Raw genomic sequence first — 144,179 nt, 5'->3', positions numbered from 1 at the left:
AACTTTAAATGGCAGATTTCTGGGGATCCGCAAGTCATAGGCATGTTTCTTGGGCTACAACAGGGCTTCACCAAACTGTATTACTTCCTGCGTGTCTGGGATGCCGTGCCAAATCACTTCATTACAAAAAGACAGTTTGGCCTAGGTGTTAATCACTCGAGCCTGGATCTAGTTGTCGAATCGAAGATCATAATTCTCCCTGCTTCTCATATAAAACGGAGTCTAGTAAATTCTTTCAGGCCGTGGATAAATGTGGGGAAGTGTTCCTCTATTTGCGCGAGAAATCTTCACCTCTTAATGAGGCGTAAACAAAGAGGGGATTTTCGTGGGGCCCCAGATATGCAGACTGTACGAAGATGATCGTCCTGACAGATGATGAAACGTTGGATTGGGATGCCTTTGCTCAAGTGTCAACGAACTTTCCAGGAAACAAGAAGGCAGAAAACTATAAAGGTCTTGGGGCAAATCTTCTGCATTGCTACAGTAGACTAGGGTGCAATGTGTCCTTAAAGCTACATCTCCTAAAGTCCCACTTGGACTTCTCTCCTGACAACTGTGCCGCTGTAACCAACACGGAGAACGGTTCCACCAGCAAATTTACAACGTGGAAATGAGAAACCAGGGAATGTGGAGTGCATTGCTGGACAATAATCAGGGAAGCACCAGCAGAAAACTACAACCGTCGGCAAAGAGACTGCCCTGTCGCTGTCCTTCCTCTGAGGGATAACACCGGGCTAAATACGTGCATAAGCTCATATAGTGCAATTCGCCTACTCCGTTGTGTTTTAACTTTATGGTTATTTCTCCGGCCGGTGCAGTAATTTGGAAAATAGGTTTAATTACAAAGTCGCGTAACAGTTCTCGCCGTGAAGCAGCGTTGCGACCGTAGCAATATACAAAAGTGGGAACTATGCCACAGAATATTAATAAAGTATAAGTAATATTTAACACCAGACTGGCTGCAACAATGAGAAAAGGCGCGTCCATTCGCGAGTGAGTGGGCTGTCAAATAACTGCTACATCTGGGGATGATGGTCAGAAAATGTAATTGTTGTAAAAGTCTAGCAACTTCTAAGCAAAGAAGGGAAAGCATAAAGGTGGAAGGAGTATATAGAGGGTCTATACAAGGGGGATGTACTTAAGGACAATATTATGGAAATGGAAGAGGATGTAGATGAAGATGAAATGGGAGATACGGTACAGCGTGAAGAGTTTGACCGAGCACTGGAAGACTTGAGTCGAAACAAGGCCCCGGGAGTAGACAACATTCCATTAGAACTACTGACGGCCTTGGGAGAGCCAGTCCTGACAAAAATCTACCATCTGGCGAGCAAGATGTACGAGACGGGCGAAATACCCTCAGACTTCAAGAAGAATATAATAATTCCAATCCCAAAGAAAGCAGGTGTTGACAGATGTGAAAATTACCGAACTATCAGTTTAATAAGTCACAGCTGCAAAATACTAACGCGTATTCTTTACAGACGAATGGAAAAACTGGTAGAAACTGACCTCGAGGAGGATCAGTTTGGATTCCGTAGAAATGTTGGAACACGTGAGGTAATACTGACCTTACGACTTATCTTAGAAGAAAGATTAAGGAAAGGCAAACCTACGTTTCAAGCATTTGTGGACAGAGTAAGCTTTTGAGAATGTTGACTGGAATACTCTCTTTCAAATTCTATAGGTGGCAGGGGTAAAATACAGGGAGCGAAAGACTATTTACAATTTGTACAGAAAGCAGATGGCAGTTATAAGATTGGAGGGGCATGAAAGGGAAGCAGTGGTTGGGAAGGGAGTGAGACAGGGTTGTAGCCTCTCCCCGATGTTATTCAATCGGTATATTGAGCAAGCAGTAAAGGAAAAAGAAGAAAAATTCGGAGTAGGTATTAAAATCCATGGAGAAGAAATAAAAACTTTGAGGTTCACCGATGACATTGTAATTCTGTCATAGACAGCAAAGGGCTTGGAAGAGCAGTTGAACGGAATGGACAGTGTCTTGAAAGGAGGATATAAGATGAACATCAACAAAAGCAAATCGAGGATAGTGGAATGTAATCGAATTAAGTCGTGTGGTACTGAGGGAATTAGATTAGAGATGCTTAAAGTAGTAAATGAGTTTTGCTATTTGGGAAGCAGAATAACTAATGATGGTCGAAGTAGGGAGGATATAAAATGTAGACTGGCAATGGCAAGGAAAGCGTTTCTGAAAAAGAGAAATTTGTTAACATCGAGTATAGATTTAAGTGTCAGGAAGTCGTTTCTGAAAGTATTTCTATAGAGTGTAGCCATGTATGGAAGAGAAACATGGACGATAAATAGTTCGGACAGAAAGAGAATAGAAGCTTTCGAAATGTGGTGCTCCAGACGAATGCTGAAGATTGGATGGGTAGATCACATAACTAATTGAGGAGGTATTGAATAGGATTGAGGAGAAGAGGAGTTTGTGGGACAACTTGACTAGAAGAAGGGTCCGGTTGGTAGGACATGTTCTGAGGCATCAAGGGATCACAAATTTAGCATTGGAAGGCAGCGTGGAAGGTAAAAATTGTAGAGGGAGACCAAGAGATGAATACACTAAGCAGATTCAGAAGGATGTAGGTTGCAGTAGGTACTGGGAGATGAAGAAGCTTGCACAGGATAGAGTAGCATCAAACCAGTCTCAGGACTGAAGACCACAACAACAACAACATAGATATATTAAAGAGATAACTTGGAATTTCCAGACCAAACAAGGAAAGTCCTTGAAAAATTTTGTGTTATCATTCCTTGTTTTGGTCTGGGAATTCCAAGTTATCTCTTTAATCTAGAAAGGCACCTGGTTTGGCAGTAGTACATCCTCCATCATAGTAGCTGTCTTTTCGACGTATTCCTCTTTACTGATTGGGTCTGTTCACATACAACCCAGTACGTTACCCTTGAATGGGTTTTTAGGCGACTCATCAAGAACAAATGCTAAGTATGCGACAAAACAAAATTCACAAGGATTAATACATTGTCTAATTTAATTCTGCTACATAAAATAAACATAGCTGCTATTCAGTTTTTTGTTAAGGGGACGTAAGTGTAGATTTTTATTTGTTAATGGGTGTACGTTTTTACTTGTTCATGGTGCATGGATCGTGAGCAGAGGTGGAAGTCCTATTACTGAACGGGTCATTGTCTCTCTATATCCTGTCGCTGTGGTGAGTGTCCATAAGAAGTTATGTTTTGCTGGCGAGTCAAATCGTCCGCTAGTAGCACTCGGTGCTCCAGTAATGCGTTGGTTGTAGGTAAGCACATGCAACAATAAGTATGTGAGCACGGTACGCGCCGTTGCTGCGTGCACGTCCAGTAGCCGCGCCGCAGTCAGACGGGTTGTGCGTGCAAAGCGCGCATGTGAGTTAAGTGCTCTGTGCAGAGTCCGCAGCTCTTACAGATTAACTACACTGACTGGCTCTTCGCCTTTTACCTCGGCTGTCGAGGGGGACCACAGTGCACCACCTACGTTCCCTGTGCCAAAGGTAAGTACATTACATTGAAAATTTAGCACGTCTACGGCGCACTGCCCTGGTGCCGAAACACCAGTGCCGTAGCAAGCTTCCTCAATCCATCAACTTTCACTGATTCGTAAGAATAAATTCAGGGTAGAAGACTGTTCTCACTTGCACATATCCATAAGCTCACACGTAGATAAAACAAATCACTGTCACTACAAGAATCACAGTCACTGGTAACTATATTTCGTCATTCCTTAGCTCATGATACCACTGGTCATGTAATAGTACTTAACGGTCAAATAAATTAATTACTCCATCGATCTCCTGTTACAAATCGAACTGGAAACATGTTACTTTAGTTAAATCGTGACACAGTTTTATATGAGTATATGCCATTCGAAAATACGTGTCCCTCTTATAGAAATCCGCAGTCGCGATTTGATTCTACCCCTAACAGTGCACAAGAGAACATGTTTCCAAGAGCGGCAGTTCAGAAATGTGTCACAAATGCATTTCCACTTCGAATAGTAACAAAAAGTAAATGACAGCACTAATCAGTGCGTAGAGAAATTGCCTCAAAAACAGCAAAAATCTGTCTTTTAACTACACGCGAGTAATTGTGGGGTGGTCTAACCTCTACATCACCCGCGCTTACGTTAACACGCACGGAACAAGCACCAAAATTGGTAAATAAAATGACTAAAACATAAAACCAAATCCTATACCGAAAATTCATACACACAACGAAAAGAAACACAGCTAAAACGCTCATACATGGTACGAAATACTATCGTAATAATGAAACTTGGTCGGTGAGTTCTCTACTACTACTCAGTGTATGTGTTTGTCATGTGTTTATTATTTGGAGTATGTCTTGTTGCTGTTATAATAACTATATATTTCTTCGTGATCACTGAGGTCTCTGTCACCTCTCAGCTTTCAACAAAATATTTTCAATCCACTACAAGTGGTACATAATAAAGGTTAGACAAAAGATCAATATATTCGTCTGTCTGATATCATGTCAATGCAGTTTGCTTTTAGAGCATAAAACCCTCATATCCGTATTCATAACTGAATGGTATGCCGTGTATTGTCAGAGCTCGTGCTGAATTTTTTAACTTTGCATTAAATAATAGTGGCGCAAAAGTAGCTTCGTTGGTTTTCGACGTTAGGTGAAGTCTCGAGAATGTCTATATCGTGGAGCTGCCCCTGTGAATATTTGTTTTTCCATCGATGCTGGCTATTGTTTTATTCAGGACATGCGTTTGTAACTTACTATTTATATGTATATATCACCGTGGGTGTCGTGTTTAAATAAACCTCTGTTTTCTTGCTTGTCATCTTTGTATGCGTGTAAAACTATCTGTATCGCTATCAAAAAACATGATTACTTTAAGAACATAAGTGTAGTTTGATTCACATTACTAAAGCTAGGTCGTTGGATAAATGTTATTTGAAGCTTCTTTATTTTTCAGTAACAGGATATTTACTAGTTATGTGTAGTGGAAACGCCGATGAAACCTTCCTTAAAGCTACAGTATGTATTCGTGTCCGTCATATAATATCTTACCTTAGGGAGTCTGACTTCGCGTAACTTACCCTCACTCACATACTTGATAGTGGCTTCGATACTATGTCTGTGCTCTTTGTTTTGCTCCAACACGTACGTGAAAACTTAAGATTAAAGAAATACAACTGTGATTAAAATGTCTTTCCAGCAAATATAGCTCATAGACACTGTGCTCAAATATTAGTCACCAATTCTTTATACTGCGTCCTAGATAAATAATGTATGCCATTCACAAACACTTCCTATGTAAACAAGATTGGCTTTACATAAACAATTCATGTTGCTGTATAATATTTACATCATTACTTTAGCCACAAAATATCTCTTTCATAATCGTAGCTTATAAATAATGTTGATGTGCATAAACTTAGATGTAAAAGGTTCTTAAACATATTGAAATATCTTCATACCTCGGTGTGCATACAATCATTTGATTTTTTCATTGAATGGGTACGCAGTCAGGCAGCAACTGACATCGGGAATATGTACTGTGGTGTACGGTCAGACTGTATTTTTACTTTGCCATTTCGTATTCCTTTTAGCCAACAAAGACGATTTAATGTGTGACTTAAGCAAAATCTTCTTTCCTATTCTGAATTGTGAAATCATATGTAATATGCTGTCAAACTGCTTCTGTCTGCGTCTGGCGTTGTCGTTGATCGAAATCAGCATTTGTCTTACCTTGTCGTCCATGCTTAATTGTTCCTTACCGATAAGGGATGGGATTAACCCAATGTTTTTCCTCCTGCTTGTTACGGATTAAATCGTACGGTGTAGCAGTAGTGTCATAAATAGGCATGTTGGTTAGTACCTGTTCGAGAACTTTTGGTATTGGGTCCACGTTGTTTGCTTACTTGCTACATAGGTTTTCATGGATCTGTTAAGTTCTCTAAATACTCCTTCAATGGGATTAGATTGCGGGCTACACTTTGAAATTAAAATTTGTCAGATCTATTGTTCCCTTAAAAATTATGTCCAGGCGGAGCAAGTAAAACTGGTTGCACTGTCGCATAATATGGCTTGTGGTTTTCCAACAGACGTAAAGTAATCATTCAACTTGCGGTTAATTTTACGCTTGTCTGCGGTAGATTTGGTTGCATATTGTTTCACGTACTTGGAGAAAACATCGTGTACACCAATTCAGTGTCCTGTTCATCCAATTTTTCAAAATCGAGTAAACCTTGGTTCAGTCGTAATAAAGCATAGGCAATTATGTTATCCTTTCCGTTGATATGTATAATTTAGAAATCGTATGACTGCAAAAACAGTGTCCATCGCGCTAGGGGATTATGTAGCAATTTACAAGTGAGCAGAAAACTCAAACCCTAATAATCACTGTACAGTCTTACGTGTTTGCCGTACAGATAGTACAGAATATTTTTAAATGCCCACACGAGTGAGAGAGCCTCCATTCCGAAAGTATGCTGCTAGTAAAACTGATTTCACGAGGTCATTTGTGCCCCCATCTTCGTTCAACTGAAAGAGGCAGGCATCTAAACCTGAAAATAATGCGTCGGTGGCGATGCGAAAGTCACGGCTCGTATCATGGTAGCCTAGGACGTTTGAATTTATCAGAGTTGTTTTATTTCATTGAAATGATTTTGGCACTGTGGTGTCCAAATCAACTTTATGTCCTTTCTCAACAATCCTAGCAACGCTGTACTATTAAGCAGTTGGTTAGGGACAAAACGTTGAAAGAAAGAACACAAAGCCATAAATGTTTTAAGCTGCCGTTTCGAACATGGAACAGGAAAATTCTTTATTGCCATCAACTTTTCAGGATGTGGTTTTATCCCCAGATATGAGATTATATGGCCCTAAAAATTTAATGTTTTTTCACACAAACTTAAACTTCTTGAGGTTGATCGTTACTCCAACTGTCGAAATTCTTCCTTGCGTTCTTTCATGTAGGTGTGAATGTTCGTATGACGTAGCGATGGCTATTAAAATATCGTCTGTGTAGACGGTGAGCTTGTCTAACAGATTGGAACCTAGAACTGTGTCTAGCCCAGTTATGAAAACACCAGCACTGACGTTTAACCCGAAAGGCAAGATGGGGTACTGATAAGATCAAACGGCGAAAATAAAAGCTGTGTACATTCTACTGCCAGGAGACAATGCTATTTGCCAACAGCAGCTCTGGAGATCAACGATAGACAAATACTGTACCTATTGAACCATTGGATTTATTCTTCCACATTTTCTGGCCGAGATACTAACAGGAACAATAGTCTTATTAATCTCCAAGGTGTCGAAAACAAGTCTCACACTGTTGTCAGCATTCTTCAGCGCGAGTAGCGGGCTGCAGTAAGGTGAGAGCGAGGTTTCTATGATGTTCCAGGGTAATATTCGTTTTATTTCTTGGGCTACTGCTTCACGTTGCGACCATGGTATAGAATACGTATTATATGCGCAAACAAAGTTGGCATTCGACGCGAAGGCTGATGGGCGCGACTGTAAACGCATTTCCCACTTACAGTCGCTCCCATCACCCAGCGCGTCGAGTGTCAACTTCGTTCACGCGTGCAATACTTTTGCAGAAAGCGTCGTGGGGTCGGACATCCATGTGGTACTGATAGGTCTTCATAACACCAGGTCTTTTGTCGAATACACGTGCGTGATTAAGCAAAACAGAACTGGGCTCTTCTTTTTGCTAAGAAGATGCCTCCGTACATTCCTCAATTTTGTCCTCAATTTCTTCAGGTTCGACACACTGGCACCGTATTAGTGTCGTGACAAATGTCCAAATTTAAAAAATATGCAAACGGTGGTCACAAAGGAAGAAAAGGGCGAACCAAATGCTGCGTTTTATTGGCAGAACACTTAAAAGATGCAAGAGACGTACTACAGAGACTGTCTACACTACGCTTGTACGTCCTCTTTTGGAGAACTGCTGCGCGGTGTTTGAACATTACCAGATGAGATTAACGGAGTACGTCGGTAAAGTACAGCGAAGAGCGGCGTGTTTTGTACTATCCAGAACGAGTGGACAGAGTGTCACGGACCTGTTAGAGGATTTGGGATGGACATCATTAAAACAAAGACATTCCACTTTGCATCGGGTTCTTCTCAAGAAAGTTCAATCAGAAACTTTCTCCTCCAAATGCGAAAATAGTTTGTTGTCGCCGACCTACATAGGGAGAAACCACCATAATAAAATAAGCGAAATCACAGCTCGCACAGAAAGATACTGGTGTTCGTCTTTACCGCGAGATGTTCGAGAGTGAAACAGCAGAGAGATATTGTAAAGGTTTTTCGGTGAACTGCCTGCCAGGCACTTTAGTGTGATTTGCAGGTCAGCCACGTAGATATTAGATGTAGCCCGTCTCTGAGGCAAAGGTTCTGGTGCGAGTAGTGTTTCAGCGAAAGGGCGCGACGAGAGCGGCAAAGACGATTTCGACTATGGGGCGAGGGAGTGTCTCCCACCAGTAAAACGTCCGCTGTGCTGATGTTTCGCGCCGGAAATCGACATCGCATGACCGTAGCCATTTGGCTGCGCGTGTTACGCCGTGCTGAAAGTAGCTGCATCGCTTGTCTACTTCCATATCGCTTGCTTATTCTCATTTCGCTAGCTTTCTTTGTTATTTTTTGTTTTTGTTTCAGTTGTCTTCCATTTGCTGCCGGAAGTTATTTTTTATATACAGGATGGGACAAATAAAAGTGTCCCTGACGACTGCATGCGATTGGACGTGAATGTATGCATATAACCACACCCCGTGACGCACATACGCATGTACGCACACCACTTTATCCACACCGGTTCAGAGTGTAGGGCGGGCTGTGTCAGTGTGAGTGGAGCATTGCGAAGGGGACGATGGTCCTCACTGTGGAGCAATGGATGTTGGTTGTCGAAAGTTATCTGACAACAAACCGTAGAAACCGTATGGTCGGTTGTTTGCTGAGAAGTTTAATAGCGTCAAAGTGCCAACAGAAAGTGACATGCAACGCTTAGTGCGAAAATGGCGTTAAGAAGGGTCAGTTTTGAACAAGTCAAAAACAGAAAATGTGGCTGCAGTTCACCAGAAAATGCTCGAGAGTCCAACAAAATCGACCCGATGCCTGTCGCAAGAGACCGGCATGTCACATCGATCGTGCCGACCAGTTCTCCACCTGGACTTGTACATGCATCCCTACCGAGTGTCCCTTGTTGCTGCATTAAAACCTGCAGATTCTCCTCAGTACCTCCAGTTTTGTGAATGGCTCCTCGCTGAGATAACAACGAATGGTTTGAACAAAGGTCTGTTCTTTATGTCTGATGAAGCATGGTTTCACAGGCGTGGTTATGTCAACTGACAGAATCGCAGGTTTCGGGCAGTGGAGAATCCACATCACTTCCACGAAACACCATAGCAAGATCATAAGGTTGGTGATTGGTGTATAGTGTCTGCACGCTGCATGGTTGGTCCCACGTTCTTTCATCAGTCGCTGACTTCGCTGCGTTGCTTTGCCAAAATTCGGTAACCTTTTGTGGCAGCATTAATTGAAGAAGAAAAGACCTGCAGTTATTTTCAGCAGGGTGGAGAACCTGTCCATACAGCTGGCCGAACACACAATCTTCACCCCTGACACAGTTGTCAGCAGAGGTCAGTCTGGCCAGAGCCCTAGCTGTCCACCCAGGTCAGCTGATCTGTCAGTGTATGATTACTTTGTCTGGGGGGGGGGGCACAAGTCTAAGATGTATCGCAACAACCTTCATAGTCTTCAAGAACTCTGGCAGAACATTTCGGATGAGATAGAGCAGCAGTTCAGCTTAGATTTGCCTTCAGTAACTTGCAGCCAAGGCCTAAAAATGCCAAGAGGTGAATGGTGGTCGCATTCAACATCTGCCATAGTCAGGTTATTACCGTGTTACCTTTCCTCTGCAGTGTTTTTTGCACCCTGGAAGTCTGTTCTCTGGGCCTACTTTTATTTGCCCCACCCCGTAGTGTATGCTACCGAAGAGCTGACTACAGTAAGCAGGTTCGAAATGATGTATGTGGCAGTAGTTACACAGAGATGAAGAGGCGTGCACTGCGTGGAATAGTATGCAGTGCAGTATCAAACCAGTCTTGAGACAACAAAACCAACAGCAACATTATTAGAGTGATGATCTTCTTCTTCCTTTGCTTGTGTTTTTTTTCCCACACTTTTCGCAGGGTCGGTTATGGTTACAATCGGATTTGGCATGGTTAATTTGAAGGGGTGGCCAAATATCCTTCTTGCTGCCAACCCGTAACCCCCCCCCCCCCCCCTGTGACGGATTCAGTGTACCCCAGTTGTCTGCGTCCAGTGTAAAGCATGAAATAATATGAACGTGTTTCAAATGTCTGCGAGTAGTGTAACTGAGGCGAGACGTGTGGACCAGCCCAGTATTCACCTAGTGGGATGTGGAAAACCGCCTAAAAACCACATCCAGGTTGGATGGCACACTGGCCCACGCCGTTAATCCGCTGGGCAGATTCGATGTGGGGCTGGCGCGCCTACCCGAGACCAGGAAGCAGCCCATTAGTGCTCTTCGTTAACCTGGCGGGTCAGAGTGATGAGTGTCACAGGCTGCTATTCCTTAACCATTACGTTAGTTAAAAAAAAACGGAGTCTCCATAATGTAAATACATGTTAAAATTGAAAACCTAAACTCTTCAGCAGGAGTTTAAAGGAATTTCTAGGTTTATATTCGTTATTACTCTAATGGCCTTTTTTTATTCTGAAAACTCGCTTAGCTGCAACCAAATTACTCCATAATATGACTCCATAATTAGGGTTGGAAAGACAGTAGGCGCAATAGGTACTCTTAATTCTTTTTCACATGTCTTCCGTATTTTAAATAACTTTGAATGAGTTGCTATTTACATTTTCCATCACAATCTCATTGACAGAGTAAATAAGTATACTCAGTCAGATTGCTAAAAGTACACTTAAATTTCAAACAGACATGGTAGGCACACACTCAGCAGGTACAGAGCAAGCTGTTAAGAGCGATTTTTAACCTTCAGAAACTTGGAACCATTATTAAGGGAAAAACACATCCTCACTGTATTTTGACTTCAATAAAAATACGTACAATGTGGTTTCATTGATTGTCATCATCAGTAGCAGCAGCAGTGTTACTTAAAGACCATTTCATGACATCGCCATAGAGTTCTATACATTCAGGCAGAATATAATCAAGTTAAGAGTGCCAGGCGCACTTTACATCATTCGGTGTTTACTGGCACCAAAAAAGTCATAGGACCACGTCACGCAATATGTATCAGTGAAAGTAATAATTTGTTCTGATACCGCTATGAAAGCATTGTGCTGACCGTCATTGTCCACCGATTATTCTTAAAGCAACATTTTTTTTCCTTTATGGGTGGTATATTCAAGACCTATCACACTTGCTGTTTTTACAACATTCTGTTTGTAAGATCCAACATAACGTTTTCCATTATTCTTTTCTTCGTACTTTCATTATGTTCCAACTCAGTACTTGGCGTCAATTTACATCTCACAATACATGTTCATAAATAACAGCATTTGAAGTACAGAAATCGAGACATAACAGATTGTGCGTTTGTAATCGATAGATGGCATACGAAGATAATCACAACTGGAAGGCCGTTATTCTAAGAGTAAAGCCCTTTCAAAAATAAGGAACTCACTAAAACACATGTGCAGTGTACAGAATAAAGCCTTTTACATGCAGGCAGAAAGATGTATACACGAGTACAATTCTTAATTCAGTCTCTCAAAATTTGGAGAAAGGTCCTTTAAAATGACTGTATCGAATGTTGACTACTTCTACAATGGGGTCACACCCCGTGTGTCACAAAAGTAGCTTTCACACAGTTTCTTTCTGTTAGTCGAAAGTTCTTAAGCACACCTGACATGTAATTCACACCATATTTTTTCTTTTATAGCAGTCAGTTATTTTAGGTTACTAGCTAAGTGGTTTAGTGCAAGTAGATAACCGAGGGATCAAAGTGAGGGAAAGTACAGCAATCTTACAGCTGCAAATGTACAGTCGTATTCCCCTCGAGCTTAGAGATCCGCGTTAGCTGTTCATCCGTCGTTGCAGCCAGGCGTGTACTGCAGCTGGTCACGTAGAGCTGGCTTCCGGTCCGAAACATCAATGGAGCCAGCGTTTTACAGGCGCGAGACACTCCTGTACAGGGCAAAGAGAGGAGGACGAAGAGCAGTGGCGGCGGCGGCGCCAGCCCGCATGGCGCTGGATGAAACGCCTGGCTGGAATGGAGCAGAGCAGTCCTAAGGCGCTGGTCTGTCTGCAGCAGGCTCTTCTGTTTCAGGTGTCACCTATAGCAATTACGTCCGCCATCCAGATCAGCTACCTACAACGACGACTAAGAGTCTGGTGAAGAGACACTTCGTGAGGAATTATTCGAAATACAGTTCCGTTTCTGTGCTGCAAGTAGGTAATGGCGGATGAAGGTGGCTCCGTGCTAGCAGTCGCCAGTATCATAACTGCCGCGAGGTGTACTGACGGTGGTCGATATTTGACCAAGTTCTATCAGGTGGTTTTGCTCAGCTTCCCTGTATTGTAAATGTTCCCAGATTAGCACCACTTCTGTCCATTCTTGGGTCTTCTCTGTATGACAGCTTTTGATGAGGGTGCCTGCCTGATCGTTAACCTGTTGTGTTAGCACTGTTGATTATTTTCTGTTTAAGACGTCAGAGCTGTGAATATTGATTAACCTGTTCGAATTGTGTACCTTAGACTGTGAAAGCAAGTGGATCTACTTGCTATGTGCCGCTCTGCTATGCGATTTACTTCCTTTTCGGCCAAAGATTAAAGTGCAAATTAACCTGTAGAATAATAACGTATTTATCCTGGGTTGCGCTTGTTCAGTTTTAAAAGCAGTATGACCGAGCCTACTTAAAGTTACGGTCACTTCGTGCTACGTCCTGTGCGGTGTCTTCTACCATGTTAAATTCAGTCAGTGGTCTAACCTAAACTCTTTCTGGGGCTTCCAGCGAGTGGTTTACTATTCCACGAGAAGGAGAGGCAAGATGACGTCTTAACACAAAATATTCATCACGTTCTTAGCTCGCCCAGTTGAAGATTTTCTTTCGTCGACCTGTCCTAAGCTGAATCCACATCCGACTTTGCGGTTAGTTGCTTATAGAGGCATTTAATTATTATATGTATTTGTAAGAGGATATTTTGTGTGCTACAGACACTTTCGCCTACCGTACTTAACCTAAAGGTGAGTGCAGCAGGTCGGCTGGCTAGTCTGTACGGGATGTGACGCTGTACCCCCTCCTTGGCGGCCCAGGCGATTTGTGCTACACCTCTTGTTTTGCTGTGTTTGTGATATCGCTGTCATTCTGTAGCTGTTCTTATTTGCAAAATTTTATTTTAGCTTTGGCATATCTCTTGGAGCATTGTAAATATGACAGTTAACAGAATGCACTAGTATATCACGTGCAACTTATTCTCACAGGAGATGATCAATATGCCCTCTGCAGGCATTCATACATGCATCAACACACTGTCATAGTGAATATTGGTTGCGCCGCTGTATCCTTCGAGTATTGCGTCTGGTTTTTCAACCTTCCATGATATGGGCACAGAGACTGTGAACATCTTGCACTGGACACCAGGTGATTGGTCCATCTCTGATAAAAGAAGCAGAAGCAGAAGCAGATGTTAAAAGCAGATTTTAGTAGAAGCCGAAATGGAAGCTGACATGGAAGTGAAAGTGTATGTATTAAGAAAAAAGTAACAGTTCCTTATCAAACACTATTTCTTTTTATAATAATATTCAAAATTTATCAATCCTGCAACCTATTTCGATGTTCTTTCTATGTGAGGCCAGCTCCACTGAATAATTGTTCACAGACAACACTACTGGGAGAAGCTGACAAATGCTCACGAGATAGTTGCAGTAGATAATGATATTCATGTCAGTTGGATTTCCACCACTTTCATTAGTGGATCATCTTTCAGTGGAAGTTTATTTTTGTTTTTGTACTTCGGTAGGTTTGAATCTAGCATCAGAAACCATTTCTTGTTTACGTTAGTCGTAGTTTGGTCTCACTGATCTTCGTTCATGTCTATCATGAATTCTACCATTTGTAACAATGTTTCTAATTGAAACTCTGTGATTAAATCACAACTTGTTGGAGGCCGATTTTCAATATCAAATTGGAACCTTTTAGAGCTAGTCAGTATAGTCATATTAAGATTCTAAACTTAATAAGCAATTAATTGATCTTATTGGAAACAATACTGATAGTGTTAATAACAATGATAACAGATTAGTGAATAAATCTTTAAAAGATCTTTGATACATTTGTAAACAAAAAGGATAAAAAAGGCATTCTAATCTTTACAAACAACAATTTGATGATATTATATAAAAATAATAATAACGAAACGACTGATAATGATTGCATGGGATAAATATTAAGAACTTATACAAAAACACCATGAGAAAATTATTTCAAGTCATAACTTTCTAGATAATAAAGTTTTTTGAAAACAACTAAATGAATTAATAGAAAAGACAAAGGTTTGCAATTTAGAATAATAACTGATGAAGTTAATAAAACTGATAATACTATAGAATCACAAAAGTTTTTTAATCAAATTAGATGCATTATCACCTAATTTAAGAATATTTTGATACCAAGCAGATCTATTAAATTTAATATGAAGATTCGTTGTAGTTTTAAGAGACAAGATGAAGTAAGTAATGAAGTTTTACTAAGAACAACAGATTTACAAGGCTGTTGGCAAAGATCAACAAATAAACTATTGGTAGGAATGGAAAAACGGAAAGAACAAATGTCATTAGGCTTTATATTCTATAAATAATTCAGAATTGTGTCTGATCTATGGAGAGAGATGAAAAATAAAATGCCACAATAAATGTTAAAAATGATGATGAAACATATTTTCTATATGCAATAAAATCAGCTTTATATCCCAAAAAATATCATGTGGAAAGGGTTAATAATTATAAAAATATTGAGCTGAATATAGACAAAATTTTTGAAAGTGATGAAATTAAATTTCCCATGCAATTAACAGATATTCCTAAATTTTAAAAACCAAATTTTTTGGTAAATGTTTGTTTATGATGAAACATTTATTGCATATCCTCTGTACCACACAAAAAATAAACAAATTGCTAGATGAAAATAATTCTCATTATTGTTGGACAAAAGATCTATGTAGATTAATTTTTTATCAACCAATAAGTGAAATAAAAAAAAGTATCCTTAGGAGAGATGCCTAAGAGTTTCTTCTTCACAAGTCAAATTAGACAATCACGAAAATGGTTGTAAAGAACATCGAAACGTAAAAATCAATATACCTAAAAAAGAAAAAATTAAATTTAAATATTATAATAATCGATTATGTGTTCCTTTTCCAATTTATGTCGATATCGAATGTTAGCACCAAATACTGAAGAAGCTCATAAGCTCATATTAATAAACATAAAAAACATCTGATATATTCTATTATTTATTACATACAATATTCTATTGCACAATTTAAACCACCTGTAATGTATGTCAGTAACGATTCAGTGGAAAATTGTAGAAGTATAAAACAAGAATCTAGAGTAATTAAAACATTATATGAATGATACATTCCAACAATGATGACTAAAGAAGATAAAATAATTTTTAAAAATTCAGCAATTTTTTCTGTTTGAAAGGGAAAATTTACTGTTTGTGAAAAAAAGTAACAGATCATTTTTAATTAACAAAGAAATATCGAGGACTCATTCTTGAAAATTGGAATCTTAATTATCCAAATCCTTCATTTATTCTAGTTTATATTCATAATTTATCAAATTATGATGTTCATTGTTTATTTAAGCTCTAGCAGTAGATAATAAAGATATTGATGCTGTTTCAAATGACAAACAAGATTATTTCTTTTAGTGAAGTAGTTGAACACGCATTAACTTTAAGGTTTTTGGGATACTTTTAAATTTTAGGCATTAAGTATTGACAAAAAATGGTTCAAATGGCTCTGAGCACTATGGGACTTAACATCTGAGGTCATCAGTCCCCAGAACTTAGAACTACTTAAACCTATCCAACCTAAGGACATCACACACATTGATGCCTGAGGCAGGATTCGAACCTGCGACCGTAGCAGTCTCACGGTTCCGGACTGAAGCGCCTAGAACTGCACGGCCACTGCAGCTGGCTAAGTATTGACAAATTCCTTCTAATCTTAAAAAAAACATTTAGAGAAACAGCAAAGTGTTTCAAATGTTTGATGATTAAAAAAAGTGTTTATTCATATGAGTACATGGATTCTGGAGATAAATTTTAAAAAAATTACCTAAAAAGGATTATTTTTATTCAAGACTTTCAAACTTCAATATTTCTGACGAAAACTATAACTAGGCAAAATTAGTTTTGAAAAAATTTGATATTAGAAAACGAGAAGAATATATAAGATTTTAGTATTCATTGGTATTATTGAAAGTTTTAGAGATACTTACATTGGACCTCTAACACTGGATCCAGTTTGGTATTTTACTGCTCTAGGTTTATCTTGGAAGCAATGTGAAAAATGACTAAAACTTAACTAGAAGTATTAAACGATTATGATATGTTTTTATTTATTGAAAAAGGAATTTGAGGAGAAATTTCTCAAAGTCTTAAAAGATAATATTCTAAAGCTAATAATAAATATAAGGCAATGGCTTTGCCACAGTTGACACGCCAGTTCCCATCGGATCACCCAAATTAAGCACTGTCAGTTGTGGCTGGGACTTGGATGGGTGACTGTTCAGGCCATCATGTGCTGTTGCCATTTTTTGGGGTGCACTCAGCCTCGTAATTCCAGTTCAGGAGCTACCCGACTGTATAGTAGTGGGTCCAGTCAACGAAAACATCCATAACGACCGGGAGTGGTGTGTTGTCCATGTGCCCCTCCTATCTGCATCCTCATCTGAGGATAACACGGCAATCGGATGGTCCCAATGGGCCATTTTTGGCCTGAAGATGCAGTCGAATCATAAATATATCAAATATTTTGATCCAGAAAATCTAAGTTATTTAGGATATACAAAAGCGAGTAATTTATATGGTTTTGCAATGTCTGATTATTTACCATTTAAAAATTTCGAATGGTTGGACCTGGAATCTTATTGAAATACCCTGCTAAACCTGCAGGGCAGGACAGGTAGTTTAAATTGTGGAAAGAGGCCAAAATAAGCGGCTGTCAGCTTCACTCAAACATACAACTTTATTTATTTATCTGACAAAAATTACAAGAGCCAAGAAAATATATTTAAAAAAACACAGCATTAATTTTTAGAACCGGCTGAATATGCCATAAATCTCATGTCTTAAGGGCAAGACCACTTTAATTTAAAATCGGCTGAAAGCCAATAACTTAAAACCAAAACCAAAATCAGAAATTTAAAAGGCAGAAGGCCATATCTTGAATCAGTTCTTTTAATTAGTCTGAAGGCCCAAACAATCTCACACCTTGAGAACAACTTTAATTTAAAACTCGGCTGAAGGCTTATCACTTAAGGCTCAACAACATTAAATTACGAGTATTAAAAAGGCCATAGGCCTTACCTAAACAGCTCTTTCAATTAGGCTGCAGGCCCAAACAGTTTTACACTTTAAGGGCAAACAACCTTAATTTAAAAAACGGGTAGAAGCCATACAAATACAAACAACAACATAAAATCAGAAAAGGCAGTACACCCAATGGCACTCAGAAGTTTCTGAGGGTCGGCCTGGAATTCCAACACTAATGCTCGCTTAGGTAAGACAGGCGGTCAACGGATCCATCGACAAGATAACTTCCGCTCCACCTGACCAGCACACAACAGGGAGTTCAATGGAGAAACATAGAATGTATTGGTGCACAAAACCAATTATACATTGAGCTGTCAAACTACACACTATGCTTGACAGTGACAACGTGATGAGGAAAATACACTGCCTGAATTTACGTGAATGGCCAGTGCTGGAAACTGGAACATAATGACACGAGGCAGAAGATTCTGTTGGTGCACTTCAATTCTAAATAACCAAGCACAGTTAAACTCCACTGAAGGATGGCTAAAATCTGCCAATTTGAAAACACACATTGTTGCTCATGGGAATGCCCCAACAGCCGACAAGGAATCCAAACGACACAATGTAAACGGTCGTAACTTGCTGGTAGATTAAGTAAAAACTCAACTTTCGTGTCCAGGATAGGTAAGCCATGGATCTCGTAGCAATGGGAACAGCACCACACACTCTGACCGCTCACAGACATCGCCAGTGGCCCCATCCCAACCACGCGCTGCGGAGATTTCCTCGCTGCTCCATACCAACCGACCAACTGCCCAGGCCTGGAAGAGGTGAAGGGACCAAATACACGTTGGCTGATGAGATGAACAACCAATGGTCGTTCTGCTCCAATCTGCCGCCACTGGACAGTTCATATGTGTCACCAGTAGTCGGCGAAAACTGGCTGTCGGCACCTCACCCGCACTCCACCCCGACTTCACTGCTTCTGCGTCCCGACTGCACTGCTCACCCATCTCCAACTGATTACCAGACACCTGACGACCTGGAAATACTATTGGTCGCTCCAGAGATGGTATCTCAGTGCACTTATCGACACGCACTGCCGCTGCCGCTCATGAGCAAGTGACGCAGGAAGTTAGTGACACCAGTAAATGGAACAAGAAAGCGAAGTGGCAGTACCATAGTAGAAGATGACAAACAATAAATGGGAGAAACGCGAACTGTGCACAGCTCACTTTTAATACTGAAAAAATATTAAAAAAACTGGACGATTATAAATATAGATTTACTTTACAAATCGATCTAGAATATCCAAAAGAATTACAAGATTTGGTGCCAGTAGCAAAAAATAAATCATTAACAACATTAAATAATAAAAAATAATATCAAAATCTTGGAATAAAATTAATGAAACTCTATAGATTTTTAGCATTTAACTAATCTGACTGAGTACGATAAAATAATATTTACGGATTAACACAAGTAAACAAAAAATTTTAGGAAAAATGAAAGACGAAAATTGTGGGAACATTATTTTAGAATATTCTAGTTTAAGGTCGAAAATATATGCTTATTGAGTGGAAGATGAAGAATATAAAAAAATGTAAGGGAGTTAAAAAATATGTAGTACAAAGTGAAATTACTTTTAACGATTAAGAAAAATTTTTAAATGGTAAAATAAAGCAATATAGAAAACGAATTTAATCAGATCTTTTAAATATGAATTATATACCACTAAATGTAATAAAATTGTTTTAAGTGCTGATGATCATAAAACGTTTATACACCAAAATTATTGTTTACCCTAGGTAACTTAGAGTGTCGCAAAAAATAAGAAAGTATCAACAGCTTGTTCAAGTATGTAATGTTTATTGGTAACACAAAATCAATATTTCATGGGCCGATCTTTTGCTCTTAGTACAGCAGAAATTCTTTTTGGTAAAGAGTACAGTAGCGTTTTACAATATTCGTTTCTTATGGCATTCCACTCAAGTCGCAGGAGGTGTTTTGATTCATCTGTTGACTTAACTGTGTGCTATCTGATTTTTCACTTCAGTAAAGCCCATAAATGCTCTATGGGTTTCACATCTGGTGATTGGGCTGCCCAGTCCAGAAGCTCAATTGTGTTTTCCCAAACCGAAGTCATTGTGCTGACAGATCTATGGTAGGTTGCGTTATCATTCTGGAAATAAACGCCATCCACCTTTGTTGCTAGAAAGGGCTGTGAAAGACGGCAGTAAAGCAGATTTTAGGATGGCTACATATTTTGTGGAATCCATGCAGCCTTCAAATATTCTTGTGCCAGGTCCTGGGCCTATTAACATGCGATCCGGTCATGACAAATCAGTCAATAGCATATTGCACAGATAGGTGTGAACAATTCACTGTTTCGAAATCACCACCTGCGATTTTCCTTGCAAATGCAAAGGCGTTATCTGCACTCGGTTTTCTAAACTAAGTTCGATTGCTTTAGGCATACTGCAGCAGTATCACCGATGTTACAGATCCGAACATGTAAAGAGCACTAGATTAGTGATATGTTTCCAAGAGCGAATGAAGCAAACCAGATTTTTATTGGTGGCTCTGAGGTCAGGTGGCTTGCAGAGTATGGATGTAGATGTAGATGTAGATTGTTATTTTTGGCCTTTCTCGATGGGAGCAGACTACTTTTAAAAGCAAAGGACTTCTTTATTGTTATGTATATAGCACATGTGTGAAATTTCTATGCTGCTCAATACTGTTGGCCATGGGTGTATTAGAAGGTGGAATAAATACTTTATCACATGGAAATTATAAAATAAAGTATTAGCAGTCAAACAATAAAAATAAAATAAAACTTAATTCATGTTTAGGTCTACAGGACTTTTATATTTCTTAAGATTTTTGATGTGTTTTCCAATATATTCTGGAAACCAATTTTCCAAATAAACATTCGATTTTTACATAATATTTATCTTTTTATTCTTCTTGACAAGTGTTGGTGCACATGTAAAAAGGTTTATTGTCAGAATTTTATAATTTTCTTCCTTTTTTTGTGGACTATGATCATATTTTGAAACATATTTAGAAACATTTCTAACCACTGTTTTACAAATTTCATAAGTAAATCTTTTTTTATTCCTGTTGTTACCAACTCATTTATATGTTTTTTATAATTAATTTGTTTCTTTCTTATACAATCAACATAACACATTTTTGAGAGTAAATTACTTTTCATAATTTTTATCTCACTATTAATTTCTTTTTCCTGTTTCCACAATGGACATATTTTATTTCAACCTTCCAGCTTTATATAAAAATTTATATTAAAGATTTCTCTTATAAATGGAATCATCTTTTCATCTTGAAAACAACAATGTTAAATATAATAGTAGACACATTTTATTAATTATTGATGAAAAGAATAGTCCTTGGTTTTATGCAAATCAAGTTACTGATATTTTAGAACATGAGTGTTCTTGTAAAGCAAATAATTGTCTTCTTACCAAATATTGTAAAAGATATGACAACTTCAATAACACCAAAAAAGTGGTGTCTCAAAATATTAATCCACATACAAAATTTATCAATGAACCTGGAATGTATTCCTCAGGAGATTCGTAACACCATTTTCTGAAAATGTCAAAGGTTGGGTTTATGAAGGAGTTTTACCTTCAATTTGCAGTTGTGGTGAATATAAGATTAGAGAACAAATATAGATTCCTACAGAAAGCAAAAGTTATTTTACAGAATAACTTCCAAAAATAATTAAAAGTGATGGTGAAATCATCAAACTGGAGGAGAAAACAAAATGGAAGGGAACAATTAACATCTCTTCAGAGTTAATAAACGAAAGAAATGGGGAACTAAATAGTTTATTACTTCATTTTTTCCCTGAAACATTTAAAGAAAATTTAAAGCTAATGTCTGTTCTTTTCAAACTGTATGATGATAAATGTGAATATACTTATTATGTCATTAGAACACAAAGAATAAGTTTGCAAAAACAATTAAACATTGTTGTAGATATCCTTATTGTGGAGAAATGATAAGAGTTAACTATTATCTAAACTCGTTAAATTTATACCAAGGAATAGCTGTGGCTAAGCCTTGTCTCTGCAATATCCTTTCTTTCAGAACTGCTAGTTCTGCTAGGTTCGCAGGAGAGCTTCTGTAAATTTTGGAAAGTAGGAGGCGAGGTACCGGCGGAAGTAAAGCTGTGAAGACAGGGTGTTAGTTGTGCTTGGGTAGCTCAGATGTTAGAGCACTTGCCCACGAAAGGTGAAGGTCCCGAGTTCGAGTCTCGGTCCGGCACACAGTTTTAATCTGCCAAGAAGTTTCATATCAGCATACACTCCACTTCAGAGTGAAAATCTCATTGTGGGAATATCCCCCAGGCTGTGGCTAAGCCATGTCTCTTCAATATCCTTTCCTTCAGGAGTACTGGTTCTGCTAGGTTTTCAGGAGAGCTTCTGTAAAGTTTGGAAAGTGGAGACAAGGTGCTGGCGGAAGTAAAGCCGTGAGGATGGGGCGTGAGTCATGCTTGGGTAGCTCAGATGGTAGAGCACTTGCCCGTGAAAGGCAAAGGTCTCAAGTTTGAGTCTTGGTCTGGCACACAGTTTTAATCTGCCAGGAAGTTCTAATCTGCCAGGAAGCTATAATCTGCCCAGAAGTTTTATATCTTTTTTGTTCTTCTACTTCCTTATCAACTTTTTGCTATTGTGAACAGATGCAATAGAAAATACACCACTAGCGAATGAATCAGTTGCTGCCAATGTCGCTAGTAAAACAGGTAAAAATCATCCTTGTTTTTTTGTATAGTGAGAACCTTCTTTCTTTTTCATTGAACATTCGACAGTTTTTTGGACAACAGGAATACCTAACATCATAAGTAAATTTCCACCAGGTTTTTCGTCTCTCTTTCTTTTTGAATACCAGTTAAGAATTATCAGTACTATTTAATTGTTCATTACTTTAATTTTAATTGCTTCTTCTTTAGTTTTGGTACTAAGTAGCAAATTATAATTAATTCTAAATTATTCATATATATAGATTAAAAATTAATAAAAAAATTTATAAATCCGTATTCATTGGTTTCAATACCCATTCCCAATTTAGTTTCCCATACATTATTCCTCTAACTGCTGTTGATGCTAATTTTTCACCAAATGAAGAACTGGTATTCATTCGTTCTTTAGCTGTTAACTGAGGCTGTTTTTCAACTTGGTATCTTTTTTCCAAGTTTTTATTACCTCTGTGGCAGTATCATGTTTTTTATAAGCTTGATCCAACAAATTAATTCCTTGATCACCTCTGGATAACCTTACTTCTAATTTTGTGCCAGGACCACAATAATTATAATGTGGAATATGTATTCCAAAATGTATTAATTAATTAAGACATTAACTAATCCTTTTTCATATTTTTCTGATTCCTAAATTGTGTGAGGATATTGAAAAATCTAATCAAATATGTAATTTATTTTGGATTATTAATAATAAAGTCGTAAAATCTTTTTCTTAACATTTCTATTATTTGAACATTTTCGTTATGATGGTTTTTATTACCTGTAACTCTTTGCCACATATTACTACTAATCTATCAATTAATTGACGAACACCATTCATCCAGATACATCCAATTGGTTTTTCTGATCAGTTTTTTACTCTCCTTCACCAATTTTTTCAGGCATATTATCTAATGAATTATCAAGACTTATTTCTGAAAAATTACGAAAAGGTTCTTTGACTGTAACTTTTATCAAATTAATATATTGAGTCCTTTAACTTACTTTAGTTTCTTTTCTTTCATTGTATCCTGTTTTGGGTTCAAATAAAATTCTGGCTTAATTTTAAATCACCAGAATAAAATATATCGCATAAATCCTCTGCAGTAACCTGTTTTTTTAGTTAGAAGATTCATTAATCCATCTGCACCTTCATATTATCTTCCACCAATTTTTAATTCCTCTCCACTGAATTCTACTGGATACCTATCTTTGTATTTAACTGTACTGCCAGGTCTTAATCCAAAAACTGTATCTTCACTATGGTTGATATATTCTAGCATTCTTTCACTTATATTTATTTATATTGTCTTCATCTTTTAACTCTTTTCCATTTCTTATATTTTCTTAACTCTCTAAGAAATTACTTTATTCTGATTCACTTAATATATAATTGATACCAGATTCGGGAATATCTTTCCCTTCTTCTGAATAACTTAATGTGTCAGTCCCTTGTTCAACTTCCTCTACTCTATCAATAATGGGTTGTACTACATTTTTATATTTTTCATATTCCATTCTTGATTATTTTTTCCATTTCCGGATTCTACTTTTAATAGTTCTTTTACTCTTCCATTTCATTTAGCGTCTTTAAAACCTCAGGGTCATATTTTGCAAACATTTATTTGGATATAGAAACAAAAAATATTTACATACATATTTTGAAAACTTGTTCAATGTTCATCATTTGTGTTCAACATTCTTTTTCATTGTTTGTGTTCAATGTTCTTGTTCAACATTCACAATTTCAACAAATTCTTTATCTTTTTTCTGTACTTACCATAAGTATTTTGCTCATTATGTCTATCGTAATGAAATCGAGTTGATGGATATTCTGACATTTGTTACACATTTATTTGAAATCATCGAATTTTAAATAGGGTACAACGAATTCATGATAAATATGATCTAAATGTGTGTATTTGTGTCTAAAAATATTTAAAAATTTGATTTATCTTAGAAGTATTATATATTCCTTAACAATAAAATATTCTGTAACCACATCATAATTTTCAAGAAGGAAATCAACAAATAAACTACATAAATTCAACACATGGAATAATGTCATCGCTATTTTCAATAAAAATAGCAATCTTCTCAAAAAAGCTTATCTTAAATTTTTTCAAACCTTTTCATAAATTGTTGATATTTAGGCTGTTCCAAACTTCGGAATAAACATACAACTGATGAAGTTTATTCCAATTCAACGAGCCAGGAGCTTAAATATAACTATCAATCATCAATGTCAGGTTTTCCAGAACCACTTGGACCAACTGTTGAACATTGAATAGAATTTGGCAAAAGCTTACTGTGTTTCTATTACGATTTCTTCTCAGGAATTCTTTTTTTGTGTTCCGATCTGTCATTTATTTATGTAATTTTTATTAATAGTAAATGAATAGACTATTTCAATGAAGTGATAATACTCTGTCCTCAAAACAAGATTAACAGCTCCTATAAGAGATACTTATAAAAATGTGGCAGTTGTTGCCTTTAGTGCAATTTTCTTTTACTTCAAATATAGCTTCCAAAAATAATAAAATACATATCAATGATGAAATGATAGAAATTCCGATCGATCAACATAGCTTGAAGAACTAGGAAGAATTTATTAATTCAGAGAAACCTAATATACAAATTAAAGAAAATAAAACTTGTACACAGTTATTATTGAGAATAATGTTAAGTTATGTATAGATAAAGATGGTAGTGTTGGGCAAATTTTTAACTTTACCAATTAAAATATTCCAGCTAAAGGAAAAACTGTTACTAATGATATTCTTGAAATGATTCTGTTCGATTTAATCAACATAAATTTTAATTTGGCCAGTGGAATGTTTGTTAAACTTATTGATCATTTTCACTGAGGAACAAATACTGTTCATTCATTTCAGCAAAATAGAGTATTTTGAGGACTGATAATTTTTGAACCACATTAACCTATAAATGTTCCGATTTTTGATACTATACAGGATTTAAAATTTACTATAACTGATGAAAATAATAATTTCGTTGACTTTAATGGAGCTACTGTAACAGTTAGTGTAAAATGTCTCAATAAATTTTATCCTTTGTAAATGAATAAAATTGAAAGCCACCACTTTACTCACTTTCTATTAATGAGAATGCTAAAAGTAATTTAAATCTCACTAACAAAGAAATGGTGATTTACATAAACATTGGTGACAAGTCGACTGATACTAATTATGCATAACTTAATATGAATTTCAGTAATATGGATACTGATGATACAGATTATCCAATACATAACAGAAAATTCAGTAAAAATATTAATCGTTAACTATGTAGCAGAACAGTTTGAAGTTACCATAATTAAAAAAGGAAACAATATTTTGTCGGGAACAGAACATCCATTTATTTCCTCATCGACTTTTGTTCAGTTAATTTCTTCTCCACCCAATGAGATGTACAGTAATTCTTTCTAGGAGTTCAGGTTCTGGAAATTCTCTTCTTAAGTGGATCACTAAAACTGATGTTGGAGTTGAAATTAAATATACATTTCCAAAAGAAGGACAATTGTCATAGAACTGATGGAGATTCGTGTTCCTTCATTTAAATATGAACCTGAACATTCGATTGAACTAGAAGAAAAAAGGCTAAAATCTTCGAAAATTCCTATAACAAATTTTGAAGCACAAACCATAGAGATTGCAGGATTAAGTGGAAAGACAATATTTGAACGAGATATCAATAATTATTAGAATTTTGCAGAATTTGATATGCCTTACTTAATTTTTGTTGTTTTCCAAGTGAACGGAAAAAAGAATCAGTTAAATGATTCTTTTTTATTCGATCATGGTAAAATACAAAATATCTATATTAAGAATCATAGAGATGAAATTTTTCCTTAAGAATTATGGATTGCTGTTCCATCAAAGGAGTTTTTAAAAGCTTGCAATGCTCTCCGAGATTATTAAAAGAGTAACACAATTAAATTACGGTGTTAACTTAAATACATTCAGTTTTATAGAAAATCGTCCGATCTATGTTATAAATACGATTCAAACAATGAATGTTTTAAGTACAAAATGAATAACTATGAAATTATGTGGTACTGTTAAGGATAAAATTCCAAATGACACACTTCCTTGTGTAATTATGTATGGTGAAAACAATTTAACTTACAAATCACAACACAAAATGTTGATTGAAGTTTTTAAAAAATTATGTTCTAATTTTTTCGTTACCCAGTGAGAAACTTCTTTTTTAAAAATAGAATAAATATAATCTTTTTTAAAAAATATTTATTAGATTCACAGATCAAACTTTAAAAAAATTTTCTTGACCTATAGCCATGCAGAAAATGATAAATTTAAGATTATGAGTTTTTTAGAAGAAATTTACAGAAGTGTTCCTTGGTCCAGAACTCAAAGGTTGTAACTACTCGCGAATGACAGATAAAGCAGGTTGATTAAGGTATTGCCTTTGAATTTTTGCCAGTTCAGTTTGTGCAACCCAGGAATGATTGTAATAAGCTGCAATTTTTTTCAGTTTGGCAGTAAGTTGTTGAGGCCACAGAACATAGAATATAAAGTTGTATCTGACATATTGCACAGTTCTCATCATCAAAGCCAGACAACTTCAATGCTTTAACCAAGTAAGATCGACGATCACGAAGAATACAATCCACAGCTTGATAATCTATGCCCCATTTATGCCCCATTCCTCAAGTACTGTTTCAAATTTTGTCATATTACATCATGTCTATGACACTCATTCATGACTTCACATTTCAGAGTTATAGACATCTTGTGAAAATCGTTGAATTACCATGAGAAGACAAACTAAGTAATGATGTTCCAGAATGCAGTTTGGACAATGTCAGTTGTGAAAGATATTTTTTCAAACCCTTCAAATAAGTTTTTGATTTTTCTTGCCAACTTATTTTTCAAGTTATTGGCCAACTATGAGGTACAGACATCATGACCTTTCGTCTTATACCTTCAAAGAGCAGCACTCATTACCCCCAAGCCAGAATCCCATCAAAATTAAGTGATAAATTCTGGGGACAATCATTTCAGTAAACACACATTCTATTTTTTGAGACCTTAGGTATGAGGAATCCTAATAAGTATTTGCTTGCAGACCTTACTGTGATGTAAGTTGTTGTTTAGCGTCTTTGACCAGAGATAAAGAGACCTATAAAGGCGACACAATAAAAATAGTAAAAAAACCTCAAGAAATTAAATAAGTAAAACGTAATACAAATATAAAATGCCAAGTCCTTCAGGGTGTACACGTCTCTGGACAACCAGGAAATCCAGTAAAAAACTGGGAATTTTTTCATCTGGGAGAAAACCGGGAAAAGCACGGGAATTTTTCAGAATACCAGGAAATTTTTAGCGTTTTAATTTTAAGTTAAATTTTTGGAATTTTGACTGATAAAAATTGATAGTCAAACAAAGAATATTACTGTATCCCACTACTGCAGAACTACACTGCAGCAGTAAAGCATATAAGAGAAAAAAACTAAACTAAATCTTCAAAGCTGCGAAGGAAATGATAATATAACACACTGCATACGCCATCGTCTGCAGAGAGGAAAGTATGTTAAATACATTAAGACGAAAGACTATGCAATACTTCATAACAACAAACGTCTTCAGATGCATGTGATGTCACAACTGTCTCATTAGCTCCGTTAGGGCAGTTGCCAGTGGACTCATGCGCCTGTGCAGTTGAGTTGTATATGAACAGTACACTTCTGGCTACTTGAAGTGTGACTGTTCGCTGTATCGATTGTACGAGGGCAGTTCAATAAGTAATGCAACACATTTTTTTTCTGAAACAGGGGTTGTTTTATTCAGCATTGAAATACACGAGATTATTCCCCAATATTTTAGCTACACAACACTATTTTTCAACGTAATCTCCATTCAATGCTACGGCCTTACGCCACCTTGAAATGAAGGCCTGTATGCCTGCACGGTACCATTCCACTGGTCGATGTCGGAGCCAAAGTCGTACTGCATCAATAACTTCTTCATCATTCACGTAGTGCCTCCCACGGATTGCGTCCTTCATTGGGCCAGACATATGGAAATCCGACGGTGCGAGATCGGGGCTGTAGGGTGCATGAGGAAGAACAGTCCACTGAAGTTTTGTGAGCTCCTCTCGGGTGCGAAGACTTGTGTGAGGTCTTGCGTTGTCATCAAGAAGGAGAAGTTCGTTCAGATTATTGTGCCTACGAACACGCTGAAGTCGTTTCTTCAATTTCTGAAGAGTAGCACAATACACATCAGGGTTCATCGTTTGACCATGGGGAAGGACATCGAACAGAATAACCCCTCCAGCGTCCCAGAAGACTGTAACCATGACTTTACCGGCTGAGGGTATGGCTTTAAACTTTTTCTTGGTAGGGGAGTGGGTGTGGCGCCACTCCATTGCTTGCCGTTTTGTTTCAAGTTCGAAGTGATGAACCCATGTTTCATCGCCTGTAACAATCTTTGACAAGAAATTGTCACCCTCAGCCACATGACGAGCAAGCAATTCCGCACAGATGGTTCTCCTTTGCTCTTTATGGTGTTCGGTTAGACAACGAGGGACCCAGCGGGAACAAACCTTTAAATATCCCAACTGGTGTACAATTGTGACAGCACTACCAACAGAGATGTCAAGTTGAGCATTGAGTTGTTTGATGGTGATCCGTCGATCATCTCGAACTAGTGTGTTCGCACGCTCCGCCATTGCAGGAGTCACAGCTGTGCATGGCCGGTCCGCACGCGGGAGATCAGACAGTCTTGCTTGACCTTGCAGCGATGATGACACACGCTTTGCCCAACGACTCACCATGCTTTTGTCCACTGCCAGATCACCGTAGACATTCTGCAAGCGCCTATGAATATCTGAGATGCCCTGGTTTTCCGTCAAAAGAAACTCGATCACTGCCCGTTGTTTGCAATGCACATCCGTTACAGACGCCATTTTAACAGCTCTGTACAGCGCTGCCACCTGTCGGAAGCCAATGAAACTATACGAGACGAAGAGGGAATGTTTGAAAATATTCCACAAGAAATTTTCGGTTTTTTCAACCAAAATTGGCCGAGAAAAAAAATGTGTTGCATTACTTATTGAACTGCCCTCGTAGCAAGCAGTCAGAAGCTATCCAGAAAAATATTTCTGGCATGCAGTGTTTACAATTAGTGATGTTGCTGTTTCCACTTCGTTTACAGCTCTCATGTCAAATTAAAACAAAATAGGTTTCTGTGGCCATCAATTGAATTAAAAGTTATGGGAGGCTAAAATACACTATTAGTTTCAGTTATTTGATTTTATTCCCAGGTTTTTGACGGTCAAGTATTAATCGCCTTGCAGAACGATGAAGTTATTTTCGTCGGTTTGCTAAAGAAATTTGGCTGAGCCACTCAATTTATTTGAAACGAAGTGTTTCATTCTACTCTATTGGTTAGTTTCAACTGTTTGCTGGATTTCAAGTTCATGTTTTCATCTTCTGGCACATGTGGCATTACGCCACAATAAAGAACCAATCATGAGATAATGCAGTATTTTTACACCCCAAAAGCGCACGGAAATGCTTAATATCAGGATAGGGGCTATTTCATTGTGAATCTGGACATACAAATGTGCAATTTAAGCGGAATTATATATTTTAGTATGGTTTACGAAATTCCGATGCTCTGGGGGTATCATCTGATCTCCTATTTCTTTTATGACATAATGTAAGATCTCTTAATGGTTTAAATGTACGAATAAACAGGATTCCTAGGTCACTGTAGCTGCGCACGCGCATTGACGACTATTTCCTGGCGGTCAATGGCAACTGCTGAAACGAATCTGTTTCTTATAGCTCGGAGGAAAATATTGCGAATGGTGGTTTGAAAAGCGCCACTTTCAATGTAAATTTCCTTTCGCGCAAGATGAATTATGTTGCTTATGAGAATGTTCTATGAATTTCTTAAATCATAGGATTTTTGAATCTCATTTGAAACTTAAGACTTTGAGGACCAGCCACTTAGAAGAATTTCGAGTCCAGGAGACCAGACATTTATGTCATTATTTAAAATTTTACAGGCGCATTAGTCTGATGTATCATGAAGTGTAACACACGTAAAAAAAAAACAGTTTACACCTGAAAGCTTAGCGTTTCTGGTGGCTTATTGAGCTTCAAGACCACTATTATATGTGAAAGCATAATTTTTATTGTGGCCACACTTGTATATTAATTTAAACCATTAAATTTTCCCTCTTGTGTGTTCGCACCACTTAACAGTGATGTTGCTGTTGAGTGACTACATCACTTGGTCTATGCTCTGAAGATCTGCTTCCATTGACTGGTGAGGACTGACTACAACACGTGTTCTATGCTCTGAATATGTGCTTTCATGTGCTGGCGAGATCACGTGGTATGAGCTACATACAAAAGCACATCGCTATTTTTATTTCAACGCTTCGGAAACTAACGTGCTGTGTTTGGTGGAATTCGAATTTATGCTTCTGTAATATGAAAAATCTGAGAATTTTTTATCCTTGCCCATGTACACACTCTGTTGTTATGTAGAGAACGACAATAATTCGCAGTTTGTCCAGCTAAACCTACAATTGTAAAAGAAAGTTTCTGAACCAGTTTATAATCATGCTGCAGTTTCTCAGTAGGATGTTAATTTACAAATATAGGATTTCATTCTTCGTATTGCATACTAGGTTTCTGTAATTTGCTTACCATCATTATTGTTTATTTTAGTTGCTGATTCCTGATATGCAACATGCAGAAGAATATGGAGTAAATAAATTATCATTCCAATGAGTAACTGTAACATGATTGGTATTGGTTCAAATAATAAAGAGTGACACAAGTACCATCACTCTTATAAACATAAATGTGAGATAAATTCTTAGAAACATTTTATACCGAGTTCGATAACTTTTTAAAGAGCTGATCACAGATTAGATGAGGGGCTGGGACGTAAAACCAGTTTAAATTTTGCGTAGTGCTGCCAACGTACAGTCGTGTATGACCTCATGTACTACAGTGGTGTATTTATTCTGTGCCACAGACTGTTATATACTTAAACCGTTAAGTGGAGGCAGCAACGAGGAAACACACATTATCTATCAACATGTACCAATGTGAACCGACCAGAACTAACGGTGGCATGAGCTCTTTAAAATTTTATCTTATTATGAGTCATTCGGATAAAACAGCTTTGCACCAGCAGTGGACTGAGCTCGCCCTATAATAATCGAACCATATTTTTAGTACCGACTACACTGTTATTCAGGGTGAGTCAATAACTATTGCCACCTAGAATAACTCCGAAAGTATGATAGTAGCTGAAAAGTTTGTGGGAAAAATTGCTTTGGACAATGGAGGCCATAATATGATGTTGGTTTTTTATTACTAGGTGGGGTCGTGTTAGAGACATGAAGGCCAACTTTGTTTTTTCAAATGGGATGCTACAGTTTGGTACTTATTGTCTGACAGCTGCTATCGAGACGATTCTAATGATGTGTAACAGTAAGGTCTTTTAAGGTCAACGACGGTGAAAAATGTGGCATGAACGTCCATTAACGGTGTTCGAAGTGATGAACTTTGGTATCAGTGCAATGCTGCAGTCTTCTTATCATGGATTGAGTGGTATTCCTTATCACTTCGGCACTTAACGAAGCACATGATGTGACAATTCTCTCTCGTATACTGCACAAATATTAAATATTCGCCGAATACGGCGTATCCATCTAACGTGCCATTGATGCTAACAACATTCGATCGTTTCGCAGTACAACGCTAATAGTAACGGTAAGACTAGTATCGTCGAATCAAGCGAATTTGAATGATGCATTCCTTCAAAGAACGATATGCTTCTCGTTTACGGAGAATGCTAGCGAAATTCAGTGAGAGCTAGAGACTTATACGCTGTAAGATATCCTCAACGTACTCACCCTACAAGTCGTTCATTTAAATATGTGTATGATAAACGGAGAACAGCTGGAAAACTAATGGATGTGAAACATATCCACCAAAGGTTGGTTACTACCGAGGAAACGGAATTGGTACTCTTGCCATTGTGATTCGAGATCCTTGTGTTAGTTCACATCAGATCACAAGGGAATGTGTTCTGCATCACCATAAATATCACCATTACCATATCAGTCTCCACTAAGAATTAACTGACGGGTTGTATGCATGACATTGAATTCTGCCGATGCGCTCAACTTCAGATTCTGAGGGATGACGCGTATATTAATTTGAGTTCATTTATTGACGAAGCTACATCAATGAAGCATGGAAATGTTAATTTGCATACCACGCATTACTGGGCAACTGAAAATCCGTGTTGGCTGTGGCAAGTTGCACACCAAAGCTGTGGTCGGTGAATGTATGGTGTGAAATTCTGGAGGAACGAATCATGGGCCCCTATTTCATCGAAGGAAATCTTAATGGTAGGAAGTACACCACATTCCTCCAAGAAACATTACGTCTGTTATTGGAAGAAATATCTTTAGGAACAAGGAACAGAATGTGGAATCAAAATGAGTGTGCAGCACATTTTTCGCTGATGGCTAGAAATGAGTTACAGAGACAATTGCCAAATAATTGGGTCGGACACAGAGGAGATGTGTCGTGGCCGGTTCATTCGTCAGACTTGACGCCTATGGATTTTTTCTTGTGGAGATTCGTGAAAGACAGTCTTTATAAAGATGTTCCAACTATACCTAAAGATATACCGCATTTAATAAAAACACAGTTGACCTTCATATCTCTGAAGCGACCCCCCTTAGCAACAAAAAACCAATATCATATTTTGGGCCCCGTTGTCCCATGCATCATTTGTCCCACAAACTTTTCAACTCCTATCACACTTTCACAGGTACTCTTGGTGCCAATAGTTAGTGACTCACCCTGTATAAATACTAACTAACATTTTGTTTTTTCGCCTCCACTGAAAGTTTAATAGTTTCTCTAACTTCTTGAACTCTGCGACATGTAATGATTTAAGACGTCTCTTCGATGCAATGTTTGTGAACATACCTTGTCACAGATTTTTCATTTGGCACACAAATCATCAAGCTCAAATAGTTCCAAAAAAGACTTGCTTTTGGTTTCATTATTGCAATCTTTACTAACGTTACACCACTAAACTGTTGACTAAGAAACGCATGACAATATAGTGATATTATGCAGCAACACAAAGTAGATTGATGAGCGAGAAAGCGCTATACTTTCGCGTCGATGGGCAAAGATCACTGAGTAATAGTCCAATAAACGCCCCACCCAACGAACTCCCGACCCCAAGAACCGCGCTCATCGACAATCTCGCCATTGTTGAAAGTTCCTATACAAAAATGTGGGAGCGGATGTGGAAAAATGTGCGGAACTTCCGCAGTTGTGTAAATGGATGCATAGGTCGGTCGCATCACTAATCTCTACCTACCCATCTATCACCAAATCTGTTATTTAGAGACCAACCAACATAGAAACTAAAATGAGGAGATACTCCCTCTTGTATGAAGTACATGTTTTCTCACACAGCTAAAGGCACACCTTCTAACAGATCATGTAGAACATTCTCTACGAAATTATAACTTCGTGCATTAAGCCTGGGTGGAAGAAAGTGAGGCCCTATCAAACGGTCACCAACAATAAGGGCCCAAGCATTGACAGAAAATCTTTGTTGATGACTTGCTTCGGCAGTTTTATGAGAAGTGATTTCCGTCCATACATGCCGATTGTGAAAATTTACAATCTGATCCCGTTGAAACTCGTTGGAGGAAATGAGTTGTAACATGGAAACAAAGCGTTTCCATATTCATATAACATAATTTCTTCATCTACATGTGAGGAATGTTTCTGGCATTTGGTGCTGTATATTTTTGTTACAGCCTGCACGTTTGTGAAGATTGTTGCCCTTCATTTTCTAATGTTTGTAATCATTTCTATCTGCCTGTAAAGTCCTTTTGTCGATCTCTTTATACGAATCCCTTCTTTCTCAACCGACCAATAGATCTTTTTTAGTATTTTCCTTTCTTGTGTTTCAACCTCCTACATTTTCGTTCTTCCTTTGGCCTATAAATCCACTGGTAAGGCGTTTTATGCTTTAGTGTCTTAATTTGACTTCGATGGAAATACTTATTTGTTGTAATGTTAGCACATGTCTGTATGCGTGTAGTAGTTTTTTGATCGATTTTCATTGGATGTCGAGTTCAGTCCAGTTTTTTGTATAATCTCTACACGCGTGCACATAATTACATTGGCTGACCGCGGCCAAGGTCGTTCTGCTGTGCAGGATTAAGACGCAAGCGACTGGTTTTTCCACTTGCGTGCAAGGCCGTTGTTGCCACGCGTTCTTGATAAGGCAGCACGTGGCTGAAAAGTTTGGTGTGAGTTCTCTCTTCACAGCTGACGACAGTAGCGTCGGGTCGAAGCACTAATGGTGCAGAACATTCATCTTCAATGTTGATTGGTGTAGAGAAATTTACCAAAGATACGGTATGTGCACGCATATATATAGATTGCTTCATATATATATAGATATATAGATATAGATATATATAGATATCATATGTATATAGATATCTTCATTTAGGAAGACAGGCAAATTTTCACCCATTCTGCCTATCCCCCTTCCATTGTCTGCAAGCAGCCAGTAAGATCCATTCTCTCTCCGAATTGCTAGCCGCCGTTTACAAGTAGACCGCGAAAATCTGTCTCTTGCATGCTGCACAGTTGTCATACAACAGACAGTGCAGTTTCACTCACAGAGCGACTGAATTATTCATTCAGTTGTTGATGTCACTTTCTTGAACCAGTATGACTGTGAATGTGACCCTGCAAACGTCTTAGTCTGACTGTCAAATAAATATGTCAAATGACGGCAATAAACATGAAGTGCTTCACAAACGGGCGAGTAGGTTTATTTACTACATTTACAATTTTTTTAAACGTGGATCTGAAAAACGTGGATCTGAAAACTTGTCTCCTATTTTTGACATTCCGAGGACGTAAGAGCGAATCACACAGGCACGTGTCGTCAAGAGAACTGTACAGAGAATAGTAAACGAAAGTGTCAGAGCTGTAGAAACGTCAGGAAAATTTGGTATCGAGTCGTCTGCAAAGCGTCGAAACCTGTAACCTGGTTTTGACAATGATATTTGAAAGAGCTCCGTGTTTGAAATGTATATAAGTAGTAAACAGCCGACATCACGACAGTCTGTTACAATTATGCAAGACAAAATTGGTTTCAGCGGTAACACTTTATCAATACGGATAATTTTAAAAGACAATTTCATGTGTCTAATTTTGAATGTACAGTAGCCTAGTTCTTTCTGCGGCTACTAGATGGCGCTCGTAGCAACACCATGTTTACTTGCCCACACTTTCTAAAGTGGGCATCTCAGTCTTGTTGCAATCCTTGTTCACAGTACGAGCAGCCCTTAGCGGCTCGCCATCTCACAGGTGTTCATGACGTCGCCTTTCGGGCTTAGATCTTTTTTACTATGTGACTTGTAAGTACTGCATCTTTTCGAGTCAGTACAAACTTTAATTTTATTGATGTACTATATACCTAATGTTTTAGTACAGTTAGTCTAATTCTGAAGACGACACTCATAGTAGCGTCAAAACCAGATCAATTTTGACTTAATATTTGTGACCAAGGGCTTATTTGTCACAATAAAATTTTAAAAGACATTTATTTCAGATATGTTAAGAAGAGAGTTTCTGTTTGAAAGAGATGACATAGGTGCAGAACGAATCACATCCCTTATGAAGATGCACGAAATAAGCGAAGGAGGTAGTTCAAAATGTATTACTCGATCAAGTGTGGGTGGTCGGAATCATTTCATGAATACCTGCTGGAAAATAAGTGGTTGTACTGGCAGTTTTAAAGATCCCATAGGAATAAGTTCTTGGATGATAAATCTGCATGCCGTCTCTTCTTCTGGTTTTATTCCAGACAGAAAACTAGTATGTAGGTGTAAAAACAACAGCAACATTCGGAAATGAACATTGTCAATTTCAAGATGTGGTTCACTGAACAATTCTTGTCATACCTTGCTTCGAAGTCGGTCATTGTAATTACAGAGATAATTACCATTCACCTGTTACAGAGAAAAAACGAAGTACAGACACCAGGAAAGCGGATCTAGTGCTCTGTCTTAAAGAAAAATATTCCGCACGCTATAAGCCAGACTCATTCCGAATTTCGCAGCTTGTTGATTTATGCGTATCAGAACGCACAAATTTGACTTCCATGCCCGTGAATGTAACCAAAAAGTCTTACGTTTCCCCGCGTCTCACTGTCAGTATAATCCGATAGAATTAATCTGGCCACAGCTTAAAACATACGTGGGAGGCGGGGGAAACAAGATATTCAACATAACAGACACATAATCGGTTGTGCATGAGGCAGTAGACAACATCCCCCTTGAGCTTGGGCAAACTGTGTGCGCCAAGTTGAAAAGCCGTAGAAGACTTTGATAGGGAGGTGAAGATGGATATAAGCCTTGAAGATATCATCCTAAATCCAGGTGGTTCAGGCACGCTCAGATAGCATTGACGATTATATTAAGATGTAGACTTTGGAACAAAGTAAAGAATAATATTTCTTGGTTTTAAAGACTCATGGTTAAAGAAGTCTGTCAACATATCAGTTGCATATATGGTATTTGAGAACTTCCTAGCCTTCATTGATTAGGACTTTGTACGTCATGAAGAATTTAGACATAATGTTCCGTATTTTGCCCAAGGAGAAATTCAGCTTTGCCCAGCGTGTCGTATGCTATAACCAATCGCGAGAATGCGGCTGGATAAATTTCTCGAAAACTCCGAGACTGAGACGAATAAACGCCTATGATTTTCAGGGCGTGAATTGGGGAATGCCTTAAAATGGCAGTAAAAGCTACCTGTCGAGATATTTGTGGTTTTCTACGTTAGCGGTCAGCATTCCCTAGAGTTATTCATAGAAGATGGTTAATTGTTTGTCTGTTCAAAGGCTCATAAATGCAGTCTCGAGTTAGTTTACCCTCATAACGACTGCTGACAGCGGAAAATATTGTAACATACAGGTAATTTTCATGAAAGTCTTTTGGACTACTCTTTGCTACCAATAATCTTTTTTTTTTGTTTTTTACAAACAGTAATTTACAGTTAACTAGTCGGACATTCACACACAAATTTTTACTTATAATAAGTAATAAATGACTATTGTCGCAACCAGTTTCGGCTATCTTGGCGTTAGACAATCGTCATTTTGAGAAAAAGTGTACTTGACGTCTTCACAAAGCCGCGTCAGCTGCTCTTGCTTTCCGACATCAAGCGGAATAACGCAGTGGAGCAGCGGACGCAGCATCAAGGTCTGAAGTAGGTTTCCTCTCGTGCAGACGACTGATCGAAATCGGTTTTAAAATGTATTATTCCCATCACTGATGTGAACATCTAGTACGACGTACCATAGGGAAAAGAACCTGACTGTTGACCGCAGCAACGTAGGTCGTAACGCGGACTTTGTTTGCCCTCTTTCTGCCGCCACGCATGCGCATATTTCATCCCCGCCACTCTTCCCTATCGCTCCGCTGCTATGTTATAATTCTAAAGGTGGAAGGGGTATAATACAGGGAGCGAAAGGCTATTTGCAATTTGTACAGAAACCAGATGGCAGTTATAAGAGTCGAGGGGCATGACAGGGAAGCAGTGGTTGGGAAGGAAGTGAAACAGGGTTGTAGCCTCTCCCCTACGTTATTCAATCTGTATATTGAGCACGTAGTAAAGTAAACAAAAGAAAAATCCGGAGTAGGTATTAAAATCCATGGAGAAGAAATAAAAACCTTGAGGTTCGCCGATGACATTGTAATTCTGCCAGAGACAGCAAATGACCTGAAAGAGCAGTTGAACGGAATGGACAGTGTCTTGAAAGGAGGATATAAGATGAACATCAACAAAAGCAAAACGAGGATAATGGAATGTAGTCAAATTAAATCGGGTGATGCTGAGGGAATTAGATTAGGAAAAGAGACACTTAAAGTAGTAAAGGAGTTTTGCTATTTGGGGAGCAAAATAACTGATGATGGTCGAAGTAGAGAGGATATAAAATGTAGACTGGCAATGGCAAGGAGAGTGTTTCTGAAGAATAGAAATTTGTTAAGATCGAGTATAGATTGAACTGTTAGGAAGTCGTTTCTAAAAGTATTTGTATGGAGAGTAGCCATTTAGGGAAGTGAAACATGGGCGATAAATAGTTTGGACAAGAAGAGAACAGAAGCTTCCGAAATGTGGTGCTACAGAAGAATACTGAAGAGTAGATGGGTAGATCACATAATTAATGAGGAGGTATTGAACAGAATTGGGGAGAAGAGGAGTTCATAGCACAACCTGACAAGAAGAAGGAACCCGTTGGTAGTACATGTTCTGAGGCATCAATGGATCACAAATTTAGCATTGGAGGGCAGCGTGGAGGGTAAAAATCGTAGAGGGAGATCAAGAGATGAATACACTAAGCGGTTTGAGAAGGATGTAGTTTGCAGTAAGTACTGGGAGATGAAGAAGCTTGCACAGGATAGGGTAGCATGGAGAGCTGCATCAAACCAGTCTCAGGACTGAAGACCACAACAACAACAACAACAACTACAAGCGGAAGCGCCGTTCTTCGTGGCACGGGCTGTAACAAGTCGGTAGATAATCTTCGACGGAGATTTATTTGGTTATTTGTTTCTGCAGCATGTGTATTCGACATTCACTTGATTGCCACATATGAACGCTCTGCTGTACCATCACTAAGAACTAGCAGTTGATAACTATATTAAGTCCGCAGCTCGTGGTCGTGCGGTAGCGTTCTCGCTTCCCGCGCCCGGGTTCCCGGGTTCGATTCCCGGTGGGGTCAGGGATTTTCTCTGCCTCATGATGACTGGGTGTTGTGTGCTGTCCTTAGGTTAGTTATGTTTAAGTAGTTCTAAGTTCTAGGGGACTGATGACCATAGATGTTAAGTCCCATAGTGCTCAGAGCCATTTGAACCAATAACTACATTAAACGCTCATTCCCGTTTATTGTTCGTTTCTATAGTTCGGAAAAGCTTACTACTGTGCAGTAACATATTTGGAAGGTTCTACCTTTCTGTGGGGCTAAGGAACCTGGGAACTCGTGCCACGAGACCTTTCAGTCGACTCAGTAAAGGAAACTGTAGTTCTGTTTGTTGAGAGACACGAATATAGGCAAGTCCTCACTTACTGACAATGTTATTTCCCACAAACAGCGTGGAAACATGTCCCACTATAGTGAAGTTGGTTTCGGTGGTTACAACGACTGAATACGTAAAATCATTTTATTTAAAGATTTTCATCGGTTGCAACAAAAGCAGTGTGCTTATACAGGGTGATTCCGTGATGATGTTACAGACTTTCAGGGATGGTAGAGAAAGGTAAGTATATTAATTTACGATATGGGAGCCTGGTCCAAAAGAGACTAAAACGAAAGTTAGCAGCGAAAAACATTCTGATGCCTCTTACAGTGGATCTCCTCTACTGCAAGTGCGTTGCTTTCCATATTTTGAGAGGTATTAGACGAAATTGGCTACGGAAAAGGACTCTGTTTACAACAACATGGACTGTGCAGAGTTTGGGTACAAAGAAAAGAGAAGTATTGCAGGAACTAGGAGGTTGAAGGTAGATGCCTGCGCCGCCAGTGAAACAAAGATTAAGAGGAATCGGAATTAAAATATAGCAAACTGCAATTATTTTTACAATGGTGTTAAAAAGGAGCAAGAGAGAGATTTCTGCAGCTGTCTATATGAAGCACAGAAGAGATATCAAATGGTGAGAGGAAACTGATAAAAGAATAATCACCGAACAAATCTTAAAATATTGCCACAAAATGATAAATGTCAGGGCTTATGCACCTAGAATAATAGCAACGTTAAAGGTGAGTTTTATGAGACATTAACAAGCGTGCTAGAGAGCACAAGTGCCCACCAACAAAAAATTTTATTGGGAGATTTTAATAGAAAAGTAGAGGCCTCTGATAGTGGAGTAGTGGGAAGTATCGAGATGATACAACAAATGACAATGGAGAAAGGTTCGTGGATACGTGTGAGACATTATCCTTGAAGATTTAAATGATTTCTTTCCTCACAAGCAGATCCACACGTGTATATGGTAGAGTCCTCCTAGAAATATCTGGTCAGTAATAGACGATATTATTCAAGCACTCAAGCACTGGCGAGCAGATTGATGCCGTATTCCTGGACTTCAGGAAGGCATTTGATACGGTTCCGCACTTACGTTTAGTGAAAAAAATACGAGCTTACGGAATATCGGACCAGGTTTGTGATTGGATTCAGGATTTCCTAGAAGAAAGAACACAACATGTCATTCTTAACGGTTCAAAATCTGCAGATGTAGAGGTAATTTCGGGAGTACCGCAGGGAAGCGTGATAGGACCTTTATTGTTTACAATATACATAAATGACTTAGTTGACAACATCGGTAGCTCCGTGAGGCTATTTGCAGATGACACGGTTGTCTACAAGAAAGTAGCAACATCAGAAGACTCGTACGTACTCCAGGAGGACCTGCAGAGGATTAATGCATGGTGCGACAGCTGGCAGCTTTCCCTAAACGTAGATAAATGTAACATAATGCGCATACATAGGGGCAGAAATCCATTCCAGTACGATTATGCCATAGGTGGTAAATCATTGGAAGCGGTAACGACCGTAAAATACTTAGGAGTTACTATCCGGAGCGATCTGAAGTGGAATGATCACATAAAACAAATAGTGGGAAAAGCAGGCGCCAGGTTGAGATTCATAGGAAGAATTCTAAGAAAATGTGACTCATCGACGAAAGAAGTAGCTTACAAAACGCTTGTTCGTCCGATTCTTGAGTATTGCTCATCAGTATGGGACCCTTACCAGGTTGGATTAATAGAAGAGATAGACATGATCCAGCGAAAAGCAGCGCGATTCGTCATGGGGACATTTAGTCAGCGCGAGAGCGTTACGGAGATGCTGAACAAGCTCCAGTGGCGGACACTTCAAGAAAGGCGTTACGCAATACGGAGAGGTTTATTATCGAAATTACGAGAGAGCACATTCCGGGAAGAGATGGGCAACATATTACTACCGCCCACATATATCTCGCGTAATGATCACAACGAAAAGATCCGAGAAATTAGAGCAAATACGGAGACTTACAAGCAGTCGTTCTTTCCACGCACAATTCGTGAATGGAACAGGGAAGGGGGGATCAGATAGTGGTACAATAAGTACCCTCCGCCACACACCGTAAGGTGGCTCGCGGAGTATAGATGTAGATATAGATGTATGATAAGAACAAATGAAGTTACAATCTGCAGGGGTACAGAATGTGGCTAACACCAATTGGTGTTAGTTGTACAGTGTTGTAAAGATGGCACTAACATCAAAGGACCAAAGAGAAACTAATAAGGAAAATACCCCCACAAAGACAGTTGATGCTATGAAATACAACTCAGATAGGTTGAAACAAGAGTATGTACACTGATCGACCATAATATTAAGACCTCCTATCTAATAACCAGTATGTCTACCTTAGGCAAGGATAACAGTGGCGACACTTCGTGGCAAGAAAGCAATGAGGTTTTGATAGGTCGCTGGAGGAAGTTGGTACCACATCTGCACACACAAGTCACCTAATTCCAGTAAATTCAGAGGAGGGGAGCTATGAGCTCTAACGCCAAATTCAATTACATCCCAGATGTGTTTAATCGAATTGAGATCTGGTGAGCTGGGGTGTCAGCACATAAGTTTTAACTCGCCACTGTGTTTCTACAATCACTCCACCACACTCCTGGCTTTGTGACAAGGCCCATTATCTCGTTGAAAAATACCACTGCCGTCAGGATACATGATCGTCATGGAAGGGTGTACGTGATCTGCAAACAGTGAACGATACTCCTTGGCCGTCATGGTGCCTTGCACGAGCTCCACTGGAACCACGGATGCCCACGTGAATGTTCCCCAGAACATAATGGAGCCGCGACCAGCTTGTCTTCGTCCCACAGTTCAGGTGTCAAGGAACTGCTCCCATGAAAGACGACGCATTCGCGACCTCTCATCGGCATGATGAAGAAAGTTTCGGAATTCATCACACAGTGCAATGCTCTAACACTGCGTCAACGTCCAGTGCCGAGGGTCACGTGTAACACCCCATCCGTCACTTATCTGGTTTTAGTGTGTGTTCACCCCAGGTAATTGACTAACAGATCAACAGAGAGTGCAAAACTGCCGCAATGTCGGATAATGCAAAGAAAGTAATAAGGCCCTCTGCCTCCTGATTGAACTACAGTGGGAGTGTTGAAATTAATTGATTCAGAATTGATCCCTTTTAATTAAAAAGGGGGGCACATTGATGTTATATTCAGCTATTGAACACCAGATGCAAATGTTGAACATAAAATTAATTAAGAAAGTGTCTTGGGATTTCTACTACTTGATTGAAAACAGATGCAGTCGATTAGCACAGATTTATTTTAACTCACGACCTTCAATCGTCACATTAAATGACTCTCCTAACAGGAAGTGGTAATAAATTGCGTTTTCGTGGAGTAAAGCACGATAAATCAAAAGTAATTCCTATCGACTGACCCAGGCGTAATGCAAAGTGCGAAAAGAATTCTACAATACACGGCCCATCAAACCCTTGTGGAAACTTTGCCGATGTGATCCCACAAATTTATCAGTGCCCGGAGCTGGCGCAATATCACCGATTTCAGCGTGGCGGGGCGACGTCGTTATGCGGACATCGGCTGACCTCGTGGTGCTGCAAGGCTGCGCTCGTCTATTCACTTCTCGCTATCTTGCTCAGTCCATAGCTGAACGAAAACTTTCTATCTCCAAGCTCAATCGTTCCGTTTGCTAAGTCCTAAACTGCAAAGATGTTCACTCTCTCTCAGGCAAGCTGAGTAAAGAACGCCACGTCCGCGCTCTAGGCAAGCTGGGAATGGAAGACCTCTATGGGGACTTCTCCCAGTCTGATCTTCACCTCGGTTTCCCCTCCAGTAAAATCACTTACTCCAATTGCACCGCAAGTCGTGTTAATTATGTGCCGCTTCCCAGCGCTGACAAATGCCTGCTCTGGGAAGTGAACAAATTCCCACAGAATTTCCCTTCCTCTCAACTTCTGCTATTTAGCTCCTTCCAGGCCACCCATCAGGGTTAGCGTCAGCACAAAACACCAATTTTTCCGGAATTCTGACTCCCAGGAGAGTACTTCAAATTCCTTGGTTCTATGTTCCCATCGGAGGCTGGCATAATTCATTCTGTCACTCTTCACCTGATTAACTTCAGACTCTGTGGACCGTGAATCCAGCATGAAGTTTCTATAGTCACGAACACGCATATTTTGGCCTCTGTTGACCGCTCCACTGTAGCTTTGCATGGCTTACTCGCATGTTTCACTGAAAACAGGACGACGGACATTTATCAACAGGCATACAAGTTCTCCATCTGCTTCCTGGTACACCAGCATGGGGTCAACCACCCACTCACTGTCACTCATCTTAAGGCAGCTGGAGGCCATGCCCCGTTACCGCTTTCTCAGAGCTTGAGCCACCCTATGCTGTCTATTGTCACTTCCCATCAGCACTCCCCAGCCGGCCATGGTCAACTCGAATACTTCCCTGGGATAAACTAACCTCCAGTAAATCGACGTGTTTCCACAAAGTTTTCATGTCTTGTGAATTACTCTAAAACCATCACCCGACATTAATTATTCAATATGTCCATACTATACCATCTACAAGATGCATTGTGCCTTGTCAGTCATTTTTGTTCAGCCCTACTTTTCGCTCAACGTGAGTTAGGTGATCTTTCATGACTTCATGTAAGGGGCATAGTTCTTGCCATCTTACACATGTCCCCATTATAGTCGAAGTTGCCGATGTTGTGGTGTCGACATTTGACACATGCATGGCTTGTCGGTTTTAGAGGTCCATCGTTAGGAGTGTTCGGTGTACTGTGTGTTCAGACAAACTTGTACTCTTCCCAGCATTAAAATTAGATATTAGTTCCGCCACAATTCGTCGCTTGTCCTGCTTTACGAGTCTGACCAGCCCACGACATCCGACATCTGTAATGAGTGGTGGCCGCCTTACCCGACTGCACCTGGGTGCAGTTTCACCTTGGTTTCGCCACGTACTGTTGCCTCACGGACACTACTTGCACCATGCATTTGTCTGACTGGCAGGCATTCCTCCCCAGGGGACGCTGCTATCGCCTGCACGGATTTATGTCGGTAGTAGGTCAGTAGTCGAGAGTTCTGGCTTATCAGTGTACAATTTGTTAATAAATTACTGTTGTCAAATAAACTGAGGCTCTTAGAAGAAGAAACGGCGTAGCGTATGTACCAAGAAATTAAAGAAGACATACATGAAGCAGCATTGGAAGCATTGGGGCAGCAAGAGGAAAAACCAAAGCGCCCCCCCCCCCACCCCACTATGATTGACTCCAAGCATTAAAGAAAAATTTCTTGAGAACACGGCACAAATATGATAGAGCTTTGGTTAGACTGAATAGAGAAGTAAGAAAGGACATCTGCAAAAAGATAGCTGAAACGTGTGAGGATAAATGCGAAGAAGACGATCGATGTATGGGGAGCACAGAAGTGGCGGTAGCATGGAAAATGATTGCATGGCTAAGGAAATAAGTAAAATAACTAGCAAACCTGCCGATTGTCAGTGTGGCAGTGTTGAAAATCATTTTAAAGGCCTGATAACAGAAGAATGGGCAGATTATGAGGAATAAGAGAGCCAGAAGGGTGAACAGGTGGAGAAAACTGCGAATGGGGTACAGAAACTTGCTACACAAATGGAAACTGGGAAATCACGAGGGCCTGGAAATGTAACAGTAGGATTAGTCAGCTATTAAATAAATGGATGTGGGATGGGGAGGAAATTCCACCAGTGTGGAACTTAGCGCACCTAAACTCCATACATAGAATAGGAAGCAAGGAAGTGTGTAGCAATTATTATGGCAGAAGTGACACAAGCACAATTAGCACGATTTTAAAACCAAGACTGGTGAGGTTTCTAAATGTAGAGGAAGAAAAAAGTGGCTTTAGAAGAGGCATGGCATGTGTAGATAACATCTTTAAGACATATCATGGAGAAGTGATTGGAAAGTAGTCTAAGCAGTTTTCATAGATCTTCAGAAAACATATGACTCAGTGATACTAAAGCTAATCTTCTAGATGCTATGGTCAGGGGAACTGCCAACATTTTATGTAAGAAGCATCAAATATCTCTACAAGTCAGCCGAATGTGTCTTTAAAGTAGGGAAAGAATTTTCTAGAGCGGCTTCAGAATAGCTTTAGGACTGAAACAAGCATGCTGCCTGTCTCCCACACTCTTTAAGATGTATGTGGAAAAGGCGTTGGACCTGTTGTGTAAAAAGTGTATCGTCGTGGGGTCTAAACTAGGGAACCAGCGCATGTACATACTTTGCTATTCTGATTATCAGGTCAGTGCAGCGAATTAGATATCTTACATGCCAAAGAAGTTGTTGGAATTTGAAAATGATTTCTGAGAAGATGGAATATGTGTGTAGATGAGCGAAGCAACCTGGACATTGGTGGACGTCTTATTAGAGTGGGTAAAGAGTTTAGGTACCTGGGTAGTATCCTACAACATGATGGAAGATGTGACAAAGACATCCAACTACAGATGATGCAGGAAAGGGCTGCTATTCCAAAATTAAACCCTGTACTCTGGTCATCAAAAATTAGTTTAAAGGTTAAAATTCATTTATACAAATCTATCGTGGAACCAATAACAACCTATGTGAGTGAGTACTGGTAACTCTCAGAATGAGATAAAATGAGACCTAGAGCCTTAGAAATGCACCACCTGAGAAGAGCCTGCAGAATTTCTTGACTTGACCACGTAAGAAATGAGGAAATAAGGGAAAGAACACCGATTCAATACGGATAAAATAGAAGAAAGACGGCTAGGATGGTTAGGGCATATCAAAAGAACGGATGAAGACAGATGACTCAATAAAGTTATTTCGTGGCAACTTCCTGGAAGAAGAAGAAGAAGATGAAGAAGAAGAAGAAGAAGGGGAAGACCATGGTATGTGTAGCGAAGTGGTATCCAAGAAGCGATGGAGACAAGAGGAATGGAAGGGTGTGAGGAAGAATGGCGAGATAAAAGAATTTGGCGACAGGGATGCGGCGATGACCTTAGGACCTTCGCATTGTTAGGAGTGTTTGGCGCACTGCGTGTTCAGGCATACTTGTACTGTTCCCAGCATTAAAGTTTGTTGTTAGTTCCACCACAGTTCGTCGCCTGTCCTGTTTTACCTGTCTTCCAAGCCTACGACGTCTGACATCTGTTACGAGGGGTGGACACCTAACCCCGCGACCTCTGGACATAGTTTCACCTTGGTTTCGCCACGTGTTGGAGGCACTCACTACAACATTCCTTAAGCATCCAACAAGTCGTGCAGTTCCCGAAATGCTCGCGCTGAGCGTCTGGGCCATCACAGTCTGCCATCGGTCAAACCCAGATAGATCTCGCGCGTTCCCCATTCTACACACGGACAGCACGCTCACTGATACTACATGCACCGTGAGTGTGTCTGACTGACAGTCATTCATCGATTCATCGCCAGGTGACGCTGCTATTGTCTGGATGGATTTATATTGCTAGTAGGTCGGCACTCATAATGTTCTGGCTGATCAGTGTATGTAAGTGACGAAGCGTTATTAAGCCAGTTGAATGTCATTCACGCTAATTGTCAAATCAGTCATTTTTCTTATTTCTAGCTCAATTGGGCTGTTCGTGGGAGATCTTATTGCATATACAGAATCCAGCAAGTTCGAGGTGCTTTATTCCACTGAGAATGAAACTAAGCCACCTGTTGGAAAACATGCTGAAGCCTGTGCCGATGGGGCTATCAATCAGCGGCAATTCATATGTAAGACGAATAATTCTGCCCTTTTACAGAAATAACAGCAAGGACGTAATGCAATGGGCACTCAGTACGTATGTCTGGGGGCCTCATCCAACATGCTGAACAGGCTATTTCGGAGGGAACAGGGTGCAGCCAGTTTCAGACTGTGCCTCACTTTGGGACAATCGATGCACGTCTTCTGGGCTCCGAGGTCACATGTGGATCAATGGATCAATCCAGTGACTGGCAGAGAAGGTTGAGAATACCAGCCATTCTCATGGAGTGTCAAACTGCAGCATTGTCCCAAGGAAAGATCGTGGCCCCGGTTCAGCGTCAAGTGGAAAACTTGAGCCACAGATTTCGAGGGTTTTGTGAAAAGCTAGGCGCTGACTTCCTAGATGTGCGCTGTAAGACTGAGAACTGTGGGGTCACTCTAAATGGGTCAGGTGTGTTCTACACATCAAGGCTTCTCCCAGTAGCTGACTGTATGTGGGGAGCGCACAAGAGTTTTTCAGATTAGTGACTCGCCACCCCATCTAGATAAGGACAGGTACAGAAAACCCAGAAGAATCGGTGTAAGATCGGAAGAAATGACACCATATATTCGCAAAAGTCAAGTGTCAGTGTTTGAAAGACACCTAGAAAGAAATGAGCCTCACACAATAGTAGGAGCAGAAAGTTCGGTAAAACCCAAAGTTTACGGTAGTGAGTTACTGGGTAACATTCAAGCATATATTGAAAGGATAGGCTAATGGGAAATGGCGGTGGTGTATTTGCCACAGTAGACAAGAAACTCAAATCCAAGGGGGTACAAATCGAGGCTGCTAGCAAGATCATCTGGTCAGCACTGAGTATCAGGAGTGGGCATAAAATGTTTGGGTCCTTCTCTCGACTACCAGACTGATGTCCTGATATAACCTGAAATTTCAGAGAAAACCTCATTTCACTAATATGCAAGTTCATCATTTATACTGTAACCATCGGAGGAGACTTGAACCACGCAAAAATCAAATGGGATAATTACTGTTAATGCCTTCTCAAAAACTACCTACAACCGATGTTTTGGGAACCCACTCATGATGGAAATACATTAGATCAAATGGCAACAAACAGACGTGACATCTTTAATGATGTCCTCATCGAATGTGGTCTCACTGACCATTGGATAGGCGTAACAACAAAGGACAGATGAAACAAGTGGAAGATTTTGCGTGCTTAGCAAAGTGAAGTAGGAGTTTCATATTTCAATGGGGAACTTAAAATTTTCAACCCAGGACGTGAGTGTGCAGAGGAACTATTTGACAAAATAGTTGATCATCCATTGGATAGGTACACAGGTGGAGAAATGCTCGGAAGAACCAGAAAACACATGTCCAGGAAACTCTGTGGCATTTAAAACAGCTTCCAGTCGTCCAAGAATGGATAAATACAGGTCCCGTACAGTTTTCAGGAAAAATCTTACATATTCTTTCTGTGCGATAGTGGCAAGTTCAGGTACGATGACGCAGGTGGATAGGACCACGCACTCTTGTCTCCAAATAAGACCACACAGACTGATAATATTAAGCTCTGTTGATTGTGGCCAGGGGAGATGCGAAAATCATCCTCGCGCTCAGAAAACCACCTCTGGACGATGCGAGCTACGTGAGGAGAGGTCCCGTCGTCTCGGAGCGTTCTTTTCGGCTCGGTTGCATTTATATTGAAGCATCAATTTCTCGCGGTGGTTCCACATTTCTGTCCATCCCCTGCACGTACCTAGTGGAAAACTTAGTGATGGGAGGGACACTGCACGGTGTAAAGTCATTGTAGGGAAATTCATGAAGAAATAGAGACAACTACACAACAAGCGTAAAACAAAGAATAGGAATCAGACAAAGACGTGTTGAATGAAACATGTTACTGTCATGAGAAGAGCGCATGAAGCTTAAAACGACTGGTGCAGCAGCATGTTGCTGAAAAACCTTTCACAAAAGCCAAGGAAATTTCGGTCATATACAAACTCTGTTATTGGATCGAAGTGAGTGTCCAGTCACTCACGGACGAGATAGAACCTCAAATTGAAGGTATCATTCTACCGTGATCAATGCGAGAGAGAAAGCCCTAATAATGACGAAACGACATGTACTGTGAGGCATGCAGTTCACAGTTGTTTGTAGAGATAAGATGTGGCTGTACAGAATTGTAGTGACATTACAATCATCACTGAAGTATTGTTTTATTTCCTTTTCACTTACAGAGTTATTTTTGTTTCATTATCTATGTGAATAAAGAGGTGAATTTTAGTTCGTTGAATATCGTGTACCTCTGAATGTTCTTGACACGTTGGTATATATATAATGGGTGATCAAAAAGTCAGTATAAATTTGAAAACTGAATAAATCACGGAATAATGTAGATAGAGAGTTACAAATTGAGACACATGCTTGGAATGACATGGGGTTTTATTAGAACCAAAAAGATACAAAAGTTCAAAAAATGTTCGACAGATGGCGCTTCATCTGATCAGAACAGCTATAATTACCATAACAAAGTAATACAAAGCACAGATTATGTTCTTTACAGGAAATGATCAATATGTCCACCATCATTCCTCAACAATAGGAATAATGTTGTGAACAGCACTGTAAAGCATGTCCGGAGTTATGGTGAGGCATTGGCGTCGGATGTTGTCTTTCAGCATCCCTAGAGATGTCGGTCGATCACGATACATTTGCGACTTCAGGTAACCCCAAAGCCAATAATCGCACTGACTGAGGTCTGGGAACCTGGGAGGCCACGCATGACGAAAGCGGCGCCCGAGCACACGATCATCACCAAACGACGCGCGCAAGAGATCTTTCACGCGTCTAGCAATATGGTGTGGAGCGCCATCCTGCATAAACATCGTACGTTCCAGCAGGTGTTTATCAGCCAGGCTGGGGATGATGCGATTCTGTAACATATCGGCGTACCTCTCACCCGTCACGGTAGCAGTTACAAAACTAGAATCACGCATTTCCTCGAAGAAAAAAGGCCCAATATTGGTAGATGTGGCAAATCCAACCCATACCGTGACTTTATCGTCATGCAATGGAGTTTCCACGCAGTTCTAGGATTTTCGGTAGCCCAAATTCTGCAGTTGTGGGCGTTGACTGACCCTCGGAGCGTGAAATGAGCTCCGTCGGTCCACAACAGGTTACTCAACTAATCGTTACCTTCCGCCATCTTCTGAAACGTCCTCACCGCAAATGCCCTCCGCTTCACTAAATCGCCAGGTAACAGTTCGTGATGCCGATGGATTTTGTACGGATAGCATCGGAGGGTACGCCTCGGTACCAACCAAACAGTAGTGTGTGGAATGCCGGTGCGACGTGCGACTGCACGAGCGCTGACTTCCCCGTGCATAGACGAACCCGCTACAGTCTCCCTCAACTGTCTCAGCAGCATTACGCCTTGTGCTCGGTCGGCCACTACGGGATCTATCGTCTAAACAATCCGTGGCTTCGAACTTCGAAATCATTCTCGCCACAGCTTCATTTGTCAACGGACCTTTACCCGTTCGAATCCCCTTCCTATGGCGATAGAACCGTAAGGCTGAACTAGCACATTCCCAATTCTGATAATACAGCTTCACTAAAAGCGCCTTTTCAGGTAACGTCAAAATGCTACGACTGCTGGCGCATCTGATTCTGTCTCTCATTACAGCTCCTTTTATACACGATTTTCATGCGCAGTCACTGGCGTTTTGCTGTCCAGCGCCATCTGTCGGACATTTTGTGAACTTTTTTTTGTTGTTGTTCTAATAAAACCCCATGTCATTCCATGCATGGGCGTCAATTTTTGCCTCTCTTTCTACATTATTCCGTGCTTTATTAAGTTTTCAAATGTATACTGACTTTTTGATGACCACTTATGCATAGCAACAGGCAAACGTTGTTATGAAAAACTTATATATATTGAGATTTTTTTTGTAACAACATTATCATGTTATTAAATTTATAAACAAAACTATTTGGGGTAGTTGGCTTTGCTCATGGAGTTGATATGACATTGTATGGTAGTTAGAATAAAAGGATAAACTTTAAAGCATAAGAGGTAAAAAATATTCTATTTACAACACTTGCTCATAAGCAAAATTTTTCATTTTGTTATCTGAGGTATATATGCACAAATTTTTCGAATTTCCCACTAGACAGCAAGCTAGGTATCGCTGACCATGAGAGAAACAGGAGTCTTTGAGGTTGACGCTGCAATATTTTGTTGTCTTGGCACTTTGTTAATTGTGAAACTGTAGGCTAATATGATTGAAAATTGCGGTCTTTTAAATGGGAATGGCAGTTCAGTAGAGATCAGTGCTACTCTGGGGGTACATAGAGTGTGTCTACTTTACTTTCCAGTTAATCAATAGCTGTTTGACGATAGCCCTTGTTCCATTACGTAGTTTTGGTGACATTTCCGTGTAGTATGATGCGAGATCCAATATCATGTAGAAGGCAGTATAATGATGTTCCTGGTACTTGCAAAAAGTTTAGAAATTCTATAGGGAAGTTCCCACTTTCTTTAAGGTTTACCACCATGTCGATCCATTTTAATATTGAAGTTGATGTCGTCGAAATATTAATTCTAGTCGCCAAAACTGTTCTTACAAATTGCCAGTCCGGATTGATATAGTTGTGAACAAAGTTTGGATTAATTTGGTCGATGAGTTCGTTTTCATCAGTGGCTGTGCTGGAGAAATCATTGTTGAGTTTAATGACGCTGGTCATTTGGTCAGTAGGATATGTGCGATCGCCTATTTGTAAAAGTTATTGATCAAAATGTACTGTTGTTTTACCTTTCGATAGTTCAGCTCTCATATCTTTTGTTAGTCGCAGCACTTGTACGTATGGCCAGAGATGTGATTTCCTAAAGCATGCTTTGATTGCGTCTGCTGGTGTTGATTTGGAGATAACTGGGTATGTTTGTCGAAAATCTCCTGAGATTATAAGTAGAGCTCCTATCACTTCAAAGTTTCCTCGCAATTCTTGCAAAGTTATGTCCATGGCTTCGAGTGGTTTTTTTTATATGCTGTTGTGCATTCGTCCAAGGAGATAGTTGGAGTTTGCTTTAGAATTTCATTCCTCCATATGCTCTTGAGATTTTACATACGGGGAATTGTTCTTCGGCTGAACGGTAGTTGTAGGGCGGGATGGGCAATTCGTCCTCCTTCCATAAGTGTGGCTGCAATACCGGCTAATGACAGTGCAAATGCGATTTTTTTTAGCACGTATTTCCACCAGAGAAACGTTTTATTACAAAAATTTTTCCATTGCCGTGTGGTGGTTCAAGTAAATAATTCCTCCAGTGTTGTTGTCGATCTCGCCCATGATAACGATGGAAATTTTCTTTTGATTTTCGTTGAGGAGTGGTTTGTTGTGAGCAATGTATTGAAGTATTTCGTTGATGCTGTAGCTTTTTTCATTCTTAACTTCGACGTTTAGGGCACTGACAGCATCTTCTCTGGGTGCTTGCAGCTCAAGCTGTCCTAAGGTCTGGTTGTTTACGGCTAAACATTTATCTTCTAGCAAAATGAGTGTTTCATTGAAGATGGCGTCGTTGAAGTCGATGGCCAGTTCGGAGTGAACTTGTCGGATATGCTACAGTACGTCATCACTCATATTCTCTTTGAAAGAATCCTATTACTTTTTTCGATTCGGTGGGTTATATATTCTTAGAATTATGGTGAATAAGTCTCTCTTTTGTACAGCTGAGACTGTGAGTCAGGCTTCTGGTAGAGTTAGTTCCCAGTGGTTGTCGTTTTGCAGTAGTCTTAAGCGTTAGAATGTTTCTCTATACTTCTGGCAAACGTAACCGTCTAACAGTCTTGAGATCTATGAAACTTATTGGCCCCCGTATTTCATGTAGCAACATCCGGAGATAGAAACATTCGGCGTTGTTCGTATGTACGGTGTATACTCAGCCTAGTGCTCCAGTTTCCATGATTTCAGTCCTACTAGAATTCCTTGTTTTCGTCGTTGATAGTTTTTTTTTGTGTTCCACGTAAAATAGGTAGTGACGTTAGCATACAGTAATGTTTTCCGAATGGATCCATTAGTCATGGTTGGTAAAAAGTTGTTAATGCTGTGTTCTGAGGTGGTTCGCTTTCAATTTTTCTGGCGGTGTCTTTTGTGAAGTAAACGTTCTGTCCATGCATCCCAGGAGACTCATCAGCTACAGTTACACCCAGCCGTTAAGGCCTTCATTGTATATACAGGATGATTTAGCTTCCCCAACCTGTGGGTTTTATGCAACCTGCAATACCTTCCACTACCACGTGCTCAATTTTCATATTCTCTCGCTCAATATGCGCAAGCTACTAGTCCTACAGAAAAAGTGAAAAAAACGTTTTTGTATGTAATTTCTTGTACCGCTATACATTTTCGCTAAAGACCGCAGTTTTCAAATTATTGAAGTTAAACGTACAAAATCGTCTTCAAACAAGTTTTGAACAGTGGCCATCGTCGAAAATGTATCCCTAGACAAAATTTAACTACAACAAATTTCTTATATTGCACATATCAAACTAGAGAACGTGAAAATCATGCATGTGGTATTTGAAGGTACTGTGGATTGCGTAAAGCAATATGTAGAGGCAGCTGAAACGGATAATATAGCGAGTGGATTTATAGTGACTATGAAGTGAGTACTTATTTGCAGTTGTTACGCGAGCAACTGAGTAAAAAGATTCGACGGTTGTATCAGTCAGCTGGCTACCACACTGCAGAGCCTGTGCCACGTGCAACAGGATGTCATATGTATTCGTAAATGTCAGTTTCATTCTGTCCACTATCACTGTCGGCAATAATTTTCACATCATGAGGGGTATCACATCAGCTTCAGCTCTCAAAACATCTGAAGTGTAATAGGATGACCGGAGCGGGCGACGTGGTCAGGGTTGTAGAGCATGGTTGGGTAGAAGAAGGTGGCTGTTTTTAGCAATCTTCCTCTTTATTGTTGGTTCTCCCAATACATTTTCCGGTAGCTCATCCCCACCACTAATGTTGTGGTGGAGACGAGCTGATGCACGCAGTGTGGGGAACGTGACGCCAGGATCGGTCAGCGGCTGTGCAGGCGGTAGGAGGTTAGCGGCACGAGGCCCAACCCAGCGCACCTCCTGCAGACGTGGCGGCTCGTGACGACGCCGGGAGCAGCAGCGGGCAGTGCCCCCACCGGCCGGTCCTCGTGGACAGTGACACTGATGACGAAGACGTGACAGCGACCGAATGCCCAATCAGTCGAACTGAATGCCGACGCCCACTTCTGATGCCCTTAAATAGTGCAGGCCCCCTGCTTAATTCGCCGGTTACATGGCGGCGTGTTTATTAGAAGGTTATCGATGAGTTCGCTAACCCAACCGCGCCACACGCGGCCCGCGCCTGCGTAATTCTGCTGCGTTCTGATGGCTGCCGCGCACGTACACATATCGACGCTCGTTGTAAAACTGTGTCACCTGCATAACACAATGGCCAGCCTGCGTTCGCCGTTTGCCCTGAGGCTGGTGCATCGCACACTGGAACACACTAAATCACAATTTCACATCGTATTTCCTAAAAATAACCCCTTATCCTTTACAGAAGAGATCCACTTGCTTAAATTGCATCCCTCTCAACACAAGTAGGTCACCTACATGTTATGGAATTTCAGATATTTGAACTTAAGTCAGCCTATGAATTACAGCAGATTACTGTTCTAAACTTGATCATGATCAGTCCCATTTCGTCACACATATTCACAGACATCTTGAAAGATATACCATGAATGGGTGGTAAGTAGTTCCACTCACCACACCCCACTCTGCAAGTGCAAGGAATTCCAGATAGGAAAAGACTTATGTGGCATACCAGTAACACAATTAATGTTGATAGAAGTGTAGTAACTTCCTGGTCATTCGTTAATTCATCAACAAGAGACTACAACACAGTTACATAGGTCTAAAACATCCCTTAACAATAAAAAACGGCGAGGTGCCACATTCACCAATCTTATCCATTTCCCACCAGCGCTACAAGGTCACTGACAACATAACACTTACAAATCATGCACTTCACAGCCAATGTTTATAGGAACCTACACATATGTAGAGGAAAAACAGAACACCAAGGTTCATCATGTGTCCTTTTGCCACTAGGCACAGGATCCGCCATGGGCCGTGGTAACTTGTCCCATACATGATGTCATCGACGCGTATAAAGCGCGAATAGCATCCTGTGATATAGCCATCCATGCTGCGTTCACCTGGTCCCAAAGTTCATCAGTGTTGGTTGGCTTTTGGTCACAGCGCTGCAACCATCTTTGCAACATGTCACACACATTTTTGACTGGTGACAAGTCTGCTGATCTGGCGGGCATAGCAAAAGGCACGTGGTCGTGCAGCAACATGCGGTCGTGCATTGTTGTGCTGAAAAATGGCGTCTGCGATGTTGTGGGGAAAGGATATGGCTACGGGTTGCAGGATGTCATTCACGTAGGTCACACTGGTCATAGTGCCCTGGTCACCCTCCAACTGTGATTTGTGGTTTTACCCAATAGCACCCCACACCTTGAGGTCTCGAGTTGGCACTGTATCCATTGTGCAAATGCAGCTATTGTCATGTTGCTCCCCTTGTCTGTTGGGATCCAAAATGCAGCCACAATTATCAAACAAACAGAACTTCTGGAAACACTATCTGATGCCATTCCTGTCTCCATCGACGTCGGGATACACCATTTCGGTCTAGCAAGTAGACGGAGTAGTGGACGACGCGCACGTAACCCATGCCGTAATAAACTGTGATGGACTGTCACCCCTGACAGTGTACGATATGTTACATTCTTTCGCTGTTGGGCCAGGGCCAAGGAAGACTCAGATCTGTGCTGCAATGCCATTCCGATGCGGTGCCTATCTTCTCGACGGCTGGCTTGGGTGGTCTGAACTGACCCATCTCGTCGTGTCCTACGGCCTTCCATGAACCATTCTGCACACACCCGTTGTACTGCCGAAACACTTCATCCCACACGAGCAGCAATTTCCCTGGCGGATGCATCACATTCTCTCATGCCAACAATGCACACTGTTTCAAACTCACTGATTTGACGTTACGGTTCGCGCATACGCCTCAGAGGCATCCTGCACTTGTATTCAAGTGAGACTGATCCATTACCTTCGGTTTATAGCGACAACGGGAGCCGCAGGGACATTTTGCGGTAGGGTGTGTTGCACCGTGAGTCCGCGGGCCTACGTGGTTCAAATGCCAATCACTTCTGCAGAACATACTAATGTGCATGTCCTTTGAATGTGAACGTCCCATCTGCAGTCGTTCAAGGTGTTCTGTTTTTCTCTGAACGTGAGTGTATTTTACATAAAGGCTCACATATCTACTTCAGATAAGTACCCATTTCATAAAGTCAAAATTAGTTCACTATGTAAACAGGAGCTCAGTGAAGATATTTTGTCCACTAACATAAGAGAACTGGAAATGAAATGCTGGGGAGAGATAATCTGTCTCTAAACGGAGAAGCGAGCAGCGTTCCTAGTGGGCAAGTTGCCTTTTCCCGAACAACGCTACAGCTGCTGTACTAAATGACTAAGAATCAATTTGCCCTGTGGTCGTGTAGAACAGCGTGCATAATTTATGAATTTTCTATCCACATGCGTTATCTGCGTTATTTTAGGTGAACTATGTAATACCACTGAATAAGCACTAATAAATATACCGAACTGTCTTCTGTTTTGTATATATTTTCCTCAGAGCATAAAATATCATACATCACAAAACAGTATCCCAAAGATTTCAGTCCTTACACGTACATACCACATGGAATGCCTAGTTCATAATCTGAATCAAATCGATTCTGCCAAATTAGTCGCTCCCAGTCCATGTCGCAGTAGCTGTAGCTGGTATAACAATATACATACGAACAGAATGCAAATAACAAGTTTCAAGAAATGTTAGTAAAACTAGGAGCCCCTAGTACTTTGGCTACTGACATACAGTGTTTGTACCTAACCGAGTTTGAATAACATGCGGTAGACTTACTTTTAAAGGAGTTTGAAGTACACTACTGGATAACATAGAGCAGTTCCCAAGTTGCTATTGCAACTTTAAGCGATCAGCTGGGACCGCATCTGGTTTGCCGTTTCTGTGAATCATAAATATCTTGTCGTCACGCTGTGTTGGACCCTGAAAGAGCCAAAAAGTGAGGGATATGGAGAAGTCTGACAGCATCATCACATAACCAAAAATATGGACACGTGTTCAAGTCCATGTGTACGACGAGGCTATGTGTGTTCTTGTTGTACACGAAGTGCCACTGGGCTGTTCTCGTCTGACTTCGGAACGCGCTAGGGGTTATTTGAAATGAGGGATTGGGGATGTGTGTGTGATTTCTGTGTGTAAGTTTGTGCTTGGTGTTTTATGAATGTGTTATAGGTCTCTAAAGAAGCATGTAAGGGTTAATTTTGGACGTTTATGAGAAACTTCTGGTGGTTCGTCTCCTAAATTATGTATAAGAAAGTGGGGTGTGCTGTTCCATAAAATTTTGTAGATTTTTCCTGAATGAGTGTGTATGTGGTGGGTTAGCCTAAAAGGTCTCTAATGTGTGTGTTAGGGACGTATCTGCCAGCGCCAGAGATGACGCGGAAAACGTCGGGAAAGTGCGGTATCCGATGCCATAGACCATACCTCCGAACCATATAGGGTGACCGGAAGTATGAGCTGACGCCAGAGAAGGACTTTGCATTGGATGGTGATACCATCACCTTTCAGAAGCGGGTATAGCTCACAGAAGGCGCAGCCCTTATTTGCAACAGTAGTTAGGTGCCTGTTCCAAGTTAAGTGCCGACCTATTTCGACCCCTGGGTAAATGATTGAGTTTCGCTAGGTTAGCTTTCGGCCGTCAATTGTGTGTTGGCGATGCGGGAGTTTGATCTTAGGGGTGAAATAGATCGCTTGGCACTTAGCAGGATTGATTTTAATCTTCCAGCGGTTGCGCCACTGGGTAATATTGTCAAGATGTTGCTGGAGGTGGCGGTGTGTGAGGAGGAGGCTGCGACTGCTTCTGTATATTGCGGTATCGTCCGCATCCAGAGCAATTTCTCCATCCAACTGCCTAGGGGTGTCATTCGTGTATATGGTGTAGAGGACATGACCCAAAACTGAGCCCTGCGGGACTCCTGCCGTAATCCGTCGTGTCTGGCTGGACTTGTCTCCACTCCTTACAAAGAACTGACGCCCTGTAAGGAAGGAGTCAATGATCCAGGTTATATGAGCTGGGCGCCCTATTTGATCAAGTTTGTAAATTAAGCCATCGTGCCAGACGCTGTCAAATGCTTTCTCTGTGTCTAGGAACACTGCTCCTGTTGCTTCTCCCCTTGCCCTGGCCAGACAAATATGTTCTACCAAGCGAAGGGATTGTTGGATAGAGAAGTCCTCAGCGCGGAAACCAAACTGTTTGGGTATAAGGATGTTGTTTTCAGTCAGGAATTGATGGAGGGGTGAAAGGATTATTATTTCTAGGAATTTACTCAGGCCTGTTAGGAGAGAGATGGGCCTGTAGCTTTTGGGAAGCTGCAGATATTTATTGGGTTTGGGCAGGATGATGAGCTTTGCAGCCTTCCACGCTGAAGTGAAGTATGTGAGTTTCAAGCAGGCATTATAAATGCCAGGAGCCTTGTGGTTGCCCTGCCGCTTGATGAGTGTACATACAGTCGGCACGCTAACGGGCACAAATTCTGTCACTGGCCGCGTATCTCTTATCTGAGTCATTCGTCCAGTAACTATTCTCTCCTGCCTGTTGCTCACTTCATCTTGCATGATGTGAGTCCGGAATTGTGACTCCAGTGATTTTGCCATTATTTCCGCCTTTTCTTGTTCGTCATATGCAAGACCGTCTTCACCGTGGAGTGGCTTGTTTCCTCTGGTGGGATCTTACCGCTGCCGGGTTATTTTCCAGACCTTGCGTCTGGATATGTCTACATCGGCGGTTCCTAGTTTCTCCTCCTAGCAGCGGCTCCTGTGATCTTGTAGTCGTTATCTCACATGGTCCTCTAGACTCCACAGCAGGCGGCGATCGGCTGGGTCGCAGTAGCGTTGCCACAGCCTACGCCTCCTGCGTTTGGCGACTATGAGATCCCAGATGTCAGGGGTCAGGTCCCTGGCTACAGGATCTGGTGGTCATTCTGGCGCTAGTAGCGCGAGCACAGGCGTGGAGAATGCCAGTGAATTTCTCAATGGCTTCGTCCACGTCTTCTTCAGTCTGGAGAAGGGGATTCTCCTCCATGTGCTCTCCCACCACGTAGGTATATCTGTCCCAGTTTGTGATGACTTGTGTATTTTCCATACTCCCGGCATCGTCTTTGACACTGGCAAGATCCAGCATAACAGGAATGTAGTCGGAGTCCAGCTAGTAGTGCACTGTGGCCGCCGCATCGAGATCCAAGTTCTTCGCAACAAAAATGTCTAATATGTCCGAATTTCTGCCCGCGTTGCCAGAAATAAGCGTTGGCTCGACTGGGGTGATGACACTCAGGGTGGCGCGTCCTTCAACGAATCCCCGCAGAGTCCTGCCACTTGCGTTCTCGGCACGACAGCCCCAGGCTCCGTGTTTCGAATTTAGGTCCCGTCCCACCAATACACTATTGCCAACCCTAAGCAGTTCCCGAAGGTCTTGTGCAGTTATACGTGGTGGGATGGTAGGCCGAAATAATTTGCCACAGGTTTTGACCAATTTTGATTTCTCGATAGTACGAGTCTGCGGGAGATCCAATGTTTGGAAGCACCTGCTCTTAACCAATACCGCTGTCCAGCCGCCCGGGCGGTCCACACGGTCGAACCAGTGGATGGCGTAGTTTCTGACAGCGAATCGGTCGTCAGGCTTGAGGTGCGTTTCCGTCAGACACATAATATCGATGGCATGCCGGTCTAAATAGTCTTCTAAAAGGATTTTGCTTGTTTTAACGTTTTGGCGTTCCAGGTTGCGATTTTAATTCTCGTGGATTTAGGGGGATCCATCAAAGTGTGCCATCAGTGCCATTGCTCCTTCAGCGATAATCATGATTTTTGTCAGAGCGTCAGGCGCAGCTCGGAGCTTAGCCAAGACGCCCCTAAATGTATTGAACATGGTCATTATACTGAATCCTGAGAAGAGTTGCCGCAGCTCTCTCAGTTCGTCAAGAAACGACGCCGGTTGAGGGCTGGGTAAAGACTGAAACCACAGTCTAACATAACAGTCGCGACACTCACTGGTGTAAAAGTTGTTACAGTTTGACAGATGGAGCGACAGTAGCGCTCCAAGCGGAGAGTAAGACGCGTTGTAAGCATAATGTTTGTTTTCCAGCCATTTCCTACGTAATTTACGAAATATTTAAGTTATTTTCGTGCCCCCAAGGGTTTTTGTACTATCAGAAGGCATATATGTTTCTAAAAATGATTCTAAAATAAGCGCAAGTGTGGACAAAAATCATAAATCTAGTGGCAAGCTACAACACATTCGTGAAGAAACACTTGTGACGTTGGATAGAATTGCAGCTTCCCTCGTTGATATGAAAAGAATATAAACACACAGATTCACACGTAAGAAGCACATACATGTACCACTACATGCAGAAGTGATCGACAGCTCATTTATCGTTCGGTAGGCCTACTGCGTTTGTCATTGTCGCCTGTTGCCACAAGTACGACCTTCATCTTTTTTATTATTCTAAATGGGACAAGCAACTGCCAAATTGTGGGTGACATATGTTGAAAACAGTAAAATGAGCTGATTACATTCTACGCAAAACCAAATATTTTAATAATTTTCAAACAATCTGTCAGTGAACAATGTGCTCACAAAATAATGCCATTACACGAAAGAAGCAAGGAAAATTAAGTGACTAACAACAGAAGTGAATGAAATATATGCCAAACGTAACGCTTTTGTAAGACGCATATAACTGCACTTAATCTAACCACTTCATCGTCAAAGCAGGTCTGTGCTGACGATTCACACGAATCTGGCACTGATATACGGAGAGCTCAACTGGCTGCTTCCGTGTCATTGGACTGTTTTACAGCTTTAGATGGATTGTCAAATCTTTGTGGCAGCTCTTCATTGTCAGTTGAGGTGGCTTATTGGGGACGTCAAACAGTGTGGGTACTGCATTCCGCAAAAGTTTATTATTGTCTGCGTTCATGAACTGGTTTTGTTGTCATCCGAAGACCAGTATCAGTTGCAAAGCGATTTAGAAAAGATTGCCGTATGGTGTGGCAGGTGGCAGTTGACGCTAAATAACGATAAGTGTGAGGTAATCCACATGAGTTCCAAAAGAAATCCGTTGGAATTCGATTACTCGATAAATAGTACAATTCTCAAGGCTGCCAATTCCACTAAGTACCTGGGTGTAAAAATTACAAACAACTTCAGTTGGAAAAACCACATAGATAATATTGTGAGGAAGGCGAGCCAAAGGTTGCGTTTCATTGGCAGGACACTTAGAAGATGCAACAAGCCCACTAAAGAGACAGCTTACACTACACTCGTTCGTCCTCTGTTAGAATATTGCTGCGCGGTGTGGGATCCTTACCAGGTGAGATTGACGGAGGACATCGAAAGGGTGCAAAAAAGAGCAGCTCGTTTTGTATTATCACGTAATAGGGGAGAGAGTGTGGCAGATATGATATGCTAGTTGGGATGGTAGTCATTAAAGCAAAGACGTTTTTCATCCCGGCGAGATCCATTTACGAAATTTCAGTCACCAACTTTCTCTTCCGAATGCGAAAATATTTTGTTGAGCCCAACCTACACAGGTAGGAATGATCATCAAAATAAAATAAGAGAAATCAGAGCTCGAACAGAAAGGTTTAGGTGTTCGTTTTTCCCTCGCGCTGTTCGGGAGTGGAATGGTAGGGAGATAGTATGATTGTGGTTCGATGAACCCTCTGCCAAGCACTTAAATGTGAATTGCAGAATAATCATGTAGATGTAGAAATGTAGCGAACAAAACCAAATATTATTATACAGGTAAACTGGGTCTTTCTTCATAAGGTCTTCTTGTCTGCTATTAACTAGCCATTTTCTGCTCCTAAAACGAAACATTAATCATTAATACATATGTAGTTTGCAAGTGAATCCTGACGATACAGTTTAGTAACATGATGGTATATGCCTCTCAGGATCCTTAGGAAACCTCAAAAAGACAGCTGTGGTGTCTTCTTCCTGTTGTTGCTGCAATTTATTGTGCTAAAAACGCTCCCGCTTGTAAAAACCATTGTAGAAATCAAAAGAAACAACCACTATTTGCTTTCATGATCGCGCCGAACTCACAGTTTAAGTTACTGGCCGCTTGGCGCGCTGCTGGCTCGATAGGCAACAAAATCGAGGCTAAGTGTCGCGACTGTTATGTTAGATTATACTGAAACTGTATGGTAGTGGCAGGCACCCACAACCGCGCGAGTGGTCAGCTGTGAGGAGCGGACAAATTGAATAGCTGTGCGGCGGCCATTAGAGTGGTAAACTGATGTGCGGTGTTCCAGTGTTTACACATCGCTTTTGGTTATAAAATGTCTTCCCTTGAGTTATGTCACTCCCTCTCCCGGATGATGCCCTCTCTCCCTCCATTTATCCCTCCTATCAACATCCTCTGCCCTTTCCCTGGGCTCCCCCTTCCCCCCTTCTGTCCTGTTCTCTCCCCACTCAACCTTTCCCTACCTCCCTTCTCCCCCCGAGTCCTTTTGTATTCCCCTCCTCTGCCTACCCCACTCCCTGTCGCGTCTGCCCAGCGCCCCCCACCCCTCTTATGGGTCCTCATCCTCCATCAGCTCCTTTACTGGCTCCCCCCCTTCACTTTTACTCTCCTTTCCCCCCTTTTTTATTTTCCCATCATCTGTCCTGTTTCCCCCCACCTGCTCTTGCCTGTGGTATCTAACATTTGCCAACTTGTTAGTGCAGTGTTCCAGTGACCAGTGTTGTTCATCTTTCTCGTGTTGTGAACAGAAACCATGCTATCGCTAGGTGAATTTTATGTCTTTTGCGAACAGAAACCAGACTGTCGCTGTGTTTTTTAATTGTCTGTCTATTGTTTTACCTGTCTGCTTCGTATGTATTTTATTAGCGTCATCATCCCTCTGTTCTTTGTTTTAAGTTCCACGATTTCTTTTCGCCATGTTACTCTTTAAGTCTCCGATTTTATCACCTGTTTTTATTATTTATTCTCTTCATCTTTCTAACAAAGTCTGTAGGCTGAAGAGTGGCATACTAAGTTGCTTCCAGCCCGCCACCTTCAGGGGGAATTGAAATTCAATAAAGGAAAAAAAAGTTAAGACACAAACATAATGCCTCATTTAAATACGTTACTACAATATACTTTTTAATTTATGAACAAACAGCAACTAGTCACTGTTTATGAATTTATCTTACATACTACATGAAATCTGCTGTAGCTAAAAGTTATGTACTGGATCCCTAGCATTTTTCGTAGTTCATTTACGATAGATGTACGCAAAATGCATCAAAATACTCGAAGATTTGCCCACTATATTAATAGATATTTTCTGACTCTACCTTGCTTTAGATTTTATGACGAGAAGTGCGTTATATATGGCATAGTGCTTTGGCAACTCACGACCAAATTATCAAGTTTCCACCTAACCTAGACCATGAAAACACTACCGATCATCCAACTTTCTTCAAAATGATCAGAACATATAAAATGGTATTCTGTCGGTCGGAAATCTTGCCCCCTGACAGCGTGTAACCATTTATGTAACAGCTGTGGTTTTGAGAAAGGAAACCTGCAAATAGATGCACAGACATTATGCTAATACTGTGTTACAAAAACATTTATTAATCAAGTGCACTGACATACAAAACAACTTAAAATATCCACATACCTGTGAAATGTAATATTCGTTCCTTTCTCGAATTTATTTGTACAATTAACTGCTGCACAAGTCTTCACCATTGTACGTATTTTGATTGGAATGTACAGACAGTAGAATTACAAGTAATAAATACTGTATGTACATACCAACAAATATACAACGTTGAATCAGGGTCTTCATAAACAACAATACTACATAACACATGAGACTACAACCACTATAATGGCGTCCAGCTGTAGGTTCAAATTATCCCGCAACAGCAGTGCGTCTAGTTATTTTTTACAAGGTCTTTGGGTAGAGGGCTCCGCGCCCTGGGGTGGGGAGGGCTGAGGTGATGGGGTGCAGCAGCCGACGGGGCGCGTGGTGGGGGAAGCGATGGATATGGGTCTGGCCCTGCCACAGTCAGTCTGTGGCCTTTGACAGCATCAGAGCTCATGCGTGACTGTGGCTGTGGCCGCGGGAGCAGAGCTCGCGGGCGTAGCCGCGGCTGCAGTAGCAGTTCGCAGGGACAACTGTGGGGGACGGCTCGCCATCACCTGTAGCCTTGTGGGGCAGCGGCTGAAGTTTGCAGGGTGGCTGTCACCGCAGAGGACGTATTTTGCTTGCGTATCCCGCTTCTTAGCACAGGTGCTGCTAAGATGGGGGCCAGCTCATTCGACGCACTTTGGTGGATGATTGCAATTTTCGGCGCTGTGAAAGAGCTGCTGGCACTGGTGGCACTGCACAGGACCTTCAGGTTGCCGGTATTTTTCGATTGTGACTTCGCAATGGAGCGTCAAGTCTACTGCGTACAATTCTCTGTTTTTTTTTTTTTTTTTTGGTCACGATGGAGGATGACCTTGAAAGACGCGCGTTTCTTGCGCCCTTCCCCTGGTTTAGCTGGGTCAGAGGCACGCGTTTCCCGCTCGACCTCGATCACTTTGAATTTGCGGAAGATGAGGTCGGCCTTGATTTCCTCTGGGTCGGTGTTGTGGGGGAGACGTTCGATCACCGCCTTCAACGTGTCCCTTTCAGTTATTGGATATGTGTGGTGGTGGATGTGTGGTGGGGGATGCTATGTCTCTGCTATGTCTCTGGAAATAGTCTTTTAGTGCTCTGTAGTCTGGGAGTGTTGATGCTATGTCTCTGGAAATAGTCTTTTAGTGCTCTGTAGTCTGGGAGTGTTGATGCTTGGAATTTCACCAATGAGCCCCTAAATGACGTGTTGACGCCTCCTTTCAACATCGGTGCAATGTCCTTAATAACCTCTATGGTGCCATTTTGTATGGTGGCTGTGATAGGAGGGATATTGTCCTTCTGCTTGGGCAGCGTCCCTGATTTGGACTGTTGGTTTTTCTTCGCCACAATTTCATCCGCTTCTGGGGATGCAATTGGTGCAAAGCTATTGGGATATTGGCGACAACAGTCTCCTCACCCAGCTCCAAGTCATCTCTGGTGGCGTCCGAAGCGAGCCGGCTGCAGGCTGGGCGCTTCGTTGCTGGCATTACGTCCGTTTCATTGTTTTCTTGTTTCCGCTTTGGTAATGTTTGTAGAGGACTGGCTGTGGGAGCCCAGAGACTGGGAGCTTTGGGTTTACCCAATGTGTCAGTAGCGGATCCGGTGGTCAGACCGACACTGCCATGGGGCACTGGATGTTCATTTGTTGGCATCATTAGGTTATCCTGAACAGCGCCAGCCCAGGCATAGACCACATGCGGGTAAGCGGGTAGCGCCACGGGCTCTGGTGTAGGAGTTTCCCTGCTCTTGGAAGAGCATGGGGAATGCCCTGCGGCAGACACTTTGGTGGCAGATTAGGCGGCTTGCAACGAGAACAGCACGACCCCGCGGCCTCCGCGCTGCCAGTAGACCGGTAGCAGCTGCGCCACAAAGGGTCCACACCTAGGTCCTACCACGACAAATTTGCGGCGCAATCGCGAAGCGCGCGCACCCGCACTCAACAATTTTGCCTGCGTTGTGCGAGGACAACGCACACGACAAGTTGTGCTTAGCTACGGCTAGCGCAGCGCTCCCAAGGAATCTTCCAGCAGCGTGCGGCAGAGGGTTCACTTTTTACCGGTCCATCCTCTCGAATGTCCTTGTGTACGAAAACAAGTTTGGTCCTGAATAAGATTTTCACTCTGCAGCGGAGTGTGAGCTTGTATGAAACTTCTTGGCAGATTAAAACTGTGTGCCGGACCGAGACTCGAACTCCGGACCTGCTATGTGGACGGGGTGTGTGTCGTGCTTGGGTAGCTCAGTTGGTAGAGCACTTGCCCGCGAAACGTTTGAATCGGCGTATGCCCCTACTTTAATGCAAGTAAAACAGTAGTTTACATTGGAAATTAGCACTAAAGTAATAGAAAAGTACTTCTAATAACTGTAGTACAGGGAACCACTTTGATCGGGCTTTGCTATTCCAGTACGTTTGCCGTTAAGAGTCCTGAGCACATTAGGAAGGTTAGTGTGGTGATAAATGTCTTCTGTTTTTTTTTTTTTTTTTCAGGTTATCCTTGCTTTCTCTGGCTTATACTTAGTCATAAAACATTCCCATATTGCGTCACGAACGTACTTAGCAAGTAGAAACTGATAATCTAAAAAGGAGAAAACTGTTGCCTGACGCTGTAACAAATGAAATTCAGCTATCAGGTCCAGAAAGCTGTTACATCAGGACAGGGTGCAAAGAAGAGAAAAAATAGAGGTATTCAAATGGCTCTGAGCACTATGGGACTTAACATCTAAGGTCATCAGTCCCCTAGAACTACTTAAACCTAACTAACCTAAGAACAGCACACAACATCCAGTCATCACGAGGCAGAGAAAATCCCTGACCCCGCCGGGAATCGAACCCGGGAACCCGGGTGTGGGAAGCGAGAACGCTACCGCACGACCACGAACTACGGACAATAAAGGCATTACGACGAATTGCTATTTCTTGTTGCACACGTCAAAAAGGCCAAAGCATTTGGAAACTGAAGTGAATCAGCAACATCCTGAAAATTCGACAGCTACACCATGTACTTCCTTTAGTGACGTGCAACGAGCCCCAATTAATAACAAAAGCGAAATGCTTACGTCTTTTGAAGACCAGATTTTAAAAGCTGTAAGAAATGACGCGACATCATGAGATGAAAAGATAACATTTTCTCTCTCCTTCATCAAATCGATGAAAATGATGGATGATGATGCTCAAGTGTCAGCAAAAACTGAAACATTAAACGCAGTTTGAGCACTCAGTGTGGCTGGAGACGTGTGCGCAGGTGCCGACGTGGTCAGCGAGGGTGCAGGCCTTTATTCCTGTCCTGGCCGGCGAGGGTGACCTCCCCAGCAGTCGGTGGACGGTGTGTGTGTGTGTGTGTGTGTGTGTGTGTGTGTGTGATCGGAAGGTTTTATTGTTAGGTACAAACGTAGGAGAAGTGTGCTAGCGTTCTCAAACATAAGACCTTGGATATATTTAGCGCTACGATCTACTTGTGCCGGAAATTTAATTACTTGATTTGCAAAATGTTAGCATGTGATTCTCAAACTTGAAAATATGTTTTATCATGAATAAGAATCATCCTAAGGTGATAGTGAATGTCTTAAGCAATCTATTTGATTCTTGTAAATTATTTTACAATTAATTTATTAGGATAGTGAAATAGACTATTTGCAGCCATTTTCGATGTCGCAGTTGCTGCGGTATCGCAGCCGGGTTCTTGTGTAATCACGCGTTATGTATTTATAAAGAATTTCATTTAGCTCTCTTTTGTTTACAGTCAGCGACACGCTAGATCATATCTGAAAAACTGGTATCTCCAGCTAGGGGAGGATGAATAGGAGGAAGGAGGGGATGTAGCGTGGGAGGTAAGAGTGAGTTAGTCAGTAGCTGCACATCGAGCTGAACGCATCAGCAGCTACCACCAATCTCTCCTGGTGAGATCGTTTGGGACCAGGTTTTAGGTACTTGTGTTATTACAATGATTTTTCTCAATTCCCAGCGCATGTGTAGCATTATGATCTGCTGTTTACAACTATGTTTTCTTTCCATTTTCCACGAAAATTTTGATGTGCAATTTTCTGCCGTACCCCTTCTTACCAAGTATCTGTGTACAAGTTCCTCAGTGGCTATTCCATCGTAGGTCGGTAGGAGGCAATTCTTCCGGCAGCAGCTCTATTGTAGTTTTAAGTAGTAGTGTGGACAAGAGCACACAGCAAGGTGAATATATACACTCCCTAGTTGAGCCGCATACAGCAAAGCAAGAAGCTCTGGTTCCTTCAGTCTGGGGTTGCGAAATAGGAAGAAGTTGCCTATTGCACTGTGTGTTGACCAACCACTTCATACAGTAAGAAACCAAGTTTACTATGCTTTCAACTACCTAGTTTCAACTACTTTTCAAGGTCAGCCTTGCTCTCTGCATCCAAATGCACATACACAGATCATTGGAAATAAGACATCGTCTTAAAGACGTCTGACTCAGAAGAGAACACGAAAGCAAATATCCTTGTACAAAAACCTTTATTAATTTTTGCATATACATTCACACAGACAGAGGTATTTCTTATTTTTGTTTGGTCTAGTTGCAATAACATCGAACATAAAATTTAAGTTATTATTATGTCTATGTCTGAATCATATATTTCATTCTCTGGCCAGTAATTTGACAAGTACAAAGAAGGTATGTGCTTGGTTTCTAATGCATACCTAGTTTTTTTCCTGCAAACTAGCTCCTATATGGCTGTAACAGTTAGTTCTGTTGCTTCTTGAAGTTCTTGTAGTTGAGAGTATTTGGGAATTTTAATTTTCCCTCTCATTTCCGGCATAACACAATTCTTTAAACTCTCCATATAATCCACGGTATATGTTGACAGATCACCAGTTCCACATTCTTTTGGAAATTCCGTACTGAAATTTAAGTTAACAGTTTTTAAAAACTAATTCCTATTGAATGATGTTACTCCATCAGTTTGAAACTCTGAAAACGGGTTTTTTGTTACTAACTGCATAAAAGTGAGTCCACAAGATTAAGAGAAATGTAACCATCCTTTTTTAGGCAGATCCAGACGAGAATTTGGCTTTGTAATTTGATTTTTCATCTGTCCTTTAATGTAGGAAACGTTCTTGATGCCCGCATTTCGGCCAGTACTCCCACATATGGCCTCTTACCACAGCTATCTACAGTAAATGCTCACAGATTATGTTCTCCACTTGCATCCAGACTTTTCCATGCTCTGTGTGTAAAGAAAATGGTTAGCCTTGCCTGTACATCTGTAGTAGCTTCTCCTTTTTCCAGGATCAGTTTATACTCCTGCTTTGTGGCAACTCTTTTCGTCATGTACTCCAGTTTTCGTGTCTTGGCTTTGACCTCTTTTATTTACAGTTGTTCTTTTTCGTACAGTTAATACATTGACACAACAGAAAGGAGTAATTTCTTTATTGGTGAATGATTTAAACCGTTTGATATATTGGTTGTTTTCCTCAAGACTTGTGGTATAATATTATTTGTAGGAATAAATCTCAATTCGGGGACGTCTGTATCCGAAGTATTGTGGAGAACAATATCCTGGATTGAGACAAATATGTTTCTGCTGCTGTAATATATCACTTCTGGGTACTGCTTGTATTGTCTTTGTTGGAGTCTGTTTTACGAATCTCCACAAAATTTACAGGTGGCTAATTAAAACTGTACGCTGACAGAGCATAACTTACAAGTTTTTCTCGCTCTTGAGAGTAGGGCAGACGTACATAAACATCATTCAAATTTCGGGTATTCTTATTACCACAGTGGAGAAGCTGCAGAACTTCGATACACACCACACATCAGCTATTCTGTACCTTATTAGTTAGCTGATACCGCATGGACGTAATTGGCACAGACTACAGTGAAGCACATTCTAAATGCTCTTTGTTAGAGTTTAAAAGACTGAAACTGTTTTACACAGGGTCAAACACACGATCCATTCTGTAGTTGTATATTGTAGTCTCCAGTCTGGTAATACCCTGTTTTTTAGCCAAGAAGGATGTAAAAGTTTCTCGTGGTCGCTTTATAAAATCTATAAGATGGTTACCGACACGTTTATTCACACCTGGGCTTGTGATTTGAAATTTGTGATAACTCTTTACAGTTGGAGCTCATCCACGTTAAACAGTGTATTACAGCAGCCTTATCGTTGTCCACAACCACTGCTTTTTTACTGGCGGTCCCCTTACATGCAGAATTCATGGTTTGATATTTGTTAGTCACAAATCTCGAATTTATTACAAATCCCGGCGAAATCTTGCGTTGTTATTTTTGTGTTTCATTTTATCTGTGGCCTTCAGAAATGATCCATTCTGCCAGTCACCCATATATGATGTGCTAAACATTAAAAGACATATTCGATCACAAGCACATGCAACCACTAATCGCACAGAATAATTACATTCGTTCGAACCATATTATTTAAATCGTGATGTGCTTTCATCATTGACGCCACTTAACGTATTGAAAGCATAATATTCATGTCTCTTGAGAACTTTCCTAGCGTGCATTGCATAAATGAAAGCGATTATACTCACTTACACAGTGTGGTTCTCTGAAACACCCCTACGCTACGATCCGTAAACAAATTTACCGCCATGCCAGACAACTCTTCCAACCGTACATATTTTCCATTAGTGCATCAGTTCGATGGTGAATGGGTCACCAAATTTTATTCTGGAAGACGAATGGCGACTTCTAAGTAGGCATAAAAAATTTCAGTTTTGTCTCAGTTAAGAACTTTGTCTTGTTACAAAAATACTAGGCCACAGTACTCATACTCTATAAAAAAATAACAAGTTATTTTAACTACTTCATTGAAACCAGGGGATATTTAGCAACACAAATGGAGGAGGAGGGTCCTTATACATTATATAGCATACAAACTGAAAATGCTCACCTCAGAATATTTGGCACTTCTGCAGTTCGCGAAAAAAAAAATGGCTCTGAGCACTATGGGACTTAACATCTATGGTCATCAGTCCCCTATAACTTAGAACTACTTAAACCTAACCAACCTAAGGACAGCACACAACACCCAGCCATCACGAGGCAGAGAAAATCCCTGACCCCGCCGGGAATCGAACCCGGGAACCCAGACGTGGGAAGCGAGAATGCTACCACACGACCACGAGCTGCGGGCAGTTCGCGAAAAGCCCTGGTCCATATTCTGTGAATGTGTACACTGTGCAAAGTACTTTTCTGCTGAGAGCAGGCAGGAACTGTTTCAAGAGGAAAATTGAAAGAAAGTTATAACAAGTTGAACCACTAACTATCGGACTTACTTTCCATAATGAGGTGATGATTATCTGCAGTGACCACATTTAATGATAGTATTTTGTTGTTGAATTTTTACAAAGGAACTGTAGAAAACATATCACACTAATAAGAGTAAAGTGTTACAAGTGAATCAAATTTAAACAATGTAAATTATTGTTCATGCCTCTCTGATATAAAATTTTATTACGTTTACCTCCGCGAAAAGTTAAGTGACCTTTTACTCGAAAATATTTTTCATTTCATGCACTGTTTATAAGGAGCGATGAATATATTTCCGTTTGGGGGCATTTCCGCAGCACATATGCAACCTAGCGCTAGGTCCATGCGTATATATAAGCACTGATACATAGTCAAGAGATTAGCACAGCATTCGTGTCATCGGCTGGATGATTGCCTCAATGAACATGGCAAGTTTATCTGACTGGCAAACCGATTCTGGACTATATGCCTTCTAACAGAAAATTTTGATTGTTCTTTATATGAACGTAATACTTTTAAAACGCCAGTTTTGTTGACAAAAGTCTGGTGCTGACCATTATTTCTAAACCTTCCTGTACATAGTACTGAGAAACGTGAGTAGATGTAACCAGCTGTGCTTCTGACTGCAGGTCGGCCACCAAGCCCCACATCGACGCTCCAGGGCCGCCTATGCTGTCCATCGTTGGGAATATTCTGGAGTTTCTCGACATGCCGTTGATCCTCTGTAAGATGTTCGACCTCCACCAGCAGTACGGCGACTTGTTGAGGTGAGCTTAACGCATCTCCTAGGAGAGTGATCGCACACAACCAAATGCACAGACTGAAACACGACATCTAATCTTTGGAAATCAGTAGCACAATTTTGGACGATACGATGCATCTGCATAACTCGAGGCTTTACGGTATCAATGAAGAGAACAATTGTTCTTTTAATGCCTGTAAACTAAAACTGAAGGTTGTCCTCTAGTCTCGAAAACCAGAAACCAGACTCAAATGATACTGAAGTGGTGCAAAGCGGAGAAGCCCTCAGGGTTCTGTTCTGATACATCACTTTTATTAACCACCTAAGCCATAGTCCTAAAGGTTCCATGATCCTTTCAAAAAAGAGAGCTACGTGATTAAGTACGCTTTGCATTCTATTTTATGGCGACTGTACCCTCCTGAGAAGATATCTATTGGGGACATGGGTGCAGTTTTACAAATAACAGTAAAAAATCGAATGTACCATTTTTTATACAAAACAGAAGGTGATTATGGTCATCTAAAACGAATTTTTCATGTATAAATAACTGCAAAAGCTCAATTTACACACTCATCCTACCCATGACCGCAAATTGACAGGTAGCTTTAATTGTACTTTCAGCTACTTTCGAAGTAAAGCCACACTATGAGTAAAAATTCCAGATCGTGAAACTTATTATTATTATTATTGTTATTATTATTAAGTTTCTTCATTCCTTTATATCTCAGTTTAATACTTCTGAGATCTGGTGGTAGTCAGGGGAAGGAAGGAATCGGTTACGATTGTGGACGGGCCTGTAATCAGTTACTATTGGTTGCCTTTTACAATTACACACAATTTATTTTAAGCCCGTAATTCGAGACACAACAATAAATAAAAAATACCACACATTATTAATGAAGGAATAAACATCGGTGTAAATAATAGTGTTTTCAGTGCGTTACAATTTAGCATATCACCATTAACTACAGATATAACAGATAATGTTTTAAAAGCGAGCCACTGCAATCTGGGCAGACGGCCTTACATGCCAGAATGGCAATAAATTAAGAATTGTTTGAAATTCGCCGCAACTTACAAATTACAGGTATTGAAATATTAAAGGCAAGTCGCCACAAACAGAGCAGACTGCATCAGACGCCAGGAATGGCAGTAAATAAGGTTTTAAAGTCTTACTGCGTGAATACAAATATCAAATTAGAATTTTAAGGTAAGCAACCACAATCACAGCTGAAGTCCTTACACGCCAGGAACGGCAATAATATAAAAAAGAGTTGAAACTGCAGTAAAACAGCAAATACAATAGAAAAAGTAAATTAAAAAAACAAACAACTGATCCAGACGGTGCTTCAGGAATCAACTGCCGAGAAGGTCCAACAACAAACACCTTCTAGAGCGATGAGATGGGCAGCCAAGAGTTGCATTCACTTCACAAGATGGTAACTCAGACTAGTGGCAGTCTAACGAATGACTACTGATGATCTTGCTGAAGGTAACTGACGTCTGATAAACCAAATGCAACGATGGAACAATACGCCAAAGCCAGAACCAGAGGTCTGCACTATGTCAGAGAATACTGCGTTTAGAGCCCCTGGAACGAGAAAGGAATCATTACCACCAGAGTAGAGGAATCACCAACCGGATTACAATCAAGAAAGCTGTCAAAACTACACGCCTTACCGAAGAGCAGCGGAAGGCGAGGAAATGTACACTGCCGTTACATTCACCAGGGCAGGTAACTGGGGCGTTAGCGGCCACCAGGCAAGAAAAACTACCGCTGGTTGAACTTAACAAATTGTAACAAGTTGAACGCGTAGTAATAAGAAGTAGAGGAAAGCTAATCAGATCCGCCTTCCCCAAGCACTTCACTCGCTGCTCTTCGCCTCGGCGACACTATGAGCAGCAACACGAACCCAAGTCACTGGAGTATCGTGGGATATCACAATGGTGGAGGTTTCTCAACTTGGATTGAAATGCACTCATCTTAAGGCTTGCTGTATCCGGTTTACAACGAAGTCGTACACCCTCGTGCCCACAGCCCTTCCATCTAGCAGTCCATGAATGCTGCCCAGCGATTGTGGCGTGCTCGCGCACTGTGTGGACCTCGCTTCGCCTGAGTCCCCAACCTAACTGCTACACTCACACAATCGGAAAAACAACGACGTCGTCCCAAAGATAGGGTAACAAATACTACATATCGATAACCACCGCGGTTGCCACTAGCGGACAGGCAACGCTTGTGATACCTAGTGGCGACAGCGAACATGAATCTCAAAAAATCTGAAAATTCCAATCTGTCATTCATTTATTACATCTGCTTGGTGAAATGGTCTTAAATTTATTATCAACTTCCATACAAATTTTTTCACCATATCTAGTTTTTAATTATTCACAACCTGTAACATAATACAATTCATTAACTTCTAGCTCAATAATCTGTTTATGCAAATTGGAATTGCTTACATTATTAAGCTTCTTTGGTAGAGTATCCATTTATTTAGATTAAAATTTAATAAGTTTATAAATTTTTAATCTTACAAATATGACTAACGTTTGGGACCAATTTAAATTTAACGATTTTGTTGAGAGAAATAATAAACCGAGAGAGAGACAAGTTGCATGCAATATTTCCAGAGAGTATTTTAAACCATCTTTAATCATAGAACATTTGAGAAGTCAGGACTGTACTGACAGTATTGATGTATTAAAGCAAATTTATACAGAAGAAGAATTTGTTAGTTATGAGGTAAGTGATATATGGGAAGAAATTGAAAACTCATATTTCCTCGTTTTGTGACTGCCAAGCAAATAGCGAATCGTAATTTGCCAAAAAATAGTGTGCCTAAAATATTACAAAATTACATGAAAGCCTATTCATTATTTCTAGAAGTTTCTCACCCAGTAAATAGAGATTTAGAAAACAGAGATTACAATAAAAGTCAAATAATAAACTTAATCCATTGGTGTAGTAAATGTGTTATAGATTTTATGTATTAAATTTTGTATGGTATATGTTGACTGAGACCACAACAACAAAAATTTTACTGGAGTTTATACTGTGGAAAAGATAGCAGAAATCATCTATAATACACCTGAATTAAGGTCTTTATTTTTTAAAGAAGATAATGATTCTGAATGTGTAAACTATATGGAATATGATAATAATGAATGATGATCATATGGTAATGGATTTATTTTCTTCTTCTTTTATCATCATGAGGACTCAGTGCTTAGATTCCTTGTTTTTCACTTTGAATCGTATTCATCATTCTGTATTGTTCTATATCGTTAAATAGACAGTTTTTATATGCTACTAAACTTATTCTATTTTTAACTACACATTCCTTAACACCTTTACATTTTTTCTCTATTTTATCACCAATTTTATAATCATATCTATTTTGGACTCAAACTGCAGAATTCTTGCATATATTTCGCATTACATTCATCTTTCATGTTTCCTAAAACTTTTTTGTTTATTTGTGCAATAGCATAAATATTATCTGTTGGATAATCACTCACATCAAAGTAATCAATCATTGATTTCATATCTTCATACAAATCCTTAGTTTGTAAATGCAACTCTCTGTGTCTTGGTAACACAATTCAGCACCTTCTCCATATATTGGTTTCATAACACAGCAAGATTTTCATTAAACGTAGTTCTTGCTTTAAAGTTTGGTTTAGCTATTAATTTATCACACTTTTCTCCATCTGGCACTAATTTTATATCGAGTCTGTTTCTTATATTTTCCATTGTCTTACCAAATACTGCATTATTCATTACCTTGTAGAAATATTTTTCAAAATAATTCTTCAATTGCACCCCTATTTGAGCATCTCATCTATATATTTCTTCAACAAAACAGATTGTTTAAATTTTAAAACTTTTTGTTAGCTTCATTTCTAGATACAAGTATTGTTTAAGATTTCTGTAGCATACTATATAACTAATTTTATCATCAGAGTATTCAACAACTTACTTTCCTATGTTCCTAGTACAATTTTATTTTCAGGAGTCAATGGTAAATTTTTATGCAAATAATGTAAATCTTTTGTATATTCTAGATCTAATTCAAATCCATATCCAGTTTCAGCAGTGTCTGTAGTTTCACTTTTTTCATATGATCAAAATTAATTGGCTCATCCCATTCAAATCCAGAATGCGGTAAATACTGACTCATAGCGTAACCATGTAAGTTGTTTGCATCTAAATATGCTAAATAATTTGATATCTTTTTATCAACCAAATCTTTCATATATTTATTATTTGCTTTAACATATGTTTTACAACAGTGAGATACACCACCTCTTACTCATTTTTCAACCATTAAAATCATATCATAATTGCTTAATAATTGAAGTGGTTGTTTAGTCATTTTTAACTGTGCGTCCTATGATAAACCAGCTACAGTAAAATTACCAAGAAGGATCTAAGTCATAAGCTGTAATATAAAACTCTGCCCAAACAGGCCATGAAAGCCCAATGGTACCAACCAGCTGGCATGTCATCCTCAGCCCACAAGCACCATTACATTACAGTTTACAAGACCAGAGCCTCTACTTCTCAATCAAGTGGCTCTGCAGTTTGCCTCACAAGGTCTGAGTGCACCCTGTTTGCTAACAGCACTCGACAGACTGGGTGGTCACCCATCCAAGTGCAAGCCCAGATCGACAGTGCTTAACTTTGGTGATCTGACAGGATCTGGTGTTATCACTGCAGCAAGGCTGTTGGCGCAAGCTGTAATATAGGCTTTTCTAAAATTTCCAAATACATCACCCAATAACCAAACATCAGTTTTTAAATACAGATCATAATATTTCACCAAGGTCTTTAATATTCAATTTCTTTCCACACCAATAATTGTGCATGACTTTAGTTATGTCACACTGTTTCAAATAACTGTAAAAATCTTCCTTTGATGGAAGCTACTCTCATTAAATTTTTTCCAGTAATTCATGTAACCATATGGTCATACATCTCTTCTGATCACTAGATCGAATAGCTCTTCCAGTTAAAATTTTCTGATGTTTTTCTTTTAAACTCTCTTCATATTTGATGAAAGTTTGTCAAGTGAGGAAGCCATGAAAAAATGTGTCAATAAATCTCATCTTCAAAGTTTCTTTCTTCTTTCCAGAACTAATATACATATCTTCCTGGTTAGTGAGTGCAAGTTTTCCATTGGATTTATTGAAACAAATTTTGTGTGCTGTATCTGATGGAATACTTGCACTCATTAACCAGGAAAACTGTAAGCAGCTGGCACATTATTTTTCAACACTCCTTAATTGTCCAGAACCACCTTCGAGATTCCCTAAGGAAAGACCTACTTACACGCACCCTAAATCAGCAACAGTAACACAAGAAGGAATTTACAAACACATTATTAAATTAAAAAACAATAGAACATCTGGTGAAGATGGAATTATTACTGAACTACTGGAGACTCTAGGACCAAATTCTCTGAGAGTTACCCAAACCATTGCAGAAATTTTGGAGACAGAAAAATTCCACCAGGAAGGGAAATGTGCACTTATTCATCCATTGCAAAAAAAGGAGACAAATTTGATGTAAGTAATTATCGAGGCATATCCCTACTTCAGGTCACATGTTTTCCTTTTTAGTTAGATTTTTTATTATATCAAATACATTCATTAACATTATAAATATGCTGTTATATACACAGGGCCAAATTGTCATAAAAAATTTATTGATTGTATAAAAAAACATGTAGAAGGAATTGGAAGAAATTATGCAGGTCCTACAAGGTGTGCAATAAAAAATTCATGTGCAAAAACACTAAAATTATGCACTATGATGCAGTAGTAATACCTGAAGTCCTGTATGCCAATAGACAATAGTCCTGTAAGTCCACATAAAAGGTGATCTTGAAAACTACTAAAAGAAGAATGTAAAATCATCAGAAAGATACTAGGGCCAAAGAAAACAGAAGAATGCTGTAGACCACAATTTCATCAAACAACTGAGAAATTGTCCAACCTTGCAGCAGACATTATGTGAAGGAGATTAAAATCTAACACACATGTCTCTAGGCTTCCCAAAAGAAGACTTATGCAAAAAATTCTAAAATACATAGAAGGATTTAAAACTATAGCCCGGATACAAGAGTCCGAAAAGGACCTACAAAAGGTACACATAAATTATTCAGATATTTTGTAAATAAAGGTATTTAAGCAGAATGCTGACAGATGCGAAGTTAAGTCAGAAAACGAAGCTCTGAAGAAAACAGGAACAAAATGGAGAGAGAAATGGAAGAGAGACCACGGAGAAAAAATGAGAGCAGTGTGGAAAAAAAGAAAAAAGAATCAAAAACCTTTGCGTGATCCTACAGGGTATAACTAAAAGATACTACTACTACTACTAATAATAATAATAATAATAATAATAAATGAATTTTCATTACTTGCTATTAATTCAACGTTTTTATTATCATAAGCAAGTTCTATCACAAACAAATGACAATCATGTTCTGATAAATTATGTAAATAAATTGGTATCAAACTAGGATGTTTTAACTGTAAATTAGAATTATTACATAATGAATATATATATATATATATATATATATATATATATATATATATATATATATATTCTGGTTAAGCGATGATAATAACGAACTTTCCTATTATTTCTCATATAATGACATCCAAACAATGTACACGTTTTCGATATTTCTTTACTAGATTGTTCTTCAGGAGATAATGGTATCATTTCTTCAATTTGAGTGTAATTTCTTCAAATTTCTTCAACATGTTTTTTTATACAATCAATAAATTTTTATGACAATTTGGCCCTGTGTACACAATAGCATATTTATAATGTTCATTAATGTATTTGATATAAAAAAATCAACTCAGTACGATTTTTGATATTTCATTGTATATGAATTTTCTGGATTTAGTTAGCAGTAGATCATTTTTTCAATGTACTGTCAAAACCTGCATAAATAAGAAATAGGGCTTCCTGTGTGTTTTGATAATTTCCAAAGCTTACATATGAACCCTTCTGTGGTGATTCAACTTTGTTACTGAGTAATTTGGTGTGTGACTGCCTAATTTGTCTTTACTAATGAAGTGGAGTAAACACATATTACAAATAAATTTGGATGTTTTATGTTTTGAGATTTCAGCTGAAAAGAATCATGAAAAAACCTTTAATCCAACAATAATGTTAGTTTTGATTGATTTTAAAATGTAAAAAGTTTACATGTTTTTCTTTCTTACTTTTTGTAATTTTTAATGGATACACTTGATATTGTTCATCAAGTAAATAAGCATTAATAAATACCATTAATTCTACTCTGAATTTTTGGAATGTTATCAACCACCATAGGAAATTCAAAATTTTCTGGTTTCCGATCAAGATAAAGGCCAATACTTTTCAATATCTTGTAACCCTTTGTGGATCTTTATTTACAGGATATAATACGGATTTTAGATACCGCAAAAAACATTTTTCATCACTATTTTTTACATCAATAGAAGCTGCTTTTTCATTTATTTTTCTGGTAATTCGAGTAAGGTGATCCTGTCAATGGAACAAATCTGTTAATTCCTGATCCTCATGCTTAAAAATTAGATAATTTTATTGAAATTGCTCGCTCTTCATACTCGAATTTTTTAATCAAATCCTTCACTATTATGAAATACAGGTTCGTGTTTTTTGTCCAAATTTCTGAACCTTATCATTTGTCAGCAATCTGTACTCACAAATTAATTAACATTTGCTTTGAAAACCATTAAACAGTTTTAAATTTTCTTTAACTACATTCACAAATTTTGCTTTTTCCATGATCACGCTGAACTGAATGTATATTATTTTCCAAAGTTATAGTTTGCAATCTGCTTTTAAATGCTGTATCAACTAGATGATCTCTAATTGTTTCTTTCCTCTCAAATACAATATTATAAAACGGAAATATTTCTTTCAGTGGTTTAGGTTCATTATTTGAAAAGTTTCGTCATCACCTCTGATTTTACGAAATCGTAAATGTTTCCAAGGCTTTTTAAAATATAATAATGTCCAATAATAAGTGTAATTATATCAGCTTTTCTAAGTTTATAATATCTCTGCAAATTATTCCTTCTATAATAGTCATTGAATTGAGTAACTGTGAATTCCGCAATCTGATAGAGATACAAGACATTAGACTTTTGAATAATGAGTTTCGTTTTCATTTAATTTTTATGCTTGTTTGTCAATAAATGTTTTTCAAGACCACTTAAATTATCTCTTTTCCTCATTAACACACCTTTTTTCTTTTTAGCTTATCTTCTTTTTGACAAATCTTTCATTTATTTGAGAGCTTGTCCCTTGATGTGGAATTTAAGTAAAAATAACTAATTTCTTGACAACCTATACATTTTTGTTGAATTATCACATTCATCATTTTCCATGGATAACAATATTTTAGAATTCTCCCCACACGAAATTTATTTTAAATGTTTGTCACAATATTCAGATGTAATATTTTTTCCACACACACATGAGACACTTTAACAGATCTGTTTCTTTGATGGTTTCTGATAGGTTGTTTACGCACATGTGAATGTTTATCCTTTGTATAGTCATGTTTGTGACAGTTATCAATTGACTTCTTCCCTTCACAAATTTTACACTTCTTGGATATAAACACTTCCATTTATTGAGTAACTTTTCATCATTTTAATTTAAATTATTATTTAATAAATACAATTGAAACTTATAAGTAGTTACATTTGTTAATGAATAATTCAAAAATGTATAAATTAAAAAAGCATCATTATGTTATTGAAGAAACAAAAATTAGAGAACATTTTGAGAAATAATCTGGAAAATTTAAATATGAATATGTAGCAATTATTCATGAAGAGAATGTGAGACAATATAAGAAACATATTGAATATTGCACAAAATAACTGAACAATTGTTTCCACCACAGTAAAACTGTTTATGATTTAGTGGGTTCTTTCATAAGAGGATCAAATATAATTTCCACCCAAGAGAAATTAGAAGATTAAGAAAAAGGATCTAACTTCACGGCCTACCGATTGAGTACTTCAAGGATTAGCTTCATTTTCACATTACAAAACAAAATTCATATTAAAAAATGTATCTTCTTTCATGTTGCTGCAGACTAGATTATGTATAGATAAAATATATATGCTCTCAATTTTATTTCTATGAATACCATTTCTACTATGTATTTTTTATTTCATTTACGAGTTTTTAATACAATACACAGTTCATGAAAAAGAAAATCTGATCTATAAAGACACAGACTTAAGGAAATTAGTGAAATATAGCTAAACATTTTCATCTAATATATTTGTATTCTTGTAAATGGAGTCAGTGACAGTTGAAGCAGTCTGTAGACAATCTCCAGTTCCCAGTACCTCAACGACCATAACATCTATTATGACTGAGTGAGGCAGCACAGTGGCTAGCACACTGTACTTACATTCAGGAGGATGATGATTGAATGCTGTGTTCAGCCATCCTGATTTAGGTTTCACATGAATTCCCTAAATCGCTCCAGGCAAATGTCAGGATGGTTCCTTCTGAAGGGCACAGCCAACTTTCTTCCCCATTCTTCCCTAATTGGATGACACCAATCACCTCACTGTCTGGTCTCCTCCCACAAAACAACCCAACCCATCTATTATGAATGTATTTTAATTTATTAAAAAAAACAGTTATCAGCTGAATTTAGAAAATCGGTTTAAATGCATTTGGTTTCCATCGTTTGAAGAGAAAAATGTACTAGTTACAAATGAAATTTTACTGTTTTTATATGGAATTCTAGAGGGATCCATTTATCCATATGGAAATTTTAAACAGATGGAAAAGATTTATATTAATTTTCTTAGAGTCAACGAAATATCACACACAGAAACTATATATGACGATTATTTGGCTCTACAGTATGAATTTGTTGAACACAAATGCAAATATCAAGAACTAATCATCTTTTTCAAAAGAAATGTATTTTATTAGCTGTTCAAAGTTTTAAAGATTTGGTAATGATGTTCAAAACAAAACAATGTAAACAAGTAAAAAATATTACATATCCTTAGAAAAAATTTTAACAAATTAAAAGTGGGGTAAATCAGAACATCAGTGGTGTCTGTTGCAGGATTCTAATATGAGTCGTTTACGAATTATCGTGTTTTGGAAGTTTCCCACGCTGCTTCTTGGACAAGACTTGTGGTAGCACACACTAAAGAACAATACAAATGCATTTGCTAGTTACATGGATTCAGGCCAGTAACGAGGCATTTAGCCATCACAGCTTGTTTTCAAAATGACCACCAGCAGCAGCAATACATGAGTCCAGTATGGGACGACTGGTATACGTATGCCAGCATTTCAGCAGAGAAGTCTGAGCAGTCTGCAGTATTATGTCATTGCATATCATTGGGTGTAGCTGGTATGTCATCGTAACAGCGTCTTTCAGCTTTCCCCATGGACAAAGTCTACAGGTGTCAGAACTGGGGAATGGGAAACAATTCATGAAGACATGCTGTACTACTTCTATCACTATGGGCTGGACAACCATCACCAGAAGTTCCTCCTATCCTGCAGAGGAACGTGTTCTAACATTCGTGGAAGATGGTCTGTTAAGAGGCTGCGATACTTGTGTGCGTTCAGTGTTCTGTCTATGAAGAATGGGCCTATGAGTTGATGATTCACTACCCCACATTACTCGTTTACTCTCCATGGACACTGATGTACCACCTGACAAAGCCAATGGGGATTACCACTAGACCAATAGCGGATGCTTCGGTGGTTTACCTGGTCATGATTGGTAAATGTGGCTTCAACACTAAATAAGATAATTTGGAGTGCCCTGTCTTAATGCCCATGTACAAGAGCTAACACGATTCTCATAATCGTCTCCATGCAACTCCTGATGGAGACTGATGTGGTAGGCATGGGACCAATGTAGGTGGAGAATGCCTAGGACACTTTCCCGACACTAATTTGCAGATTAACTGCAGCAGCAGCAAGAACGTTAATTTCCCTGTCTTCTGCCATCATTCGTTTCCTCCTGTTACGTTTCCTAGCTGTTATGCTACCTCCTTCACGTAAGTGGTTGAAGAGGTTGATAAATAATTGCCGAGGTGATTGTCGTCTATCTGGGATATCTTGCTGCATACACAATACAAGATCGAACTGCATTCTTCCTACACTTTCCATAGATGATGAACATTTCGGTTTTTTCTGCATTAGTAAATACCATCGTCCATTCACGACCTACTGCATGGGCTGCCACACCTACACGACTAATGAGTAACAGTGCACTGAAGGAACACACAACCACAATGTAAACAAAGATGACATTGTACCTACCAACTACGCAGGTTGAATGTGTTGGTGCGGAAACTTTTCCGAATACAATATCTACTGAGATGACAAATGTCATCGGATAGTAATATATCCAGTATACCTACTACAGTAGTATTGTCTTCTCAAATTATGTTGGTGGAGCTGTCGTTTGTACTGAGGTGAGTCATGTGAAAAGTTTTCCGAAGTGATTATGGCCACACGATGGGATTTAACATAGTCCGAATGTGGAGTGGTAGTTGGAGTTTGACGCATGGGACATTCCATTTCGGAAATCGTTAGGGAATTCAATATTCCAAGATCCATAGTGTCAAGAGTGTGCCGAGAATGCCAGATTTTGGGCATTACCTCTTACCATAGACAATGCAGTGCCAGACGGCCGAGAGCAGCGGCGTTTGTGTAGAGTTGTCAGTGTTCGCAGACAAGCAACATCGCATTAAATAACCACATGAACGTACGACATGGGACGTACGACGAAGGTATGGGTTAGGACAGTGCGGCGAAATTTTGTGTTAAGTGGTACGGCAGCAGATAAACGGCACGAGCGCCTTTGCTAATAGCACAACATCACCTGCAGTGCCTCTTCTGGCCTCATGACCTTAGCGGATGGATTGTAGATGACTAAAAAATCGTGGTCAGATGAGTTCAGATTTGAGTTGGGTAGAGCTGATAGCAGGACTCGAGTGTGGCGCAGACTCCATAGAGCCATGGATCCAATTTGTCAACAAGACAATGTGCAAGCTGGTGGTCACTCCATGATGGTGTGGGCTATGCTTACATTCAACAGAGTTGGTCCTCTTGTCCAACTGAAGCGATTATTGACTCGAAATGTTTATCTTCTGCTACTTGGAGACTATTTTCAGCCATTTGTGGACTTCACGTTCCAAAACAGCAATGGAATTTTTATGGATGACAATGTGCCATACCACTGGGCCACAGTAGTTCGAGACTGACCTGAAGAACGTTCTGGACTGCTGAAATGAACCGTTTGGCAACCCGTATCAGCAAGCATGATTCCCATCGATCATTTATGGGACATCATGGAGAGGTCAGTTCGTTCATGGAATTCTGCACTGGATAGTCTTGCGCAATTATGGACAGCTATAGCAGCAGAAAATGTTCAAATGTGTGTGAATTTCTAAGGAACCAAACTGCTGAGGTCATCGGTTCCTAAACTTACACACTACTTAAACTAACTTATGCTAAGAACAACACACACATCTATGCCCGATGGAGGACTCGAACCTCTGGCGGGAGGGGCCGCACAGTCAGTGACATGGCGCGTTTAATCGCGCGACCACTCAGCACGGCTATAGCGGCAGCATGGCTCAATATTTCTGCAAGGGGCTTCCGACGAATCGTTTAGTCCGAGCCACATCGAGTTGCTGCGAGTGAGGCCAAATAGAATATTTGACTTGTGTCACCTCAGTGTGTAATCTCACCAGACAAAATATTAGTTACTGCTAAACAGATCAATACAACCATCATTTAATTGTATGTAATTCCGCTTCTGAACTTGATGACTGCCTAGATTCGGTTAGGACGTGACTCCACAAGTTCATGCAGGCATGCCACCTCCAGGTTAAGCCACCCAATGAGGATTCCATCTGGTAGGTCCTCTATATTGCGTTGATGCTGAAGTCAGCATTTCACCTGCTGCTCCAGCCTTTGCCACAGATTTTCTATGGGTTTCATTTCTGGTGATTTTGCGGACTACTCGGGATGTAGTTGGGTTGGTGGAGTGACGAGGAAAGCAGCCGCATGTTCTAGCAGCCCAGTGAACTTTGCTGTAGTCGTTTTTGTGTGCCTGTGTGAGCAAACGTCGTCTTTTATGTGACTGTAGGAGGATACAGGATAACTTGTTGTGATTAGAGGCAGCTTGCTCTAAATGGGGGTAAATCTTAGGTAATGCAGAGGAGTAGGAAAAGCGTATCAGTAATGTTAGAACAATGTGCGCTGCTTGACATGGTCATGTCACGTCTACTAAATATCTAGGCATGCCTTTCCAAAGCGATATGATGTGCAACAGTATTGTAAGGTCGGTTGTAGGGGAGGCGAACCCTAAGGTTCCGTTTTATAGGAAGCATTTTGCGGAAATGTATTTCATCCATTGAACAGACCGTGAAGAGAATACTTGGGCGACCCACACTTGAGAACTGCTCGAGTGTTTGAGAGCCCCGCCATGTTGGACTGAAAGAAGATACTGAAACATTTGAGAGAGGTGCTGTAGGATTTGTCACCAGCAACTAACGTTGCCCCACAAAATTATTTAAAGATGCCAACCTTTGGATTAATCAGTTTCCACAACAGAATATTCACTGATAAGACAAAACATTGTGACCACTGCCCTCCGCGACGTTCGATGTCATCTGGAGCCCTTGCGATCACGTGACGCGTTAGCAAAAGAATGTAAACGGAGCAGACACCGACATGGGATCACCCTAGTGAAGATATGGGCTGCAAATCTGGAAAACCATTGATATACGCGAAATGATAAAGGGCAGATTAGTATTACGCAGAGCCTGTGAACTAGTACCTCAAAAACGGCGAAGTTGGTTGAATGTTCACGTGCTACAACCGTGAGGATCTATGGAAAGACGTAGGACAGTGAAACTACCACCAGACGCTAAATGGTTGGACCTACACCACTCTTCAAAGAACGTGGGGTTCGGAGAGTTCTCTACTCCATAATATAGGATAGACGGTGAACTGTAGAATGTCTGCGGAAAGAGAACAAAACTGGTGCACGCACGAGTGTTTCGGAGCACACCGCTCATCAACCACACCTACGAGTTCACATGTTGACCAAACGACATCGTCAATTGTGATTGCAGTGAGCTCGGGACCATCAGGCTTCGACCGTCGATCAATGGAAACGTGTCTGCTCTCTGGGTGAATCACATTCTTGCTACTCTAGGTCGAGGGTCATCTCCAAAAACGCCGTCATCGAAGGGAACGGCGGCTCGAAACATGCAGCGCGCCACGCGCGCAGGATAGTGGGAGCAGTATTATGCTATGGGAGATATTCTCTTGTTCTTGAATTGGACCTGTGGTAGTAATGGAAGACACGCTGACAGCTGCGAACCGCCTGCATTCCTTCATATTTAATGTCTTCGACGAAGGCGATGTCATCTTCTAGCACTATAATTGTCCGTGTCTCGGAACTAGAATCCTGCTACAGTGGTTTGAGGACCATTACAGTGAACCCACATTGATGTCTCGGCGACCAAATTCACCTGATGTAAATCCTATTGAACTCACCTAGATTACTATCGGGCGCAATCACTGCGTATCCATATCAATGGGTCGTTGTTACGCGAATTCTGTGACCTGTGCGTAGAAATCTAACGCCACATACGTGTAAAAACCTGCTAACTAACTGTCGTATCCATGATACGCAGACTCAGATATGTATTTCGTTTCAAAGAGGGATAAACAAGCTAGTAAGCATGTGGTCATAAAAGTTTCGCCTCATCGGTAAGACACTTCATTCGACTATGACCTGGTAATGCTTGTAGTACTTACTGAAAGGTGCATATTTCTGTCAGTCCTCTGAGAAGTTTCGTTTCCAAAAGCGTGCTGGGAGAAACTGGCTTTCCTTTGGGAATCACACGCCCTTGCAAACAGGTGGCTTGGGCCAGTGAAGCGTCTTAGCTAGATAAAGGAAAGGCTGATCCGTTACCTCCAGGCTGGAGAAAAGTATCTGTTTCCCAGAAGCTGGATTACTAACATTGGTGTTCACAATAGCGATCACCACTAGCCGATTGAAGCAGCCAGGAACTGATATGCAGTAGTTTACAAGTTTAATCAAGTTTTCAATTTTTGCCACGAATTAAACTTTGGCTCTCATACTGTTGATGTTACATAGGGAATTTCACCAGTATCTGTAATTTGCGCTAGTTGATTTGATAAACAGAGACCAGTGTTTCGTGGCCTATTGTCCCCCCCCCCCCCTACCTCCCGTCGCCCGTAGATGGAGACTAGCACTGACGAGAACCACGTTGTTTTTACAGAAGATGGTATTCTGGCCATGGATGTAGAGCAAGTTCCTGCTGCAGCTGACCTCCAAAGGACGTGGTCTGTTCATGTTCGTCAAAATTATGCAGAACTTGGCCATGCAGTGCATCGCCATAAGGTCGGCAGCCACAGAGGACGGACTTACCAAACCACACCAGTGCCTGATGGAAGCTCTGGTCAATCCAGGCGGGCAGACTCCAATGCCACTCGACGAGATTCAGGGCAAGGTGAGTTACAGCCAGAGACAGAGATCTCCAGTTTCTTATTGTTTTCCTCTTTCTGCTAAATCTCTACTACCTTGTCCCTTTCCACTTCACCCACATCTGTAGTATCCTCCTCCTCTTCATCCCTATTCCTCTTCTCCTTCCTTCTGCCTGTTTTTCCCACCTCTTTCCTTATGCTTCTTCAGTTTCTCCCTCTTCTATACTTCCACCTCCTTTTCCTCATCTGCACTTCTCCTCTTCCTCATCACTACATCATTTCTACTTCGCCTACATTCTTGCTCCACCACCTCATCCAAATCTTCCACATCCTGGTCATCATCCACCACTTTATTCCACATTACTTTCCCCACACATGAGCTTCTACTCCGTTTTCATCCCCTTTCCCTCATCCACATTACTGTTTCTCTTCCATCACTTTATCCAACTCATATTTCCTGTTCTTCTTCATTTTCCCTCCACCGCTTCATCCAAATCTTCCTTTTCCTGTTGATCTTTTATTTTCTCATGCCACTTCACTTCTTCAGCTCCTACTTCTGCTCCACTTACATCTCAATTTTCCTCAACTTCACCTCTCTTCCTCCTCCCTCACTTCATCCTTATCCCTCTCCTAGTGCTACTGCTCTTTCATTTTCCTCAGACATTTAACCAAATGTTCCTCAACCTGCCCACACACCTCTATCTTATTCCCCTCAGCTTTGTCCTCACATTGATCCTTCATCTTCTTGTTTTCCATTCTGTGTTCTTTTGCTTCTTTGTTTCTTCTTCCCATTCTTTTTAATCTTTGGTGTTGGGTATCATCTTTCTTTGCCTCTTTCTATGTCTTTTCTTTCAGCCTGTTTTCACATAATACTGCCTTCCTCAAGCTTTTTTCTCATCCTTTTTTGCTTCATTTTGTTTCTTTACCCACATTATCTTTCCTCCTACCCTCCTCTTCTTCCCTCTCCCAGTTTTTTCTTCCTTTTTTCCTACTCCTCTTTTCCTTCATTCCCATAGTTATATTTCTCTACTGCCTGTTAATCGGTTCATTATTCTTTCTTCTCCCACTTCTTTTCTTATCTTTTTTCTTCTTCTTGTTCCTTCTTGTTCTTCTATTCTTATTCTATACCATTTACACATTTATTCCCTCTCCCCGTATCTTTACACTTCTCCTGGTTTTTCGTCTCATATTTCATTACCCCTCCTAACACTTTTCTCTATGTTGTGCTGCTAATTCGCTGCATCCTTGTTTTCCTCCCTACTCTTTTCCCTTATAGCTCTCCATCTTGCCATTATTCTCCATTTTTCGTAGACAAAAAATATTCTCTTTCAAACTAAATGGGCAGTTTGAAAGATTTTCGGCTTGGCAATGTCTGTTTTTAAAGTAAAAAACACATTAATTTTTTATGTTGCTCACAATTATCCCTCCCTGCAGTGTGAGAAAGTTTCCCTTTGATCTAGTAACATAGACTTTATCAGTGAAACACTTATGACAAGAACAACCAACATTTAAGCAGAAAAACTCTTTATTTTGTCAAGATAGGTGTTTATTGTAGTGAACATCACTTGTCAGTGATCATAAAATGTTTATTCATTGGAAGGTACATAAAAAGGGTAACCTCAAGTACTTCTTGATTGACAGTTCTTCTGCTCTACCGAAAATATTACGTAGCATAGCTTAAAAAGCCTCACGTCTTTCCAGTGCTTGAAATTTGCCCATTTTGAGCACATGAAATGATGACTATGATTTAACAACGCTATTAATTGGTTCAATGTCATTTGGCTGCATATGAACAAATGGTTCTCATGTAGAATGTGCAAATTAAAATCCAAACTAATGCATAAGCAACGCTTAGTCTAGGCCTACATAAGGCAATGTCATTGTATTCATGAAACAGATAAAGTGCTTTACTTTCTCAACTAGCGTGACATATTTAGTATAGCTTTTAAGTGATCTATAGATGCATGAACAACTAACCAACTAGCTGTTTCTTGAACAAAATGTAATTATGGTAATAGAACAAAATTACCAGTAAAATGCTCCTTTGAAGAATATCCAAAATACACAATCACAAAACTTTTCAAACCGAAGACGCAGGTTTAAGAAAGAAGATATTGCTAAATGGAAAATCTCTTCCACAACTACAATGGAGTTTATAGTTGCATTGTTAGCATATCAGTTCTTAATTGTTGGCATTAACATGGTATACTCTCTGTGAGATGGGTCAAAACCTTCAGTTTAGTCCAGAAGTTTAGTCGTGATAATGAATACTGAACACACTCTGTTTTTCGCATGTCTGTCCTGTTTGTACTTGAGGTTAGGTTGAGGAACCAGCTCACACAGGCAGCGCTTCAACTTAATTTTAATATTGCTGGTAGTCTTCTTGCAGACTTACCTGCTTACTGTGTTACAGGAACACTCTGTGACGACCCTCCCCTCTGTTATTACGAAAAACGATATTAATTGTTCGAATTTCAAACATATCTAATGAATTTCACGTTTTTAGCTATTGAAACGTTACTAAAGTGCAGCTAATAGATCACTGAGAAAGAAGATAGTGCTGTGATAAATTATATTTTACTCATCTGTTTCTTGTGGCTCCTCACTGAAAATGTGGCTCACTTAGAAACATGGCTTTGTGTCCATGAAGTGTGAACTAGGTTCGATTATTTCATTTAGAACACTGAGTATGCTTCTGTTGATATATTTATGTTATTTTAATTAACTTTAGTACAAAATCTTCAACTTAAAATTGTTTAGGAATATGCAAGAACTACAATCACATCACTTCTGACATATAGGAACAGACTCTACAACAGATTCCAACAATCATTTTACAACAGCACAAATCAGACTCGAATTATTAACGAATACCAAAACATTTTAGGTCATAAAGAACAAAGATATCAATACGACCGAAGACGCTAATTTTACAGTAAACGGAGTTGCTGTTTACATATCGACTTTTAATGGTCATAGAAAGTCAAACATAGGAAATAATCTACTTTACAAAAGTTTTCAAACTGTTATCCATGCTAAATTATATAAATAACAATAGTCACAATAGCATTTATTAATTCTGAATATCTTTGTACAATTTAGAAGGATAGAATTACTATAAATCGGAAAAAGTCTGTGTATCGTGTGATCTGGTTGCGTTAGTGTACTCCGAGAATTGGTACATCTTGAGTACTCCAATTCTTTGTGTGAATCGTCAAGTACAAAACATAACAAAAATGAGCTATTGATCAGTTGTGTGCAACATCCTGACTGTTTGCTTTCCTCTTGTGACATTTTCATTACATCAAAATGATGAAGAGAATTTAAATCTGTGACACAAGCTGTTTAGCCTACTGACAAGAAGAAAATCAAATATGTAATGAGACAATTTACTGTGGAGATCCACTGACAAATTTTTCCTTGGAAAATGGTATTCTGACACCATATCGTAAAGAACCAACACGGAAAGAACTAGAATCAGAACATGCCTTCCCTAAGCGATCTAGGTGAAGATTTGGAGTTTATGGAACTTTTATCTTGATACAAAACAAGAGTTTAACGTCACTCATACTAATAACATTCTTTTAAGTGACATTTCCTGTGCCACATGGGTCTCGAAAAATAAGTATTTGAACACTGAGTGTCCCAGAAAATGGTTTACGGAACAAATTTACAGCATGAGGGTAATACTAACCACACACAGCCCACTTTGCCGTATAATCTCGTCATCAGCGATAAAATCATACTGAGAAAGGTGACGACACATCCTGCACATAGCATTTGTTCATGTGGGACCAAGTTCCATACCTAATCACATTACTCGTCGTTTCAGGTTAGACCTTATTCTAAACTGGTGAAGTGAATTTGAATGGTAAGAACAGTTTGTCCTTTGAACTTTGGCTCTTAGAGAGTGTGCACACTTAAATAGCTGAAGTATGATAGGCTCAGCCGCTTTGTAGACCTCTGCAATGTCTGCCCCCGTCTGTCGCTGATTCCTCCACCACGAATTTCGTCACCCTGACGACGTTACACTAGGGTATAACTTGCAGTTTCTTTCGTCATTACTTAAATTAGCATTTGATACAGTTTCAAACATCTCTAATATGTTTCTAAAATGTCACACTTCCCTTCTTTGTTGTAATTTTACATTGCACTATGTTTGGTTCAACTCCCATCCAAGTCAAACGTATGAGTCCATTCACTTGCTTGAGGGGTGTCTTCGCTGGTTTACTGCATCTTACCAATTCTTTAGACTAGAATCGTAACCACCCAGAAATTTCTGGAAGATTCTCGAAGCCTATATAGTCCATACTTGTGGACACCTTTGCTATGTAAAAAATCTCAAAGGGTTCACATGGCTCTGAGCACTATTGGACTTAACATCTGATGTCAGCAGTCCCCTAGAAACTAGAACTACTTAAACCTAACCAACCTGAGGACATCACACACATCCATGCCCGAGGCAGGATTCGAACCTGCGATCGTAGCGGTCGCGCGGTTCAAGACTGAAGCGCCTAGAACTGCTCGGCCACACCGACCGGCCTAAAAAATCTCAGATACGACATTAGTTCATTGGGAGATAATTATGGGAAGGCAACTAACGCAGTGTAAGGAAATTGTAATATCGCAAAATGTGGTATAAACTCATGCAAAATTGGGTGCATGGACGATCATGTGAAACGACTGAGAAATTCGTTTTTGGATAGCGTGCCCTTGCAGGGACACATTGCCTTTTGTGGCTTCGTATTGGCTAGTATTCGAGGACAGAGACCCAAGACAACCTGACACAAAGGTTGGTGTCAGTCTAAGGATGAAGGTACATGGAGAAAGAGGTACATAGTATGAGAGTTCCTTATATCCTGTTTCAGTTGTGCGGAAATATTTTCGTGTGGCTTGTGATAAGCTGTGGTACACATTGCACATTTGCAAGTAATGAAAAGTTCTGTGGCATCCTTCAAAAATACGCATTGGCAATACGTCAACAGACTGTTAAAATTATTGCGACCCTCGATGCAGTCAAGGTCAGTGTTATCAGTGGACCTACGATATATTTTGCATAAGGGAAAGAGCTGTACACGACACAACATGAGTGGACAAAACGTTAGTAAAGTGTGGCTGAGGAGTACATGTTCTCTTAAAATGTCCACGTGAAACGTCTGGCTCTTATATACAGTCCATGTAATCACGTCTTCGGCTGTAGCACTGGTAGGAGAAGATGCAAAGAGCGCACCTACGTCATACTGTCGCATTGCTTAAGACAAGCATAAAAATTGGTTCTGGCGTAATTCTTTACAGCCTGTCGTTTCGTATATTTACTATAAATTAATTAACGTACTACTTCTCTCGTTTAACAATGATTACATAAACCTATTCACAAATAAGTACTCTTCATATACCTGTGCAGTGATAGTTTCATCTATTACATTAGAATAACAGTAACACAAATATGAATCGTTAGATATGGAATGGAGTGTGGATGTTAAGATTGTGCAAGGAGCAAATCGTGAAATCTCGAGTTGCCATACCTCAAGTTCTTCGATCCCATTCATAAAATATAGCTATTTGGAGGCTGCCATTTCTTGATCCAAACCTATCCCTATATGAGGGCACGGTTATGCTACAGCCTTGCCACTGGCTCCTCAGGCCAGTCACACCTCGCTGCTCGCCAGAAGCCTTGTTACATCTACGCTGAAGCCTCCCTACTCACTGCCCACCTGGAGTAATTACCCCGCAACTGTTCACATAGCTCACAGAGTCAAACACGGCACTGCTGGAGTGACGCGGAAGAAGCCCACCACGGCTCAAATTCCAGGCGACGTGGCGATACCCGCGGCGCGAAGTACAAACCATCTTCATATCATCCCCTGGTAGGGTCATAGCGAGCATCAATGGTGTGGTGTACATGGGCAGTTAAGACTCTGCAGGCTTATCTTACTGCCGCCAGCATCGAGCATTGAGTACCGAGGTTACAACTAAAACCCACCCTAAACATTGCTGGGTCCACAATAAATTAGACCTATTTCAACAGCAATACCCTTAATCTTAAACAGATTACCACGTCACCAGCGCACGTGCCAACTGTGGTGAACCTCAGATCGATAGTTGTAGTAATCAGTATCGCTGGTTCCGTTTTGAGTTATCAATCCACTGACTGGTTTCATGCAACCAACACATTCATCTTAGAGCAATAGTTGCAACCCAAGTTCTCATTTATTTGTTGGGCATATTCCAGTCTCCGTCTGGCCCTACAGTTTTTACCCCCTAGATTTCCATCCAGTTCTACAGAAGTTGTTATCTGATGTCTTCTGTCACACGAGCCAAGTACATTGCTGAGGTGGGGTGGCCTGCATGCGTCAACGATACAGGCAGTGATACTGTAGATGGAACCAAAACACAGGGGTATCTGTAGAGAGGTGATGCAATCATTGATTGATCTGGCATTGTAACGTTCGCAATCACGTCTTGCCGTTCTGGTACTGTGAACGTCTGAAAGCCATCGGAAACTGCAGTACCGCATGGTAAAATAATGATGGCATCCTTTTAAGTAAAATATTCCGCAGGTAAAATAATCCCACATTTCGATCTCCGAGCGGGGGCTACCCAGAAGGATGTCGTCATGAGGACAACAAAAGTGCCATTCTACTGATAGGAGGTGATATTAGATTCCTTAATCTGGTAGGTACGTTAAAATGTTTAAAAACGGAAATGGAGAGGCTGAAGTAAGCTATAGTGAGCAATAGTAAAGTTCAGTGACAGGACGCATAGGGCTTCTCATCACTTCAGTAAAGGACAAAAAATAAAAAAAGAAACAGAGGTAACGTAGGTGTAGGTTAACAATGAACAAGAAAACAAGAATTCAGGTAAGCTGCTATGGGCAACACAGTGAAGGCACTATCGTAGCCAAGATAATCACTAAGCCAACACTCGACGCAATAGCACAAGTTTGTATGCCATGTAGCTTTGCAGATGATGAAGACATGTATGGTGAATTAAAAGACTTAATGCAGATAGTTAAGAAAGAGGAAAATTTAACTGCAACAAATGATTAGAAGTCCGTAGTAGGAAAACAAGGAAAATAGTATGATAATGTGGACGGGGGAAAGGAGTGAAAGCGGAAACTGTTGGTACTATTATTAACAGACCACAATTTAATCCTCTCTGTCACTTGGTTTGAGAATCACAAAAATGGTCGTGTACGTGGAATACACCTGGAGACCCCAGAAGGTTTCGGGTTCATTATATAAGACAGAGACTTCAGAAGCAGATTTTAAACTGGATGATAGTTCGAAGCGCAGACATGGACTCTGACCAAAATTTATTGATTATGAAACGTAGATTACAGCTGAAACATTTGCAGAAACTTAGGAAAGTAAGGAAGTGGGGTTCAGACAAGTTGAATGTGTTGTGGGTTGGCAGGAGAGCCAACACCGGTTTTGAGAGGAAGCCGAAAGGCACGCGTTTTAGCTCACGCAGGCTGGCGTGAGGTCTGGAACAGGTCAAGGAAATTAGACTGTAGAAAAAACTGACGTAGCTGGTGGAATACTTAACTTTAATCCATAAATGGTGAACATCGCTCTTGAGGGTACATTATTCATAATCTCAGTAGTAACTGGTAATGGCGCCTTGCTAGGTCGTAGCAAATGATGTAGCTGAAGGCTATGCTAACTATCGCCTCGGCAAATGAGAGCGTATTTTGTCAGTGAACCATCGCTAGCAAAGTCGGTTGTACAACTGGGACAAGTGCTAGGAAATCTCTCTAGACCTGCCGTGTGGCGGCGCTCGGTCTGCAATCACTGATAGTGGCGACACGCGGGTACGACGTATACTAACGGACCGCGGCCGATTTAAAGGCTACCACCTAGCAAGTGTGGTGTCTGCCGGTGACACCACAGAAAGAAAGAGAAACTGACGAGAGTTTCAAAAGAAAACCAGGGAAACGAATACAGTAGAATGGGTAGCTTTGAATTGTGAAATAGTGAAGGCAGCAAGGATGAAATAGGCAAAAAAGCAACTCCTAGTAGAACCCTTGGTTATCTCGGAAGATATTGAATTTGACTGATGAAAGGACATATAATAAAAATGCAGCAAATGAAGTAAAAGAAAAGGAACATAAATGGCTAAAAATCGAGATTAATAGACAGTGCGAAATGCGTAAGCAGAAATGAGACGTGAACAAATGTAGGTACGTACAAAGCTATATAACTAGGAGAAAGATAGATATTGCCTAGAATAAAAAAAAGCCCTCTGGAGAAAAGGCAAGCAGTTGTTTATCAAGAGCTTAGATGCAAAACCAGTACCAAGGAAAGGTCGGTAAGCTGAATGATAGAAGGAATACATGAACGATTTATAAAAGGGAAATGAACCTGGTGCCAGTATTATAGAAAGAGAAGAAGACTTAGATGACGATGAGATGGGACATATGATACTGAGAAAAGAACTGGAAAGAGCAATAAAGAGATGAGGCAAAACAAGGGCTCTGGAGTAAACGACATTTCCTTAGAACTGCTCATGAATTTGGAAAGGGTAGCCATACCAAAAGTTTCATACGGAATCGATAACAGGGAAGAAAGGAAAGGGATAGGTGGGGATTGGTGATTCCCAGTTCCACAGGACACTGTGATAATACAGTGGCGGAAGCTGAAAATTGGTGCCAGACCAGGACTGACACCGGCATAACCTGCTGATCATGAGTGCTTCCGTCAACAACTTCAGAAATCCGGACACGGTCCCTGACAGACTGACATTTTCAAGTTATTGCCTGTTGTAGAGCATCAAACCAGTCTTTCTATTGAGAACTACAACAATAACAAAATCTGATGTCTTAACACTTGCCCTACGGCAAAATGTTCAAATGTGTGTGAAATCTTATGGGACTTAACTGCTAAGGTCATGAGTCCCTAAGCTTACACAGTACGTAACCTAAATTATCCTAAGGACAAATACACACACACCCATGCCCGAGGGAGGACTCGAACCTCTGTCGAGACTAGCCGCACAGTCCATGACTGCCCTATGGCCTGATGCCTTCTTGTCAATGTTTTCCTTATACTCCTTCGTCACCGATTCTGTGGGGAACATCACTATTTCTCCGCTGTCCCAGTCATTTTCATCATCTTTCTGTAGCACGTATTTCAAATGTTACGTTTCTCTTCTTTTTCTATTTTCCCCTCTGTCCATGACTCAATTCTATTTAATGCTGTTCTCCAAACGCATTTCCCAAAAATTTGTTCCTCTGATTAAGCCCGATGTTCGACACTGGTAGAATTCTTTAGTCCAGGAATACCGTCTGTGCTTGTATTGGTCTTGTAAGACCCCACCCGTTGCTTGTCCGATTTATGCGTGCGTTCGCCCCTGACAAACAACTTACAGAGAAATTGGGAGTGGAACTGTACGCAAAAATGGATAACGCTAGATTTAAATGTGGCCCTGTCAGTCCTAATTAATCTGCGGTGGTAGTGCTGACGATAAATCACGTCTATTTTTACTTCCAAACATGAACGATCACGAACACTTAGGGTGTTCCATGACATCAAACGCACACACAACAATAAAATAAAGCAAACGGGTGAATTTAGGATCAACTACTGAAAGTAAAGGCTCTACTGAATCACAATAATTTTAATATAACATCCAGATCAATGCTGAATAAAACACAATGAACAATTTGCAAATTATCCTCCTAGCTGGCATTGGCAGTAACTGTGTTAAAATCGGTCCAAAACGCGATCTCTTATAACATATATACGAAGAACCACTACACTCTGTGGAAACAGCAATTGCAATTGATCCAACTATTGAACGTTACTCGTAACACAGGCCGAAGCGGGAGCGATCTCACCGTAATATTCCTGTCGTAGCGGCGGTCTCCGACGGCGACGGTGCGGCCGTGCAGTCGGCGTGTGGCATCTCGGAAAGTACAATCCTACAGTATTCGAACACCACACTGCTGTCCGTAAACTTCTCTAATTGCGACAATGTTTGCGTCAGCAATGAGCTGGCGCGGCTAACGTCTTCTCAGAACGAAAGACCAAAAGGGGAGAGACTTGGCTAACGCCCTCTCACAAGGGAACCTCCCCATCGCACCCCCCTCAGATTTAGTTATAAGTTGGCACAGTGGATAGGCATTGAAAAACTGAACACAGATCAATTGAGAAAACAGGAAGAAGTTGTGTAGAACTGTGAAAAAATAATCAAAATATACAAACTGAGTAGTTCAAGGAAAGATAAGCAACATTAAGGACATTGAGAGCGCAGGAGCGCCGTAGTCTCGTGGTAACGTGAGCAGCTGCGGAACGAAAGGTCCTAGACTCAAATCTTCCATCAAGTGTAAATTTTAATTTTTTATTTTCAGTTTATGTGACAAACTCTTATGTTTTCATCACTTTTTTGGGAGTGATTATCACATCCACAAGAAAACCTAAATCGGGCAAGGTAGAAGAATCTTTTTACCCATTCGCCAAGTATACAGGTTAGGTGGGTCGACAACATATTCCTGTCATGTGACGCACATGCCGTTACCAGTGTCGTATAGAATATATCAGATGTGTTTTCCTGTGGAGGAATCGGTTGTCCTATGACCTTACGATCAAATGTTTTCTGTTCCCATTGGAGAGGCACGTCCTTTCGTCTACTAATCGCACGGTTTTGCAGTGCGGTCGCAAAACACAGACACTAAACTTATTACAGTGAACAGAGATGTCAATGAACGAACGGACAGATAATAACTATGCAAAAATAAAGAAAGTAAAATTTTCATGCGAGGGAAGACTTGAACCAAGGATCTCTCCTTCGGCAGCTGCTCAGGCTACCACGGGACCACGGCGCTTCTGAGCACATTTCGTCCATGATGTTGCTTATGTGGCCCATGGACTACTCAGTTTATATATTTTGCTTATTTTTTCACAGTTCCACACAACTTCTTCCTGTTTTCTCAATTGATCTGTGTTCAGTTTATCAAGGCCTATCCACTGTGCCAACTTATAACTAAATCTGAGGGGGGTGCGATGGGGAGGTTCCCTTGTCAGTACGAGAGCCCAGAACGAAAGACCTCTACCGAGAGTCGCTCTTCACCTTTGTTTTCTCACCTCAACTTTTACTGAGCGAATCACATCACTAGAAGCTCTCAAAATACCCAGTTTGCCAGTGCCGACCAATGTACGGCCTGGGAATAGAACTCTTTTTCACAAATCTTTTATTTCTACAAAATTTCACAAGTAAACTCCGCCCTCGCCGGCTGGGAAGAACCACAGCTGTGGGCAATAACACGTTTCCTGGAAGTTTTCCCCCAAGAGACCACTCGAGATTCCCCGTCGTAGGAAACACAGATTATTGCATTGAAAGTTTGTTATTCGGAACTCCTGGCCTGCCCCACTTGAGTTACTCGAAGGCGTAAAATTAGTGGGACATAGGCGAGAGCACGCACGAGATTTGTCTCGCGTACTGCCTTTCTGTAAAATCTTATAATTGCAAAATCGCGGAATTCTCGCGTGCCGATGCGTTTCCACATAGATTGCCTACACCGTACTTTAGAGTATTACTCCAACAAAACCTAAAGTGTCACGTTAAATGGACTCACGTAAGGTGCAAGGCCATTGCCACCTTACAGTCCTCTTTTGGTGTCCTGCTTACTTCGTCCGTCATGTGTTATTTTGTTTCTTTCACTCAATCTTTCCCTTCATCACCAATACTCATGTTACTTTTATGGCTAATCTCATTTGTGCTACTACTTATTACTTGTCTTTCCTCAGTTTACCATCAATCAGTACTCTGTACTGACTAGAATGTTCATTTCATTCCGAGCACATTCCATCCTTATCGCTCCCTCTTGGTTCTTGCGGATAATGTATGCTAACCGTTTTTCCTTATTCTTTGATGATCCACGAATACGTAACAGGCGAGGATTTGGGGAATTCTTGTAATTTTCGCGCAGCTACGGCTAGAAGGTAATAGTTAAGGAACCGATTGACACATCGGATGGCAGCCACATGCAATGTTATTTAGCAAACGATTCTGTGAGGCAGGTAAAACACCGCTCGCAGGCGAGAAGGCGCGGCTCGGCGGGCTCTGTATGCATGTGCGAAGTAATCAGAGCACCACAGGACACTGATGTGCTGTGAAGAACCCATATGCTTCAGTTACAACAGCAGCTAGTGACCAGTGTATAGGGACCAAAGCGGGTATGAAAGGTGAAGTTGTAATTATTAAAGAGCACTCTACTTGTCCCATACAGAGGAATTACGTCAGAGGCGTATGGAAAAGTATTAATATGCGGGCCCGGAGGCTCAAAGCAAGCAGTTCTGTCTGCTTCTATAACCGGAGAGAATGACGATTGTTTAAGTTGCATGCCAACCACGACGACCTTCTGATGATGGGTATCAGTGGACAACTGGCCCGCTGAAACTACCACCAACCTCCAATGCTTGGACACGCCATAACGTGGGCAGGGCGTGCCACACTGTGGAGCTTCACGGGCGTGAGGAGCGAGAGGGCTGCCAGCCTCCACTCTCTGGGTGACAACGGCCGGCAGACTGCAAGCTGCAATTCACAAGGGTGGGGCTGGGGTTCAAAGTCACGGCCTCCAAGGAGCGGAGCTGTCTGCTGTCACGGACCTAGCTGCAATGGCCAGACGATCGGAGCTGCTAAGGCTCACTACAACGACGGCGGTCGTCTCGTTCCCTTCGGCGCTCTGCATGGGGTCCATGAGGTCCGCTTGAGGGAGCAGCCAGCTGTGTCTCGGGCTACCGGCGCAGCTGACACGCATGGTGGTCATTTAGCCTTGCGTGAGTAGGAGCGCTACATCCCGACTGTGATGAAGCAGATTCTGGCACTGGCGCTGACCCACGCACCCTCGCCGTACGGCGCCATCAACAGGATCAGTGGAAGGCTGCTGTGTACCTTCGTTGCAATAAAGGTCAATAACACATTTGCCGGTGTTTCTCTGCGAGCATCTCCGTGAGTCTTCTCTCTCTCTCCCAAAGCGCACATTTCGTACTCAATCGTGAGTTAGAGACTCCTAATGACAGTCACGATCAGTCGCAATGAGTCATGAGGAAACAAGTCTGGACTGAGAGTACCTTCCCTTTGCACTGATTAATCCCTTCTCGGGCAAGGCAACGGAGCACATGTCAGTTTTCGAAAAGGATGTTAGTTACTCTGCGGAAGCACGTGGGCGGTCGGGTGAAGTAACCCTGTGTGTTGCTAACATGCGTTTGGCGGGGGACGCCAGCGTATACGTCGTCTGTCACGAGACATTTAGTAAAGAACATACGCGTTCCAGGAGTGGGCTGCTGGTTTGTGCCAGCAGTACCAGAAGCAGAACAGTGCGCTGTTTTTCCCATAGAAATTAAGTACGTTGTCGATGCTGTTCAACGAGCCTATGGAGGCATTCTCGAGCAGATCTCGTTAGCCAAATGCAAAGACGTATGTACAGACCCAGAATGCAGAAGCAAATATGGTACTGTTATAGGGGCAGAAAATAGAGCAGTGGATGGTTTTTTGCGTGGTATACCCGCTGAAATGTCACAGTGGTTACGAATGGAAAAGCCACAGGAATCAGATACAGCTCTTAGGATCGCAACTGTTATCGTACTGGCTTCTGAAGGCAAGTGTAATAGATGTGGTCGGGCAGTAGTGTAAGCAATCAGAGTGCTATGCATGTGGCACATTGGGCCACTTGGCATCTGAGTGTAGAGGTAGGAAGGGTGGAAAGCACAGGTAAGGGAAGCAGCCGTTAAACGCACATGGGACTGTCCAGCCGTCGGGAGGCGGTTCCGATAGACAGTAAAATGGCACAGGATTGTAAGTATTGTGTGCGTTCTGGCTCAAATTGTCCGAAGCTAGCTCACATTTTTACTCACTTTGCGAGTAAAGATTTCGCTATCTTGTAAAAAAGTTACCCAGAGCTTACACAATACTTCTGGTATACCTCAAATTCTAGGTCAAAATCATTTAATTTCATTTATAAACGTCTATTTTCCACTAAATAACTTAGAAAAATTAATAAAAATGAATATTTTTTATTATCATATTCACTTAGTATAAATTCATTATTTTTTCTCACAAAAGGTAAACATAAGAAAATAACTTTAATATTTTTTTATAAAAGGTGAATGTAATAAAATAATTAAAATGAGCTGTGGTGAATGTAATAAATCCATTGTTTACCTAAAATTTTCGTAATTCTTTCTTCTCGCGAAATCATAAGATTTTTATGAACAATTGCTTGCAAATGTTTTTTCAAATGATTCTTGCCTACACTTCTACCACATTCACAGGTAACTTTAATTCTGAGATATTCTTTACAATATTCTTTCCATATATTTCCATACCCACCATTTCGATTCTTATCTTTATGAAATTCTTCAGTTTCTTTTCCACACTATTACTACTCTGCTTTAGCTGTTTGGTGTTGTCCATTTAAAAGATATAAAATTCAGTAGGAAAAAGGATTTTAAATTTTAACAAAGTGAATTCTAGATTATTAAATTCATTATTTCTCTTTTTAAGTTTCTTCATTCCATTACTTTTCAGTTTTGTCTCTTACTTTTCAGTTAATTGTAAATCCAAATCAGTAATTAAATTATAATATCTCTCTGGTAAAATAATCTTACACTCGTTATTAAGCGCCATACAAAGTTCTTCTCCATACCTTCTATTTAAATATCCATGTCTAGTAATATCATATAAAAATGCATTTGCAGCCATATCATGTCGTCGTATGGACGACGACATGATCTGGCTGCAAACCTGTGAAGAATATCGGCAGTTATTACGTTGGGAAAGTCTACGAAATCAAACATTTTTGATTGCCAATCACAGACTCCCAGTGTCATAGACACTTAATTATGTCGTTCTTTACTCTACTCCTCTGTACTGTTTTTCCTTTCGTACATATTAATTTCATTACCTACCGTTTCCCGTAATCTGGAGGAACTCTGGGCAAATGAAAAGGTTCTTTCCGACACTTATGAATATAAAACTTGACAATGATAGTGGAATAGAGAATCAAACTTACCAGAATAATTTCTACAAAATGTGTAACTTTTGTCACGATACTGTCCTTTTCCTTTTAGGCACAGTACCTATAACTTACCTATGGGTTGATATAATGAATACTCTTCCTCCTTCCGTTTTGGTAGGTACGCCCTTTAAACTTCCTAATCTAGTATGGTACAGGCCAATCCCCATCTTGGTGCCCCTCTTGGGTCTGCCTATCTGCCCTTTTCATCCAATGAATGCTAGGTGCGCCCTCCTTCTCCTTCCTGAGTAGGCTTCATAGCTCACTGTACTAGTATACATCTTTATGTACACTGTCGTTAAATATTACCTAGCAGAATGCAATTCTACTTCCCACTTCTCTCTTATTTTTTGGTACTTTAATTGATCCCGTAGAGTCCTCCACTACTTTTTAACTTCTACACTTTCTGTAGACATATTTATACATAATTCATTCTATCATACCTTTCTTTGTTCTAGACTTATCCCACTATCCTACAGATCATCAGAACAAATATCCGACTGCTATTCCTAACTATCACCTTTAGTTCCTCTCTGGCGTATGCTCATTAGTTCTTCCTCGTTTCTACTCTCCTTCACATTTCCTTGTGCAGTATAGAATCGTCTCTATTCTTATACCTATGTATAATTATATAAGAAACGAGAAAATAAAAAAGGGGCTATTCAGAACCGTCATATATCAACCATACAATATATGTACCTACCCAGATGTACATAGGTCTTTATTCTCCTACATCCCCTGGAGGATCTGACATCGTTTTAGCTTTCTAAACCGTGATTTTCATGTTTGTGTGTAAGTGTAATTTTGTGTGTACGTCGATGTGTGTTCATGCATCCTGATTCTTCGGACTGCTTATTTGAAGTAAGTTGAAGGTTATAGGAAACCACAGAAAGTAAGAAGGACTTCAGCGATAGAAGTTTATGTATAGGGAAAAAGGAAAACACAGACCAGTACTCAATAGAGAAGTAAGAAAGAAAAAATAGAAACGGTTGCTAAGATCGAACAAGTGAAAGAAGATAGCCACAAAGACAGGAAAACCCTTCCCAACCCTTCCACAGGATCCCTACTTCGGTGGTACTTGAGTGACAAGCCGGAGAAGGTATATGTTAAACGTCTCCTGCAGAACGGACATTCTCACGTTCACCTTTGAATTCCCTAAAGAAAGATCTTAGAAACTCCTATGGAATGGCACTTGTCTGTGAGGGTCGTCTGAATGGTGTGGAGTGTGTTTAGTGTTAGTCATGTTTGTACCTACCTTACCCACTCCTTCCAAAAAAAACCCTCCCTCTTACTTTACATCTCACAAAAGATATAAATTATTCTATAAAAATAGAAAATTATACACTACGATAACATAATTGTTTAGTCATTCAGTTTATACTATTTTTCATACACACATAAAGTGCTCCACTTAGTTTATGACCTCTAGATATTACTCTGCTTGAATAGTGCAATGATATTACCTTCATATGAGTACTATTTTCTACTAGTTACATTCCATGTTTAGAGATCACTGTTTATCCGTGATTCTCTTAAATATGTCACAATCTTGTAATCATATCCGGTTTTCGAATTACTTATATTATAGGATAGTTTAAGAATTCAAGAACAGATTATAGAATAGTTTAAGAATTGCTGGGAATTCGGTGTAGGAAAACTAATGTGGAAGTGTCACCGAAACCAACTCGGGATCCGACGGTCGTCACTCCACCTGTTAACACAGAATGTTAACGTACCTTGGGAACAGACGTCACTTCATCAGATCCCATGGATCTGATGTTAACCTCACTTGATCAAATGCAAACCGATACTTTTCGTTAAATTTTTTTGATGTCTACCCACAACAAAACAGTCATCCCTTTACTACATAACATCAGGTAAAGTTAATCTGTTTTCTACTCCATCCTGGATAATTTTGAATCCTTTCCACAAATTATCTATACATCTCCTGCTATCGTTAAGTTCAGGAAACTAATTTGGAGACACATTGTCGGAGGTTACTCTCGCGGCCACTTCTCGGTCTATCATTTCCTCTACCTGTTCCTAGAGAACGCTTATATCTATGTTGTCTAAGGTTTCTAGCTTTTCTTTAAAATTTCTCTCCACCTCATCGACTCGAGTGTTGACACCTGCAATTTGCGATTGGACAATAGGGATCAGCTTACCCTGTCTTTCTACGCTGTCATTTAAGGTATGTAGTCTCTTTTTCACTGTGTCGAATGTAGCATTACACACACTCTGAAATGACCCTAATTTTTCATTAAATTCAGACTCTATATTGTTACACTTGTCTTCAATATCAAATTCCAGTTTCTGGGTCAACTTCTGAAATTGATTATCCTGCTTTTGGCTAAAATACGTAAACATTTGATTCATTTGGACAGTTAAAGGATTACTTAATTCATTCCTTAAATCTAATCGTAAATTTTCAACTTTATCACTTAATACATCAAACATAGAATTTAGAGCTTCGCCTTGTGCTTCTAACTTTTCACTTAAAGTAGCACTTATTTCATTTCTCAAAGAGGCCATTTGAGCAGTTGAAGTTACCATCTGTGCTTATAACTTTTCACTTAGAATGGCTGTATCAGCTTTCTGTTCTTGTCTCTGGTTATCTCGTTTAAGGCTTAGTGCTTAAATTAAATTTGCTACCTCAGACCAGTCTGGCATTTCCTTTGTTACAGTCATTGCCATGGCTGGCTCTCAAGTTCTCTGCTGTTCTTGATCCATAAATTCATGGATCTAGGACCTAGTGATCATCTAAAGAAAATTCACCACTGAATGCAGTAACTATAATAACAGTTTATCATGCAATCGTCCCCTCAATTTTACCAAAAAATTATTGCTTTTCGCTCATCTGGCATAAATTTTTAGGCTGTGATGGTGAACAGGTGTAGAATTGGCACCCGTAAATAGCACAGGCGCTGTCAGCGTCGAACGTTGGTTACTGCGTTGGTGTCAGTTGCTGGTTACTGTGTCGGCGTTGGCATTATTGCCTTGTGATCTACAGATAATACAAAATGTCCTGTTATAAATTTCCAGTCATCTCCACCAAATGAATCATTATTTTTAATACTCAACAATTTTATTTTTATAAATTTCAGTTGTTATTTAATACAATTTAAAGTTTTAAACATGGTTGCTTGGTTCAGTGACTCTTTATAAATTTTGAATGCAATTTAAATAATTTCTTAAAATTTATATTTTCAAAGTCACAATTAACCACTGAATCTAATTTTCCTTCTCCATTTTATAATATCTTTTCATTATCACTTCTTTTGCCTTAACTATTAATTACATTATTGTATTTTTTTCACTTCATTGTTATTGTTAGCCATGTCCTCATAATTATGGTTATTAATAAGTTGAATTAATTTACATTTTGTCACTTTTGAATAACCTTTAGGTTCTAATAGTATTATTCTAACTTCCAGTTTGTGGATTTTAGCACCATTTAGGCTCGCCATTAATATGAAATAAATTTTATTACATTTGTAAGAAAAAATGCAAAATCTTATTCATCTACAATGATGTAGATTTATAATATTTAAGAGATCGAATTATAGTCTTGTGGGATATTGTATAAAATGTGTTGATTACAAGTGATATTTTAACTTTTCTGTATGGTATTCCTGGAGCTAAATGATTAGCCCCTGAAAATTTTTAACAGTTGCAAAAATTCTATTAATTGAAAATGATATTTTATATTTTGTGTATTGAGTTCCAGGTGATAAGCTTTTACCACTTGAAAATTTTAACCAAATGAGATTTTAGTCAACGATATTTCATTAAATACGGTATTTCATGGCCTGCACACGTAGACCCAATTAACTTTACACACATGACAAATATTATATTGACTACTAATTAAATTTTATTGTTTTATTATGGAGTTGCAGGACCTTGGGTTGACAGACCCTGAATATTAGAAAAGTAATACTTTTACAGTGGGATCCAGTTATCTCTGAGGAAATTTTAAAATTTATTCATTTTCATATTTCTGGGTAGGGGGAGCAAACCTAAAAATTTTAAAAAATATGGAATTAATTTCATGTAATCTTTTCTGTATCGAAATTCCAAGATTAAGAGCTTAATCCCTAAAGATTTTAAGCAAAATAACATTAATCATGATGATATTTCATTACTTTTAAATCATATTCCTGTGGTCAGTTACTTGACTGCCAAAAACTTTAGACAAGTGAAATGTTACACTATATACATAAAGATTTTCAAGTGTTTAAATATTTACACACTTCTATAGAGTGCAAGGTCTACAATTAAATAATGAAGCTAAAGCACACTTCATTAAATACTCAAAAAAACACCAAATACTTGAAATAAAAAGGTCACTAATCAGATATTACTACCACTGACATAAGAATGAGGGAAGCCAATATTTTTATTGAAAAACCTAACAAAATTTATTTCTTAATAAATGACAGCAATTAAATGTAACTCTAACGCATTTGTCACTACTTCAGAAATATATATGATAAATATATTTGCATTTATTAATCAAAATATTTATCACCTAAATTTAGGTTCTTGGTTTAAAGATATTTTGCTTCCACTGTTTGAAGAAAAAAGTGTTTTGATTCTAAATGACATTTTATCTGTATAACATTATTGTTCCATTCTCTCATCATTATTTGACTACAAAATATGTTCACAAAAATGATTAATTCATCTGAAACAGATACAGTGTTAACTGACTGATTGAGAATCATAAATATTAGCTCTTTCATTTTCACTTCAAGTAATGGATTATGAAGAGAGTCAGATATAAAATAAAATCTTATTATCCCTATTTCAAAATCAGCTATCGACAAATCACCATCTAAATGGGCCCAAAATAAAATAATTCTCTTGATTTTTACATCATATTTAACTCCGTATTTCAATAGCTCATCTCCTGCAATGAAATGAAAATTTAGTTTTTGTCTTCCACACATTCCTATATGAAGATTACGTAACTGACTTAGATACAATGTGAAATCTTCCTTTGAGAAATAGTCTGTAAAAGCTTTTTCTATTTCTCTTTTGTAAAGTAATTAGATTTATCATTTTTACTAAGGTAATTAATTTTTCCAGTAAGTTGTTTAACAGTGTCATAATTACCGAGTTGTATTAGAATACTTGTATTTTCTAACTACTACTCTGTAACTGCATCATGACCATTTACTGGATCTTTTAAATCTACTATTCTCGTAACTGTAGAATTAATATATCCTTTGGCACTGTCAAAATGGAATGTAATTCTTCACGAAATTGTTTAATTAAATTGTCAATGCTTTATCGATATTTGCTTCTAATTCATTTTTATCTTTTCTAGATTTATTGGACCAATAATTGTGTGTCCTTTAGACTGCAGCTTATCTCTGAAAATGTCTATTTATTAGATTCAAACTGTCATTTAATTTATAATTATCTAATCACAGTTATAAAACAAACAAACACAAATGACCACAAAGTAATTCACTGAAATTGTGTATTCTCTTGACATTGAAGTACAGATAATTTCTTCCAAATACTTTATTAGTTGTTTTGGTATATTTCCTCCAAATGAATCAAAAACAAAATTTATATCTTTATTTTTGTAATAACGAATCCAATGAGTACCAGGATGATCAGATGTATCTAAACGATCATGTAAATTTATAAGGATTAATATTTTTACAAACCTTAACCATTTTCATCGATATCTAAAGCCATTACTAATTTTCGTTTACAGTTACTCCTCTAAATGCAGGTGCAGCTAATATTTCGCCAGTTGAGGCCTCAGAAGCGTACATTGTTTCTTTTGCAGCTAACTGAAGTTCTGTATCATCTTGATGTCTAGATTCTAAATCTTTATGATTATGATGGGCGATGTCATGTTGTTAGCACACTTCATCTACTTGATTAATTCCTCTATCTCCACGTGTTAGTCTTCCTTTATGCTTAGTGAATGGTCTGCAGTGATTATATCCTGGTGGCTGCATCTCTGGCATTGGTAAATTACGTAAAGCCCACTTTACTTGACCTTTTCCATATTTTTCACTTTTCCAAAATGTGTGGGGAAGATTATTCAAATAGTTAATTAAACGTGAAATTGCTTTAGTATTATTGATAATAAAATCATGGAACTTCTTAGTTAACTTCTATGGTATTCTAACTTTTTGATTGTGATAATTTTTATTTCCAGCTAATTCTTCTCCATAAATTACTGCTAATCTGTCGATTAAAACCTTAACATCTATCATCTAAACATATTCGATGTGCTTTTCGGAATATTTCTTTATTAACCCTTTGACTGCTGGGGACTTGTTAACTTGTCATGCCTCACCATTCCCCTGGCGCGCCTGATGTGTATACGTGTGGCTTTTGGGTCTTCCCTACAATGCTAAGGACGTGTTGACGCGTACCACCCCACCGGCCTTTCCACCACTAGGGACGAGTTTAGGCGCGCTGAGTGACAGCTACCTGAGTGCTACAAATGTAAACATGCAGAGCTGTCTTTCCGCCCTGTTCTTCCAGTAGCTGTTCTGTGGTCTGACTGTATAGTTCGAGACTGCGTACATGTTTGTTGCTGTGTTCCCTCTTTGCAGAATTCGACATTGATAACGGTGTTGTTTTTTTTTTTTTTTCAATTTTCTTGCTTTCTATGTGAGAAATGTCACGTCACCGTGGTTGCACAGACAAAGATATCCTGGATATGCACACTGAGAAGGACAGTGTGTGTGAATTGTGTGGCGTTGCTAGCAGTGATGAGTCTTCAACAGAATCTCGAAGCTGTAATCCTCCGCCCTTTACATCAGAGGAGCGATCAAGAATTAAAGTCAGCAGTTCCTCTGAATCTGAGGAATCGGAAAGTGACTGTGAAACGGTTCGGAAAAGAAAGCGCTTAAGCGACACATTTGACTTGAAACAAACCGACTTCCAGCTGTTAAACCATTATTTCGATGACTCCAGTTCAGGACACGACCGTCGATTAGATACTGACCCAAACATTATTTAATATTTTGTGATATTTATGTTTCATGAACTGTTGCAATGTATTGCAGACGAAAGAAATAGTTTTTACGTTCACACCAGACAAGATATTACAGAATCTGTGAATTCTCGACTTTCAAAGTGGAAAGACACTGGATTTGAGGAAATGTATTGTTTTGTTGCTATTTTCCTTCTAATGGCGTAAGTTAAGAAATTAAAATTAAGTGATTATTGGTCCAGAGTTACGCTTTTGAACACACCATATTTCAACGAAATTATGTCCCAAGACCGTTTTCGTTTACGTCAGAGAATGTTACACTTCAGTGATAACTCTGCGAGTACTGGAGGCGACAGTATACTTACAATTAGGACGATTGTTGACAAAGTTCGTCAGACGTTTCGTAATTCATGTCGCCCACATCACAAGCTTTGTGTAGTTAAAAGTTTCTTGTTGTTCAGAGGACGATTATCTTTCAAGCAATTTATACCAACAAAGCAAAGTAGATCAGGAATAAAGACAGTTGTACTGTGTGACTGTCAGAGTGGATGTATTTTGGATTTTATTGTAGATACAGGCGCAACAACAGAATTTGGGTTCCACAATTTGGCATATAGTGGCGACGTAGTGGCAAATCGGGATCGTATTTGGAAAAGGGTTATACTCAATGTGTCGATAATTGGTACTCCAGCCCGGACCTGCTCCTCTGGCTTCACAAGCATGGAACAGCCACATGTGACATTGTTCGTAAGAAGAGGCGCTACATGTCGGAACTGCAGAAGAAATTTAAACGAGGAGAAACTGAGTTTAGGTCCACTGACAAGGTCCTTGCTATCAAGTTGTGCGATAAGAGAGAGGTGTGCATGCTGACCACAAGTCACACAGCAAAAATGGTTGAAACAGAGAAGACTGACAGAAATATTGGCTAAAAAATAAAGAAACCGCAATGTATTGTAGATTACAATTCGATTACGGGTGCAGTTGACCGTTGTGACATGTTACCGAGCTCAGTGTAATCAGTGCATAAGACTGTGAAATGATACGAGAAATAGCTTTTTCACAATCTGGATTTGTGCATTCTAAATGCTCATGCTCTCCACTGGTCGGTAACAGGATGTAAAACGGCACTCGCAGAGTTTCACCTTTCTCCCTCAAGGGAGGTTGTAGAAAAATATCCTACAGAACAGAAAAAAGCTGGTAGGAAAAGGCGCTACGATGACGAGAATCCTCTGCTATTCACACGGAGACATTTTCCGGCTGTTATCATGCATGAACATCCGCAGAAAACTATGCTAATGTGCAGATGCGTGCTTTGCATGAAACAAAGTGCTCGGGGAAACTAGATACCAATGCAAAACTTTTAACATTCCATTATGTATTGTACGCTGCTTTGAGACTTATCATACAAAGAAGCATTACTAATCATTGGGAACTAAATCTGAGAAAATTTATTGACACTTCTACATAAATTACTAACAATAAGCCAAAAATGTAAAAAAATATATAAATTTACTTTTAACTTCACCAGGGTCGGTCCAAAGCCTGGATCGAAAAGAAGGAAAGGAAATAGACGCAACAGGTGTAAAATTATTCAAACGAAGCCTGACTTCTTTATATGTAGCAGTTTACTGACAAATGAACTTACTTGGTGATTGAGATGGCTCAATATCTGTACTGTGGCAAATGTAATTACACTGAGTACATTGCGCCAATATAAAAAAAACCATGTATTAATCTACAAACAATACATTTAAATTATTAACAGTTAATATGGACTGTTATATTCTTTCTTTTTCCTTACTAGTAAAAATACATCTCACATTCGGTCTAATTGTACAAAACCTGTTTCCATAATTGATTTAAACGCCTTTGATCAACTAGAAACAACTTGCCAAAGTTAAAACTGTGTTCTCAGTGCGATTTTTATTGCTACATTGCCTCTGTTGTTAGCCAATATTGGAAATTAAACTTGTTGTTCTGTGGAGGCTGGGAGACTTAAAATTTGTTGTTCGAATGAAACTAGCTTTGAAGCATTAATGGAAAACGGTATTTGTAAAAGCAGTATCGAATGTACACTGCTTTCATCTTTCCATGAAAATACATATTTTCGACCAATTTGTATATTATTGGAAAATAGTAGGGGAACAAAAATGTTTATTTCTTATCGTTGTGCTGTCAATCTATTGCACTCTAAATTTCATTTTCATGATGCGTTCACTCTTCTAGATAAGCGAATCCGAAGTTTACACTGTTTTTGGGCCTCATTCTCGCGCTCAACTTTCATTACAGTTATACAGCTTGGTATGTTTTACAGAGCACAGGTTTCTAGGAAAATCAGAACGAAAATACGGAATTTTTGACGTTTTTACAAAATCTTCAGATCTGCACTTAATTCATTCAGTACTGGAAAGTGCTGTGGAAATGAAACTTTATATTTAAGAACCTTGTGTTGTTAGGTTCCTACACGCCAAGATTCACGTTCGTCAAAGCTTTAGTTCAGTGGATGCTAGAAGCCAAACTTCGAAATTTTTTTGGTTGCCTATTTTTTTGGCCGATATAGCTACAATTTTCTGGCTCAATATCGCTACTAAAATTCTTTTCATTATTATTCTTAAGACAACGCATAAAGTTATATAAGACAGCTAAATTTGATTCCTTTACAACAACTATTGCCTGAGATATTACAACTCAAAGTCGCCAAAAATTCGCACTGGCTCTGTGCGAGTCGTAATCAGCTAAGAACTATTCAGCACAGGGCGGGTTGGGCAGCATGGGCCGATCCTGTACTGGCGGCGGCTCTGAGGGACAGGCACGGAGTGCAGGTAGCCGGATTATGCTGCAGGTCATGGAGCTTCAACGCGCCAAGCAGATGGTGCTCCTCCTTTTTCCACAGATCAATGTATTTCTGAATAATCTAAGAATATGTAGCTGATTTTCTTAAGTTTAAAAATAATCATCAATCTTTTTTTATCAAATATTTATATTTGCTACCTCTACTCGATTTTATTTTATTTGGGTTGTTCTCAGAATATAATATGCAATATATCTGCATAATTTTATAAATCAATGCCATGAAAATGTTCACCCATACCCATAGTAATCTATTTTCAGTAAAGGATTTATTAATCCAATAAATAACTAATTTATATCCACTGAATTCAACTGGTAATTTACCTACATACTAAAATATATCAACAAGACTCACCCAGAAACTTCATCTTTACTACGATTAATATCCAGCTAACTGAAGTTCTTTATCATCTTGATGTATATAAGCATCTGCTTCATAGTTCCCCAATACACCCTGAATGAAATTCTGTGTTTTATTTCTGAACTAGCCTTCATTTAGTTTACTAGTCTTGTGCAGACATGTAAAAAATCCCAATTGGTCATTCCAAAAATTACTGTGCAATTTTTATGGACCATCAAATTCGAAATCATCACCAACAAACTCATGACAAACATGATTTGAATTTGTGCCATTTTGTCTGAAAATATATAAAAAATTAAGACTATCTTTAACTAATTGTTTTGGTATTTTTGAGTATGTTTGAGCTATTTAAAACAATGTGTTCCTTGATGTCTTCCTATAGTAAAATATTTCCTAACTATATCCTGATTTTCAAGAATGAAGTCATCAAATACTAATACTGCATTATCTATATATTGATCTAACAGAATAATGTCATCACTATTTCCAGTAAAAGTGGCAAATTTTTCATTATGCTTAAATTTTTTTACACTTTTTCTAAATTCATAATATTTTGCTTGATATAAACTTTTTGAACAAACAAACAAATGGTTAATTTTATTCCAATTCACATCATCCTGGAACTAGAATATTGTAGCTTTTCCACAATTACTTGGTCCTATTATTGCAGATCAAAAAGAAATTGGTAAAAGTTAACCACATTTATTTCGTGATTTCTTTTATAGAATTCTTATTTTTGGTTCCCAAGTTGTCATTTATTTAAATAAATTTTTATTGGTAAAGATGATTTTCTATTTCAGTTTCAGTGATAAATCATCTGCTCTTAAAAAAGATAAACTGTTGCCATAAGAGAAACTTATAAAGAGATTACATTGGTTGTTTCTTTTACAACATTTTTAACTCCAAATAATATATTGAAAAGTAATGAAGTAAAGTGCGATGGAAAAGCAATACAATATTCTGCAGGCAGTATAGTTTTAAAAATTTAGAAAAATGTATTCATTCAAAAAATCCAAAAATTCACATTAAAGCTGATGAAATCTTAAACAGAGTTAATATTGAGAATGATCTTAAGTTGTATATACATATAAAATGTACTATTGGAAGTGTGCTCAGATTTGGTAGACAAACTGTTGAAGCCAATGAAAAGGCTGATGGTAATGATGTTCAAACAAATTATTCCATTTGAAATAAAAATAAATTTTAATCTAGCTGACAGAATGTTTCTTAAACATACTGATGATTTTCGTAGAGAGTCTAATATTATTGCTTCATTCAAACAAAATGTGGAATTTGGAAGACTAATAATTTATTTACCACATTAACCTGTAGATATCCTATTTTGGATCCTATTCAAGATTTCGAAATTACTATAATGGCTGAAAATGACAATCTTATTGACTTTAATGGTGCATGTGAAACAGTTCTTTTATAAAAGTGTTAATGAATTTCATTCTTAATAAATCATGAACAAAACCGAGAGTTATGGGTTTGACTCATTCTCTGAACATGAACAAACAAAAAATAATTTAATTGCACCCAAAAAGCATGAAGGGAATGAAATAAATATTGGTGATGGGTGGTTTTATCCAAATCATGCTCAATTATAAATGAACATCAGAATTGTCACAGCTAATCATGATGGATCTGAATCAGGTTATCCAAAATACGATGAAAAATATAATAAAAACCAATCTATAATTATGTGGTAACAGTGTTGCATTCAATGGCCATTAATGATGGAAATAATTTTTTTATCTAAAATTGAACATGCTTTTATTTCATCAACAGCTATGTTGTATTTGACTTCGTATCTTGCTGATAAATAAGGCGAGAAGGACATATTCTTAATAATAGAAAAATTAGGAGTCAGAAAACTTGGCTACTTTATCCACTAGTAATACTTGATGGATTTTTTAAAGTCTATAAAGAAATAATTTGGGAAGGGAATTTAATATTAATTGTAACTAGGTCCTCTAGTTTTGGAGATAAAGTTATTAGATGGCCTGATTATATGGATACTTGAGTCGAAATTAAAGATACACCTGCTAAGGAAGGAAAAATTGTAATAGATGGGATGGAAATTCGTGTACCAGTTGCTAAATATGAACTAAATTATGAGTTAGAACAACGAGAATATATTCTGAAAAATCCAAAAATTCAAATAACTTTTCATGAACTACAAGATGTAAAAGTTGCAGGGTTAAGTGGTAAGAAAAATTTTGAACTTGATGTCACAAATCACTATAAATTTACGGAATTTGACTTACCATATTTCGTATTTTTACATTACAGTCACATCTTAAAAATAATAAGTTACTTGACTCTTCATGATTTTGCCACGTTAATCTACAGAGTATGTTGTTGTTGTTGTTGTTGTTGTTGTTGATGTAGTCTTCACTATGGAGACTGGTTTGTTGCAGTTGTCTATGCTACTCTATCCTGTGCAAGCTTCTGCATCTCCCAGTACCCACTGAAATCTACATCCTTCTGAATCTACTTAGTGTATTCATCTCTTAGTCTCCCTCTATGTCCTTTACCCTCCACATTGCCCGCCAATACTAAATTGGTGATCTCTTGATGCATCAGGACATGTCCTACCAACCGATCCCTTCTCTAGTCAAGTTGCGGCACAAATTTCTCTTCTCTCCAATTCTATTCAATACCTCCTCATTAATTATGTGATCTAACCATCTAATCTTCAGCATTCTTCTGTAGCGCCGCATTTCGAAAGCTTCTATTCTCTTTTTGCCTAAACTATTTATCACTGATGTTTCACTTCCATACATGGCTGAACTCTATACAAATACTCTCAGAAACGACTTCCTGACACTTAAATCTATGCTCGATGTTAACAAATTTCTCTTCTTCAGAAACGCTTCTCGTGCCATTGTTAGTCTACATTTTATATCGTCTCTACTTCAACCATCATCAGTTATTTTGCTCCCCAAACAGCAAAACTCATCTACTACTTTAAGTGTCTCATTACCTAATCTAATTCCCTCAGCATCACCTGATTTAATTCGACTATATTTCATCATCCTCGTTTTGCTTTTGTTGATGTTCATCTTATATCCATCTTTCAAGCCACAGTCCATTCCGTTCAGTTGCCCTTCCAGGTCCTTCGCTGTCTCTGACAGAATTGCAATGTCATTGGCGATCCTAAAATTTTTTATTTCTTCTCCATGGATTTTAAATCCTACTCTGAATTTTTCTTTTGTTTCTTTTACTGCTTGATGATTCTACAGGTTGAATAACATCAGGGATAGGCTGCAACCCTGACTCATTCCCTTCCCAAACAGTGCTTCTCTTTCATGTCCCTCTACTCTTATAGCTGCCATCTGGTTTCTGTACTAATTGCAAATAGGCTTTCGCTCCCTATATTTTACACCCGCCACCTTCAGAATTAGAAAGACAGTATCCCAGTCAACATTGTCAAAGGCTTTCTCTAAGTCTACAAATGCTAGAAACGTAGGTTTGCCTTTCCTTGATCTGTTTTCTAAGTTAAGTCGTAGGGTCAGTATTACCTCATGTGTGCTAGCTTTTCTACAGATTCCAAATGGATCTTCGGCTTCTACCAGTTTTTCCAATCGTCTGTAAGGAATTTCTGTTAGTACATTGCAGCCGTGACTTATTAAACTGATAGTTAGGTAAATTTCACATCTGTCAACACCTGCTTTCTTTGGGATTGGAATTATTATATTCTTCTTGAAATCTGAGGGTATTTCGCCGGTCTCATACTTCTTACTCACCAGATGGTAGAGTTTTGTCAGGACTGGCCTTCCAAGGCTCTCAGTAGTTCTAATGGAATGTTGTCTACTCCCGGGGCCTTGTTTCGACTTAGGTCTTTCAGTGCTCTGTCAAACTCTTCACGCAGTATCATATCTCCCATTTCATCTTCATCTACATCCTCTTCCATTTCCATAAAATTGTCCTCAAGTACATCGCCATTGTATAGACCCTCTATATACTCCTTCCACCTTTCTGCTTTCCCTCCTTTGCTTAGAACTGGGATTCCATCTGAGTTCTTGATATTCATACAAATGGTTCTCTTTTCTCCAAAATTTTCTTTAATTTTCCTGTAGGCAGTATCTATCTTATCCCTAGTGAGATATGCCTCTACATCCTTACATTTGCCTTCTAGCCTTCCTTGCTTAGCCATTTTTCGCTTCCTGTCGATCTCATTTTTGAGAAGGTTGTATTCTTTACCGCCTACTTCATTTACTGCATTTTTATATTTTTCCTTTCATCAATTAAATCCAATATTTCTTCAGTTATCCAAGGATTTCTACTAGCCCTCGTCTTTTTAACTACTTGATCCTCTGCTGCCTTCACTATTTCATCTCTCAAAGCTACCCATTCTTCTACCAATGTATTTCTTTCCCCCATTCTTGTCAATCATTCCCTAATGCTCTCCCTGAAGCTGTGTACAACCTCTGGTTCTTTCAGTTAATCCAAGTCCCATCTCCTCAAATTCCTATCTCTTTGCAGTTTCTTCAGTTTTAATCTACAGTTCATAACCGACAGATTGCGGTCAAAGCCCACATCTGCCCCTGGAAATCTCTTACAATTTAAAACCTGGTTCCTAAAACTAAGTCTTACCTTTATACAATCTATCTGAAACCTTCCAGTGTTTCCAGGCCTCTTCTATGTATACAACCTTCTTTCGAACAACAAACCAAGTGTTAGCTATGATTAAGTTGTGCTCTGTGCAAAATTCTACCAGGCGGCTTCCTCGTTCATTACTTACCCGCATTCCATATTCATCTACAACTTTTCCTTGTCTTCCTTTTCCTACTATTGAGTTCCAGTCACCCATGACTATTAAATTTTCGTCTCCCTTCACTATCAGAATAATTTCCTGTATCTCATCATACAGTTCATCAATCTCTTCGTCATCTACGAAGCTAGTTAGCATATAAACTTGTCTACTGTGGTAGGCGTGGGATTCGTGTCTATCTTGACCACAATAATGCATCCACTGTGCTGTTTATAGTACCTTACCTGCGCTCCTATATTTTTATTCATTACTAAACCTACTCCTGTATTACTCCTATTTCATTTTGTATTTATAGCCCTGTATTCACTTGACCAGAAGTCTTGTTCCTCCTGCCACCCAGTTTTACTACTTCCCACTATATCTAACTTTAACCTATCCATTTCCATTTTTAAATTTTCTAACCAACCTGCCCAATTAAGGGAGCTGACATTCCACGCTCCGATCCTTAGAACGCCAGTTTTATATACTTGATAAATTTCTCCACAGGAGATGTGGAGTATTAAACCTCCAAATAATTTTCTCAAGGCATACAATGAATTTCTAGATTTTAAATGAGTTACACTACTGAGATCAGACATTGACATAACTACATATAATTTCATTTCAAATTGTCCAATGTATGTGATTAACATAACTCATAGAAAGAACGTTGTGACTTCACAGAAAATGACTAGGAAACTTTGCGCAACTTTTAATGAAAAAATTCTTTCAGATACTTTAGCGTATATAACAATGTATGGTAAGAAAAATTTAATGTATGGTAAGAAAAATTTAATTTACAATGCACAGTACAGAATACTTACTGAAAAATTTTAACTATATAAATGGATAAGAAACTGAAAAAACTTCATGTTTGCACTTCCTTTTGAAGCGTTTTCAGAAAGATAAAGGAAATAATAAATGAAAAATCTAGCATCTCAATTATAATATGTTAGCATTTTGAATTTTCGAAATCGGTTAACATTTGTGTCCGATCGATGTTTGTTTCCCTACACAACCACACAAAACATACGTCTTGCCTTCTCAGGCACCTGTTAGCTGTGAGAGTTTACAGCTCGTATTTATCCGGCGGTATGTGCCCTCTAGCGCTTCCTTCAGTGCTGGCATCAGAGGAAATTGCATATTGACTCTGTTTCATATTGTGCACACATACACTCTCGCCATTAACTAAGCAGCTAGACTTCATTCAGAGATGGCGCTAAAGCTGTATGAACATATACTTCAATTTTTACATATAATATAACCCTATTCCTGTACATTATGTGATTACAATGACACATAAAAAATGTTGTGGGTTAACAGAAAATGACTATAAAACTACATATGTAAAGGAACATTACCTGTTACTTACATTTCATCACTTCAAATTAAATACGAAATTGTAAACAAAATAATTTATTTACATCTGGAACAAATTGATGAGAATAGCACTTTTAGAATGTACTTTGTCACTCAAATACCAATTATGTATACAAGCTGTGATTGAATACATTTGCTCCTGGAATGCCCCAAGCTGTGAGTGGGTTGCCCACCCAAGCAATGGGGTTCATCAGATATCAATATGCTGCTGATTTTGCTTTGCCCTCAGTTAAAGATGACAGGTGACAGATGCACAAGAAGTGCAGCTGTTAGGAAGCCACTGAAATGAACTTGAAAAAAAAAAACAGAGGATGAGAAGATGAGAAAATAGAGAAGTTGAAACATTCCATCTGGGGGTTTCCTTCATATGGCGCCAAAGGTTTTTGGACTTTTTGGTAGTTAATTAATTTATTTACTTACATTTTATGTTCTTCTTCATTAATTATATTTATTTTTTGTCAGACAAAATAATTAATGTATAACAGACGAATGAGATGGTATAAATATTAACATTTTTAAAAAATTTCTAATTTGATAGAAAATAGTTGTTTTTAAATGAAAACACCTGATTTTGACTTAGAACTGGAGGTATAGTAGAAGCATTATGTAGGTTCTGGGTAACTTTCTTAGAAGATAACGACCTTTTTTACTCACAAAGTGAGACGGTAAGCATCTGAGTGGGCATAGTGGGTGGCAGGAAACTAAGATTTTTTTTGGTGGACACAGATGCGAATGTGTCCATTATCAGTGTTTACCTCGTGGAAAAGAGGAGTCTTGGGCCACCTATGTATAGGTTACGGGGTTGGCGATAACAGAGTGGAATCGTTTGGTACGGCAGCTCTGCAGTTTGTGGTTGGGGAAACTAAGGTCAGCGAACGCTTGGAGGTGCTCCCATGCATAGGCGAATGTTATTCAGTGATTCTCGTGCTCGACTTTCTCGATAAACATCAGCTAAGACTGATGTTTTGGAATGCACAGTGGACTCAGTGGGACTGTTTCAATCCAGGGGAACAGTTGCAAATGAGAATGGCGCAAGGTTCAACTATCATGGGAATGAGACCAACTAAACTGCTTACGTTTCCAGTAAAGATCGATAAGCAGCATAAAATACCAGGAAGTGGAGAAAAGATAGTGTGGGTTTCAGTGGATATCGATTTGCCGATTGAAACATTATAAATGGTTCAGCCACTTTTAAGCAATGAAGATTTGGACAATTCACATTCCTTTTTCCGCAAGAGTTTCGCACATGCGAGCGACAGGGTAACAGATGGTTCCAGTTAGTGTGGATAACTTTGGCAGACAAGAGGTAACGCTGTCAAAGGGTGCAATGAGAGCCATTCTGGAGGTCTTGAAACATGAGGATTTCGATAGTTTGAGCCTGGAGGCAAGCGACGAAGAAACATCGATACAGAAGTGTTATGAGGCAAAATAGGTCATTTGAAGGCCTGTGGTCGAATGGCCATGACGAACTTGTTGTTGAGGTTTAGTGGTTTATTTTGTGCAAACGGAGGGTTACTGGCAACCCCGCTGATGCAACATCACTTACTGACAGGGGATAGTGCACCAATTTATAGAAGCCATACTGTATAGCAAACTAGCTACAACATTTATAGAAGAATTTATTCAACAACAACTACGGTTTGGGGTTGTTGAACCGAATGATTGTCCCTGCAGTACAAATGTTGTCGTCGTGTCGACAGATTCGGCTAACGGGACACAGAAAAACAGATTTTCCTTTGACTACAGATATCTAAATGGGCGAACGGTTTCGGATGCTTATCCGATTCCAAGAAAACATTGGATAATATGGGTCAGTGACGATTCTTTACCATTATGGACCCCAGGAGTGGATACCGTCAGTTAGAGGTGGCCCCTGAAGATAGGTCGAAAACGACTCTTACCGTCGCAGCAGGACATTTTCGTGCCAGTTGGACTAACGAACCGACCTTCCACTTTTCAGTGGTTGTTCGATGAGGTACTGAGAGGATTAAAGCGAAAACTCAGTTTTGTCTAACTCGATACTATAGATGTCTATTCAAAGGATTTACTAGATATGTGACAAATTCGGAGGATGATTTTAGTAGACTACGATCGGCACGTTCGACTTCAAGTGCAGACAAGTGCCATTTTGCCCAAAGTCAAGTAAACTATCTGGGACACGTGGTTAGTGAGAGTGACGTACAGACCAGTCCTCGTCTTACAGATGGTCCTCGTCTTACAGGTGCAGGTCTGAATTATCCGATACCACAAACAACTAAGCAAAAAATGGTTCAAATGGCTCTGAGCACTATGGGAATATCTGAGGTCATCAGTCCCCTAGAACTTAGAACTACTTAAACCTAACTAACCTAAGGACATCACACACATCCATGCCCGAGGCAGGATTCGAACCTGCGACCGTAGCGGTCGCGTTGTTCCAGACTGAAGTGCCTGGAACCGCTCGGCCACTTCGGCCGGCCAACTAAGCAGGTACAGTCGTTGACCGACATCTGTAATTATTATAGATAGTTCATGAAAGACTTTGTGGAAATAGCCTGACCGTTGAACAAGCTACTGAACAAGGGGTGATATTTCGTTGGTCACACCAATGTCAGGAGGCTTTTGAAAATTTGAAAGTGACGTTAGTTTTGGATCCAGTATTGGTTTTTCCGGATTTCTTAATAGAGTTTATCCTTTCAGGTGGTGGTACAAATGAAGTATTCGGTTCTATTTTGGGGCAGATGGTAGATGTTCAGGAACATCTGGTAGCTTATATTTCAAGGCACTTACACAAGGTGGAGCATAACTACTCAACAATGGAGAAAGAGATGATGGCTGTCATATGTTATATTATGAATTTTCGATGTTATCTGTATGGTAGGAAATTTAAGGTTGTGGCAGCCCATGTCCCATTGAAATGATTGCTTGGTTTGAAAGATCTGTGTATTAGATTAACTTAGGAGGGGGGCCACTTAAGCTTAATGAATTCGAGTAAGAGATAATCCAAAAGCCAGGAAGATCACACGCAAACGCAGATTCGTTAACTCATAGGGTAGCAATGTTAAATACGCTAGAGAAGAGCACTGAAGAATGATAGTGGGCACAGGCAAGGGCTATCGAGTGCCAGGCATTTAAGTCACAGAGACATTTCGTTATGCACGAGGGTTTGTCGTGAAAAACGACAAGATGTGGACACATATGGTGGTTCCAGAGGGTCTTCGAAAGGAAGGTTCACCGCAAACTTACTACCATATGTTGTTAAAGTCGTGGTGGCCGACTTGCGACAGACGCGTAGCAGAGCAGTTTTGGTGGATGAATGGGAAGAACGACACGGAGTAGTGTATTAATGGCTATGTGCCATGCGCGCAAAAAGCCGACATTACACATTGGAGAGTACCATTGCAAAGGTTTCCTTTATTAGTGTAGAATGCCCTCGGGCCATTTAATAGAACACCGGCAAGAAATAGGTACATTCTCACGATGATTGATCTTTTTCTCGATTTTTGGCCATGACACTAATGTCCGACCAACGGGCTAGTACTGTAGTGCAGCTGTTAGTAAACAATAGATAGTAAATTCTGGAGTTTCTGGGGACATAATTACGGGCGAGGTACGAATTTATCTCGGATTTAAGGAAACAACTATGCCATGTGTCGCATATCTGGAAGTTATGGACGAATCCATTTCATCTTCAGAGCAATGTCAGAACGGAACTTGTGCGCAGGACAACTGCAAACGTGTTGAACTATTACGTAGGTTCCAGGCACAACAATTGGGACGCCTGTTGACCTTATGTAGAATGGCCTGTAATTTGAAGGTTCATACTGCCATGGGCTTGTATCCATCTGAGGTGGTGTATGGTATGAAAATGCCATCTCTGTCTCACGTTTTGATTCCTAAATTAGGGCCCAATGGTGAGTCGGTGAGGAAGTTTGACAGAAGAATTAGGGAAGTTGGGAGGAATGTACAAATGGGAAACACAAAGGCGTTAGAGCGCCAGGGACAACCGAACAATCTCATGAGCAAATTGGTTCAGTGCCACGTGTGGCACTGTGTCATTGTTACTAATCACCATATGTCAAAGGAGGAAACAAAGAAATTTTTAACAAAACGCCAGGGACCATACCAGGTCGTGGAAACTACCTCACCACTCTACGTGAAGATTCAGTTCCCCACAGAAACGCCGCCTATTATACACGTCAGTCACATAAATTCGTTTAAAGGAATCGTGGAGGGGATTTTACAGTAACCGGCAGTCAACCAGAACGAAAGTGACGAAAGGCAAAAAGAAGAAACATGGAATTGTTGAGTAACGCAAGGTGAATGATGTGCCGTATATGCTAAGGTCGCGTAAGTAAGTTGTGTAGTTGTAATTTGTCGGGTTTCCCTTTTTTTTGGTTTATTAAGTTTAATACCATAAGGATATTTGTTGTTTTTTCCAGACTTGTTAGTTTTTCATGTCGATATTTTTTTTGTGGACTTTGCATTTTCGGAAGGACGGAGTGGATGCTAGAGTAATTTTGCTCTACAGGTGGCGAATACGTAAGAACATCCTGGGGAATGATGGTCCCGCTTTTGCTGTTTGCAAGGGCGAGGAAGGGCAGTTAGCCGTTGTTCAGCCTCTAGAACCAGGTGTGATGTTCTCGAGACAACCGGATTTGTGGCTTACTAGTCATATATGGACTCTAAAAACAACAGCGGAGATTTGGGAGATTATGAAAGAGTTGCTTTCGGGCGGACAGTCATTTTGCCATTCTTTCTGCGTCTAGAACCGGAGAGAATGATGAATGTTTAAGTTGCAGTCCAACTGCGACTCCCTTCTGGTGATGGATACTGGCGGCCAACCGACCCGCTGAAACCACCTCCAACCTCCTCTGCACGGTCTCGTCATAGCTGTGGAGGGGTAGGCCACACTGTGGAGCTGCACAGAAGCTAAGAGCGAGAGGGCTGCTAGCCTCCGCTCTCTGGGTGACATCGGCCAGCAGACTGCAAGCAGGGCTAGGGCTCGAGCTCACGGCCTCCCCGATATATTGAGCAACCAGTAAAGAAAACAAAACAAAAATTTGGTGTAGGAATGAAAATCCATGGAGAAGAAAGAATAACTTTGAGGTTTGTCAACAACATTGAAATCCTGTCAGAGACCTGGAAGAACAGTTAACGGAATGGAGAATGTCTTTGAAGAAGGAGGATATAAGACGAACATCAACAAAAGCGAAACGAGGATAATCGAATGTAGTCCAATTAAATCAAGTGATGATGGGTGAATTATATTAGCAAATGAGACACTGAAAGTAGTAGATGAATTTTGCCCTTAGGCGAGCAATATAACTGATGATGGTCGAAGCAGAGAGGATACTAAGTGTGAGGAATCTTTTTCTAAAAGTATGGAGTTTACCTATGTATGGAAGTGGAACATGGATGAAAAATAGTTTGGGCAAGAAGAGAATAGAAGCTTACAAAATGTGGTGCCACAGAAGGTCGATGGGCAGAGCATGTAACTAATGAAGAGATACGGAATAGAATTGAGAAGAAGAGGAATTTGTGGCTCAACTTGACTAGAAGAAGGGATCAGTTGGCAATAGACATTCTGCGACACCAAGGGATCACCAGTTAGTATTGGAAGGAACCATGGAGGGTGAAAATGGTATAGGGACACCAAGAGACAAATACACTAAATAGATTCAGAATGATGTGGGTTGCAGTACTTCCTCCGAGTTGAAGGAGTTTGCTCAAGGTAGAGTAGCATGGAGAGCTGCTTCAAACCAGTCTCTGGATTGAAGACCACAACGACAAAAACAACGTACATTATCATCTTGTTTTGCAAGATTCAGTTCGTGGATTTATTCCTTGATCTCCTCAAACTAACCTTTCATCTAATATGGGCCCAGATCAGAAAAACTATAGCCAGGTAGGTGCATTTAAAAAGGTAATTCATTAATTATTATGTTAACCGATCCTCCTCCACATTTTTCACTTTGACAGAATGTGTGTGGCAAGTTATTTAAAAACCAAATCAAAAAGCGTATTTCTTTTGAATTTTTGATAGTAAAATTATTACCACTTCTTCATTATGAGAATTTTTATTTACAGCTAATCTTTCTCATTTAATAACTGTTGATCCATCGATTGAATCTCCAACATCATTCATCGAAATATACTCAATTGGTCTTTCTGTATGTTTTTCATGAAACCTTCACTTTGCTTGCATCTGAAAAATCTGAACTTGAAAGTGGTTGTCTTAATTTTGGAAAATAATCTTCAGGAGTTTCTTTTATCAGACTTTTATATTTTTTACCATTACTTGATCTTGTTTTATTTAGATTATGATCAGAATTAATTGCTCCTGAATTGAATAATATAACAACACAATTTGATAATTAACAGCTTTAAATTCCTACCCATATAACTCATAGTAATGTATTGTTTAGTTAACAGAGAAATTAATTCACCTGTCGTTTCGTATTTTTTTCTACCAACAGTTAGTAAATTTCCCTCTAATTATACCGGTAATCTATCAAAAAAATGTTCAAATGTATGTGAAATCTTATGGGACTTAACTACTAAGGTCATCAGTCCCTAAGCTTAGACACTACTTAACCTAAATTATCCTAAGGACAAACACATGCACCCATGCCTGAGAGAGGACTCAAACCACCGCTGGGACCAGCCGCACAGTCCATTACTGAAGTGCTTTAGACCGTTCAGCTAATCCCAAGTGGTGGTAATCTATCAATGTATTTAAACATGCCATTAGTTTTCAAAGCGAAAACTTTTTTCATTATGATTAATATATTTTAACATTCTTTGATTATACAGAGGTCACCAGATAAATGTATACACATTTTAAGGAACGAAAAGTATTATTTACTTGTTTATTTTACAATTAATAATTGATCACACATGTTGTACAGCCTTCAGCTTAGCACATGGTTACTTTAAATGATCAATGTTGGCGGCTATACACATACCAGAACGAAGAGAGGTCCCCACAACTACGTCAGTAAATGTTACAGTGGAGGTCACTATCTATGTCACTGTAATCTCCTGGTGAAGTTCTTCCAGTGTGCGTGGCTTATGTCGACAGATGATATCTTTCACAGTTCCCCACAAGTAAAAGTCCATAGCTGTTAGATCTGGTGACCGTGCTGGGAACTCAGTCGGCCCTCTTCCTCCATTCCAATGCCCCAGAAAATTGTCATCCCAGAAAGCTCGTATGGCTAGGTGGTAGTGTGGTGGTGCCTTGTCCTTTTGGTAGAAGACCTCTTCATCAGCTCCATAAGGTGCACGTATACCTGGCAAAAATGATGTGTAACATTTCTAGGTACACTTCTCCAGTGACAGTAGCATCAAAGAAAATGGGTCCTACTGAGACCCTATATGATTATCCACACAACACACGAACCCCAGCTAGATTAACTGCTTTATCCATATAACATGCGGATTTTGCTGTGCCCAGTACACACTCTTATGCCGATTCAGGGTTCTCTTAAGTTTAAATTGTATCTCGTTACTCTACATTACCTTCGTCACAAGTTGTTCATCATCAGTTACCATTTGCTGATACCATTCGAAAATTCCATTCTGCAGTGAGGGTCATCATCGTTAATCGCGTGCAGTAATCGTGGAATGTAAACTTTCCACTTTGCAGCTTTCTGAATTCTTCATACAACTGTACTGGTAACCCCCACTTCATGTACACATTGAGAAGCAGACTTCTGTGGAGAATTAACAAACATTTCCAACACGAGAACCGACAAAGCAGGACTTGTAGATGTATACTGTCTTCCTGATCTTACTTTGTGAATATCACAAATCGTTCCACACAATTCAAACTTGGGAGTGATGCATTTAACTGTTAGGCAGGTTGGCGGTCCTGGTTCAGATTCCCATGTCCACTTCAACAGCATTATCAAACTTGAAAAACCACTTCACAATACATTTTCCTTGCTCGAAAGTCAAGCATGCTCCAGCCATCTTGTTTTCTCAATCCTGAGATGGAAGTACTAACAACTGTTGAGCTAAAGAGCATACTATAACACACTCAAAACTCAAATCGAACGATAATATCGATATCTCGATAGAGTGTGATAAAGAGTATATACATTTCTATGGATGACTCTATACTTATTTGTCAACTCTTACCTTCAGCGTGACCTACCTTTTTTCTATTTCTAATTTTTTACATACTTTTTCAGTGTATCCTGTCTTTCTGATTCACTTACTGTAAAGTCGTACTAATCAGGATGAGCGCAAAACAATAGTTAACATTCCACTGGAATGATTGTTCATATTGGAGTGTAGAAGGTGTGAGACTGACGATATACCATCAAAGTTTTGGGAAAACATCATCCATTTATTCCCAAAGATAGCAAGAGCTGACAAGATCGAGAACTATAGCATGATCAGCTTAACAGCACATGCATCCAAGTTGCTGACAAGAATGATAAACAGAAGAATGGAAAAGAAAACTGAGGACCTATTAGATAACGATCAGTTTGGCTTTAGGAAAGGTAAAGGCACCAGACTGGCAGTTTCGAAGTTGCACTTGATAATGAAAGCAAGACTAAAGCAAGATCAGTACATGTACATAGGATTTATCGGCCTGTAAAAAGAGATCGATAATGTAAAATGATTCAAGATGTTTTGAATCTTAAGAAAAATCAGGGTTAGCTATAGGGATAGACAAGTAATTACAATATGTACAAGAACTTAGAGAGAACATTAAGACTGCAAGACCAAGGACGAAGTTCTCACATTAAAAAAGAATGTAAGACAGGGGTGTGGCCTCTTGCCCCTATTGTTCAATATATGCATCGAATCAGCTGTGTTGGAAAGAAAGAAAGGTTCAGAAGAGGGACTAAAATTGAAGGTGAAATGATATCAATGATAAGATTCGCTGATGACATTCCTGTTCTTAGTGAAAGTGTAGAACAGTTGCAGGATCAGTTGAATGGAATGATGGGTTCAATGAGTAAAGAATGTGGACTGGAAGTAGATCGAAAATTGACAAAAGTAATGAGAAGCAGTGGAAATGAAAACAGTGAGAAACTTAACATCAGAATGGGGGATCAAGCAGTAGACATAATTAAGAAATTCTGCTACCTATGTAGGAGATTAACCCATGAGGGATGGAGCAAGCAGTATATGAGAACTATACTAGCGCTGGCAAAAAGGGCATTACTGGCTAAGAGAAGTCTTTTAATATCAAACATAGACTATAATTTGAGAATCCAATTTTTCAGAATGTACATTTTGAGCACAGCATTGTATGGTAGTGAGATTTGGACTGTGAGAAAACCGGAACAGAAAGAATCGAAGCCTTTGAAATGTGGTGTTAGAAGAATATTGAAAATTAGGTGCAATGGTAGGGTAAGGAATGAGGAGGTTCTCCACAGAATCGGCGAGGCAACATGGGAAACTATGGCAAGTGGAACGGATAAGATGATAAAACCTCTGTTAATACTTTGGGGAATATCTTCCATGGTACTAGATGAACATATATGCTGATTAGCCATATCATTATGACCACTAATCTACTATCGACATAAACCCAAGCAGGCGATAGCAGCGTCGCCTTGCGAGCAATGACTACTAATCACACACACGCATGGTGCATTTAGTACCAGAGAAATTTCTGTCCATGTGTTGAATGGGGAAGGTGCGCAATGTATCTGAGTTTGACCAAGATCGGGTTGTAATGACCTGAAGGCTTGGCAAACGCATTTTGGGAACTGGTTGCAGCAGCTAGATGATTGGATTCGTGCAACTTTGTCACAATTTCTTGAACCCAGTGTGCACACATCTTCCGCTACTGTAAAAGTTCAATCAGAATTTCATGCACAATACTTTAAGGAACCTAAGAACCTAAGAACCTAAGAACCCCCCCATGAACCATGGACCTTGCCGTTGGTGGGGAGGCTTGCGTGCCTCAGCGATACAGATAGCCGTACCGTAGGTGCAACCACAATGGAGGGGTATCTGTTGAGAGGCCAGACAAACGTGTGGTTCCTGAAGAGGGGCAGCAGCCATTTCAGTAGTTGCAAGGGCAACAGTCTGGATCATTGACTGATCTGGCCTTGTAACAATAACCAAAACGGCCTTGCTGTGCTGGTACTGCGAACGGCTGAAAGCAAGGGGAAACTACAGCCGTAATTTTTCCCGAGGGCATGCAGCTTTACTGTATGATTAAATGATGATGGCGTCATCTTGGGTAAAATATTCCGGAGGTAAAATAGTCCCCCATTCGGATCTCCGGGCGGGGACTACTCAAGAGGATGTCGTTATCAGGAGAAAGAAAACTGGCGTTCTACGGATCGGAGCGTGGAATGTCAGATCCCTTAATCATGCAGGTAGGTTAGAAAATTTAAAAAAGGAAATGGATAGGTTGAAGTTAGATATAGTGGAATTAGTGAAATTCGGTGGCAGGAGGAACAAGACTTCTGGTCAGGTGACTACAGGGTTATAAACACAAAATCAAATAGGGGTAATGCAGGAGTAGGTTTAATAATGAATAGGAAAATAGGAATGCGGGTAAGCTACTACAAATAGCATAGTGAACGCATTATTGTGGCCAAGATAGATACGAAGCCCACACCTACTACAGTAGTACAAGTTTATATGCCAACTAGCTCTGCAGATGACGAAGAAATTGAAGAAATGTATGATGAAATAAAAGAAATTATTCAGATTGTGAAGGGAGACGAAAATTTAATAGTCATGGGTGACTGGAATTCGAGTGTAGGAAAAGGGAGAGAAGGAAACATAGTAGGTGAATATGGATTGGGGCTAAGAAATGAAAGAGGAAGCCGCCTGGTAGAATTTTGCACAGAGCACAACATAATCATAGCTAACACTTGGTTTAAGAATCATGAAAGAAGGTTGTATACGTGGAAGAACCCTGGAGATACTAAAAGGTATCAGATAGATTATATAATGGTAAGACAGAGATTTAGGAACCAGGTTTTAAATTGTAAGACATTTCCAGGGGCAGATGTGGACTCTGACCACAATCTATTGGTTATGACCTGTAGATTAAAACTGAAGAAACTGCAAAAAGGTGGGAATTTAAGGAGATGGGACCTGGATAAACCGAAAGAACCAGAGGTTGTACAGAGTTTCAGAGGGAGCATAAGGGAACAATTGACAGGAATGGGGAAAAGAAATACAGTAGAAGAAGAATGGGTAGCTTTGAGGGATGAGGTAGTGAAGGCAGCAGAGGATCAAGTAGGTAAAAAGACGAGGGCTAGTAGAAATCCTTGGGTAACAGAAGAAATATTGAATTTAATTGATGAAAGGAGAAAATATAAAAATGCAGTAAATGAAGCAGGCAAAAAGGAATACAAACGTCTCAAAAATTAGATCGACAGGACGTGCAAATTGGCTAAGCAGGGATGGCTAGAGGACAAATGTAAGGATGTAGAGGCCTATCTCACTAGGGGTAAGATAGATACTGCCTACAGGAAAATTAAAGAGACCTTTGGAGATAAGAGGACGACTTGTATGAATATCAAGATCTCAGATGGAAACCCAGTTCTAAGCAAAGAAGGGAAAGCAGAAAGGTGGAAGGAGTATATAGAGGGTCTATACAAGGGCGATGTACTTGAGGACAATATTATGGAAATGGAAGAGGATGTAGATGAAGATGAAATGGGAGATATGATACTGCGTGAAGAGTTTGACAGAGCACTGAAAGACCTTAGTCGAAACAAGGCCCCCGGAGTAGACAACATTCCATTGGAACTACTGATGGCCTTGGGGGAGCCAGTCCTGACAAAACTCTACCATCTGGTGAGCAAGATGTATGAAACAGGCGAAATACCCTCAGACTTCAAGAAGAATATAATAATTCCAAACCCAAAGAAAGCAGGTGTTGACAGATGTGAAAATTACCGAACCATCAGTTTAATAAGTCACAGCTGCAAAATACTAACACGAATTATTTACAGACGAATGGAACAACTATTAGAAGCCAACCTCAGGGAAGATCAGTTTGGATTCCGTAGAAACACTGGAACACGTGAGGCAATACTGTCCTTACGACTTATCTTAGATGAAAGATTAAGGAAAGGCAAACCTACGTTTCTAGCATTTGTAGACTTAGAGAAAGCTTTTGACAATGTTGACTGGTACACTCTCTTTCAAATTCTAAAGGTGGCAGGGGTAAAATACAGGGAGCGAAAGGCTATTTACAATTTGTACAGAAACCAGATGGCAGTTATAAGAGTCGAGGGACATGAAAGGGAAGCAGTGGTTGGGAAGGGAGTAAGACAGGGTTGTAGCCTCTCCCCGATGTTGTTCAATCTGTATATTGAGCAAGCAGTAAAGGAAACAAAAGAAAAATTCGGAGTAGGTATTAAAATTCATGGAGAAGAAATAAAAACTTTGAGGTTCGCCGATGACATTGTAATTCTGTCAGAGACAGCAAAGGACTTGGAAGAGCAGTTGAATGGAATGGACAGTGTCTTGAAAGGAGGGTATAAGATGAACATCAACAAAAGCAAAAGGAGGATGATGGAATGTAGTCTAATTAAGTCGGGGGATGCTGAGGGAATTAGATTAGGAAATGAGATACGTAAAGTAGTAAAGGAGTTTTGCTATTTGGGGAGCAAAATAACTGATGATGGTCGAAGTAGAGAGGATATGAAATGTAGACTGGCAATGGCAAGGAAAGCGTTTCTGAAGAAGAGAAATTTGTTAACATCGAATATAGATTTAAGTGTCAGGAAGTCATTTCTGGAAGTATTTGTATGGAGTGTAGCCATGTATGGAAGTGAAACATGGACGATAAATAGTTTGGACAAGAAGAGAATAGAAGCTTTCGAAATGTGGTGCTACAGAAGAATGCTGAAGATTAGATGGGTAGATCACATAACTAATGAGGAAGTATTGAAGAGGATTGGGGAGAAGAGAAGTTTGTGGCACAACTTGACCAGAAGAAGGGATCGGTTGGTATGACATGTTCTGAGGCATCAAGGGATCACCAATTTAGTATTGGAGGGCAGCGTGGAGGGTAAAAATCGGAGAGGGAGACCAAGAGATGAATACACTAAGCAGATTCAGAAGTATGTAGGTTGCAGTAGGTACTGGGAGATGAAAAAGCTTGCACAGGATAGAGTAGCATGGAGAGCCGCATTAAACCAGTCTCAGGACTGAAGACCACAACAACAACAAGAAGAAATGGTATGAGATGATTATAAAATCGTGTAGCGTCTGCCATCCTGATTTTTCTGCACCACGTTATTGTTCCACATTGTGACATTTCTATGACCATCTTTAAATGTTCTAAATGATCTACACAATTTTTAATCATTTCTGAATCATTTACTTTTTTTCTGATCTATTTATGTTACACATACACACACACACAGACACACACACACACACACACACACACACACACACACACACACACACACACACAGTCACACACACAGTCACACACACACACACACACACACACACACACACACACACACACACACACATATATATATATATATATATGTGCTCCTTTTTTTTGACTCATTAGTCTTCAGGCTGGTTCGATATGCACTGCCACAGATTCCTCTCTTAGGCCAACCACCAACTTATTTGCCAAACTTCGCATTCCCCTACAGCTTTTACCCTTTGCAGAACCCTCTAGTATTATGGAAGTTGTTCCTGGTATTGTATCACCATGTCGCTTTTTCTTTTCGATGTTTTCCCATATGTTTCTTTCTTATGCGATTCTACAAAATCTCTTCACCCCTTACCTTAACAGTTAATGTAATTTTCAAATTCAGTCTATGGTACCACATTTCTAGCACTGCAACTCTGCTTTTTTCAAGTTTCTCTACAGTCTTTCATGTGCTGTGCTCCAGATTTATATTCTCAAATGTTTCAGCCTAAAACTAAGGTCTGTGTTTGATCAATGATGACCTATTTGTCGTTGCAAGATTGACTCTTCCGTCCTCCTTGCTTCGTCGGCCATTTGTTACTTTGCTTCCAAGGCAGCAGGCTACCTTGAATTCATCTACTTGGTCACCACTTCTGATGTTAAGATTATTGCTAATCTGATTTCGCCTACTCCTGATTACTTTTGTCTCTCTTCAGTTTTCTATCCATATTCTGTACTAATTAGACTGTTCATTCCATTCAACAAATCCTGTAATTCTTCTTCACTTTCATTAGGGAGAGGTAGGTCATCATCGAATTTTATCACTGATTGGCTTTACCATGAATTTTAATCCCATTCTTAAACGTTTACTTTATTTCTGCTGTTGCTTCTTTGATGTATCGATAAATTGTAAGGGCAATAGACTGTATCCCTTTTTGTCCGAATACTTCATTCTTGGTCTTACATTCTTATTGATTCCCCTTGGTCCTGGTATATATTGTGTCTTATTCGTGTTTGCCTGTATCTTGAAAGCTATCTGCTGTATTCATATGCATGTTGCTAAGCAATTATGTGAATTATAGTACCTATGACCTATGTTTTATTTTGACAGAATATACTTATATTGCAATGAGGACTGCAAGGATTGTCTCTAGCCAGCACTTTTACAATTTAGCATAGCCAACCAATAATTCGGTTTGGTGCGGACACATGAGTTCACTGTGCCGGCATACCAGACTGCACAAAAAGTCACTGCCTCATCTTCTGCCAGCTGCAGTGACACTGAGATGTGCACACTTATGCTACACCGTCAAGGCATCTGGTAACATGGTTGTTCAGTCAAGTTGTACTGCATAATTATAAGTTACATAGCATTGTTTGTAATTGTATTTCACAAGGGCAATGCTAGTTCGTTGGTCGAATTTGTCTCTATGTTATCGGTATGTAATTGTATGTCATTATCTTCCTATGCATTAAATAATTTTACAGCTGTCTGTTTGATTATATTAATATTTTTCAGTCTTTTGTAAATTTATGGGTGTGTAAATTACACATGGTCCGTTGAGGGCCATTTCTATGTACACTGATCACCCAGAACATTATGACCAACGACCTAATAACCGGTAAATCCTATTTTGGCAGAGATAACAGACACAAAGTGTCATTGCACAGAAGGTTTAGTAAGTTGCTGGAAGGAGTTGCCACCACAACTGCACACACGAGCCACCTAATTCCCATAGATCCAGGGATGGGGGTGACTAGCTCTAACGCCACATTGTCACACATCTAAGTATATGTTCATCACAATTAAATTTTAAGAAACTCTATAAAATAATATATAGAAAATAAAGTTTGACCAAATTATTAACCAAGATGACAAGATAACAAATGGCACAGCATACAATGGTAATTTGACATAAGTGAACTTTGTATGCTTTACAGTTCTCACCTTGGTTAATAATTTTGTCAAACTTTGTTATATATATATATATATATATATATATATATATATATATATATATATATATTATAATTTCATTCTGATGAAGACATAGGTCAATGTACGAAACAGTTATTAGCAACCAGTTGGCTGTAATTCCTATGTTCAAGCTTATATTTTCTTGCAGATCGACAGTCATACTTAAAACTGTAATTGACATGTTTCAATTTCTTAGAGAAGCCATTACTTTACTAAAGGTAAAGGAATTGAAAGTCATAAATTTGTCCAACTAGAAATCACTAATAAATCCATTGCAATTGAAGCTTGTGACGCTCTTAAAAATAACTTCACTGTAGAAGAACTTCATGATTTTTGAATATTAGAAAATTAAAAGACTACTATAAACTAATGAACATAACTGAATCATATTTTTACGAAACAATAAGAAACAGAAAAATCCAGAATCCATTACTTTTCAAAAATACTGAACACAATGATATAATTTTTGAAAATAACAATTGAGAACAAGAGTTAATAACTATATATCCAGAAATGCATTTAAAGAGAGGTTACAAACTCTATTTTCCAATAATAATATAAACCCAATTGAGGCAAGTCATTTCTTAAATGAGGGGAAACCTAAATTATTAAAGTGGTTAAAGAAATATTTAAGTTATTTAAGGGTTACAAAATAAATTGTAATTCATATCCTGAATACAAAACTCAAACGAATAATGATGTCAGGGAATATGGAGATCAAATCCTAAATGATAGGATTAGGGCAGAAAAATATATAATCAGAAAATTTTAGAATATAGAACAAAAAGTTTTAAGAAAACTGACTACTTTTCAAGCTTGTTGTTCTGGCAGGACATTAAACAGAATTAATGGAATACAATTCACACTTAATAGCTATGTTCCATTAAGAAGCTCATCTTACATCAAATTACAAGGAAAAATAGAAGTGTAGAGGAAAAATGATTAAAAATGTTTTATGTGTGTTATAAAATCTGAATTATAGTCTAGAAACAAAAATACACAGAGAGTTATGAAATATAAATACATAGTTCTCAGTATAAACCAAAAACTTAAACATTAACCACTTAAGGTTGCTGGTGTATAAGAAATTGGTAACATAATTAATAAATCTGTTAATGTTTTCCTCTTTTCATAAAAATAAAGGTACATCCATTACATTCAACAAAGTTTTAAAAAGAAGACAAAACATATTAATTTATTAAATTGTATAGAAGGAAATATTTCATAGAAGTGTTGGATAAAATACACTCCTGGAAACTGAAATAAGAACACCGTGAATTCATTGTCCCAGGAAGGGGAAACTTTATTGACACATTCCTGGGGTCAGATACATCACATGATCACACTGACAGAACCACAGGCACATAGACACAGGCAACAGAGCATGCACAATGTCGGCACTAGTACAGTGTATATCCACCTTTCGCAGCAATGCAGGCTGCTATTCTCCCATGGAGACGATCGTAGAGATGCTGGATGTAGTCCTGTGGAACGGCTTGCCATGCCATTTCCACCTGGCGCCTCAGTTGGACCAGCGTTCGTGCTGGACGTGCAGACCGCGTGAGATGACGCTTCATCCAGTCCCAAACATGCTCAATGGGGGACAGATCCGGAGATCTTGCTGGCCAGGGTAGTTGACTTACACCTTCTGGAGCACGTTGGGTGGCACGGGATACATGCGGACGTGCATTGTCCTGTTGGAACAGCAAGTTCCCTTGCCGGTCTAGGAATGGTAGAACGATGGGTTCGATGACGGTTTGGATGTACCGTGCACTATTCAGTATCCCCTCGACGATCACCAGTGGTGTACGGCCAGTGTAGGAGACCGCTCCCCACACCATGATGCCGAGTGTTGGCCCTGTGTGCCTCAGTCGTATGCAGTCCTGATTGTGGCGCTCACCTGCACGGTGCCAAACACGCATACGACCATCATTGGCACCAAGGCAGAAGCGACTCTCATCGCTGAAGACGACACGTCTCCATTCGTCCCTCCATTCACGCCTGTCGCGACACCACTGGAGGCGGGCTGCACGATGTTGGGGCGTGAGCGGAAGACGGCCTAACGGTGTGCGGGACCGTAGCCCAGCTTCATGGAGACGGTTGCGAATGGTCCTCGCCGATACCCCAGGAGCAACAGTGTCCCTAATTTGCTGGGAAGTGGCGGTGCGGTCCCCTACGGCACTGCGTAGGATCCTACGGTCTTGACGTGCATCCGTGCGTCGCTGCGGTCTGGTCCCAGGTCGACGGGCACGTGCACCTTCCGCCGACCACTGGCGACAACATCGATGTACTGTGGAGACCTCACGCCCCACGTGTTGAGCAATTCGGCGGTACGTCCACCCGGCCTCCCGCATGCCCACTATACGCCCTCGCTCAAAGTCCGTCAACTGCACATACGGTTCACGTCCACGCTGTCGCGGCATGCTACCAGTGTTAAAGACTGCGATGGAGCTCCGTATGCCACGGCAAACTGGCTGACACTGACGGCGGCGGTGCACAAATGCTGCGCAGCTAGCGCCATTCGACGGCCAACACCGCGGTTCCTGGTGTGTCCGCTGTGCCGTGCGTGTGATCATTGCTTGTACAGCCCTCTCGCAGTGTCCGGAGCAAGTATGGTGGGTCTGACACAACGGTGTCAATGTGTTCTTTTTTCCATTTCCAGGAGTGTATTTCTCTAGACTTGTTTCACCTGAAATCTCGAAACATAAAAAATCGAAATTTATTTGTAATATGTGTTTATCACATTCTAATAATAAAGAAGAATTAGGCGAATGTGAAAATTGTTAATTAATTAATAATCCAGTAAAAGCAGGACTACCAGAAAATGAATACACAGTATTTAAATTTACAAACATACTCAAAAGTTCCTATCATTATCATACTGGTTTAGAATATTTGTTATTAAAGATGGATAATGGTCTATCAAATCCAAAAATGATAAAAATATTTAAATAAATTAAAAAATATCTATCATTAACATAGAATGATTATCACAATTGCTTATACAAAGAAATAGAAAACATAGATCAAAAGTTAGGAATGAATTACAGTTAAATGATGATACCTATGGTATGAAGTATTGTAAACCTGAAATGGGTGGTTTTTAATATTATATTAAATATATAAATGATTCCTGCAAAGAATCAATTGTATGTAGAGGACCAAATCCAAATATATAGGTTGTCGAATGTTTGAAAAAAGAAGTTAAAAAGTGGTGAAAGTTACTGAAAAACTGAAGGAATGACGAAATGGAACCACTAATAAGTGAAGAACGATGCACAAATAATAAATTTGAAAAATTATACAATAAATATAAATTTCAAATTTATGGTCATTTGACTGGAAATACGTAAATTTCTTACATAATAATTATAAACTAGGACTAAAAAATCCCAGTTTTATTCCAGTTTATTTACGTAATTTAGCAGGATATGATTCTCATTAAGTTCTAAAAGAACTTCGTTATGATGGAAAATAAGGACATTTATACTAAATCATTAAATTAAATATATGAGTTTTAGTAAATGAACAAAAAATTTGAATGTAAGATTCATTGGTACATTTAGAATTTAGCCTTCTGTTGCTGATATATTTACTTCATATTTAAACTAATCAACTGATTAATATTAAAAGTTTTTCCAGAAGGACGAATAAATTTAGTAATTGAAAAATGATTAAATTGATAGTTGATAAAATTTAAAGAAACAAAACTTCCATCAAAAGAAGAATTTTATAATATGATATTACTGAAGATTTTAAACATTCCCAAATAGTTTGGGAAAAATTTTATATCAAAAATCTTGGCAGATATCATGATTTATATATTAAAACCGATATTTTATTGTTAGCTCATATTTTTAAAATAAAAAAAGAACTACTATAAAAATTTACTGTATACCTCCAGCTTGGTATTGTTAATCATCTGCTTTTTCTATTGATGCTATGATAATAATAACCAAACAACTATCTTCCATTATTATATGACTATGAAATAATTGAAAAATAAATGAGAGCTGGTACATCCCAATATGACATGTTAAAGCAAATAATTAATATATGACAAAGTTTGATAAAAATATGGTATCGAACCATTTGTCACATTTAGATACAAATAATCTATATGGTTATTCTATGAGTCTGTTTTTAACATATCATGGATTTAAACAGGATGAAACAAAAGCTTTTAATTGCAAAAAAAAACAAGGAAACTGTAAAACACTTCTAAAAGAAGTTATATTTTTGAAGCAGATTTGGAATAACGAAAAAATTTAGATGATTTTCAAGAAAAAAATTGTGTGAGGAACAGATGAAAAAGTTGTCAACTACTGAAAATAATCACTTTAATTAGTCTGTTCATTGTAGTAATCTATCTGTGTTTATGAATGTATATTTAAAAAATTATAAAGTTTCAAAATTTAAACAATCTGGCTGTTTAAAAGGTATATACATTTAAATACAGAAGTGAGAATGAAAGCAAAAAAAGAGAAAAAGATTTTCTAAATGATTTCTATAAACTGTTGAATAGCGCTGTATTTGGAAAGGCAATGGAAGAACGATATATAATTAATCTCAGATGGTGAAAAAAATAAATTAACAGCTAAACCGAATTTTAAAAATGTAATAGTACTTACTGATTTATTGAAGGAATTTACAGATGATTTTCAATACATAAAGAAATTATGGAACTTTGTTATAAAGGTACTGTTGTTATAGCTATGACATAAAACTGAAATTTTTATGAGGACATAAAATCGATGATTGACTATATCGATACAAGTAAATACATAAATACATATAATTTACCTCGAATTAGTGTGGATGTATTAGGGAAAACACAAAATGAATAGAAAGGAAAAATAGAAGAAATATTTTGCGGCTTAAGGGCGAAAATGTCTGCTTATAAAGTAGACGATAAAGAAGTGAAAGCATGTAGAGAGTAAATAAATGTTTTGTAAAAATAAAATATATTTGTAATATTATAAAGCTTGCTTGTTTAACAGGAAAGAACAGTATAAAATTATGAATCAAACTCAAAGGTTTAAATATGTAACTTAATTGAAATTAACGAAAAATCGTTAAGTCAAGAGGATAATAAATGACGTTTTAGAATGTGGAACAGATGCATTACTGTATAAACACAATTAATTAAATTATTAATCAATTTTCAATGCGTTTTAGTTAAAAAAATTCACATTTAATAAATGTATGTTTTCCTTTAAAAAATCAGTTATACTTCATTGATTCTGAAGAAATCACTATCCTCTTTTAAATTCATAACATCAGTTAAATTTGAAACATTTTTTAACATTATCCACAATATACAATGGGTATGTGATAATTAACATTTTCATAGATTTATCAAGAAACACTTTTGAGGTTTCATTTAAAATATTTTTACGTCATATTTTTCTAATACTTCCTATACAACAAAGACTAATTTAAAAAGAATTAATTTTTATTTTTTGTACTTGGAATCCATTTTTTTTATTTGAGTAGTTGTCTTTAGGTGTTTGATTCTTATTAAACCAATTTAAATCTTTAATTTCTTGACAATTTTTAATATTATTGAGTTTACATCAGCTAATGAATACTACATTCTTTGTTTTTTTCCAATGATAATAATACTTTTGAATGTTCTATCGCTGGAGTTCATTCTTTATTATAATTTTTGGAAACATGTTTCCATACAAAAAAATTGATTTTTTATATATCTCTATGGTATTCATTCAAACAAGGTCCACACATTCTTCTGTAACAAAAATTTGTATATCTCTACGATGAAAAATTATTATTTGATTCCTCAACCAAACAATTCTTACATATCTCAAATTGAAAGACTTTCCTTTATAAATAAACAAATTATTAGATGTAATAAAAAAGAAACTGGGTTAATATTTAATCTGAAAAAATTAAATTTTCTTAAATGTGGGGTTTTCTACGCTATAAAAATTTTTTGATAACTGACTTACATCATTTCCATGTTCAGTATAGATTTATGATTTTTATAGTTTCTTATTAATTTTTATAATCTGTTAAAATTTATAACTTTTATGATGTTTTGTTAATTTTTGTTCATGAAATTCAATTTTTTATTTAATTTTTGGCAGAATAGGAATGGGTTGCTCTAAACTGATGGCTGCAAAAAAATAAAAATATGAAAATCAGAATCATCAATTAAAAATGATAAAAATGAAACTGAAAAATAAAAATTATAAAAATTAAAATGTACATAAAGAAAAACAAAAAACCTGAAAAAAACATGTTCATATTTTTAAAATTTTACTTCAAAAAATTTGTTTTTCATGTACATGTTTTTTCCTTGATTCAAATTTTTCAATTAACTGATTTTCAGTCATTTTCATATTCAGTTAAATGTGTGGGTTTTCTGATATTTTCATATTCAGTTAAAACATATATTTTTATTATTTTTTATTTATTTTTTTAATGAAATTTTATTTTAACTTGATATCTGTAAAAATAAAAATTGTATGCTTAAAACTAATCTGGAACGCAATTATTATAGATAGAAAATGGGGCTACACACAAAATGTATTCTGGTAGCCCAATTTCCTATCAAGTGTCTTCTGAAGATTTTTCCAGTTAAAGAATGACGTAATTAAAGAATAACATGCAGTGTTTCATTTCCTAGGAATTCTTCAAAACAATCATGAATCTTATCTGGTACTCAGTACACATATATTTTGACATTGTGTTCAGTACACATATATTTTGATATTACAAACACTTTCATGTAAGTGTAAGGCACAGGAAATTTAGTAACAGGCTACATCAGGGGTATAAAAACCTTCAATTTAATTCTTATGTTGAGAATAACTTATGTATAAACCATGCATTTATTGGTTGGTGCTATCTGAAGTGGTCAGCGTGATAGCTAATGATGAAGACGCAATACTGGGCTTTGAACTATTATTCTTGCTGAGGATTTCAGTTGCAAGGATGGTATTATGCAACTTCTAGGCTGTTCTGTCCAAATCACACCTCTTCTTCCTCTGTACATATCTACTACAACTTACTGTATTCCATCTGTAGCCTGCCACTACAATTTTTACTGTTGATACTTTCTTCAACCTAACTGACATTACTTTGACACTTCAAAATTTGTTATAACAACAGATCCCCATTTTTAGTGAGGTTGTGACGTAAATTCACTTTTTCCCTATTCGTTTCACTACCTCCTCACCACTTGCTTTTCAGAATTGTTCTGTGGTAACTCATTTTGAAAGGTTCTCTTCTGGTCTTGTGTGAACTGTTTATTGCCCTTGTTTTGCTTTCATACAAGATCATACTCCATTAAATTCATTCAGAAAAGACTGCCTAAAATTGAAATTGAAATTCATTGTTAACAAATTACTCATATGCAGAAAACTTTTTCATATTAATGGCAGTCTGCATAAATCTCTTTAGTTTAGTTACCAACAGCTACTTTACTGCCAAAACAATTAAACTTGTCTCATTCTTCTAGTGTCTAATTTAATCCTCTAATACCTTCAGTATCACATTATCTAATTTGACTATGATCCATTACCCTTGTTTTACCTCAGTTATTCATTTCATGATCTCTTTGCAAGACACCATCAGTTCATTCAGTTGCTCTTCAACGATTTTGATCGTCTGCTTTCAAAATTTATGAAACATATACACTACTGGCCATTAAAATTGCTACACCACGAAGATGACATGCTACAGACACGAAATATAACTGACAGGAAGAAGATGCTGTGATATGCAAATGATTGGCTTTTCAGAGCATTCACACAAGGGTGGCTCCGTTGGCGACACCTACAACGTACTGACATGAGGAAAGTTTCCAACCGATTTCTCATACACAAACGGCAGTTGACCAGCGTTGCGTGGTGAAAAGTTGTTGTGATGGCTGGTGTAAGGAGGAGAAATGCGTACCATCACGTTTCGGACTTTGATAAAGGTCGGATTGTAACCTATCGCGATTGCGGTTTATCGTATCGCGACATTGCTGCTCGCATTGGTCGTGATCCAATGACCATTGGCAGAATATGGAATCACTGGGTTCAGGAGGGTACTACAGAACGCCGTGCTGGATCCCAATGGCCTCGTATCATTAGCAGTCGAGATGACAGGCATCTTATCCGCTTGGCTGTAACGGATCGTGCAGCCACGTCTCGATCCCTGAATCAACAGATGGGGACGTTTGCAAGACAACAACCATCTGCACGAACAGTTCGACGACGTTACAGCAGCATGGACTATCAGCTCGGAGACCATGGCTGCGGCTATTCTTGACGCTGCATCACGGACAGGAGCGCCTGTGATGGTGTACTCAACGACGAACCTGGGTGCACAAATGGCAAAACGTCATTTTTTCGGATGAATCCAGGTTCTGTTTACAGCAAGCATCATGATGGTCGCATCCGTGTTTGACGACGTCGCGGTGAACGCATATTGGAAGCATGTATTCGTCATCGCCATACTGGCTTATCCTCCGACGTGATGGTATGGGGTGCCATTGGTTACACATCTCGGTTACCTCTTGTTCACATTGGCGGCACTTTGAACAGTGGACTTTACATTTCAGATGTGTTACGACCCATGGCTCTACCCTTCATTCAATCCCTGCAAAGCCCTACATTTCAGCAGGCTAATGCACGACCGCATGTGGCAGGTCCTGTACAGGCCTTTCTGGACACAGAAAATGTTACAGTGTTGACTGCTGCTCTGGCCAGCACATTCTCCAGATCTCTCACTAATTGAAAACGTCTGGTCAATGGTGGCCGAGCAACTGGCTCGTCACAATATGCCAGTCACTACTCTTGATGAACTGTGGTATGGTGTTGAAGCTCCATGGGCAGCTGTACCTGTACACACCATCCAAGCTCAGTTTGACTCAATGCCCAGGCGTATCAAGGCCGTTATTACGGCCAGAGGTGGTTGTTCTAGGTACTGATTTCTCATGATCTATGCACCCAAATTGCGTGAAAATGTAATCACATGTCACATCTAGTATAATATATTTGTCCAATGAATAACCATTTATCATCTGCCTTTCTTCTTGGAGTAGCAATATTAATGGCCAGTAGTGTAAATTGCAAGTACCTGTCAGGTTTGAAACCTTGTCAATTACACTCATAGTTTGGTCATAGAAGCACTCAAAGGTTTGGCTGTAAATAGCTGTCAGTATAGATATCCAAAGCTGTCACCAACGAAAGGACCATAACACTGAACTGATAGTAAGACACCGCTAGCACTTATATATATAGGAGCAGAGGTGGGCAAGTGGTGAGACCAAAGGATAAATCAGGAGCACTAGGAGCTATTTCCTGCGTACACAGAACATATATGTCTGAAAGAAAGGCTGCTGGTGTAAGATTACCATCTTTCTCCTAGGATTGGAGAACGTGTGAAAAGGAATTGATATGTATGTAAAACAAGTAATAACCAATGATAAAGTAGCCAGCTAGTGCTATACAGGTCATTGAAGAAAGTATTCCATATTTTGAGAGGTGGTAGATGGGCCACAACAAGACAAAAATGTATAGAAAATATGGGCTCTAGAATGCATTTCTTAAGAACTACGAGCATTTGTTCATGTTTGCTACTGTGAAACATTTCTCTTCTAGTGCAAGACCTCTGCTATTAAGAATAAACTACAGAATGCAGTAAATAAATGAGGTCTCATTTACCTGTTGCTGTCCACGAGTAAAGCTTATGGTAAATATCTATTATTAGCGATGGTACTGTAAAACGTATTCACAGTTCTGGGCAAGTGCAGAGCATACATCAGTTCCAATGGAATCAGTCTGTGTTTGATAAGTTTGCAAAATACTTTTTCAAATAGTGCTTGAGTCGCTAGGACATCAAACAGCAACATGCCTTTGTATTAATTGACATCATACTGATCACCAGTATTTGA

The 144,179-nt window shown here is 39.2% G+C and overlaps 1 long non-coding RNA gene across 1 annotated transcript; it reads left to right on the top strand.

Moving 5' to 3' along the window:
* Positions 1–34,667: 34,667 nt before the first annotated feature.
* LOC124550618 lies at positions 34,668–133,554 on the top strand. Its single transcript, XR_006967730.1, has 4 exons — positions 34,668–34,772; positions 71,924–72,061; positions 87,400–87,630; positions 133,406–133,554. It is a non-coding gene; the product is annotated as an uncharacterized LOC124550618 (long non-coding RNA).
* Positions 133,555–144,179: the final 10,625 nt, after the last annotated feature.

The sequence above is a fragment of the Schistocerca americana genome, chromosome 9 (assembly GCF_021461395.2).
Source record: "Schistocerca americana isolate TAMUIC-IGC-003095 chromosome 9, iqSchAmer2.1, whole genome shotgun sequence".
Taxonomy (NCBI): domain Eukaryota; kingdom Metazoa; phylum Arthropoda; class Insecta; order Orthoptera; family Acrididae; genus Schistocerca; species Schistocerca americana.
The sequence above is the reverse complement of the archived record's forward strand: the minus strand, read 5'-3'. Positions and strand labels throughout refer to the sequence as shown.